Here is a 121,896-nt window from a genome sequence, read left to right as displayed (position 1 = left end):
CAGATGGTGGGTACACTGTGGCCATAAAGAGATGGACATGGTCAGCAGCAATACTCAGGTAGGCTGTGGAGATTAAGCAATGCTCTTGCGGTACTCAATGGTCCAAAAAGCTAAATATCACAGAGACATTACACCATCACCTGAACCTCTGATAGAGGGCAGGACAGAGCCATGCTTTTATCGCGTTTACGTCAAAGGAGCAGCACCTAATAAAGTGGCAGGTGAGTGTGCATACTGGAGTAGATTTGAAGCTGGTGGTAGGTAAGTCAACATGTTTCTGTTGTTTGCGGCTATCCTGACGCCTCTTCAGCAGGAACTGTTGGCCAAAGGTCAGAAAAGGACAATGTTCACCTCACCTGTTCGTCATGTTGACCCACAGCTATACTAAAGGGATCGGGGAGTTGCAGTATAATGTGGGCGTGGCAGCAAACCGTTTGTAGCGTGCAAAGTTTATTGTAACAAGATCATCTTTTTATTTCAAAGTAAAATGCATGAAGTACAGTAGGTCTAGATTCATGGCTAAGCGTTTTTATTAAAAATGTCTCTCAAACAGCGGTAGGATTTTCATCCGAATCCCAAGCCTGGTCTGTGTTTTTTTGTTTTGTTTTGTCCCCCCGCAATTAGAGCATCATCTCTCTGTAGTTGAAGCCCACCCCCGCCCTTCCTGCGCAACGAGCAGAGTAAAACCAAGAGCCAGCTCAGAGATGTGCGATAGACCCAGCAGCCACGGAGTAGGAGGAAATGTTAACTGGAGCCTGTGATTAATTCATTTTTGGGTTTTGGATTTTTTGTTTGTTTTCTTTCTTTCGTTTAAAGAAACGCACGTAAAGTATTCATGTTGCCCGGATAGAAAGCGATTTTTGGGTCCACCAGCCCGCAAAGAAAGGCTCACCAAGACATCATTAAACGCAGATTGCACCAAATCGATTCAAGTTTTATCTGTGTGGAGTAAAATTACTCCCGCCCCCACCAGACTGGACTAATGATGGCTTTAATGGTTCACCTGAAGACGGTCGCTCACCTGCGAGGGAAAGGTGACAAGATCGCCAAAGTTACATTCAGGGGTAAGGATATATATGTATATTTTTTTTAATTATTCTTTGAAGCCGTGTGTGTTTGGAAACCTGATCGCGCTGTGTGCTGTGCCCTGATTTGCGTTTCGTTACACAATGTGATGAGAGCCAGTCAGCCGCTGCATAAAAAAGTTGGAAGAGCGAGAAAAAGAGTTTAGTTGCAGGCAAAACAGAATAACTGGTCTATATCACAAAGAGAGATCGAGTATCCAAGTCTTACGTTTTATTTCATTATGTTCGTTAATATGGTAAAAAAAAAAAAACCTGATAAATTAAATTCTGTCTTTTTTCCTTTATATGTTATATACATCATGTAAAGTACTACAAAAATTAATACCATTTCTGCCAAGAATGGTGAATGTAAATTCAAAGCTTTTATCTCTTCTATTTTTAAGTGTATCATAAAAGAGGAAAAAACACCAATCTTGGCATCCCTGAAACATCGATTTCCCATCACTGATTTTCAGTTATTTTATTTACTTTCTTTCAACTTACTAGAACAATGTGTTTAAGAGGCCAGTTTAGACTAAGCTGATGGCATCGATTGCTAAAGATGTGGCTAAAGATGGAGCTTTGGGAATGTTCTGTGTAAGATCTTTGGAGTACTAACCAATTCACTCAAATCTAAGAGTCAGAATTGTAGCCACGACCTTGCACTCTCTCTCAGAGGAGATGAGAAGACGAAGTGAGTTGTGGAAAAAAGGGTTTAGTTGATTTATTCATGTGTTTCACGTTCTTATCGTTTGCTTTCCGTGTGCTGTGTGTGTGAGCAAAATAATGTGAAAGAAACTGAGACAGGAAGGAGGAGCGGTGTGTTTTTCAGCACCCTGGACAGTGATCAGTCCACTGACAGGTGCTCAGTCCCTGTTGAAATCAATGCAGCATCACAATTGGAGAAGATGTTACAAGTGCACTGCTGCCTCCTTTCCTCTTGGTGTGTGTGTGTGTGTGTGTGTGTGTGTGTGTGTGTGTGTGTGTGTGTGTGTGTGTGTGTGTGTGTATGTTGGGGGAAAAAAAGGATAACTTCTAGTGCAGTGGTCTGTGCTGCAGTGATTGCACCAGGGTCTGGATATTCTATGAACCGTGCCTTCACAGTCAGTGACTGGATCGTCCGCTCTTTCCTCAAAAGTCCATCTGTCAGCAGAGTAGCTCCACTTCATTCATGTATAATGTTTTAAAAATTTCAAGAAAATTTTGTGTGTTTCTGTATCTATACCCAATACAGTCCATGACCTGAATAGGAATTTCCTTTGTGATCCTCTACCATGAGTTTGTTGAAGTAAACAGATATGAAGGAATAGCAGAGTCACAGGAAAGGTGGCTGCACGTATGGTTGAACATCAAGCCCAACATTTAGTGAATCAGTTTCATCCAAAAGCTGAATAATTGCATATTCAAAAGTATCCAGTAAAAGAGTTCAAGCATATTTATTAATAGCCACTCAGCTGCTGGAGGGGAAATTTCATTTCCATTTTTAAATCTTGTCATTTTATCTCAGACTCACAATTTCTTCTCCATTCTTCCAGCGCATTTAAGTTTAATTATTCATTTATTTGAGCTAAATAATAATCTTTTAAATACTTCCCAAATTTGTGTGTTAATCACAGTGTCTTAATCAGCCTTGTATCCCCACATATCCTCCGGCGCCGTGGGTTTTTGGTTTAGGCTGTCAGTGGAGTTTCCTGAGCACTTAGAGTTTAAAACGTTTCCTGTCTGGAGAGGAAGCGGTCTGCCAGGGAAATAAGTGCTTTGGTGCTTTGTGTAGCTGTGTATCAGACCTGCACTAAGTTCAGGAGGAGTTTGGGGCCATTTTTAATTACAGAACAGCTTCAGTTTATCTCTCTTTTTAGGGTGTCTGGTGTAAGAAACTCATTCAGTCATTATTCTGGCATTTCTTTGTACCCCAGCTTTCTGCCTTGTTATCTAGCATCTATAAGTGTATAAGTATGAATATGTAAAATATCAGATGCATTTTTGTCAACCCTTTGCTGCTTACAGAAATCAGCAATTACTGACCAAAGGTCTTTTAATGCCTCTATTTTTGAGGTATTTTGTTATCATCAGATGCTTAATTTTTGTAAGTCAGAAGAGTCCTATAACCACCCCGAAGCTGAATCAACATGATATCTCTGGAAGGGGGGAAAGGTGTAATAAAAAAGCTTCAAGCCAGTGCAATAAAGACAGCTAATAAAAATGGATTAAATGCGACGTGATGTTCTATCTCTGATCTAACTTTATCTGGTTGTTATTATTTGCTGTCAGAAACAATAAATCAAGTCAAGTCCCTTCAAAGGAGGGTCTTCAAAATGTAATTGATTTCCCGACAAGTCGTTGATGAATTCTGGTTGTGTGATCGGCAGCTCTTGGCTTTATCAGAGAGCTGCACTTCGGCTGTTGTTGCTCCTCTTCTGAGTAGCCTGCAGCGATACAGAGCCATACTCTATGCAAGAATTAATGAAACCTTATCTCTGTGCTTTACAATATTAATTTTCAGTTCATTCACCCAGGCTGTCTTCCTCTACGTTGGCACTTATCAAACTTCTCTTTAACCTCTAGGCACTTAACACAGCTGCTTAGACAGTTTGTTTGTTCTTTTTATTACTCAGAGTCTTCCTGATTCACAGGACAGGAACAGAGCTTGGGGCAATTTCTTGTATCCTGCGGATATTTTTAAAATTCCTTTTCTCTGTGTAGCACTTTATTCTGCAAACAGACACTTGGTATGTTTACTTTTTAAATTAGGGCACCTATTCAGCTTGCAATACCACTTACTGCCCCCTAATGCACCAGGAAATAAGGTAAAATTAACTGCAGAGATTAAAATACATAAAAATAAACAAATGTTTCCATGTTTCTACTCAACACTCTAGTTTTCTGCTTTAACCACATTCTTGCAAAAACTTAAGAAAGCCTTAAATGCACCTCTGCACCCTCTTCATTCATGTGGGTTTCAGACTTACACAGTGTTCTCCATCTTTCTCTCTTTTAATTTTCATCTATCTGCTTGAGATAACAAAAAATGACTCTCTGTTCCTTTTCTTTCTTTCACCTCAGGTCTTTCATAGCAGCTCTTTAACTCTTTATCTTTGACTGTTTCATCAAGGCCAAAAGCCACACCGATTAGCAGAATGTTGTTTTAGTTTGGTGTGGAGCACCTTACATAAGTGTCACATGGTCTGCTTTTCTAAGCCCACATCTAGTTGGATGAAAACACTGGTATGACAGCAGTGCCGCTCTTTTCAATAATGTAGGAGGAATATTGTCTCTCTCCCTCTCTGACACTGAAGTGGTGTTTATTTTCTGAAATAAAATTCAAAGGTTTGGGGGATTTATAAGGTTCAAGAGAGTGTAGGAGTGAAGGCAAAGAGAGACAGGAACACTTGGAAGTGGGATTATAAACTAGAGTCATATTTGTGCATTGGTAAAATTATAACGATAAGCTTACGTCAAGCATGACATCTTTAAAACCTGAAGGTTTTGTGCTTTTGAATGTGTGAAAAGATACTTTCTGCACTTATAATATCTAAAATATCTGAGCCTGGCACAATGTATTTACTCCATTTACCCTCATTATTACAGCCAAACTGACAGGGACTGTAATTAACATTGTAGGTGTCTGTATGCGTTTGTGTGTCTCCCTGTGTATGGCAGCTGATGTGCCCACAAGCACACAAATAGACATCAACAGAGCTTCATAAAGGCTCAGATGCACAAAGCAAACTATCAGAACAAAGCAGAATGCACACTGTGGTGCAGGACCATTCATAAGCATCACAAAGCAACCAGGTGAGCACAACAACCAGGACGCATGAGTGAGTCAGGTTACTGTTCAATGAAAGGTTCCTTTCCCAATATAAACTCTGAGTAGACAACAGCTTTCATTGGCTGACACACATACTTTTAGCTCTAATAATGGAAAAATATGATTTTAATTTATATTTTTTACATTCTTCTGCAGTCTCTCTGTGTCGCACAGTGAGTCACACCGTAGTCATTTAATTGTCTGCATTTCTTTTCTGCCTCTGGCGACTCCACACAGCTGTTTCATATTTACATTTGTCAGGTACTTAAAGTATCATTTGTCTTTTCGCAGCTCTTTATGAGATGAGTAGGCTGATTTTATGTCACCCCATTTTCACTTTAATAAACGTCTCAGTGAACTGATGGATTCAGGTTGCTAACCTGCATCGGACAAGGCCAAGTGCACCCTTATTGAATTAAGTCACTTGTAGAACCACCTTAAGCAATTATAACTTGAAATTATTTTTTTCTGTATGACTATCAGTCTTTCACATTGTTGAGAAGGAATGTTTTCCCACTTTTCTTTACAATGCTGCTTCAGTTTGGATTTGTTTATGCAGAGGTCTCCTAAGGTCCAGGTTTAGATTATATCTTGATTATTTTCTTTTTCAGCCATTCTGCTGTAGATTTGCTGCTGGATCATTGTCCTGTTGCATCTCCAACACAGGAAACATATTTAAAACATTTCACTCTAGAATACTTTGGTATACAGGGGAGTTTATGGTCAACGCCAAGTCCTGTGGCTACAAAAAAAAAAACAAAAAAACCACATCACAGTGCACAGAGCTTCAATAATCACTTACCTGCTTGCTACTTTGGATAAAGTCTTAAAACTAAATAGTTTCATAATTAATGCAGCTCTAAGTAAACACCAACTGACTGCTCTTTCTCGTGCTTTGTACGTGCCCCATGCAGTGAGCCCACCCACTCAAAGTGGGATGACAGCAGGCACAATGGTGTTACTGAACCAGGTTTTAATGACTAAATTCCTCCTTATTTTTCAGGTCTGTCCTTCTACAGTCGTGTAGCAGAGAACTGTGAGGAGGTGGCACACTTTAATGAGGTCAGTATCTTTATTTGATTTGTCATACAATAACCTGTGTCAATGGTGACCAATCAGCAATTATTAAGAATCCAGAATTGGCTGATTTCACTGGCTGCAGGTTCTGTTATTGAATTGAGGTGGAAAAGGTGAAAAAAGACACATTGCTGGTAATCACTGAAATGATCACTGTAAGATTTTACATTTACAGGAATAAGGCTCTGTGTTGTTTATTAGTCATTTGATGTTAATATCTTTAAAAACAGTTTTATCCAAAACATTGACAGCTGTTTAACAAAATCTTTATTTAATTCAAATAAATTCTGGCACACTTTAAGGATGCTAGCCTTTACTTGAATTAAGTGATTCAGCTGAGTTATTCTCACTGTATTCAGTACAAGTGTACAAGCCTGCTGTGTTCGTGAGTAAGAACGTTATCCCCCAAAAGATGCCAAATGAATGTCGGGTGACATAGATAGAAATTTTGCCCTTTTTTGTACTTTGAAAATCCTGGTGTAGAGAAAAGATGGACAAAGTGCTTGACTCTATACCAGCATACAGAGTGCAAATAAAAGGTGAATACAACGTGAAGCAATGTACATGCACAGAGTGTAAGAAACTGCTCTAAAAATAGAGGATCTATTGTTCAGTAATACCACTTCCTTTAAGAATGCAGTTGAATACTGTAAATGGAGATGCCTCAGAGGAAAACTGTTAGCAATACAAATGTACATCAAAAAGTACAGTTATAAGAAAGAAATGAAGGCCAAGGGATCAAGAGCGAAGTGCAGTAGGAAATCTACACAGAGAAAAATCCAAAGAGACAGAACAGAGGTAGGGGATATTTTGTGTGTTTCTGTATCTATACCCAATACAGTCCATGACCTGAATAGGAATTTCCTTTGTGATCCTCTACCATGAGTGTGTTGAAGTAAACAGATATGAAGGAATAGCAGAGTCACAGGAAAGGTGGCTGCACATATGGTTGAACATCAAGCCCAACATTTAGTGAATCAGTTTCATCCAAAAGCTGAATAATTGCATATTCAAAAGTATCCAGTTAAAGAGTTCAAGCATATTTATTAATAGCCACTCAGCTGCTGGAGGGGAAATTTCATTCACTCTGTAAATACTGAATACTGTGCAAAAGTCTTGAGCCACCCTTCGCTTGTTTATATTTTGCTAGGACAATGGCAAAAGGGTGCAGCGATTTATTGAGCAAACACACAAAATACACTACTATGGTCTGTCCTTCAAGCTCGGGTCCTCTACTAGAGGGCTCTGCAGGTACTTAGTGGTTGCAGCTTTTCTAGCGACCTCTTCATGGTTCCCATTTGCCTGTGGGAACCCCAGGTACTTGTAGCTGTCCTCTATGTCTGCAATGTTGCCTTCTGGTAGTTCAATCCCCTCAGTTCTGACTAAATTCCCTCTTTTTGTTATCATCCGACAACATTTCTCCAGTCCGAATGACATTCCAATACCATTACTGAATATCCTGGTGGTGTGGATCAGTGAATCGATGTCTCGTTCACTCTTGACATACAGCTTGATGTCATTCATGCACAGGCGGTGGCTGACAACTGCTCCCTCCATTCTGTAGTCGGTATCCGTAAGGCTTATATAGAAATGGGCCACCAAGACCCCACTGTTGTAATTTCTTAATGCTCATGCAGACACTTAGATAACTCCCAGCATGCCAATGCTAAGCTCTAGGCTGAAGGATCTTGCTTTAACACCTCATTACTGTTCTGATTCAAAAATTAGCAACCATTCGTGAGTGGCTCTTCCCTGCACATGGCTGACATCTCACCAAGTGGCTTTTAATCATCCTCTTCTGTTCGCTTATGGTCTATCAAGGTTAGAGAGGCGAGGCAGTGTTGAACAGTGTTGCAATTAAACTGGGCATTTCATGCTCCACTGCTTTAGTTAGGAAAAAGGTGGTTCCTTAAAAAGCCCTTCTTTCCGACTTAGAGGTTTCTTTCATTTGTAAAAGAAGGTTTCACTGTTTTACTTTAAATCTAGTAAATTGCATTATTCTGAGCAGCTGCATTGCTCTGAGCGTCTCTTTGAAAACCCAAAGGATTTACCTGCATCCCTCGGGTGGTGGTTGGTAAGTCTCTGATTTTGGTTGCTTTGAAATTCTGGGAAATATTCCCAATACTATTTCTGCAAGCTTCCATCACACTGTGAAACCAGCATTATGATGAATTCAAATGTAGACTCGTGTAAAGGAGCAGAGAGGGGAAATAAGAAAGAAATGAAGGCCAAGGGATCAAGAGCGAAGTGCAGTAGGAAATCCACACAGAGCAGAAGCCAAAGAGACAGAACAGAGGTAGGGGATAAGGAATGAAAAATGAAAAACAAACAGGAAAGCACTCTCAAATATATACAGTACCTTCCCAAAGGAGGTTTTACATCAGGCTTTCTGTTTTTTTCTCATTTTAAGCTGCTGGTTTTAACAGAGAAAAATGTTCTTCGTTTGATGGCTCACAAGCAGAGTGCTGCTTCCTTCCCTGATAACAGGGGCTTTTGTTTTCAGTCTAATCAGGAAAATGCTGAAATGACTGTACAAACTTAGCCTAGTCACACAGGCACACCCACAAACACACACACACACAATCACAGACACGCGCTTTATGTGTACAGTCCCTGCAGAGGCAGCATTGTTTTTTGTATCATGATGTAAGATTAAAAAGAAGAAAACCAGACAAATGAATCCCAAAATATCTTTGACTCTGCATATAACTGGTATCAACTAAGTGGTGAGGCTGAAATGTGATTTCTTATGACAACCTCTCCCAATTCTCACATCTCAGTCTCGGAGTACTGGGGAGGTAGTTAGTTAGTGTCACTCAGCATCAATAACACGATCAAGCTTTCTATGGGATGAATTGCGCTTACAGTAGTTTCCGAGCCTGTGTGAATGTGTGCCTGTGTGAAAATGTTGCAGTGTTGTGTGCTGCTGGTGGCCAGGCGTACATTTTTCCCCCAGCCCCTGGGTCCTCATCACATCCCCATCGTTGTCTTCTTCAACCTTAGCAGTAAAACATTTGCATGGCTCAGTAGGCTCTGTTCAGCCCCTGGAGTTAAGGGCCATTAGCATAGAGCTGTGTGGCTTGATGCCGGTCCATGCATAACGATAGATGCCTTTGAACTAGTATTCGGATAGACTGGATGGGGAATTCATTATTCATTATATGGTGGGGCTTTTAGCTGCAGAACACCAGGGCTTCCCCCTGACTAGTTAGACACAAGCAGAGCAAAGAACAGAGAGTCCTGCATGCACTGCACATCGCCACAGAGTTCAGTTTTGGCCCTGCAGATATAACAATTTTAAGTTTTCAAACAAGATGTCAAGAGATTTGAACCATGCACTATAGATAGCATACAAATAACAGAAGGGCATTAGAAGATTCATTTTGCAACAGCTTCCAGTAATTTCCTATGATTCTAAGTGTTTTTTCAGAATTTGTACTTACTGTCTGTGTTTTTTCTGTATTTTCCTTACTGATAAAATCCCAGAATGACCCCATATTATTCACACTTTCTACAAACTACACTTAAAGAATGGCAGCAACCGCTGACGCCGTTCTTGCGGATGACTGTGTTGAAGCCTCGAGTTTGGCAGTTTGTGTCATGGTCCTGGGTCGTTGACCCAGCGTTTTGTGTTTATTCTGATTTGTATTAGTTTAGGGGTTAACCTGAAGTTTGGTGTATTGTCAGCCCTACCTGTGTCTGTCCTTGGTGCTCTGTTCATGTCCCCGTGTTGTGTTGTACATCAGTCTGTTCCTGTTTTATTTTGAAGGCTCATGTTCTGGATTTCCTGTTCTGTTCTGAAGGTCTGTGTCTGTTGTTATTGTGTTCAGCTTGTCTCCTCCGGTCCCCATGTGTATTAGGTTCAGCTGTTCTTCCCTCCTGCGTGTGATTACCTGATTACCTTGTGTGTGTATATTTAGTGGGTGTCGGTCTGTGTTCGTTGTCGGCTCGTCTGCGTTCCTCCGTGTATCGCTGCATTCATCTGTGTTTCTTGGTATCCTGGTCATTGGTCTGCGTCTCTCTGCTCTCCGTTTTGTAAGATTTCAGGTTTGATCTTTAGTTTCTCCCAGTTTAGGTTTGTCATTACTCATGCTTCGTTGCCTGTTTTTTGCCACTGCCACCTTTGAAAATAAACGTCACTCGTATCATCAGTTTGCTGCATTTTGGGTCCTCCTTTTCCTCCACACCACACGGCTCCCTCCGCCAGCCGTGACAGTTTGGCTGTCGACATGTTTTATAGACATCACAAGCTAGAGGAGGTCTGAGTGAGAATGTGAGGACACTGCAAGCTCAGACAGCGGCAACTTGTCAACCACATGGGAACCAGGCTATAAAGTGTTCTGTTCACACCATAGTTTTCAAAGGGAACATCATGGTTTATTGAAGAAGACGTGAAACTTGTGACTGAGGATATAAACCAATCGGGCCATCCACTTTTATAGGCATTCTGACTTTTCCTTGCAGTCAGAGGAGTTCATGCTGGTTATTAGCAGAAGTGCAGGTGAACAAACTCCAACATCTTCCTTAAATTCTGATATATTTATCTACTAGCCTCCTCAGTTTGTGAGCATTTGCTTTTATAAATAAAATCACACTATTCTCATCTTTCCTGTCAGTTAATATTGTCACGGTCCGGGGCAGCGGCCGTGTGGAGAGCGGAAGGAGGACTCAAAACGCAGCACTTATTCAGGTGTGAGGGTGATTTATTGATAATATCCAATATAAAGTGGGGATGGTAAAACAGAACTAAGGATTAACTAACTGGGAGAAACTACACAAAGAAATAGCAAACCTGAGCATGAAGGGAGAGCACGCAGGGGATTACACCAGGTATGAACACAGACGACGCGACGAGGAGCAGAGGAAATCACACACTATAAGTACACAAAGAGACACTGGGAAATCACACACAGGTGGGGGAAACAGCTGGACCTGATTAACCTGACGAGACAGGGGAACACTAACACCAGGGACCAACAGAGGGAGCACAAACCCAGAACCCAGTGTCTAAAATCCCAAACACAAATCATCCCAAAACAGCCATGAATAATAATGAAAGTAATAACAATAAAGAACATAAACATAAAGTCACTGAGTCATGGTCGCAGGACCATGACAAATATGATTCATAGTTTGCTGAAATGGCAGCTGTATTCAGTCTCAGCTAAAATTCTGGTCAGCCTGACCAGGGCCCTGTTTCAGGAAGCCGGTTTAGTGGAAAAACTGAGTAAGTATACCCTGAGTTAACGAAAACTCTGGGTTTTCGGTTTCACAAAGCGAGTTCAGATGAAGCCTCAGTGAGTCACTATGACGACACACGCCGTGAAGCTAACCTGCCCCCTAGCAGGTTTCCTACAACTAACCCTGACTGTCTCCGCCCCTTTGTCGGAAACCTGACAGTAGGAAGTGTCGGACATGGCGTGTCCCTTCCTTGAAGAGCCAGTAGATCGTGAAGCCCAAATTCTCCGCAGAGCTCTCCGCCGGGAGAGAGTGATCAGAGTGCGTTTGGACATTTTATCATTTCCTGATGATTTTCTGTGCGAACGTTACCGTTTCTCAGCACAATCTATAATTTATTTGGATAACATCCTCAGGCCATATATTACGCATGTGACACATCGCGGACATGCTCTCAGTTCATTGCATATTATTTGTATTGCACTTCGGTTTCTTGCAAACGGGAGCTTTCTGTATAATATTGGTGACGCTGAGCACGTTTCCAAGGCTACCGTCTGTCGGGCAGTCAGGAATGTTACAGTTGCACTGAAACGTCTCCTGTACTCGTCTGTGGTGTTCCCCGGTCACAGACCCACAAGATTTATCAAAGAGGGATTCCACAAAATTGCAGGTATCAGGATGAACGAAACTTAATTTATGATGTGGTGATACTTGGACTACTACTTAAATTGCACATTTATTTTCAGGGTTCCCAGGCGTGATTGGCTGTACAGATGGCACTCACATTCCAATCATTGCTCCTTCAGTAAATGAAGGAGACTATGTGAACAGGAAGTCTTTCCACAGCATTAATGTACAGGTACATAGTTCCCTGTAGCATTTCAAACTAACAAATTATTTCATTATAGTAATGGATGCTAATTTGTGTTCTCTGCACTGTGAAGATCATATGTGATGCTGCCAACATTATCACAAATGTGGAAGCCAAGTGGCCAGGCTCTGTCCATGACTCACAAATATTCCGTGAATGTACACTGAGCACAAAATTTGGACATGGTGAGTTGAGAATACTTTAAAATATATAAAGACCAATTGCTTCAGGGACATTTGAACTGAAGTGTATCCTTCTGTCTTAGGAGAGTTCACTGGCTACTTGCTTGGTGATAGGGGGTATCCATGTTTACCCTATTTGCTTACCCCTTACCCTGACCCTGAACCGGGCCCACAGCAGCGATATAATCTGGCTAATTGCAGGACAAGAGCCAGAATTGAAATGACTATCGGAATGCTTAAGGCCCGGTTCCAGTGCCTGCAAAGACTCAGGGTCACCCCAGAAAGGGCATGTGACATTATTGTGGCATGTGTGATTCTTCACAACATTGCCACAATTAGAGGAGAACACTGTCCTTCTGAACCAAACATCAGCAGTGATCCAAACCATGAACATCCTGACCCTCCCACGGACATACAAGATGGAAGAGCAGTCAGAGACACCATATGTCACAATCATTTCTTTTGACCCATCACCTCAACATGTTGAAAGAAGAATAAACAGATTTTTTGTTCAACTGGCTTTATTGGTCACCTGTGTTTCCTGTACACAAAGTATTAAAAGATGTAAACCTCATAAAGTGTCTCTGTTGCTTCCTCCTCTGTAACAGCTGTCAATGTTTCTTCATTATTTTCCTGTAGTAAAGAAATAGACAACATTGCTGTTCTACTGTAAACTCATATAATCTGTGGAGTATTACTCACAACTGCATGTTGGTCTGGCTCAACAGGAGGCTGCACCAGATGCAGTACACCATCACCATCAACTGATAGAATATGAGGTTTATACAGGTCACTTATAACTTACAAGGGACCAAATGGCAATTAACAAACATACCAATCACCTTACACTTCATTGTCATTATGATCTCAAAGACAACCAAGGCTGAGGGAAGGCAAAATCAGTAGGACAATAACTTCACTACAAAATAATTCATTATGGTAAAGAGTTTATCAAATGAATGTGTCGCACTGCAAAGGTGACTGTGAAGAAAGGATGTATGCACATCATGTATTATTTTGAATTTACCCCTTATGTAGGCACTTGTGTCTTGCGGGGTTATTGCCTCAGAGGATGTCCCCGCAGAGATGCCTTCGGCCACAGGGCGCCCACTGTTTTGGCTGAGGGCCAACTGCTCAGCCTCTGTGAGTGGTGGTGGTGGAGGACCCCCACCTGTTTTTCGGGCCTCCGCTTTTTTTCTGTTGGCTATAACGGGCCACATTTGAGCATACAGAGTAAGCAAATATGTACTTGTAATGTGCTCAGATAATTTCAATAAGTGCTTACAGAAAGAAAATTAATGTAGCCTCTAACTGCAATTGATTTACATGGGACAAACAGACCAAGCACTATGGCTCATAATACAATTACACCTTACCTGTTTGGACTATATTTTTATATTTCATTTTTACTTGCTGCCAGGCACGTTTGGGGCCTGTTGGGTTGCACCTGCGCTCACATCACATCACAAAATAAAATGTATAAAATAACAAATAAAATAACATATGATAAAATAACGTGTTAAATGGGTGGAAATCCCTCGATCAATGTTTAAATTAACACTCACGCATTGACTCTGTCGGCTATGTTTTGCCATGCATGCTCACTTTCTTTTGCAGCTGTGGCTGTGTTACTTTTTTCCGCAAAATTTGCATGTTATCGGCATATGCTGCCATCAGAATTTCGGCCTCAAGCGCTGTGAAATACATTGACCGCGCCTTCTTTCCCTCCGTCTCCATGGTGACTCGCTTAATCTGTGCTCCGCTTATCAGGGCTTTATGTATCCTCGTCCGCGCGCTTCACTTGGGGTTAAAGCAACTCCGCGTTGACTGAACTAATTGTTATCAGCCTTTCTGAAACGGAATATTCCGAGTTGGACAGTTCGGGGTTACTCAACCGTGAGTGTCGTTTTTCACTCTGAGTTTTCCAAACCGGCTTCCTGAAACAGGGCCCAGTCCTATGAATTTGCTGGCATATTGTGGTTCATCAAAGTGAGCAGGAGGAGACCTCAGTGAGTTTACGTCCAAGCTACTTCCTACTGCTCATAGATAATCATGTTTGGGAAGCCAGTATTCAAGTAAGGCCTATTTGTTATATGAGAGTGGAACGTATCACTGTCAGGGTGAGGTTTTTAAACTAATATACGCTATACTACGTTCATATACTGTAAGTCACCTGAGCATAAAAGACTCTTAAAACATAAGTTGAAGGATTCACTGTGATCCACCTCTGGAGATCACATTTCAGTGCTGCTTCACTTGAACACTTGACCACCAGTATTGAGTAGAAGCAGTTTCCAGAGGAGCAGACACAAGCTGGAATACTGCTGATGCTAAAAATAGATAATAAACTTCACCGGGTTTTAAGATTCAGCGTTGCTCCAGGGAGGAGCTTTCCCAACTCTCGGTATACTGAATAAATGATGACCTTAGCAGAATATTTTCTTTGCTGGTATAGAGCTGGAGGGAAGGTAAAGTGGAAATTTGAGCAATGAAAATAAAGGAAATAAAATGCATAGGTGCAAATTATTATGTAGAAGATAATCCCAAGATTTTGTTTTGAGTGTGATTTATGCATTACATTATTTATTCATACTGGTTTTCTATGAATGAATTATAAAACTACCGGTTTAAAGAAGTGTAGGTCAACACAGAAACATAATTTTCTTTAATAACAACTGTATAGTAACAGCTGTTTAAAAAAGAGAGTTTTTATAGGACAGTTTGGATACTTTTACTGTTTTCACAGAATTTAGGAGGGTTAGTAGCTTTCAGATGCTGCTGATCAAATGCACTTGATTAACAGATAATCAACAAATGTGAGTTCATCAGCTGTGTGTCAACACAATGCCACTATGTTCCCAGGAGTGGTTGTTTCAGCAAATTAACAACAAGTTCAGACCCAGCAATGGTCAGAGAATTGGCAAGAAACCCAAGCGCGACTCTAGTCTCAGTTAGCATGTTGAATAATGAAGTTAATGAACAAATATGGGTTGTTTGCAAGGTTTGCCTTGAGAAATTCAATTAAATTCAGTTCAATTTTATTCATATAGCAGCAAATACCAAGAAAAGTTGCCTCAAGCTAGGGCTGCTCGATTATGGCAAAAATGATAATCACGATTATTTTCACTGAAATTGAGATCTCGATTATTTGACGATATTTATTTAACCCTTTAAGACCTACCATAGAACCAAGTCCGCCAGAGCTTATATATATATATATTTTTTTTACATGCTGTAGTGCCATTTGTGGGAGCATTTCAAGTTGCTATACATCAATACAACTGTTATAGCCCATATTTTAATAATATGTATGCATTAAGTCCATAGTAACTACATTAATTGCAAAAAAGTGCAATAAACTACAAAAAATTTTAAAATCGTTTTTGGTTTTTTGTTACATATATTTCTACTTGGGGAAATTTAAGAGGCTTATCCCTCAAAACTTTAAATACAAAAAAGTTGCAAAAAATAGTTTCCCACCACAGGAAATTTATTTTGAGTGTCTTCATAGTTTTATTTTGGAGATTTTTGCAAAGCTATATGTGGAACGAAACCGTGACCGAGGACAAGCTGATGGCATAAGATGTAAGTACAACTCCTCCGGTTTCATATGCAAAACAAATTATTGCGCTAGCTTACGCGGTTCCGGTTCTACAGGGATTTAAAGGGTTAACAATAACAATGTATTGAATAATGACTTTAAAAAATAATATAAAATAGTGTGCAAATGTTTGCAATATAAAAAAATAAATGAAAAATGTAAACATCTATGTTTAGTGAACTTTGCAGTGTTGCTCTGTGGTGCAGCTATGACACCGTAGCAAAGTTTACACACTATGTCTACTTGATCCACGTCTGACTCCGCGAATCCATAATGTTTCCACACCACTGAAGTTTTTTTTACCTCTCTTTTCAACCAACGGCAGTCACTCTCCTCTCCAAATAACTTCTGCTTAGCTTTCCGAGATTTCCGAGCTTCCCTCGGGTCCTCTTAATTGTTGTGATGCGTGTTCGAAATGCAGAGAGGTGCGCTCGATTTGCCACACGGAGCAGCGCGAGAGTAAAGCACGAGGGAGGGGCTAATAATCGGCTCAGTCATTTTTAATGATCGTTGAAAGCCCAGATCGTAATCGTGATTAAAATTCGATTAAGTGAGCAGCCCTACCTCAAGGAACTTTATGTTGTAAGGTCAAGACCCTACAGTAATACAGAGAAAACCCCAACAATCACTTTATCCGCTATGAGCAAGTACTTGGCAACAGTGGGATGGAAAAAATAGACAGGAAGAAACCTCCAGCAGACCAGACTCATGGCGGTCATCCGCCATGTACTTTCTAAAATGTTAACCTTGTAAAAACTGATTTATATTGCACTCACTATATGTCTGAGTGATAACTTTCTCCCAGTATCTTACTTAGAGAATACCTAGAAGAGAAGCTGCTCTTATATCCACAAGGGAGCCTATGCAGAAGGAGTTTGATTTGCAGAGCTACCCTCCACAAGTCAGACATATAGGGGGTAGCTCTGCATATTTGATTTAGCAGAGTTTTTACATCTCCGCTGGGGTTCATGTACCCAGAACTCAATCAGGGATCTTTTCCTTGTTAAGCAAATGCATAAAGCAGAAACATGTGATTCAGTTTATATTTACTATACTATGGTATGTTATGATGGCTTCGCTGTAGCAATAACACAACACATTTATGTTAATTATCAAAGAAGATGATTTCTTTCTCAGATTTGAGATGCTGACCTGTCATTTTTTATATAACATATCTAGATAAATATCGGATAAATGTGCACTGAATGAACACAGAGAAGGATTTCTGTTGTTGCAAAGAAGGAGAACAAAAAAACTGCACTTCAGCGAAAAGAAAGTTTTTCCTTGAGGCGTGAGTGCTATCTCTTAGCACAAGAGCATCTATTTTTAAAGAGTTGTGAAGCCCTTTACTTGACAAGTGTGTGGTCAATTATTTCTGCACCATCTGGTTTCCAGCAGCAGAAACTAGAGAACGGAGAGCAGTTTTATCAGAGTCCAGCTTGACAACAAAATAAGACTTTAGTGAATTAACTAGATAACATTCTCTTAGGTGGCTTCAAAGCTATTCAATTTCAAGAGAAAAGGAAGGCTTGAATTCATGACTGAGCAATCCACTTGTCTCTTGCAGGGCTAGTAATATTTTCAGTAACAGTTTTCAATTCAGTGTTACTAATATAGACAGTCAGCTCAGTAATATTTAAGACAGAAAACAGCATTAACAGGAATTCCTGCAGCATGTTTTCAGCCTACCACAATCACTGATAAATATGCACAAATCCTGGTTGAATGAACTGTTCTGACTGAATTAATGTCACCATGTCTTCAGCCATGGCATTGTATTTGACACATGCTATAAATTAGACTGAGATCAATGTAGAAACACTGAAGCATGCAGAGAAAGTGACATACGAGCTGAAGAGGAAGTGAAAACTGGGATGGACAGTTGAATTGGAAAAAGTAAATTGAGCCCAGGTTTGTGGTGATGAGGAGGGCATGTAAGCAGAGTGCTGTCAGTGATTTCAACAAGATCGAGTTTCTAAGCAGAACCGGCTTATCAGAGATGCTGTTTCATCTGTACACACACATACGCACACAAACACACACATTACCAGCTCAGTATCATGGCAAAGCAACAAAAAATTAGACAATGTGTATTATGTTCATGTGCGTGGACACAAACTGCCCTTTTGTAGTGGGAGTCAGTGCAATTAGTAATGACTACCAGTGTACTTCAGCTGGAAGTATGATTTTTATTGTCATTCCAACACATATATTTGCACGAGTCGAAGCAAAATTGTAATTGGGTGCAATTAAAAGGCAACAAGAATGAGAACATGAAAGAGCAACATGTACACAAACTAGGAACAGACAGCTTGAGCTCATTCACACTGTCATTTAGAATAAATAAGAAAATATGAAGAATAAACAAGAAGCACTCCAGAAGCTCAAACCTCTGCCAAAGCAGCTCACTCTCTGGGCAACATTTAATTTTAATGGGGCAGTTACGTATTTTGTACACCTTCATTCATTTTATATACTCTCAATTATAAAAATATATCATTTCTTTGTTCTTTTTACTTTAAGAAGTTTGTAGTGCAGTAAAAATCATGTTGCTATAACGAACAAAGGCAGCTTAATTTTAAGCACTTGTGTAAATTTATTTTACCTTGAGGACGAGACCAGAGGTTAAAAGTCATGTGATGTTAAGAATTCCTGTATATCACTCAATAAATACCAATATCTTGTCAATACAAACAATACAGTAAAAACATTTTTAAATAGCTCTGTCTAGCATTATTATCACTTTGACCATCAGATCAATCTACTCACCTTTAGGAGAGGTCAGAGGTCAAGTCTAATATGATATTTTAAATCTTTATAAAGTGCTTTTTACATGTTAACAACATAATTACTAATTACGTAGACAGTGTCTACGTAATTAGGCTTTTTTCAGTTTTTGACCTATATATTAAGGTCAATCATTAAGTTGACCTTAAAGACCTGTGGTGGGTGCAAGCCAGATTTTAATGGATTGCTAACACGACCCCATGACCTCTACACTCCTACAAAGTTTTATCAGAGTTCATTCAAAACTTCTCGAGCTATTGTGTTTACAGACAGAATGCCACGCACCCACACAAATGCTACCAAATACAGAAGCTCTTTGTCAGAGGTAATAAGAAAATTTAAGGTACAGTGGATAGTGCAAATGCAAGATGTTTCTCATGTTTTTGACCTTTATCTGGCAGCAGCAGACTACAGAGCACCACCAGAGTTCAACAATCTGACAGCAGAGGCTGTTCCTGAGTCTGGTGGTTCTGCACTGCAGCCTCATGTCAAGCCTCTTGCATCTGCTTGTATAGATGTGTGGTGGTGCAAAAATAGGTTCAGAACTAAGCCCCCAAGTCCAACACGCCTCAGCCTCCTGAGAAAGTAGTGATGCTGATGTACCTTCTTAACTGGGAAGGGAGTGTTATGGCTCCAGGTGAAGTCCGCAGAAAGATGTTCTACAGAAAAGTAAAATGTTTCTGAGCCTAAGCATAACTAAGCAACCTCTAAGGCAGCTTTGAGCTCTAATTTGGTGAATAAACCGAACCAGACAGTGATTGCAAATAGATGCCTACAGCAAATAATTAAAAACAGCAAATGAAAGTCTTTTTGTTCTCATCACTGCCATTAAAGAGTAATCTGCTGCATTACTTGTTGAAAAAAAAAATCCTAATAATAAGAAACTAATTTTTAAGTATATGCTAACATTTAAATGGTAAATGTACTGATTTGTATATAATGATTTTCTGTTCCTCTGGAGCAGTCAAAGCTTTTTATACAATATGCCTCATTTACCCATTGGACCATTCATACAAGCGCTTTTCTATGCTTTTTCTGACTAAATTCTTCCTATTTAACATGCACAATTTGTGGTTCAGTATCAGGGATCAAACCACAAATGTTCCATTTAGTAGATGACCTGCCCAATTTTCTAATTTATAGTCAACTGTGGTGACTGTAGCTCAGGAGCTAGACCGGGTCGTGTACTAATCAGAATCATCAGTTGGTGGTTTAGTTTTACTCAGCATGGTTGTGAAGATAACCATGTGTTCCACAATGATAACACATTTATTTGATAAAAATGAATTAAAATCACGCTGGACAGTAAAGAAAGAAAGATGATAATAGAAAAAGCTGAGCAGTGAAATTTATTGTTAAGTTTCTGTATGTTGGTGAAGTGAAGTTCTAGCATTGAGGGATGAACTCATGCAGAGGTGGACTCACACTGGCACATCAGAAAAACTTCAATGCTATAGCATGTGGATGCAGCTGGTGCATATGTAGCCTGCTGGTAATGGAGCTGCAATCTTTTTGCAGTCTCCCTTTATCTCCTTTACCCTTTAAGGATAAAGCCTGAAGAATCAAAGTTTTGACGACTACAACATCATAAGGTTGTAAGAAGCCTGCGAGTTTGACCTGACTTTACAAGCTGTAAGAAGAATTTTCCTACTGTCAGTGCAGTGCACGTCTTTAAAAAAATATTTTGTTCGTAATTAATAATGGAGGTGTTTTCATTTTCTGTGTCTGTGGCAACAGTCATGAGATATAAAAGGATGGTGAGTGGAGGGAAAACTGAGGTCATCCATTTGTTCACCATGATGCTAGAGCGTGGGTTCACAGCAGTAATGGCTTTTCCTCAGCTTCGCATTTAGCCGCTCTGATAGGGCGCTGTGGTCTCAAGGCTTGTGGTTAGTGACATCAGTTCTGTCACTTTTAATGAGCGGCCTCACTCTGGCAATTAGGCGTTGTACAATGCAGGGGGTTGGGCGTGGGAGTCTGGGAATAGTAGTAGTGTAGTATTCAGGCAAGCTCAGAAAAGAATGGAGCAGATCTAAAATAAGATTAGTGTTCGTTTGCCTTTTTAAAAGCATCATTGCAGCGGTTGCTTCTCCAGTTACTCTCACATATTCCTATATTCACATAATCAGTGATGCATTTTGATAAAGCAAGCCAGCCTGAATGGTAGAGTAGGCGCATTGCAGCAGTTACATCAGTCAGTGTTTGAAGCACAGTGACTACTGACACTTGAAGGTCGAGTTTGTATAACTGGAAAACTTTACAATCCATAACACTGTCTGACTACACATTGTTAGTGTTCTTTTTTACTAATATAACTTTTTGGCTAATTCTGGCTGACTGTACAGGGGCTTAATTGACATCAAAACATTAATACAGAATACATATTAGCACAGGTTTAACCCTTGTATGGTGTTCGGGTCTGTGAGACCCGTTTTCAGTTTTTTTCAAAAGAAAAATGAAACAATTAATTATTTTTTCAACCTGAAATTCATTGGCTTTGGCTTATTTTCTGTGAAGAACATAAATCCGAACTAATTTTCAATGACCTCATACTGTACCTCCCCCCACGCATTTACATTACATACAAGGTGTTCGGGTCCACTGGACCCAGGTCTAATAAAAGTGTTGAAAGTGTAGGTCATGTGTTCCCACACTCTGTCTTCCTCCTTTCTGGTGCTGCTGATAGTGTTTTCTTCCCCTCCTGCACAAAGTTGCAGCATTGTTGAAAATTCAACTATCAACACCGTCTGCTCTTACATTCCCACACATTTTACCCTCTTTCTTGAGGGATCCAAATTTTATTTTCTCATACCCTGTCCCACCTGCAAATTAGGGGCATAATACTATAAATAAGACTTTGCCAGTGTGGTTCTTTATCACAACTGATCAAGATGGCAAAAGATTATCTGCTGCGAGGGCCATCCAGTTGATTTTGGAAGAGAGAGGGGCTTCGGATGATGATGTTGACAAAGAGGTTTCAGAATATTTCACATTTCTGAAAATTCAGAGTCTGACAGTGACTTTGAAGAAGAGGATGAAGTTGAGCACCATTTAGTAACAAAACGAAGACGAGTACCCCATCTGCAGCCAGCTCCAGGACCAGAACAAGCCCACCAGACAGCAAGTGAAGAAATATGGACGTCAATAACTGGTGAAATCGAATGGTGTTCTTGCCCAAGAAATGAGCCACCCTGCAGAGCTGTTACTGTGATAAGCAAGGGCCAACATGGCTGACAGTTACTCATGTGCAGGACATCAAGTCTTCATTTGAGCTTTTCATCCCAGATTCCATCCAGAAATTTTTTCTGGATTGCAGTAATCTAGAAGGTGGAAGGAGATTGACCAAATTCATCTAAGAACCCCAAAGGCCTACTTTGGGGTTCTTATCCTTGCAGGAGTTTTCAGGTCCAAAGGGGAATCCAAAGAATCCCTGTGGGATGCAGAAACCGGCAAGAACCTTTCCGTGCATCAATGTCTCTGGAAAACTTCCACAAAATTTCCAGGATTATCCATTTTGATAACCGAGACGACACACCAGCTCGACGGCAGAGAGACAAGCTAGCTGCCATCAGGACAGTGTGGGATAAGTGGGTGCACCACCTCCCCTGTTTTACAACCCTGGGCCTAATGTCACCATTGATGAGCAGCTGATCCCATTTAGTTGTGAAACATATTGCTTCACGTGTAAATGTGTTGTGTCTTTCCACTCACTCCACTTGATTATAACTGATTTATTTTTTTATAACATTTTATATAAAAAAAAAAGAATCGAGAAGCACTTTAATTCATAAATGTGATCTAACAAAGGTAAAGAGAAAAAATTAACCATGTTTGCTGTTCATATGGCTTGTAATTGGGATGAAGTAAACATCTGTTCAGTAATTTAACATAAAATTGTTTGATAGTGTTAATTTGGAAAGCCAAAACTCTAGCGGGTCCACCAAACCCATGAACACTGGCTGAGTAACAAAAATATGAACACCACACAAGGGTTAAATAATAGTATCTATCATGGCTGCATTCCCTGAAAGTAAGGCAAACCAAGGGTTGAGGTGTTTTGTGCATACCAATACATTATTGTAGCTCACAGAGATGTGAGTGTTATTTTTCCACTTTGAGAAGTCCAAATGTCTTCTGGAAATTCTGTGAAAAGGCTCTTTTTAGCCCATCGGAGAAGGAAAATAAGTGTTAAGAATAAAATGAATGATGGCTACACTCTATTCAAATTTCCTTAAAGCCATGACAGTGTGACAGAGTTGCGATGAATCGTTGTAGAGCCTATGACGTAACCTATATAAGTGTCTGGCGCTGCAGGCCAGCCTTCTTCTGTGTAGCATTAATTACCTTGTGCTGATGTCCTGGTGATTTACATGCAGTGCCAGGCAAAACAAATAAAATCCTGGCACTTTTTTTTCTTCTGGTCGTCTCTTTGATGAGAGACCAGAGGCAAATATATTTGTCCCTCATCTCTTCGCATCCATTCTGACATGCTTCGCAATTCCCCTTCAGGAATTTGACATCTGTTATACTGAGGCTAATTCTTTATGTCGAAGCTATGACTGTTATACTCACTGATTCATTCAAGAACTGCATTGAAAAAATAGCAGGAAACTCACAGAATAACTAATGTTACACCGGTGCACATCAGGTTACAGAGTAGGTTTATGTTGTAGGGTTTCACGGGGATTTGCGGTTACGTACCTATGCTGAAGATTCAGCAAAGAGTAAAAATCAACTGTGATCATATCAACTGATCCCTGAAGCTTTTTTACTGGTTCATGAAAAGCCAGTTACCATTTACCATTAATAATTAACAAGAACTTTTTTAAAAACATGAAACATCTACTGTAGCTAAGGAAACGGAATGTTTTTTAGAGAAGAAAGCTTTGCTAAACAAAGTGTGCATTATTCCGTTGACTAAAGTTTTGATTTTGTCACCACTGTGTGTCAGTTTTTTCCACGGCCAGATGTGTTAACATCTGTGGGATCTTTGCCAGGATGTTCACTTTATTGTAACTTTGTTGCCTCTTCTTTCTCGGTCAGAAAGTCTTCACTTTTTCAGAGTGGTCTTGTACACTCACCATGCACTTCATTGAGTACAGCTGATCTATTAGCTGATCACAAAGCAGCAACTCAGGGCATTTAGGCAAGCAGACAAAGGTGATTTAAGTGACTTTGACTATGACATGTTGTTGGTGCCAAATGGGCTGGTCTGAGCTCCCCAGAGTTCAGAGAAAAAGGTCTTAAAAAGAGAAAATATGTAGTGAGGGGTAGTTCTCTGGGTGAAAATGCCTTGTTGATGCCAGAGGTCGGAGAAGAATGGCCAGACTGCTTTGTTCTGACAGGAAGGCTACAGATATTGGGCAATAGAAGATTAGTAAAACATTGCCTGGTCTGATGAGTCTTGAATTCTGTTGTGACGCTGGGATAGTGGTACCAAAATTTGCCATAAGTAACATGAAACCTTGTAACAACAAATTTACCGGCAGCTTTTGTTGGGGGTGAACATGAGCAGGGAGTCTAATACCTGCAAATCTTCAGTAGGTTGTTTTCTTTTAAGTATGTTTAATTTTAATATTTTATTGCCCTGAGCCTGAAAAAGTAAAATTAAACATTTGGCTAAATCACAATTGTCACATAATCACATTATTTATTCATGCCTCTTTTACATTTTAAATAAATAGAGCTAAGTAAAGAAAATTGCAGTGCATGCAATCTACCTAGCAGGGTGAAGCACAAAAAGGGAATCTTCTTTGTCTTGTATATAATATCAACGTTTTTTCATTAAATAAAAAGCATAGATTGAAAATTGAAAAACGGGTGCTCCTTTAAGGCTTAATTTTGAGTTTAATTTTGCATAGCATAACCAGAAATTGCTCTGTTTGCAGACACTTGTTTACAACTGAAGCCCACCAAGCTTTTCCACTTTCCCACCTCTCATTTTGTTTATCTGTCCTGTGCAGGTATTTAAACCACTGTAAGCATTTTGTCTGTCACGGTGGCTACAAAAGCCTCAGGCAGCATAAGCAGCTTAAGCTTTCTTGTTGTGGATTCCTGTCTGTGTTATTTTAGCAATAAGTTGTTCTGAATAGTATACCAAAGCAACATAACAGACATGACAATGCTATAAACAGATGTTTAAAGGTGGTGCGTGTCAAAAAAATAGTAGGAAAACAGGAAATGTTTACAAGCACTTAGACATATAACACGCATGTTTGTATTGAGTTTACATTCACTGATTAAAATTTGTGCTTCTCTGACTCTTGGGAAATTAATATGGCTGCCCAATCTCCCTGGTGTTGTATAAACAATTCCTAATCACACAGTGGTGTGTATCATTTGACTTGAAGTGTGTGTGTTATGCAGTGGTGTGTGTGTATAGGGCATTAGCTGTGTGCGCTGTCATTTGTGCACCATTAACACCATGCTGGGGCCTCCTTTTCGCACTCTCGGCTGTTCAAACATGCCGGAGGAGATTCGGTATTAAATGAGATGTGGCGCGGCTGTATTAGCCACTACCTCAGACAACGACTGTCACTTCAGGATGTTTTCAGGCTTTGAGGGTGGTGGGAAAGAAGGGGCAGTACTAGCTTCTTCTGACTGAAACCTGGGAACACAGGCTGCAGATCCTGAAGGTTGAGTATGCATGGACTGATGTTAATGCACACTTACAGGCCTGGCCACAGATCCTTGAAGGTCTAACAGTAGCAGGTGGAAACCACGGGATTCGCTAATGGGACGGTCTTGATGGATCTCTTGTCTGACAGCCTGCAGTGTTCTCTTAAGTCAGAGGCCCATATCAGCAAGGGGCGAATTACTTTTAAATCACCTGTGCAACATTTATCCCTGTGCCCTTGTGAAGACTCTTTCCCGTCATATTGTACAGCAAGAGGCTTAGAGGTGATTTACTGAATGTGAATCAACACCTGTATGTATGATGGGGCTAAATTTATAACTTACATTTGTTTCTTTTATCTTCTGGTCTCGCCCTGTCATAGTTAATCAACACAGGTGGAGTGAGTAATGCATCACAATTGGATGTCATACTTTATTAATGGAAGCAGTAAAAGCCAATTAATTGCTTTTACCACATCTATCATACTTTCCTTAAAAGGCTAACTGCTAAGTGTTTTATAATTCTCGAGTCCCTTTAGTGTGGGGATTAATGAACCCAAGTAATTCACTCTTCCGATGTAAAGCTGGTAGCAACAAACCTGAAGAGAGTTTGGATATATTACTTTGCTGAAGTCAGCTGTGATTAGAGGTTTGAGAAAGAAAGATTGTTCAAGCTTATTTTCATATAAAAAACCAGTGGAATGTTTTCAGAATAAACTGTGATTTTGTTATATAAATGATAACCAGCAGGTGGGCTCGCCTGTATAAAAGCAGAAGCTTTAGCATTTTGTTGGAATGAAGCATTTAGGTGTGTGTTAAGACAATGCTATAATCTTCCCAGGTATGGATGTTCCAACAAATCTACACCAATGTCCATGCAAAGCTCAGAGACACTGCAAAACCCAAGAGCTATATCTCAGACACTACAGGGCTCAATTAGAATGTTAAAGGTGAAAGTTCATGACAGTATAATTAGAAAAAGATTGAAGAAGTTTGGAAATTTGCACAGGTTGCCAGGAGATGGCCTATTTTTTAAAAGAACATAGCAGCGCGGCTTAGTTTCATCTAAACAAACCAGAAGACTTCAGGAAAAATGTGTTTTGGACAGATGTGACTAAACTCTCATTTGTCCAAAGGACATTGTTTCAGTGGTCAATTTTCATGAAGATTTTGCACTTGTTTTGCTTACTCAGCCGTCTTGCAGTTGCTGACTTGGCGATAAATTCCTCTGTTTACCAAAGTTGTCCACAGTCAAATGCTAAAAGTGGTTCTACAAGCTACTGAATCATAAGGTGCACTTGATTTTTTACAGGACTGAATAAATTCCTGTGACAAAATTCTTTTACCGATGTCTGCAGCCAGTCTTGACTCTGCATTTTATTAAGATTGATGCTCTCAAGTCATATCATAGCAGTCCAACTCACTTTAAACAAGCTTTGGATATCTGTTGGCAGTAATATGTTTTACCCTGTAAACGCACGCGTTGCCTGCGTTTACAGGCAACGCAACAATATATGTTGTTTTTAAAGCTTTCATTTATAAAATAATACAACTACATTTTAAAGAATCAGCCACCTAGATGAGTGTAGAAGAAAAATTTAATCTCATTAGATAGTAAATATTGTCTAGATGTATCAGACTCTCTTTTCTGATTCATATAAAATGATAACAACTCATCTGTTTAGATGATTCAATTTAAGTCTCCATATAGACAGCAATATAATTTTCACTCAACAGGACCTTCAAGAGAGATATCGTTTCGATGATTATTTGTCATCGAGTAAAGAAAAATGATTTCAAATGAACTTCAGTCTTTGGAAATATAGTAAAACTGTTATTCAGAGCTAATTCCTTTTAAAATGCTAATTAACAGTTATCCCTCAAAGCTATCCTCAGACTCACAAACAGGAGGATAATAAATACATTTTCATTGGATTTTTGCTTAGCTCCTGCTTTTTCTTGTTTTCACTGATGCAAAAGTTATCAGTAAGCTTGGTTGGTGCAATATAACCTGGAGATGTTCAGCGTGATGAATAAAACATCAATAAAAAAATCCCTCCTGAACAGTGTCTCTGTAGCTGCTGGTGATTTTTAGAAAAAGAAAATCAAGGATACTGCAAAGTAACAGACGCATGCTGACATAGGGCCTTGAATATAGTCCGGGACTTTGGTTGACTTTTTTATTTTTGCCTATACTTAAGTGAGAAGATAGATAGTACTGTGTATTTTACCTTGAACTTAAAGGAATTTTATCTAGTAAACAGTTAGATGGTGGATAAATTAATCAGTTGAGAAAAATTGATTTTGGAAAAGTGTTGATAATTGCCATTTCAATATAAAAAAAATAATAATAATAAGTACACAAATCAGATAAATTGGAAGTTATAGTTATAGTATAGTTGAACTAATGTGCAAAATCATAGGCTGCATATAAAAGATAGAATGTGGCCACCATGATGAAGTGGAATAGCCTGACATTAACATAGCACTTGTTTAGTTTTACAGGCAACGCAAAGCACTTTAGACTGCATGTCACATATTATCTCTTGAGGTCAAAACCCTATGCCATGCTGTTAACATGCATTTATCTTTAATGCTCTCCAGTTTTAAAATCTGAGTCTGCAGGAACTTTTTTGCAACCTCAAGTGGCAATTAGATGAACTGTTTTTGCCATTTATGCAAAGGCTCCATCTGTGAGGTTACTGCTTGGAGAAAACAAGCAATTTAATGGTGTCACTCTGAACATAACAGAACTTGTCACTTTTTTCCGTGCATATAATTGATTGCATTTGCATATAATCCGAATAATCAATGCTGCAGGTTAGCTGCAACCTGACCATGTTTTTTTTCTCTTTTTCAGACATTTCGATGGCCCATTGCCAGCAAGCTGGATGGAAATGAAATGCTAGAGATCCAAGTGTACAATTACAGCAAGGTCTTCTCCAACAGGTATGGTGCTGTTTACTAATTCAAGCCCCCCAGACAGCGCTTCAGAGTAAATTGTCTATGTTTGCCTTCCTGCCTTTCTGTTGCAACCTGTGACCACCCCAGACTGACACATGATGCATGTAGCTAACCTAATGAAGGAAACGCTTAAATTCCTCTAGGGGTTTGCTCTAAATTGACTCACCTGTATGCAACAGACTGCAAACAGCAGCCAGGGCTGAGTAAGCATCACGCCAGAAAGTGGGCAGAGGTAATGAAACAGTATTAAAGTCTTGGTAACAGGCATATTTATCATTTCACACACTCCAAACAGTCAGATCATTTTAGAAAAAACCCATCCGGTCCTGTAGCTGATGATACAACTGAAAGTTGAGTATCATTGCTTTTACAATATCCGTAGGTTTAAAGACAAGTCAGACAAATGTTTCATTTTTTTTTAATTGTGTCATAGCTAATATGTTTTTACTGACACATCCCAACCTCACGAGGTGTAATCATGTGAGAACCAACTAAAAATATTACTGTGAGGTTCATCTGACCTGAATCATGGGTGCAGCATGACACTAATAACTTATAATGCTTTGTCTACAGAGAAGAGCCTTATTTTTCTGTCACCATTTCTCGCATGTCTGAAAGAACACATTCCTATTTCATCAATCCAGCCGTCCAACTAGGCCATGTAACTGCTCTTGTACTCCTTGCACATTAGTATTTCTTACATTTCAGATATGTATTCGACCTCTTGATGCTCATACCTGTGTGATGCCTTTTGAGAGCTGCCAAAATGCATGTCACCCGAATACATCCTGTATGAACAGAAATGGAGCAGAATGTACTACTGCTCTCCTAATGTGTTGTTTCTATTACGCTTCCCACATAGACAAGGTGTAGAAATCATTTGTGCAAGGCTGTTTGTGTAAATTGGCTAGTTAAGTAATATCCCTCTTCTCCTCACTTCTTCAATTTCTTGTTAATTTTTCCTTTATTTTGGTTCATTTGGATGGCGCTGTGCACTTTTTGTGTCCTGCTTGAAAAAGTGATGGACTGGTTGTACCAGGAAGCCAGTCCACCTACTGTGTCCATAACAAATCCAGTCAAATTATACCAGCTGCCCAACTTCTCACAATGGACTGATTGATGTGTCTAATATGGTTCAGACTAGAGAAAACATTGCACCACCCTCCGAGTTAATAAAGCACAGTAATGTTAACTTCCTTCTGTGTGTGCCCATAAGCATCAATACATGTGTGTAGCACCAGCTCAATAGTTAGTCTATGTAACCTAATCATGTCTGCAGTGTGCAAATTTAGCTGCATGTAAATGTGTGTAATAAAGAGCTAAATGCTGGTGACAGGTGTGCAGACACATGCTAGATCAAGTCTACATCAAGGCAGATTTGAACTGTCAGCAAGATTTCTTTATGCCATTGTGTGGAAGACTGAAGTTGAAACAAAGACAAATACATTTTTACAGGCATGCATGACAATTAGGGGTCAGTGAGTTTAGGAGGGTTTGGGCAGGGGTGGACGGTTAATTTTCCCAAATGGCAACATGAGAATCTGAAACGTTTGTGGAGGGCCGCACCAAAAAGCTGATATCAGTTCACCTCAGTATTAAATCCACAACAGTCCCAGTTTGTTTCTGTATGCGGCCCCTTGGGAACTTTATTTGCCTAATCCTGCTTTAGTGTGACTGTCCTACAATTAGCAAGTCACTACAGCTTAAGAATGCAGTCACCTTGGCTTCTCAGTCACCTTTAACGCTAGTTGTACGAAAAGACACCATAGGGAAGCAGCTGATATTTTTTAATCTTTCTGGTCATTTTTCTGTCAAAAATTAGCCTTACCAATTCAGAGTGAAAAACTGATATACATAACGTGCTAATCAAGCTAGCTACTTACGCAAAGCCACCTATTCAAAATGGTCTGTAATTATATGCTCCCTAGCAAAGATGTAAAATCTAACAGATTAAGAATTTACAGGAAAAACAGTATTAGGCTGGGCAGTAACACCAGTGTGAGTAGAACAATGTCTACATTAGCATTTTGCTAAAAGCAACACTGCACCAAAGTAGCATAGTTTTGCAGACACATGACTACTGACCATGTGATATAACTTCACCATTCTGGATGTGTGACTATTGTGAATGTGGTGTCAGGTGAATAAGGCCCTAGTCAGCAGGATTAAAGTATGATTTATTGGGTTGGGGAGCTGTAAGAGCTGTAAGAGCTGTAAGCTGTAAGCGTGGCAGTGCAGAGTGGGGAAAAATTACTTAGAAATAAGTTTGATGATAATTTGCTTGTGAACTCTAGTAGATTTTCTCTCTTTAGAGATTAGCTGACCTGTGATGCTACTTTTGCTACTTTTTGATTTAGCCAACTAAGTTAAACACTGCAAACCTATCAGTGTAGCCTATACTAAACTGATATTTTCATGCAACCTTTGAAAAACACAAAATGAGCATACTTAAATTTGTTTTTGCAAAATGCTTCACAAAAATATAATTTAGCAACACGTTATTTAAAGGTCTAATAACTTATTCAAAATTCATGACAACTTTAAATGTAAGATTTAAACTTCCAGTTTATAAAATGTCACATACTGCTTCATCTATCAGTGTCACACATTAACATTTTTCCCTCTCCTAAGGAAATTCAGCAACTGTACATTTAGCTCATGGATACATTTTGTAATAAACTACACAGAAACATTTTGTGTGTTTCCTGATGCTTGTTGAACTGTTTAAAATGTTTCATTTAAAATTATCTTGCAATTAAAAAAAAACACTACTCAATTTATGCTCACTCCTCATAGCTAAATGCTGAAGTATAGCATACATAACTTTAGGTCAGCACCATAAATGCATCACAGGGAAGAAAGGGATGCGTTGAAGGTGTAAGCAGGCTGTGGGATGCCATTATGTTTGTATTAATGAGCAACTATCTCCATGTCATCACTGGAAGAATGCCAGGTTGCAGTGCATGAAAAATTCACGCATTCAGCAACATTATGCAATAACCTGCCTATCAGATGTAATTACTCATTAACTAAAGGTGCCGGAATGCAATTCCAATTGTTGCTATCTAACTTTAATCTTTGTTAGTCACACAGGCCTAGATACTGGTTCTCAACCAGCTAGCAATCACCCATCATAGGGGAAAAATGTGCACTCCTTAACCAGCTGGCAGAAACCGCATGATTGCTTTGGTTGCTAGCAGATTGTTGTGGTTGCCCATTGTTGGTGGGCAAAGGTTCGGCTTGCCTACGAATACTCCCCAGCTACTCATCAAGCCACAGTGAAAAAAGAAAAGCGTGACAAAAAAACATAAACTGTGATAGTTTGCCTTCAAAGTAAAGGAAATCTCTCAATTGCAGTGGTAGGGTATGGCTTTTTACACTGAAAGTGAACATTTCCTGGTTCTGGTTTGCATTGCAATTTTTACAGTTTTACTACCACCTGGCAAGTAGTTACTACAGGCAACTTGTTAGGAATCTAAGCAATTAACAAGGCACGACTGTATATTGACTGCATATTATATATTGAATATATAATGTATTGGCTGTGTATATAGAGAGTCTTGTTTACAAAAAAGAAATATAACAAATTCATATAGGTGCAAGCATGCCATTGCTCTGACACAGCAAGATTCTCATTCTTAACACTGCATATAGAGTTATAATTTTTTCAGATGTTTTTTCCAACTATGGAAAGCTTTTTCATAACTTCAGATGGATATTAATTCTGCATCATTGATCCTTAAGCAATGAAGGCAATTTTTACAGTTGTACACAAAGCAACTGCTAGATCCATTTTAAAAAACATACATTAAATTCAATTTAAATGCAGAATTGATTTGAGCCAGAGTTTCTCTTGGGTGGGAAAAAAACGCTGTTCTATTTTAATGAAACTTTTTCATCGACTAACTTTTTCATAACAGCTCAAGCACATTTGGAGATGGTTGAGTCCAAGCAAAATGTATACTTTGCCATAAGTAGGCAGTTCTTAAATGTAAAAACTGAGTACATAAGCATAACCGGACACACATTTAAACAGGTAAATAATTCAGTGTGAGTCACAGCTTTTGTGGTTCTTGCACCTGTTCCACATGTCCACAGGCTACTTAATTACCAGGGTATTTAATCTACTTCATCACTGTTTGTACCAACACACTTTAGGGCCAGTGTGATACACCCTGCCACCACAAATGTGATCACATTACAAAAACACAAAGAAAGGGCAGTGATGTGTAGTGGCCTCTTTGCTGTAGTGACATATAGACCGTGTTTTATTTGTTTTCTCATGTGGCTGAGAGATTTGCTTTCATATTCGGCCCATCATGGGGTATACTGTGTGGGAGTTATTGAGCACTGAACAGTGACAGGTTATATGATAGCATATTCAGTGTTCTAAACCTTAGGTCGGTGGTGTCTCAGCGCGTAGATTGTAAGACTGAGATAGAAGCCACAGGCAGGATGCCTGAGGCAGACTTAACAGTAAGCAAGCGAGAACTCAATATCAGCAATAAACAGAATTCTAAAAGGTCCAGATGCACGAGGAATAACCTAAGCGACCAAGCTCAGGAACATAACAGACACCTAAACAAAGGAAAAGGGACTATGTATACGGACATAGGGGAGGACAAACAAGGAGGAAACAAAGCCAAAAGCAAGACAAAAAAAGTAATTTTTTAGGTGCTTTCAATTGATCCTTCCTGTCCAGCAACATATATAATAATGTGTATGTGTTAGTCCCCATAGGGAAATTACTCTTCTGCATTTAACCCATTCACCCAGTGAAGCAGTGGGCAGCCACCAGTGCAGCGCCCGGGGAGCAGTGTGTAGGGACGGTACCTTGCTCAAGGGTACCTCAGGGTATGTAAAATAGTATTCACTGATCAATTGAGAGTGGTTGCAAGAAGTTACTGGCAGCTGCTGTGAAATGGAATGCTAAAGCTGAAAAATGGAAACAGAAGCAATTCACCTTCAAAGTAAAACTTGTGCATTTTGAAAGGCGTCTACTTCAGCATTAAGGGACAACTTTTATTTTGAAGACAAACATTCTCCATTTGCAGTTTGCATCACACATTGTTGAGTTTGCTCCATGGTAGTTAGCTAGCAATTAAATGTAGACTAGCTGCTGTTTTTCACACAATTGTATCAATCTGCCAGCTACCAAAAAAATCAGATGGAGGAATTTTGTGCAACACTTTCCTTGTGACCAGTTTCACTCAGTGATAGCCAGTTATCTCCAGCAACCACTCTTAAACCAGTTGGCTAATATACAATTTCCCTAGTGGCCAACTGTACCGAGGGGTTGCTGATCAGCCTGTGTGACTGAGGAGTCTTCAGCTAAACAGATAAACCTGGTTTCATTTTTGCTTTTGTTTCAGTGCAAAATGAAAATTGTGTCAATAATAGGCAGATTTTGTCTATGCTCCGCACCCCCACACGCATCTTTACAAACCTTATGTTCTCTCTTTCTTCCACTTCGCCTCTCTATCCTTTGGCATAGTTTGAAATAAAACAATCAGTCAAAACAAACACATTTACATATAATTCTTTGTTTTGTCCTGCAATGGAATGTGTCTGTTACAAAGCTGTAAGAGTGCTTTATGTATATGCATCACAGCAGTAAAAGGAGCTAAACCGCAGGACCACACTCAGATTGCCATGGCATGCTGATGGGCAATAAAGCAAGGCATAATAGCTTTTTCTATCATTTGCGGTTAAAAATTCTATTAAGCTCATCTGCGTGTGTGAAAAGGAGACAGGGTGTATTGATTGCATCCCCATGAATCAATAGATCATCTTTGAGCAATTCAGTGATGCATTCAGTGAATCTGCTCATATTTGTATTAGTGGCAGCAGAGTGCTTGGCAGAGACTTTCTGGCAGATCACGGGGGCCAAATCACACACTCCTGTCAGCTGTAACATTTCCATTTCACACTATCCTCCAGCTGCACTACCTGCCGCTGCAGTGGATTAGAGCATCTTTGCGAACCCTCTGTCTGCCTTGGAAAAAATATTTTACATTTCAAAGCTGAGCTCACCTCTTCACAAATACACCTGAGCCAGACATTTTGCCATAGTCACACCTTAAATTGAGAAAGAGAAGAAGAATTAATGCAAATTGAAAGGGAAGGGAGCTGAATCATGAAGCAGATGAAAGTAAATTGTTTGCAGGACTTCAATCAATAATGAATGCCACCTTTGAAGTGCTAAAAAAAAGCGAGCCAGAACATGATAGGCCTTGCTCAGTTCAATTATTCAGCACTTGCAACACGTGCTACAAGGGTTGAAAGGAAATGACAGACCATTTAAGTAGCACTGGATATATTGATCACCCCTGTCTGGTAAAGGAAACAGTGCAGTGGGTTATTAGTAATATTGCTCAGAGTCTCAGAAGTTTCTATTCATCTTCAAAAGAAAAAAAGTTTTCTGCACAAAGCCATCTATATCCACCAAGACGTTTTTCTTTAGTCATGTCAGGCCTGTAGAGTTGTGCATGGAGTTATGCATTGGGGAGCCTGGCAGATACTCACTTTCACAAAGGCAGAACCTGCCAGCGCCTTCGGGGGAAGCACATACTGTTTTTGGGTTTTTTTTTTAACCTGCAATTCAAAGAGAAGTCAAGTTCTGGAAGTCTAAATTTACCTCATTATTAAGTTTCGAAGCTCTGCTGACAAATGTAGCCTCACTTTCTACTGTAGTTTGAATTCATCACCACTGACTCCAGAGGAAAGACAAAGTGAAAACAGAAGGTATAGAAAGAGCGAGAGATTAATCTAAGGAAAGGGGGAAAAAAATAATAGCAGACAGATTGCTGCTTTTGTTGCAGCTCATTCATTTATTGAGATAGCATTCGGGGGGAGGGGTGGGGTGGGGGGGGTATGTTGAATTGGAGGTGTCCTTGTGTACATGTGTGTGTTTGTGCGTACTGCAGTCCTTCACTCTATTCTGACTTGTCAGGTTCAGTAGTCCTGTTGGGAAGATCACATTGTTGGCTGCGATCCCTACAGATTTCCTCTGTCTGTGCATGTGTATTTGCAAGTGTGTGCATGGCAGCTGGTTAACTATTGTTTCCACGCTTTCGTTTTATGATATTGTATCTCCCTACGGGCTCATATCCAGGCTGCTGTTTGTGTGTATGCCTTTCCTTCCTTTTGATGCTCTCTTTGAATATTTATCACCCTGTATGTCACATATGCAGTAGAAATATAAGATGCAGCTTTATTTTCGGTCCGTGAGTTATCCGAGGTACGTGTTTGTGTAGCTGTAAACATTGTTTGTCACCACTGTATATGGCAGAAATGCCATATGTGGACTTCAGCACACGTTCTTCATGTGTGGCTGACTGCTCTGCAAACAACACACTTTTATGAGGGAAACTTTTTAAATTATTCAGCAGCTCTAATTGACCACCTGAATGGGCACTGTACTGAGTTTCTACCCACTGTAACATTTCATGAGGTGTCCTTGGGCAGTGGAGAAATCCATCTTATGATCTAAAGTTTGCAATAGGGAGGTACCATTATGTTGGTAATTCTTCAGGGGGTTCTGGATGGAGGCAACGCATTATATTAAAAAATGTTTTGTGTATGTTTCCTAAACGTTCCATAACATAAAATGAAATTCTCTCCTGAAAGCATTATGTTGATGGATCATCAGTCTGTCTGTCAATCCCATTTTTATGAACACAGTATCTCAGGAAAGCCTCGAGGTAGTTTCTCCACAGTTTGCACAAATATGAATATTTAAGCTTCAAAGCACAAGTTACTACACCAATGTCTGACGTGATAGAATATAAAATGACATTTTAAGCCCAAAATACCAACGGTAGACTTCACCGTGATGTCACACTTTCATGGACATTATTAAATGCCATAACTTAGGAACAGAAGAGGAAATGTGACCATATTTCACATTTTGTTTTTTCACTTTGTTGCCTATTCTGAAAATGTGCTGACTGTAAATCTGATTTGTGGCTAGGTTGAAGATGCATGTGCAGCCTCCACTTTTTTTTGTAGTGCCTTTATAGTAAAAATCCACATTTAATGCAATCATGGCTACAGCAATATCTTTTAGCTGTAGCTCGTTTGGACATAATTTGTAGGTAGAATAAATAGTAGATGGATAGATGTTTAATTTACAGAGTAGTTTTGACCAGTGTGGAACATTTTTGTGTTAACTGTTTGATATTAAGCATGAAAAATGTCTAAGTATTTTAAAATAGGCAGTAAAACTTAATTCGTATTGCTTATCTGCTAGGAAAATTAGTTATCACAGCAGAAGCAAAAATCATTTCACAAGATGCACTTCCAAACTAACCGGGGGGTTGGGGCACTAATTACTTCGTTTGAGATGCAGCATATGGCAGAGTGAGCTGGTGACAAAGGTAGTGAAGTACTTTTTCACTGTCTGTCACCGCAAATGTCCAACAGAAGTAGAAAGAGTGCCAAAGTGATATGGATCAAATTAGACACCTGCAGTGGCCAAAACAGCTCAGTTCACTGCTGCTTACATCCAAAAAAGAGGAGATGTTGTGTAAAATTTAATGAAACCGCTAAGGGATTTGTTAATTATTAAAATCCCATGTATATAATGAAATATGGAACAAGATGACAAATCAAATTTTAAACTGCGAAATGTTTTTTTAATAACAAAGACAGAGACATGTTAACATATTATAAATATATATGTAGGGTTTTTTTTTTTTCCATTCAGCAATTCACAGCTTCTTTTGTCATATTTTTGTTTTCATAATGTGAGTTCACAGCTCTACACTCCTGGTGAGGTAGTTTAGCACACTTTTATAAGAAAGAAATTATGTTGTACACAATAAATTTGGCTTGGTCATTGTATTGCTTAAACAAGCAAAGCCTTAAAAAGTGGGGGGGGGTGCAAACTTTAAAGGTTTAAACTAGGACATGTATGTTTGCATGTGTTTTTTTTTCCAAATGCAGTGATGCGAGCGCTCTATTGCAGCATGTAAAACAAAGATAAACAGATGGGCAGCAGAGGAGGAACAAAAGACAAGTGACACAATGCCATTATTGATTCTATTGATTTCTGTTTACAATGCATGGCTCTTTGTTGCTCTTTTCCTACAGACTCATTGGGACTTTCTGTATGGTGCTTCAGAAAGTGGCTGAAGAGGGACATCTAGAGCTGACTGACACACTCACTGATGATAACAACACGTCATTAAAGGTAAACTCTCACATTAGAACAATCTACAGACATAAATCAATGTGAGCCAATCAAAATATTTAGACAGCATTTTCATGTGACTGCACCATCTAATTTGAAACCTTTAATGTTGGGCCTTCTGTAGCTTTATTTCAGTTTATGTTGGGATTCATTCATAAACCCATATTTTATTGACAAGACAACACAGATAACATATCAAATGTTTAAAATAAGAAAATAACAGAAAAAAATCAAAGCTGTTTTGAAGTGATCGGCAGCAAAACATTGAGTAACAGGGCAACAAAAGGAAAAGTAAGTTCAGCTCGAGGAACATTTTGCAGCTAATTAGACAACAGGTCAGTGGCATGTTTAAGTATAAGAAAAGCATCTTGGAGAGTATCTCAGAAGTAAAGATGAACAGAGGTCCATCAATCACCAGGAAACATTCAAATCTGGTTATTTTTTCTTAATTTGGATTGAAAAAAATTGTGGATAGAAGTCGGCTTGCTCTCTAATGATCCTACTAAACCAGTGACATCTTTTTCAGTGGTAACAAGGACAGTTTTGAGAAAATAAAAAAAAAGGGCTTGGATAAACGTACAACATGTTACCCAACAAGCAACAAATGGCAAAATTAGCAATTTGTTGCTGAAAGTATAGCATTTTGCCATAAAATAGGTAAATATTATTCCCACAAAGATGTTATACATGTCTTTGCTTTATGAACTGATCACATGCCACTGTTGAGTTTACATATTGTTTAGATTTTTCCTAGTCACCAGCAGTGTTGGTCAAGTTACTTGAAAAAAGTAATCAGTAACTAATTACTGAATACTTCCCCCCAAAAATAATCCCGTTACTTTACTGATTACTTATTTTCAAAAGTAATTAATTACTTAGTTACTTTTTAAAAACACGATTTACAACCTGAAGAGGTGATAAAGCGATAGATCTTTCAGCCCAATTCTACTTTTTCTACATAATCCATCATACAAAATGTAATCAAATGGAAAAGTCCCTTTTTTAACTTGTTTTATCAGTTTTAATCTTTTAACTTTATGCATTAAGCAAAAAATTTAATTATATGCAACATTCTCTGACTTGAATAAATTAGTTTAACATTTAAACCTATTTTCTGCACATTCCAGCACATAAAATAAAATATTTTTTGTGTTTACACTCAGTCTTTCAAATAGATGCAAGTAAAACACAGCAGAAAATAAATAAAGTCAAAGACTAGCGGTCCTGTTGCTCTATTTTCACCTGCAAAGCAGGAGTGGAGTAGGCGGAGGTTTACCCTGGTGCAGGTGTGCGGCAGCGGTCAGTGGAAGAATCCTTTTCTCTGTGAGTTTCCCATTACGTCGTTGCGCACTCGGTGCTTGCTCGGAAGTTTAGGGGTTTTTTTCGCTGTAAAAAGAAGTTTTGTTCCCACGCACGATGGACGCTAATGTTTTTGTCACTTTTTATGGAATCAAACTCAAAGTAAGGTCAGTACTTCCACGCTTTAAACCATAGGTGTCAAACTCTGGCCCGCGGGCCAAATTTGGCCCGCAGCCTAATTACATTTGGCCCGCAAAGCCACACCAAATTACTATTAGAGCTGGCCTACTGGTATTATACAGCTAATATATATATATAGTTTAGTATTAAGCTTTGCTTGTTCCATATTCAGTTTTTCAGCAAAACTTATTTGAGTCCATAAGAAAAGATTCATTCTTATATCTGGAGGAAGAGTTCTTTTTTCAATAAATATTAACGTTAGCCCGCGACTTTGTTCCAGTTTTGAATTTTGGCCCACTGTGTATTTGAGTTTGACACCCCTGCTTTAAACGCTGCACGCTCATACTCTCTCCCACAATCGATATGTGATCCATTGTTGATCTGCACACAGCTGTTGTCACTAAGGGCGCACTCGCTTACGTCACTGTCATGAGACATTCTTGCAAAAAAATCACGGTTTTAGTAACGCAGTAACGCAGAGTTACTACGGGAAAGTAGCGTAATCTAATTACCGTTTTTGCAATAGTAATCCCTTACTTTACTCGTTACTTGAAAAAAGTAATCAGATTACAGTAACGCGTTACAAGTAACGCGTTACTGCCCATCTCTGGTCACCAGAAAGTAACACAGACAGTAACTAACTAGGATAGGCTCCATGTTTAGCCTCACTGAAAAGATCAGCAACATTTGCTGCGAACTTTCAAATATCTTTATTTTAAATTCAAGCAGAGACTCCAAAGTGCCCAAAATGTGTCAAAATGAGTCTAATCTAAAATAGACTTATTGAATATCACAGTCATGAAAACATGCCTTTACTCCATGGTTACATTACCTTTAGTTAGGTAGTTGAAAGAACCTGATGAACACAGCAGAGGTTAAAACTGAGCCTAAATCGAACTTCTAGTTTTGTAAATTATACAACTTACCATACGGCATTAGAATTGAAAGGGATTGTATTAGCTTCCAAAATGCATTCACAAGCAAATAGGGGACCATTAAATGGAGAAATCAATCTTGAATTCCACCTGCACTGCTGACAATAAGCAATGTAACAGTCATCACTTGGCCTATAAAGGCACAAGCATTAAGGACCCTCACATCAACGAGGATCTGATGGAAATACAAGTGTGTCGTAGCAACATCAGCACATTTGCATTTAACATGAATCCAGATATTTACTATTGATTGGAAATTTTATTTAAAACCGCTCAACCGAGAGCAGTTCAGTGGTGAGGTTGAGAGTGAGGCTGATTTAGCAGCGAATGCACAATGTAAGAGTGAATATGTATATGGAAATGAGGGCAGCACAATTGAGTGTGTGAGAGAGAAGCCAACCATATGAGCTTTCAAACCACCCCAGTGTGCAGAATGGTGTTCCTGGAACCGGGAGCACTGATGTGATGCTTCTGAGATGATGACACGCAGCATGGGAGAGCTTCAGGGTTTACACACATTGCACACATTGATGCACATATCCACAGACATATGTGCAAGTCGCTTCCCATGAAAACAGGAGAATTGTATCACTGTGCGTCCCTGTACCAAAAAACTGGTAAAACTAAGCCAGACATAACCTGAGAGCAACACTTTTACTTACAATCCTGCACTGGTGTGGTTGCCATAGAAACAAATCGAACTCCTCGCGGACCACAGCTATCGCCTTGTGAGGATATAAGGAAGAGCTGGCGACACAGAGAGAAATGGAGGAGAAAGGAGCCGAGAGCCCCATGTACATTTTTTTCCTCATCCATCTTTGTCAGTGGAATAAATTGGCTGCTCTGTAAAAAAGATCAGGTCGTTGTTAGGAGGCTAAAACTTGTCCAAGCAAGACTCCCAAGAAGGCACTAAAGACACACTAAAGTGTCACCCATGTTTCTGACCTGGATTAAACAAGCAGTTAGTGTCAGTCTGACTTCCCCCAACAAATACCAAGCAGAAGACATCATTTATTGTCCTGTCAAGTTTGTTTCTACTATCAAGAGCTTTTTCTACACAATTAAACTGATATAGACATGCCAAGACTATGTATTACTGTGTTGTCTATTGTTTTGTTGTTGTTGTTGTTGTTTATTTCAGTGAACTACAAGCTCAGTTTGACTTGTGTGTTGGTTGTAACATATAAAGACTCACTCATGGCTCAGTGGTTGGTGCACCCTGTCAGTCAAAGCTGCCTCACAACTAATAATGACATATATAAATGAGTGTGTTAAATTTGCTAATGGGTCCAAAATCTGTTTGTTTGTTTTTTTTAAAGACAGTTTCTGCTTCAGAGTTGTGGATTTAAATACAGGAGTTGAAAGGGACTCACTCCGTTTATTGACATTCTCAAGTTGGCATAAATGCAGTCTTCTGACACTTTAGCACACATCTTAAGCTAACATGTTGGTCTTGGAAAACTGTACAATCCCAGCTTAAGTTTTTTAATTCATGTGGTAGTTGACGCTGTAGGCATTCTTCCTGTGCCGAAGAATATGTTAGATTAAAATAACTTTACAGCATCTGCAGGTAACTTGCTGTTTCTCAAGCTTTAACAGCATACAGTGATATGATATTGATGGCTGCGTGAGTATGTTCTAATGTCTGGATACACTGCCATTCTAGCAAATAAAAATTATATATGTAGCAAGGGCAAAATGTCTTTTGACTGTTTCTCAGTTAGAGGTATCACAAGTGATTATATCTGATTTTGACAAAGGCATAATTAAGTCCCTACAACAGCTGAGAGAAGACTGAGATTTCCTTAGCAAATGAAGTCTCATATCAGAGGAAACAAAGACGCATTTAAAAGATACTATAAAAATGTCAATCTGTGGAGAACAGCAGAGTTTATAGTAGAAGTATAAGTTTCTGGAGAGGACACTGTTTAAAGATGTTTTAAACTTTATTTTGGGGAAAAGTTAAAAAAAAGTGTTTTTCAGACCTAACTTCTAACCATTAAAACTGAAGAGAGATTTTAGATATTAGATAATGCTTCAAATTAAATGACCAGATTAAGTACTTGAAGTCATTTAAAGATAAGCTGTACGTCTTTGCTTCTGAAAGATTTACTATGATTTTATCCAAATACTTTGAAGCTTCGTAACGCCGTTTCAAGTAAGCTCATTTTCATTCATTCACTATTTCATTTCCAGACCAATGTTACCATAGAGATCAGGTACCAGCCGATGGATGGCATGGTTGGAGTGTGGAGTGACGGGGACTTCTTGGATGTTCCTGACGACCGTGATGGGACGTTTTCCTTTGAAACAGATAGCTTGCTGTCAGGACAAAGCCACGGGTCAGGGACGTCCCCTGGACGATCTTTACATGGATCCATACCAACCTTCAGAAAGTAAGTCAAACATAAAACCATCTCTACATTAGAACATAGCACATTACAAATCAACTACTCTTAATTTGCCTTTCAAGATTAATGTGTTGGCTTCCCAAACAAGATATATTGTTTTAATTACATGATTCACTTTTTAAGAAGTCAGTTCCAGTAACAGCACTACTGACTCACACGTGGGTGAGAATTACTGACTAGTTCATGCAACATCTGTTATGATTACAGAGAGAAATAAACAGGAAGTCTGTTTTTTAATAAAGACTTTATTGTTCCACAAACGAGCTGTTATAAGTGATCAGTTGATCATCAGTCTATGGTGTAGACTTGACTATTGTTATTGTTTTTGCAAAGTTTCAATGAAATAAGCAAAGTATTCGAGGCAGAACTAGCAGCTTAACCCCTCGGGACAGTTACATAACTGTAAAGCCAAAAGGAACAACCTTTGGTCCCGTGTAGAAAAGACATAAATTTACTCAATTTAATACCAGAGCAGTGAAGAACAACAGTTGCTGGATTCTTTAGATTCTCAGTAGTGCTAGGCAGCTCTTTTTAACATAAATGACCTAATTGCTGTCCAGAGACTCCAGACTGAAAGTTGTTAGAAGTTGTTTTGCATATTTGGCACAGAGTAAAGCTTTGTAGCTCTATAAGAAGTTTGCAGTGTCGGATAAACGGTAATGCGGTAAAAATGCAGTAGGTTATGAACGAGAAGCCAACATGGAAGCTAGAAGTATCTTTTATTGAGTGTTTTAGTTGAATTGTTATAGTTCCTCCTACATAACTGCAATATCTCTTGTTAAATTACCATCTTCTACTGGTGTTATATGTCATGCCCCATTTCCTGTCTTCCTCTTCACTGTCTGATAACAGACAAAAGTAATCTTAAGACACCAGGCAAGAAGTGTTTAATTTCATTGATTACACAAGAGTAGAGTGCAGCGTCCACTATATGGGAAAATGTATGAGTATCATGAAGTTGAATCTCCACATATTGCTGTTGTATAATAGTAATAGTTATGTTGGGTCACAGGATCCATGTGTATACAAACGTTTCCATTTTTTTAATCCATGCTGGCATCTTTTTCCTGAAAACCGTTTGCTTACCTGACACACACACACTGAAAATGTATGTATGCCTGTTTTAAGAAAAAATATAAAGATCCTCATCTACTGTATAAGCAGAATCAATAATGTCATTCCTAACAATATAATCAATTCCTATAGACAAGTAAACGCAAGCCATACAACATCAGATATATTTAGCATAGAAAGCTCTAAGAGCATGTTCTGCCAAGGCTTTTTCTCTTTTGTCATCCTCTTCCTCTGCAGTTCTACTGTTGCGTTTTCGCTGAATAGCATGTGAAATAATCTGTGGGTTGTATTGATTTCCACTGAAACTATCAACACAGCCAAACCCCTAAACCCATCTTTGTGCTGTGTATTGAATGGGCATGTATAAAAAGTTTGTGTGTAGCTTGCTGTTGTGCTCAAGTATTTGTCTGTTAATACTGAACACCTACGTTTACATTGTGTTACAGTATCAAATTCCTTGGAAACAGGGTTTCCAGCCTGAGGACAATGAGAAGAGTTAGATAGAAGTTATAGAGCATCCCATGAGTGTTACATAAGAAAGGAAGACTTTGGATATTGCTCAGAAAACAGAAATGAAAATACTGCTGTAGAAAAATAGTGTAAAAGAATTTAGTAGAAGCGGGAAGAAATTTGTGATCAAATTGTTTTTTTGCTACACACGCTTCAGGTGAACCGGCCTTCTTGTTTCGTTGCTGAGGTTGCTACAAGCTGTCAGTCAGACCTTGTAACGAGGTGTCGAAAGGCATTTTGTCTTGGGGGGAGAAAAGGTGAATGAGTTCCTGAGAAAGCCCAGACAAAAAGTTCAGCTCTAAACTGCTGCAAAATAGTGTGGCAGGATTGTAGGAGGATTTTTAATAGCCGTGCCACTTCTCATCCAATCCTATTAGTTCCTGAGTTACCGGCTGCTAAGTTTCTCTATGGTTGAGATGTTTTCAGAATTAAAATTCCCAAAGATATTTCACTGTGTCTTGAATTCTGATGCTCCAAAGCCGCTGTTAATTGTCCTTACTGTGGTAATGAAGTGTGGATGTGCAGGAGATGATAACCTGGAATGAGCCTCTCATTCCTGGAGAGTGGAGGGGGATTAGGAGGAGGAGATGGAGAATGTCATTAGCAGTTAAGCTTTAACAATGATCCTCGATTTTTATTTTTATTTTTTTAAGTTTTTAAGTTTATAGCTCTATGTTTGTCATTTTTAATCAGGGGTTGCAACTCCTGTTGAGGACTAGCGTGGACCAGGTCATGGTGGAGAGTGGACCATAGTAACTTTAACCCATTTTAGGGCAAATATTTCACATCTCACACACCTCAGTAATTGTTAGTTGTCCTTCCCAGGTATTAATTATTAGCATTTCCGAACTTAAAAGGATTTTTATTAGCTGCTGCTAGATTGAGACTTTAAATGCAGCACATTCTAATGTGAGTTACATTTAAAAAGCAGGAATTCAGTTTCCTGTTCTGAGCTTAATTGTGGAAGAACAAACATGATCCTGCACAGCGCTCAACCCACTGGTGCCTATTTCTGTTATATCAGCTGTAGCCTAAAGGTCATGTGTGCCTCGTACACGGGGGTTGGTGTTCAGTGGGGATGGAATTTCATCTTTACATCTTTCCAGCACTTCTGTAAATGACAAATTGGATAGTGAAGGTATATGACTTCCTCTTCGTCCCCTTAAGTTGGTACAGTACTGCTGCCACCTCTTCCTATCTCTCTGCAAAGTCTCTGGGCCTGCAGGGTGATTTATGGCAGCACCCATAAAGCACTGCATGCTATCTGCAACACAACAATAAGCCAGCTTTTTAGGGGTTTTGTTATTTCTAAAAGTAAATCAAGTTCTCTGAGTTTCATTTAAGCAAATGTGTTGTTTAGAGCACGAGTAAGGAGCAGAGCAGATTTTAGGATAGATTTGATTCTCCAGCTGTCTCCACAATACACATGAGGTTTACTTTGTTATCTGTAACTTGACCAAACACCTTGTGATTAGTAAAAGAACTACAAATTGCATGCTGGTTGGCTTGATCAGTGGAGTAACTTTATTAAGAGATTGTGAATAACTTTTTTTTCCCTCTGCTTTGTTTTGACTTGTTTTATACTTTTTCTTCGGGCGCCAGAAACTACGTTGTGGTATTTAGATAAATATATGTACTACATGTTGTTTAGTTAAGGTAAGGAAAAGATTGTGATTTTGGTTAAAATGTGCCTTATAAGTCTGAATATTAAAAAAGTAAAACTGACCCAGTGCATGTGAGAGTAGGAATCCTTGAAATGCATCCATGTGAAAGTTATGGAATAAGTGACCAGTGTCACTGCTGCCTCAACGCAGTGCATGAGGCACAGATCACAAAAAATACCATGAGAAAATAAAATAAAATAAAATGAGATCTACAGACATCAAAACCTGGAAATAAAAGACCAGAACCCTAGTGCATAGGGCTAACAGAGTGTTTTCTTCCTGTTGAAATAATGTTGAAATTCATAGATTTATTGGTATTGCCCCACAGAAGCAAATAGCTGTAAATTTTCATTGTGTTTATCCAGGTAGTTTGAATATGCATGCACCATTTGCACAACATCACCCTCCTGTTGTTCAAGCAAGCGTTAATTTACTTGTGTTTTATTATTATTATCTGGTCTACTTGGTTTATTTTCACCAGTGTAAATTGCAGCATCCTTAAAGACAGCCGTGTTGTCACACAGCTGTGATCTATCCTCATACTGTGTGCCAGTGTTGTGTGATCTCCTATCTCACTGGTCGCTGTGTCTTTAGGTCTGCTCACAACATCACTGACTCCCTGAGGAAACATTCATTAGAGCAGACATGTCTGCTAATACAAAAATCTGGTCTTCAGTATGCATATAATCATCGTATTCTGCCTTCTTTATTTGTGTAGGAACCTAAAAGGAGTGCTTGCATTGGTCCTGTTGATTGATCAGGCTTTTTCTAAGTCGTGATTAGATGTATAACTAACTGCCATCTCCCTAATTCTCACCTGATTGTAGTTACACTAGTACAGCATACCCAACTGCACTTTCCGCTCTTGTGTTGCACAATAATCGATGAATGCTTTATTAATAACAAGGTGAATTATTAAGTCTACTTATAGGTCTTAATCTTTATCAATTTCAGGATCAGTTTTACTTACATAACCTTCCTGTTGTATCCTGGTCAATTATAAAAAAAAAATCTAAAAGCTATGAAACAAAGACCATGATTTAATAAGAGCACAAAATAAATTTAGGCAACACCTACAAATAGATGAAGTTATTTTCTCTGTGGCTGTGCTCCATCACAACACAAATGGCTGGTATCAGTCAGGACATCCCTGGAGAACTGAGGCACTTAGCTAATCTAACTGCATGCAACACTGTCAGGGCTATTTACTTCTTTTATTGTTTCAATTAGGCACACACGGACACAGAGAGTGCCCCTTTTGTTTTCAGTCATTTGAAGCGACTACCTCTATTAATGAAATGGAAATTTAAATGGGAAAGTGAATGAACAAGGGAATTATTACAAGGGGGAAAACGACGCAGAAGCAAGGAGTTTCTTCGCTTCATGATTTAGCACTTTTTTTTAAGTACATTTATAATATCAGTCTTTGACCAAGTAACAAGGCAGACAGAGTGAAATCCCTGTGTAGCATGAGGGGGTGGGGGGGGTTAAAGAATCTGTTGATTTTAAACAGTTAGAGGTGTTATTATTCTTTTGTTTATTTATAAAGTCTTTCTAGTTTGATTTTTTTCTTTAGTTGGCTGCACTCTATATATGACACATTAGATCACAGATGTGAAGGAAGGACCGGACTGTCAGCCTCCTGAACAATTTATTCTGCCTCTACCTCACAGTCAGCCCTCACACATAGAGTTCAAACAACCCTTTATTCTGACAATGTATTTCAAAATGAGCGATAGCAGAAAAGTGTATATTTAGAGATTTATGTTCTAGACTCACAGTCATTTCTGTTAATTATTATGTGGTCTGTGCTGCTAAAAATAAAGTGTAAAACATTTTTCTTGTGATCCCAGCCATTTAAAACACACATGTTGGTTACAGCAACTTTACTGTATTTTTACCTCAAACTAACATGGCATTTCTGACTTATTTTAGGTGTTAGATACTGCCAGATGCACTGTTCTGGCACACACACACTGTAAACTTGCGATTGTACACTGTTGTCAGCAAAAACCTTCAGATCAATGAATGAGAACACTGCCGCCACACTGCAATCACAGATAAAGTTGCCAAAGTCCCACTTTGTTAAAAGATTAGTGACGAGCAGTGTTGGGTAAGTTACTTTAAAATAGTAACTTAGTTACATTACTAGTTACTTCTCTCAAAAGTAACTCAGTTACTTCAAGTTACTCGTTACTTTCAAAGTAACTAGTTACTAGGGAAAGTAACTTTGGTTTTACTCAGAATTCTCTTGTTAATGTGTTTCTTCCATAACTTTGCCAGTCTTCTAGCTTGCTTACTTGCCACAAGTGCACTGTGCCACCTACCAATAGAAAGGATATGATAACGTGCATATTTCCACGAGAGAAATCCCACGCCTGGACCGTCATTGACTGCTGCCATGATTCTAGCCTACGTCACAGAGTCATGTGCGCCTTTTACATCCAACACAAAAACTGCAGTCGTGGTGCTTTCGATTGTACTCAGAACTCAGAAATTCTGCCTTCTGAATAGGAAGATGTAGGTAACACCAGACTGCAGATGAGCTGCATACAGGGCTGGACTGGGAAAGAAAATTGGCCCGGGCATTTTGACTAGAAACTGGCCCACCATTATAGGAAAAATCATAAAGCCTTTGAATGAAAACAAACACTGTTGTGACAGTGATGTTCACTGTTTTGATGGTATATATGCATCAATCTATCAATCGTTTGTTGTAAGATTCAGATAATTATTTTTTAAAAGCTAGACATTTTAAATGAGAATAAGAAAGAAAAGTATTTCTTTGTGCCCCCCATTCCCTGTTAATGCCCTACATGCCCCCTTGGCCACACTTTGCTAGATCCGCACCTGCACAGTTACCAGCTGTCAGCTACCTAAAAAAGGATTGTGGGGTTATTTGTCTCTCAGAAACAGTTCATAACTTCCCTTCAACTCATTCATGTCACCTAAAAGGTAAACCTGTTTCTCCATCACCTGCTCAGCTCTGATGATCCAGTAAGGACATCTCCTGGTTTCATCTTCATGTTTCCCTCTCACCAGATAACCAAAACATATCATGACCAGCAGCTTTTTTTTTTACAGCTGTGGCTCCAGCAAACATCAGCTGATACTAGAAATTAATATTAAATAAATTCTAACAACAGCTGATCAAGCTTAAACGTGCTGCTGTTGTTTAGCGCGACATCCGCTGGTTTCCTCTTTCGGCGCAAAGTGAGCGATAAACAAACAAGAGAGCCGATCAGCTGATCATTGATCAGTTTCATGATTGAAGTAGAAACAGGAGAGGGAGGGGGGAGAATGAGAGAAGAAGAGGCAGCTGTGCAGCAAAGACACAGAATAACTCCAGCTTTGTGCCTTTTTCATTGTAGCTGAATTACGGGACAAACTGTTCCTTTTCACCTCAATAAGAAACGCGTAATATTTTCTCTGAATACCAGACGGGACAGTTGGCAACTCTAATAACTTATGAACAAAATAAGGTTCAACATCATTAACTTCATAGCACCCACCCAGCTGTATAGAAACTCCGTCATGCTAGCTAGCACGCAGTACGGAAAAAGTCAGAATAACGAAAATAAACTCCACCTAAACTTGGTTCATATCTGACCCAGAGAGACTGCAGGTCATAACTTCTTACCTGAAGTTCAGTTCACACTTGGACCGGCGGCCGCCTCGGGTCTCTTTTCCTTCTGCGTCCCTTTTCCTTCATCCACCTGCTGGCCTCCACCACTTGCTAATGTTACTGAATCTGTGGAAACTCCGCGATGCCACCACACGAAGTAACGAGTAACGACCCTATCTAAATCCCAGTAACGAGTAACGCGTTCCTGATTTTGGCATAATAACTAGTTACCGTGCTCGTTACCACAATAATAACGTAGTTACTGTAACGCGTTACTTAATAACGCGTTAGTCCTAACACTGGTGACGAGCGATGTAAAAATCCAGAGGCTGGTTTGTCTTATCTATCAAATTAAATGTAAACTGTAACTTATCAGTTGAGGAACCTTGCAAAGAAAGTTACCACATAAAAATGAGAAATATTAAGGAAAACATCTTGTAATATTCTCCTGTATCAGTCTGGGGTTCAAATGTTGCATTTTCAAGTCAAAGAGTAACTTTAATGCAATGTTTTAACTGAATTATGTTTTTTTTCTCTTCACCCTTTCACTTGTGTGTCCCTAAATTGCAGCCGTTGTAATTTAAATCTTTGGCATTACTTGTTTCTTTCTCTCGAGGGATTGCAGCTCTCATCTCTGCTGTTTTGTTTTGCTGTGCTTTGCACTGGCTCTTATCTTCAGCCTCTGTGATAGCGCTGGTGTGTAAATTTGAACTTTTTTTGTCTCCCGATGCTGTCTTTTTGTTTTCTTTTTTTGTTCAAAGCCCTGATGAAGGAGCAGATTACAATGATGACATAAAGACATCCCAGTTTTTTGTTGTTGTTTTTTTTTATTGCATGTGTTTAATCCAGACAGGAGTTGTAACGTTGTACGCCATAAAGAAGCTAAGGTTGCCATTATTATTTTTTAAATTACTTTAGACATAAAAAGAACCAAAATCCACTCTAGAATCAGCAGGTAAGGCAGACAAAAGTCAAACTTAAGTCAAAGTGAAAGATGGCGCAAAGTGTATTCAGTGTTATGGGAGGTCGTCCAGCAGTGGTCCAGCAAAACTCACGTAATGACAAAGAGATAAAGGGACAATTCTCCTCATTCAGCTAGCCGATACAGGAAGTGACCAGGAAAATTAAACTAAGAAACACAAGAAGAGAACTAAAGAACAATGTGGCAGACCACCACAATTGCAAACTCCTCAGCACAGCCTGAATTAAACTTTACTATCCAGAGATTTTCTTTTCCAGCCCAGCTGGTGCAATAAAAAATATGAACAAATAATTAAATAAAATGCTATTTTTGGAGTGGATATTAAAATATTAAAATTTTAAATATGATGAATGTTCCTACAAAAAATGCCATTGTGTACTATACATTCTAATACCCCTGCCCTTAATTTCAGTTTCCCCAGCACTTTTATTTTCTTCTTTTTGTTTGAGTTTTCAGTTTGTGTTATGGGTAACATCTTCCTTCCTGATGCAGACGCCGTGTTAAATAATAGACCTCTGATTTTTTTTTTAAGTTTTGTTTGCTGTAAATAGGCCACCAAGACTCAGAGGACTTTGTTGTGTAGGCAGGCTTTAAACTTGCATGAGAATTTAACTATGTGACTCTAATGGGGATGAAGTTATAAGCAAACATTTACTAGATCATGCATGCAAAGAATATCATTTAAGCAAATGAAGTGAGAACACAATGCACTTGACAAGATCTATCTAAATCATGGGGATGATAGGAACACAAACGTTATCAATTAGAAAGCTAAAAAACAAAACAGTGCTTAATAGCCAAGGAAAGAAATCAAGTGTAGAGAACTAGAGAGTGAAAGCGAAAAGGGAGCATTGTTCAATAAGGTTTCAGGATAGAGTTCTTATTATCTCAGTTTCATTCCCTTGCAGTGTTATCAGGTAGTGCTGATCTTTGTCTGGCTCAATGTGCATCCAATCCAATTCATGTGAAAAAGAAAGAAGAGATATATATGGAGGGAATCTTTGTGAGCCCCTTTCAGCAGAACTCCCAGAGCAGAACTGACAGTATATATGTTAGTTAAATATTAATTGCTCCTGGGATATTTTCAGTCTTCACTTTATTTATTTGTTTTCATCTGAACTGAAATTAAAACACATGAGAAAACATACAGATGGATAGATGCTAACTAACGGTTCAGCTATTACTGTCTGGAGGAAACTGTGAGAGAATATTGGATTAACCTCAGCAAACTCAGAAATCTAACAAATGTAATACTCATGATTTAACTGAACGGTATTAAATGATTCATAAATACACACTCACAGAGCTATGTTGTTATATACACTATGCTTCCATGTTGTTTACAACAAATTTTCACCCTAATATCCTGAACGTGACACCAGAAGATAAGACTCATTAGATCAAGCAATACTTTTGTGTAGTGTAGTGAAGTGTAGTCTCAGTTTCCTGCTTTAAGCTGACAGAAATGGCATTCGCTGTGGTTTTGCCCAGAGAACCACCATGCACTATTTTGTCTTTTTTTCTCTTCTCTGCAAACGCCTAACCACCTGCACTTTTCCACCAGCTAACATTACAGGTAGGGATGGGTATTGATACGATTTTCACGATTCCGATTCCATTTTCGATTCTGTTTAACGATTCGATTCTTTATCTATTCTCTTATCGATTCTTTTTAAAAAAGGAGAACACTAAGGTCGATTAGCTTAAAACTTTGTTTTATATCTTCTCTTTGAACAAGATAGAAATTTAGGAGTAACATGGTCTTACAAACCCAACAGTGAGCTCTTAAGAGATCCAGCCTACGGCTCTTCAATGGGGTGTCACAGGGTCCTCAGGAAAAAAAATTGTAAATGTAAAATAATAACATAAATATTCTTCTGTAGCAATAACAAAGTATAATATAAATTATTCTGTAACAATTACACAAGAATATCCAGTAATGTCCCTGCCTACAATTAAACACATTCACTTACCGAAAATCGGAGCATCTGCTGTGCAAGCCTTTGACCACAAACTTAGTCACTGCTCGGTGACATTCGTCTATCCTGGCCTGAAAGGAGACGCGACCGGTAGACTGCAGCGAGAACTGCCAGCATCTGAGCCAGCCTCTGTCTGTCTCTCTCATCATGGTCACCTAAATGCACAGTAATGGCAGGTTTTGTAATAAGGCAGATCGCGCTAACATAATATGCACTGTTAGTTGATTATATACCTGCCGCATTAACGGGAGAGGACGTGCTGGGTTGAGATTCACGAATCCGGAGCGGAATTAAAAACATGACATTCATTTAAGGTCATCGCGTGTTTTGTGAGCTTTTGCATATTCGTAGTGTTTCCTCCCTTAAATGAAGTATTGCAAGTTGCCCTGTTGTCATCCGTTCTCGTAAAGTATAATCAAATTTTTGAGCATTTGAGCCACCATGTTTCCTGTCAGGTAAGCAACGCTCCGCAACGTGGTGACGTCATTCGGGGCGACTGGAATCGATAAGGGAATCATTTGCAAAAAATGGCAAACAATTCCAAGGAATTGAAACAGTGGGAACCGGTTCTCAACAAGAACCAGGTTTCGATACCCATCCCTAATTACAGGAGTGGTACCAACTCATAACATACAATTTTTTGGCTTGTAATATTAGAAGCGCTTAGTAGAAAGACTATTTAAAGAAAGTGGAAATAGCCACCTTGGTGTCACCTGTCTTGAGCTTCAGGTTTGGCATTTTACCATCACAAACTTGTTTTTGTTTTTTTTTACATAGAAAATACTATACTTGGATAAGATGCTAGAGAGGCACAAGAAGTGGATCTGACAGAGAATGTAAGAACTCTAATCATGCCTAACGTTATCAGTCCTGCTCTAGTGAATGTTTTACTTTGTGATCATCCATCCAACCATTTATTTTCTTCCACTTATCCATTTGTGGGTCACAGGGGACACTTGAGCGTGTGGCAGCTGTCATAGACGTGGATGCGCTACACCCTGGACAGATCACCAGACTAACAACAGGGCTAACACATAGTGACAGATTGCCACTCGTGCTACTTTTATGCCTAGTAAAAATTTAGATCCCCAATTAACCTAACAACATGCATGTCTTTGAAATATGAAGCTGGATTACCTCGAGGGTAAGCCTGAGGAGAACATGCAAACTCCACACAGAAAGGCTCCAAGCCAGACGGCCATAGCAAGAAACAAGTCCATTTTATACAGTCTATCTTTCGGGAGCGCTCTGAAGTTGCAGTTCTGAAAAACAAATGCAGACAGAAAGCTGACTATAATCAAAGTCAGTATATTATTCTTGTGTTTTAGAGTAATACCATTGTTTGTCACTTATGAATACCAAGCAGGGGACACTGATGTGAGAGCAGATTAGTTCAGTGAGAAAAATACGCACAAGCCCAGAGCATAATCATCCAAACCAAGCCAGTGTAATTTGTTCACTAATGGCTGAGGGTATACTATTCAGTGACCTAAATCCTGACTGACAAATAGTTTATATAACCATATAACTGTTATTCATTTTATCAGAACAAACATTGTATAAGTTAGATAGCTTGAAATGCTTTGCTTACAGATAATGTTTAAATCAAGCTGTTAGTGAATAACTTCAGTTTGTTCATTGATCTTTACTGCAATTTAAATGTGTAAGTAGAGGGTTTATGGTTGTGTATGTATCAACGAGTTCTACTCACTCTCCTGAGATATACAGCACAGTTTAAGCATGCATGTACACATGTCTTTATGCGCCTTTGCCTTTAAAGTGTGCAAAAGCTGTGCTCTTCATGCATTAGTGGGCTTGTTCTCCTTATATCTACTAATCTTGAATACACATCGCTCCGCATTCTGGGTGTTTACTTGTGTGTTGGGTTTGACTGCAGTGTAACTAGAGCAATAGGTTTTTTGCAGATCAAAGGAAACAAGGAGAGACGTGCAACATAATCTTCAGCTTCTCGACCCCCCTTCTCTCTGTTTTCTTTTCAAGTTTGATGTGTTGTGACTTTTTACTTTCAAAGCTACGAGTGAATTTGCATATTTTTATTTCTGTAATTGGAAACACTTGGTTGTAAAGTTTCCCTGCCACCTACTCAAATCTTTGAAGGTTACATTTCATAACTAATTCAATAAAAAAGGACTACTCATTAAAAAAAGGTGGAAAAAACAACATCCGTTGGTCTTATTTTAAACTTAGAGCCTCTTGCTGAAAATACTTGTCTCTGATGATTTTTTTCTTTTTTCTTTGACTCATAAAAGGAAATGAAAAAGAGTGACGGGTGTGACGTCAAATGTATGAAGTGTCCATTTCTATTCTCTCTTCCCCGTATTACATCACAGTGACTTTAGCTTTATCATCAATGCCAGCACTGGCCATTAGTTTAATAATCTGACCTGTGCACAGTGTCCTCTTGCAACATTCATATAAGGCAGGCTCAATCCGTGCTTTTATGTTGTTTTTGCCTAGTTTTGACACTACCATCCAAATATTGCAGCAGAAATTGAGAGTCATCAGAGCAGGCAATGTCTCTCCAATCTAATATTGTCCCATTCTGATGAGCCCGTGTGAATTCTAGCCTCGGTTTCCTGTTATTAGCTGCCTGAAGTGGCACCCGGAGAGGGCGTCTGCTCCTGCAGCCCATCTGCTTCAAAGTTCAAAGTGTTGTGCTTTCAGAAATGCTCTTCTGTGTACCTTTGTTGTAAAGAGTGGTTATTTGAGTTACTGTTGCCTTCCATTTAGCTTAAAGCAGTCTGGCCATGCTTCTCTGACCTCTGATATCAACAAGGCATTTTTACCCACTGCCATTCACTATATATTTTCTATTATTCTCTGAAAACCCCAGTAAATCAGCAGCTACTCCTTCTGGCACCAACAATTATGCCATGTTCAAAGTCACTTAAATCACCTTTCTTCCCCATTATGTTGCTCAGTTTGAACCTCAGCAGGCCATCTTGGCCATGCTTACATACCTAAATGCATTGACTTGCTGTCATGTGATTGGCTGTTCAGATATTTGTGTTATTAGGCAGTTGAAAAGCTACAATATCACATTAATTTCATAAGAGTTTGTTATGAGCTCTGGAGACTCTCGTTTGATTTGTAGAAGGATCTTCCCGTCTACAAATATCTACAAAACCCATCATCCTTTCTCTCCTCTACCTCCTGTCTTTGTACATCTGAACATGTCCCTCCACCTCTCTCTCTCTCTCTCTCTCTCTCTCTCCCTTTCCCTCATCCTCTCATCTGTCCAGCTACCATTTGCCAGGCTGGTCTGTTTTTTCTGCAGCTGACAGATATAGTATATGGAAATATAGTTTATAATAGAAAGAAGCTTCAGGTGGATTGATTTGACCTCCTTGGAGCTGAGTAGCATCAGTGTTTTTCATGTGGTATGTATAAGAAATACTTTTGTCACATTATTACATTGCAGTGATGTGTCCTCAGACTATAAGGAGAATAAGGGCTATAAGAGAAATAGGTTAGACTACTCTTTTTTTTGAAGAATAACTGTGAATGCAACTAATGTTCGATGTTAACTGCGTTATTAAAGTGGTATTTCATTTAGCTGATGAGGCTTCAAATTCAGCCCAAAACGTAAACATATTTAATTTTTGTCAGGGTCCGTGGGTCTTGGAAAAATTTTATTCTTTTGTTTGTAAAGATCATTTGTTTTCTTTCTTTTTTTCCCTTTAATGTATGTTTTTCTGGTTGGTTTCTTTATATTTGCTAGTTTCATATTCTCACATAGTTCTGTCCATGGTTATAGTTTGGTTTATATTTAACTCCTTGAGTTCCTGTGCAATCCTGCTTCATGTCATCCTGCATGGTTATGTGTTTGCTTCCTCTGGGTTCCCAGCATTTTCAGCCTTAGGCATGTTTCAGTTTTCCAGTATTTCTGTGAATGGCAGCATTAAAGCTGATATTTTCAGTTATACCTGTTTCCTGAGTCCTGCATTTGGGTCCACAAACCTGCCTGCCACACAGCCGACACCTGACTGCTTGCAATCTTGTAGCACTGAAAGAGAGCTGGAGAAGCTGGGTCTAGCTTCTTGATTAATTGGCACTTTTTCATCATTCATATACAGTTCACGATTTACCATCCAGCACTTTTAATTTAAAGTAACTTATCAAGTAGTTAAACTTTGCCTCAGGGACATGACGCAGATTGAGAAACCTAAAAGTAAAATCTTAAGCATAAATGGCCATTTTCACTGTAATTGGAGGCTCTTTTTTGCATTTTTAGTGGGTATTTCTTAGTATATTCTGACTTTTATCAGGAATTCATAGACTTTTAAACCACCATGGGTTATGAACGTATCATATGAGATGTCTTAAACTTCAACTTTTCCATATTCCATGAAATGAGGCTGAACTGTTTTAAAATTACGAGGTAAAGATCAAAGCAAAAGTTGAACTCTGATACACCCGGCTCTCACTGCTTGAGGCAACAAAAGGAAAACCCTCCTATTCATTAATTTTCTGACATGTATCCATATCCGCAGCAAATTAGACAGCCACACTCATTCTTAATTATTAAGGCCCCTCATTTGTCGATCTGCTGATGACATCACAAGCTCTTTGTTGTTGCGGTGATATGTGATCCAGATAATATCGATGTGGAGACACTCGATACTCTTGTTTTGTGATTGAGGGTCTGGAGAATTGTTTGGTGGTGATCAGGGGGAGCAACAGGAATTGAATGTCCAGCCAGTTTCAAAGATGTCTGTGAGGTATGGTCAACTTTATGGTGTTGAATTGCATTTTGAGGGTGCACACAAGCCAGCAGTGGAGTTTTTGCTGGAGTTAAGTTCAGGTTTTAATGTTAACCCAACTCTCCTTATGTTACAACTCAAAGTGACAAGTTTGAAGTTCAGGATGGATCGGCAGTGAATCAGACACTTCATTACCATGATATCACTTCCGTCTTATCGCTTCTCTTTTTCATTGTTTTGTTCACCTTCACTAGAGCAGGGAAGGGAGTTTTCTCAGCCATGAAGCTCGGAAAGATCAAGAGCTCTAGAGATGACCACAAGAAAGGTAAAACACTCCACAAAACAAGACCTGTTTAAGTTACTGAAATTAGAAACTGAAGATTATTTTCTGATCTGAAATTACTTATTATTTATAATTATTTAACAATAGAAACCTTTGATAGTTGTCTATAGGCTTAAAATTGGTGTAAGCAGTATGTAATTGAAAATAATGGAGATCTAAAGTACCCATCAAGTTTTATTTGGTAATTGTGTGGTTTTTTTGCTTTGTTTTTTTTTTTTTTTTTCAATTATTCTTGCAGATGAGCCAGCCGTCCTGGACATGGAGGACTTGGACAAGAAAGCAATGCGTCTTGCTGGTATGCTGGAACCAGACACCATCTCTTTGGCCTCTGTCACGGCTGTCACCACAGACGTCTCCAATAAAAGGTCTTATACAGTAACGCATGCACACATCACAAGGCACAGCATTAAAATACAAGCAGACCTAGAGGCAGATTTCACAACCTGAAAGTTACAGTATCTCATAAAATTAGGTTATCTGTGTGGTGTAATGTAGTGTGGAATCCTGAAACAAGCAGAAACTGCTGGAATCTGTTCTTTCAAAGGCACACCCACAAGCTACTAAAAGCTATTAAAAATGCTTGAATTTAAACTTTTATGAAGGCAGGCTTGTGTAAAATGAAGAAGTTCAGTCTGTATTTTCAGAGAGAGCTACCTAGATCTACCAAAACGTCTTCAGCTGATGTAATGTTAATCTGTTTTGCAGTCTGATTAGAAAAGAAAATATATGGAGGTCTGAAACCGCTAATGTACAGGCACTCAAAGGAAGAGTGGGGAACTCCAGGCCTCAAGGGCCGGTGTCCTAAAGGCTTTAAAAATACCACCCTGGGACAACACACATGAATCAAATGATTAGCTCATTGCCAGCCCTCTGGAGAACTTCAAGACATGTTGAGGAGGTAATTTAACCATTTAAATCAGCTGTGTTAGATCAAGGATACATCCAAAATCTGCAGGACACCAGCCTGGAGTTGCCCACCCCTGCTCTAGAGAAAACAGTGGTTGGAGACTGCAGTTCGACCAAAATTATTGCAGCCTTGCTGTCTTTGAAATTGTTGCTACAAAAATCGATCTACAGTCATCTGGCATTTTTAAGTTAACTTTAGTGCATCAAGATGGCAAAAAACAGGAATAAGACAGAGTTAGTCTGCTATCAGTTTGTGATTAAATGCTGCCATGTTAGCACTTGTATGAAATCTATTTGTGATAATACAGTGATTAACTGTGATAAATCAGTCAAAATCATGCACAGAAATTCCAATTACAAGCCACAACCTCAGTAATATGAAACAGAAATTCAGATATTTCTCCACAAAAAGTGATATTGGTACTGCAGGACAGTGACTGCAAAATGGCATAGCAACATGAACCTTACTTATGCAAGAATATAACCATGTTACAACCAGTTGGCTGCCAATTAGCAACTAGCTGAGTCAAGTCCCTTGTTGCAAAGAGATGAATCACAAACAAGTTGCACTTATCAGCACACAATGACGCAGAGTGTTGGCAATATGCCTGTATTTATAAATTAGGTGGCAATTGTTTGCAAACCCAACGCCATATGTCTGAAAGTGACTGCAACTGTTTGGAGACAGGTTGCCTCCCCCCTTGGCAACCACTTTGAAGGTGTCGCCAAACAGTTGAAGGTTTTGTTTTCCTCAACTTCTCGGTGGCCATTTAATTGCCACAACTGTATGCAATTGGTTGTGGAATGCAAAAAAATTGAATGCAACCACCAGTTTTTCCTTTTTTTTTTCTTTTTTTCTTTTTTTGCTGTGACTGAGCAATTTGCAGTTAAATAAGCTAAAGTTAGTTGCACAGTTTTAAATATACATACACAAACATACTATGTTTAAGATTCAAACTTCAAATTAAATTTGTTTCATGCTTTTTCACTGTCAGTTTGTTGAAGAAAAATCATGATTATGTTGATTTCTTCAGGTCAAAGCCAGACATCAAAATGGAACCAAGCTCCGGACGACCAGTGGATTATCAGGTGAGTTTTTGCATGTAGATGTGGGGTTGAAAGCCGGTCTTTGTAACCAACTCTATCGACTTGATTTCCTGCATGTTTGGCCTCAAGTTTGTTTTGTTTTGTCTTTTTTTAATTAAGCGTACTTTCTTTTTCTCAGGCTGGTTAAACTCAAAGCAACTCCTACATTTGTGTGCATCAGATCTAAATGGGATCTGGGGGTCATTAAATTACCCGTATATAAAGAGGAAGGAGATGGCTTACCTAACAGCTACCTTAACTTTTCTTCAAAGTTTAAAAGACCTTGGAGCAACTGTGGGCTACAAGGCAGCTAATTAACACGTCCACTCTCATTTCCTCCTTTTAATATCAGGTCATCTCACTGCAGGCAGTTAGCTTTTAGCACAAAAGGTGAAAGCAGACCAGCCTAGCTGGCTGCTTTCTATCTTTAAAAAGGCTGTAGACAAAATAACACGTTGTATCTCATTTGTTGCAAAATTTAAAAATTATAGTTTACTGTCATACACAGGGATTGTGCCCAGTTGCATGTGCACTATTAATATGTCCACTGATATTGTAGATGTACTGATATGTATATTTGTGTACTTTACCGTCACAACTGTTTGCCTACTGGGACTAACAGTTCTGAATTTATTCATCATTACATCAACAAACACCTAAACAGAACAGTGTAACTACGCTGCAATGATAGCACATGGCCCATTTTCATGACCTATTTAAATGTAAAAAACAGAATACTTTTGTACACCAGCTTGTAATCCTCGTGCAATCGTGAGCAGCAGACTGTCTCTCCCTTTTTTTTTTGTTTCGCTTGGTTTCTCTTCATCAAGCAAAGAATAATTAAACCAGAGGGATACTTGAATGTGGAAACCTTCAGCTGGGATCTAGTCTGTCCATAAGCAACTACATTACCTCAGCCTGGGGAAATGTTTGAGTAAAAACAGTCTAAACTACTGCGCTCTGACAAAAGCCCTCACAGCTTTTCATCATTAGTTTCTGAAAGATGGGTCTGGATTGTTTTTTTATGAATTGTTCTCATGATGATTACTGAATGGTTGAATTATTTATAATGAGACCGTTGCTGTTTTTTGACTCACTATTGGAAGAAGATCAGCTTGTTTAAAGTTTCAGAGTCAGATCTGATGCATTAATGTCTCTCATCAGATCAGCATCACGGTGATCGAGGCCAGACAGCTAATAGGCCTTAACATGGACCCTGTGGTGTGTGTGGAGATTGGAGATGACAAGAAGTACACATCTATGAAGGAGTCCACCAACTGTCCATACTACAACGAGGTGAGACAATTTAAGCTTTTAAAATGTAATTTGCGAGCTTTGTCCTTAAAGTAACAAATCTGTGCATGTTTATCGTCTGACTTCTATCAGCTCTGTGGACCACTTTTGTGTCTTTCAGTTCACTGTTTTGGTTTTCAGGCAACAATTCTAATTTTCCAATGCAAAAAAAACAACAACAATTGGACATGTGGGTAAAGCTAGGCAAAGCTAGTGAGAACAGTTGTTTCTCAAAATGAAGTCATCAGTCAGCTACAACCCTGAACTTCATTAATATGCAAAGAACAGTAGAGGATAGGAGTAGTGTTCTCTTTGATAGTGTAATGCTGCAATGATTTATTGACTAGTGTACAATGCGCTAAATTGGAGCGTGTTAGTAGCAATTGTAAGGTGGTAAGGACTGCGCAGAGCTCAGCCTCTTAGTTGTGCCCTGCAGGGGGTGAAAGTGACAGTCTGTTATCGATTGTCTGAGGATCCCCTATCAAGAGACAAACTGTAAAGCAGAGTAATCATGATCAATAGTGCTTTAAGCGTTCTGTCTTTGTGTCAAAACCGCTTCAGTCCCAGCTTGTTCTGCATCTGTGCTATTTCAGGTAGCGGTACATTTCTCTGCAGTAAGATTCCTAAATTGGTTGTAGAGGGAAAATTAGTTGCATATCCATGAAACAAATCTCCTGTCAAACCACTCGTTGCTCTGTTAGATTGAGATCTGGTGAACGTGGAGGCCATTTGAGTGCAATGAACTCACTTTCTGTTCAAGAAGTTAGTTCAGGTGATTTGAGAGACAAGAGAATAAGAATGAAAAAGACTGCAAACTGTGGGTGATGTAAGCCTATGTTGCTTTGTTAGGAGAGGCAACCACTGTATTTTAATCCACCCATGCATGCCTGCAGCAGAGTCAGTGGGCTACAGTCCAGCACAGCATAATTGTCTTTACAGGGAGAGAATAACTGCCCCACATTAGTGTGGGCAAACAAACACTAACTGCAGATGTAAAATCACACATGCTAGAACAAGAAATAAATCTCACAAATAGTCATTGGTGTGTATGTGCTGGTTACTAGTTAATTATCCATCCTGAAATAAAACAGCAGCAGAAAGCAGCAGATCTCCCACCAAAGTGGCCTGATAATGAGAGGATCTTCTCTCTTTCCCACACTTCCTTAGTTAATTTCTGAACTGATGTTTTCTTGACTTCAAAGTTATCTAGAAACAACTGCCTGACACATTTTACTCCAAGACCAAATCTGAAAGAATGATGTGTTTTCCTACAATCATTACTAGAAAAACGAGGGCATGAGTAACTGCGTGTTAATGAGAAAGCTTTTTTTTACTCTGCAGTATTTTGTCTTTGATTTCCACGTCCCTCCTCACGTCATGTTTGACAAGATCATCAAGCTTTCAGTAAGTAATTTATACCACAATGTGTCCACACTTGAGTGCGTCTGAATAGACTGTTACCATACCCTCTTTCTTACAGGTTATGGTATATGAGCTGTAAATATTACATTGTTAGTTCACAAGAGAAAATGTAATAGCCCCATTGGACAGAAGGTTGTATAAGCCAAGGCTGAAACTGTTCATGCTTTATAAGGTGTAAAATATGTAAAACTATGCACCCCCAGCCCCCTTAGTAGGAAATCACGTTAACAGACATCAGTTTCTTTATAGATTTTTATAGATTATTATAGTCTCATAGCTTATTGCCTTATATACAATATTATTTTTTACCTTTTTGTCTAATTAGGTTATTCATTCCAAGAACCTTTTACGGAGTGGGACCTTGGTAGGAACCTTCAAAATGGATGTTGGGACTGTTTACTTTCAGCCTGGTAAACTCCAAGCTTTCTGCTTTCATGCTTTTATTTGCATTCATGTAATACTTTTCATTTTCAAATATCAATTTACTAAATGATTTTTTAAAATTTTGATGTTGTAAAGTGAAAATGAGCTGATAAATGCTGTTAGTGACTAACTGATTGACATCTGTCTCAGAACACCAGTTCTACCATAAATGGGCCATCCTGTCTGATCCTGATGACATCACAGCAGGATCTAAAGGATATATAAAGTGTGACATCGCTGTGGTCGGAAAGGGTGACAACATCAAGACTCCACACAAAGCCAATGAGACTGACGAAGATGACATAGAGGGGTAATAAGCTGTCACTGATTAGGAATACTGTCGTCAAGCGAAATCTGCAGCATACATGAAAATCTGTTAAATATCTCAGATTTACTAACACATGTTCTGAATTAATCCCAAGTATTTCATATGCTTGTTACATGAAATTATCTCAAATGCAGACAGTAACTCCACAGGCTTGCCTCTGGATGTTGTTTTGCTATTACCCTGTCCTCTAGAAATCTCCTGCTGCCAGAGGGCATCCCAGCAGAGAGGCAATGGGCGAGGTTTTATGTAAAGATCTTCCGTGCAGAGGGACTTCCTAAAATGAACACAAGCATCATGGCTAATGTGAAAAAGGCCTTCATAGGAGAGAACCGAGATTTGGTGGACCCCTATGTTCAAGTGCACTTTGCTGGGCAGAAGGTAATATGAGGCTTGAAGGCTTGAAGTAGTTAGATTATTAATTACTGCATTTATATTTATGTAGGCGCTTTAGCCATAGTTTAGTTAAGCACCCAGGAAGAGTTTGTGGTTAATTTTAATATTTCTGGACCGTGTGGTACCCAGAGGTTTAGATTAGCTCCTTTTGTAGAAATATTGTTCATTGAATCTCTAGAATATAAAATAAATCAGATTTAAACCATGTTCATAGTAGTTTAAGCCGTAAGTAAGTACGTCTTGGCCTAAAAGTGAGCATGAATGAGTTTATGTTCAAATCAATGTTTATTTTAAAAGGGACAATGCATATTATCATCATGTATCATCATATTATCATCATCACCAATTCATATTTGGTGTTTGCTTTTAATACTCTAAGTTGTTTTATTATGTATGTTGTATTCTTGTACAGCACTTTGGTCAACGCTCCTGTTGTAATTAAATGTGCTATATAAATAATTAAACTATTAAACTATGTAAATATGGGAGATTTAAACATACAGGCTAATTTTCATCTTCAGTTCCTAGCAAGCTGATGGCAAAAAAAAAACATACGATGACAAAAACATAAAAAATTAAAATGATTTATAAAACCTCACAATGGCAAACATACAAGATATTATTATTATTATCTGCTCACTATCACTGGAACACATTGTTTTCTCTTTGTGAGATATGCAATTATGCAATTAATTATAAGGTGTGAGAAACTGAACTGTGATAATGTTTTAATTATAACATTTTTCCAATTTAGCTTTAGCATGAAAATAAAAACATTTTGCAGTTTCTGTAAAGCGATATTTTCAAAATATTTTTGAGCTACTGAAGCAGGTTGAAGCAGGTTGTCAGCATTTACTTGCAGTGGTTCAAAAAATTGCCTTGGACTACACATGTATGAGCTTCATATGCATAAATTTAAAACAAAATGTCAGGTAGCTGGCTCCAAAACTGCCAGCTACCTGACATTCTGCTTCAATTTTGAGACTTGGAAATTGCCAACTGGGTATTAGTTGCTGAATTCATTACTTCTGTAGTGCCAATCATTCACTGACAAAAAGGCTCCCTAAAACGATTTCAGTGTAAGTCACGGAGATTAAAACCCACAGCATTTATTCCAACTGCAAAGACACCTACTGTATTTTGTGCACTGTGGTTTATATTGAACATGCTCTTAAGAAATCTCAAGGAACCAATTGAAGAGAAAACCAAACTACTATATACTATATATAAATGCTATATGCCTCAGTAAGTCACATTTAATCAAATGAAAAAAATGTGAGCACTTTATTTAGCATTTAAACATTTAACAATATTTGCTGTTGCAGAATGACGACTCTATAATGTCTTCTTTAAAGTCTACATTATTAAACTGGCACAGCTATAACTATATAATGCTATAACTGACCAAAGGTGTTTTTTTTCTCTGTGATTCTGTTATAATTCCTTATAATTCCTTTTCCTTTCTCCAGGGAAAGACTTCAGTCCAGAAAAGCAGTTATGAACCAATATGGAATGAGCAGATCATCTTCACCGAGCTGTTCCCGCCTCTCTGCAAAAGGATAAAGGTCCAAATAAGGGACTCAGATAAAGTCAATGATGTTGCCATAGGAACCCATTTCATTGACCTACGCAAGATATCAAATGATGGTGATAAAGGTGGGTCAAAACGTAGTTTTTCTTACCAACATTGATTATCTGCCAAGTACTTTAATTATTCTGCCATGCTAGTGTCTATCTGTATTTTACTAAATGTACTAATTAGTGTGGTAGATTGTGTATTGAGCCATATGACGTGCCTGACCTTCTGCTAATGTCTGTAAGAAATGACTTGTCTGACATTCAAATTAACTTGCTGCACATGCTGAACCAAAGGGGAGGTGCAGTGGACTGGAGAGCATGTTGCAGCCCAAGACAGGAACTGCACAGAACTGCATAGCCAAGGCACAAGTGCAAAAACCACAAATGCTGCAACAGTAAAGCAAAACAAAAAAAACATCCTGTGAATGCAAAAATCCAGCAAACAGATCTAAACTGAATTTGTTTTTGTTTTTTTCCCCCAGATTTAATTAAAAAGACAATACTTAATTGATAATAAAGTTAGGGCTTCCGCACCATCATTCTGTTTGAGCCCATAATAAAAGATATTTTTCCTTTACTTTGTTCAGGTTTCTTGCCTACCATGGGTCCAGCCTGGGTCAATATGTATGGTTCCACTCGTCAGTACACTTTAATGGATGAGCATCAGGACCTGAACGACGGACTCGGAGAAGGGGTGTCCTTCAGAGCCCGTCTCCTGCTTTCTGTAGCTGTGGAGATCCTGGACACCACTTCACCTGAGATCTTCAGCTCCACTGAGGTTCACGTGGAGTCTGTTTCCAACATCTCAGAGGTGAGATAGACCCGAGATGGTGGTGCTGTGTAGCTTTATGGTGTATTTATGAAGCCACGCGTAACTGCTCAGCAGAGGAAACAAAGGCACTAGATTTGTTGCTTTAAGCTGTGTTGTTCATATTTCCCTCTGCTGAGAAAATCGTTTAACCCAACTTCAAACATCGTGAGAAAATGTTCTGGTTTGGGGTTCTGAACAGGATGCTAATAACTAACACTGAAGTTTAATGGCATAAGAATATCAACTTGAGTCTTCCAGGACTACATTAGCGAGATAAATTGGACTGGACTGGCCTTGCAGAGCTACCTAAAAAGCATAGTGATGAACAGCTGCAAATAATACTGTTTTTTAAGTGTAATGATTAATATTTTTTTATATTTTTTAATAAGAACCACATGAATGGATAACAAGCAAAGGGCAGAAAATTGGAACATAAAATCAAAGTGCCTCAGCAAGTCAGAAGGGAGACATGCAGTTTTTATGTCTGTTGTAAATTGCAGCTGATTATCTGAATAGGATGCACTTTGCTCTAGTAAAATGTTTACTGCCTTTTTTACCCCCATCAGAGTGCTACAGGAAAAATAGAAGAGTTCTTCGTCTTTGGTTCCTTCCTGGAGGCCACCATGATCGACAGGAAGACTGGCGACAAACCGATCAGTTTTGAAATCACAATAGGTAAAAAATAAATTGAAAAATGTACTGATTTGTTGTGTTAATATTGACCTGAAAAGTCAATAGCTGCTGTAACTACCTGGATAAATCATTTAACAGGTAACTATGGTAACCAGATAGATGGTGTGAGCAAACCGTCATCAAAGAAGAAAAAGAAAGACGGAGAAAATGAAGAAGAGGAAAGTGAGCTGATCCAGAACTCCAGTGAGGATGAGGCGGATGAGGATGGAGACCTCGTATCAGTGTCCTCAACTCCTCCCATGAAGCCTGTCATCACTGACAGGTTAGGGGTGAAAGGTCACAGATCAGAAAACAATTTAATTATTTTGCTGTTATTAGATTTGTTTCAGTTAGCCAAAAAAATGTATGCCTTGCTCAGTAGCAAACTGTTATAGACTGTATCCTTTTTAGTAATATAATGAAATGTAACCAACAAGTATTGCCTGTAATAATTACAAGTTAGTTAACAGTCCTGTTCAATCATTACAGGAACTACTTCCATCTTCCCTACTTTGAAAAGAAGCCATGTATCTACATCAAGAGCTGGTGGCAGGACCAGAGAAGACGACTTTACAATTCCAATATGATGGATAAAATTGCAGACAAACTGGTTAGTGTACATCTTTATGGCACAAAATCATTCTAATAATCTGTAGCAGCCAAGCTAAACACTATTATGATGTTTAGTGGTGGTTAGCACCTTCGCTTCACACCAAGAAGATCCCGGGTTTGAATCCAGTCTGGAACCTTTCTGTGTGGAGTTTGTATGTTCTCCCTGTGTCTGTGTGATCTTCTCTTCCTCCCAAAGACAGTCCAAAGAGTCCAAAGACATCCACGGGGTCGTGTTAATTAGTGTTTCTAAACTTCTGTAGGTGTGAATGTGAGGGTAAATGATTGTCTGTCTGTCTTAGGGTTAGACTCCCCTGCGACCCTTATTTGTAGATAGAACATAAGATAGAACAAAACTATCTCCAAATTTGCAAAATTTCCAAAAAATGCTCTCTTTGTCTGCAATTTTCACACTTTGTGAAGCCGTTGATTGAGTCAGATGTGACCCTAGGGTGACCAGTTGTGGTCCGCTGGTTTAAGATATTATTTGTTATAGATGTAATAGATGTTTTGAATGTGTGAATGTATAAGTAATAACAATTTGACTTGTCCTAAGTTTTGGAACTGTTTGTGTTTGGACAGGAAGAGGGTTTGAATGATGTTCAGGAGATTATTAAGACTGAGAAGGCATTTCCAGAGCGTAGACTCAGGGGAGTGCTGGAGGAGCTCAGCGTCGGCTGCAGGTGAGCTGCATAATAATGATCATTTCTCATGGTTGCATATCAAAGCTACATACAATTAGCATTCAAACAGCAAGAAAGACAAAAAGCTACCTCTGCTACCTTCATGATCACTCAGCTTTAAAGTAAATAGTTATTAAACATGTCATGGTAAAAGGAACCAGCATTGGTTTTTTTCTTTATGTTCTTTCAGTAGATTTCGAAACTATTTGAATTAATCAGAGTTCGTACGGGTGCTTGAAATCCTTGAAAATGCTTGAATTTTAATATTGTATTTTCAAGGTTTGAGAAGTGCTTGAATTTCAGATGTGCTGCTTAAAAGTGATTGAAAGCGTAATTGTATTTCATTCACCACAAATAACTATCTGATTGAATAGTTTTCGTATCAGAGAAATAAAACGAGTCGCAAAATGTAAAAGCAAAATTTCTCCGCCTGGGCTGCCTTGCACCTCTGTCTGTTTCAATGTGTGACCCCGCCCCTCCCCCTGACAGTCAGGGATGCGCTAACATACCTGAGGTTGCTGTTTTAATGAGTGTTTGATGGAAAATGACAATAGCGGAGTTTGCGCTCTCCAGACGCATAATAGGTGAGTCCTAGCAAATAATTTTCCAGTCCAAACTATTTTTTGGAGTTGCATAAATAATTTGTGCGCCTTCTTATTTGATGCAGAACACCTGATTGTTCTGTAAATAGTTTTAAATGGTTATATAAAAAACCTCTGAGCCTTGGCTGCATTTTTAGGTAAATAGTACCATATAACTTTGTTGTTTGCAAAACTCGTGGATATTTTTTAAAAATGTACAATTTCTATTTGCATTTCAAGTTATGAAAATGATTCATTAAACATGTTTGTGGTTTTTACAGTCAAAAATATAACTTTTTTCTACTCGTATTTTAAATTTTGTCTGATTAGATAAATTGCGCTTATACAGTTTGTCAAAATGAGAAAATAACTTGTTTCTGTGCTACCAAAGTTCCCCGGCTTTCATTCAAAATGTGTTTATCATCAGCACCTACACATAAACTACTTAAACGTTATAAATGGCTTCAAGCTCACACTGAGACCTGTGGGACACTATCAGCCACTGAGACAGTAGACACATTTATGTGTATATGAATATTTCATACTTTAAGGCTGCCTGTTTATTTAAGGGAGATGAACAAAATACATTAGAATTGTACATAATAATATTATAGATGACAGATTGAATAAATAGATTTTAAGTAGATGCTTCTGCATTTTTAAAGTCTTATATGTTGAATTGAACTATGTGATCTTTTCAAAGTCAGTGCTGTTCTCCATGCCTGTCTGACTGTACATGATGTTATTAGCACAAACACTTTAAAGCTGATCATTTAGGACTTCAACAATAATACAGACAGCAATGTAGTTAAACATCTTACAGTTAGTTTTATTGGGAATTAACTTAAAAAACAAATAATCAAACAGATGTCTCTCCTATTTTTTGTGTCATACAGGAAAGAAGCATCAATATCTGATGAGAAGACATTTCTTTTTTGTTTTGTTTTTTCAACAGGAAATGAATATCTTTAAAAAGTTGACTTGTTCACATTTCACATCTTAATTTTTAAGTGAAATGTATGCATATAAGGTGACCATTTGCAGTATTTTTGTGTGGTGCGTTTTTCTATGTCTTAACAAAAGGAGAACAAAGGTGTTGAAGTTCACCTATGATTTGTTTTAATTTTCACATGATCTTACTGAGGTGATGTGAATTGAAACATGCATTCTTTTTTGGGGGGCGGGTAGTAAATGTGCTGGAAAAGCTTAAAAAGGGACCTTGAAAGTGCTTAAAAGGTGTTTCAATTTTACCGTGAAAAAGGCGTATGGACCCTGATTAATAAAACATTAATAGTTTAATAGCTCACCACTTGCACATATAACGACTGTAGAATCACAGAATACTGCAGAATATAATTTTATATACAGTGTTAAGCCTGTAAAGTGTGTGTGTGTGTTTTTTCTTTTGTTTCCAGTCGGTTTGTGTGTCTGGCTAACAAGGATGTAAACCAAGCAGGCAGAACCAAACTCGATCGAGAGAGACTCAAGTCCTGCATGAGAGAAATGGTATGATCCATGTTTCTGTGATGCCACGAATGATAGAGGGGAAGTTGAAGTTGTAGCTAATTAATTGCTAATCTCTTTGTAAACATTATGGACTTGATATTAAGGCCAAGCAAGTAAATTAATTTCTGAAATACATTATCACTGCCTCATGATAATTGAGTGCAACACATCTTTGTGCATTTGCAACATTACCAACACCATCACAGTCTCTCTGGTTCAGTGTTCGTATTTGGCTGTGACGCAACTTTTAATTCGTTTCAAGAGGAAATGCAACAAGAATGCAAAGTGTTCAGAAAGAAAACAGAGCCGTAAACAGTGGTTTAGAGGTGGAAGGAGAGGAGAGGGTTGTAGCGCAAATAGTTTCTCATATCCGATGCTTCTGAACACTGTGCACTTATATATATATATTTACTTTTATTTATCATATTTTAAAAATACCAAAGATGAATACAAACTTAAATTGTTTGTGGAAAAAAAACTGATGGCAATTCATACACTTTATGTTCAACTCAGTTCAGTTTTATTTGTATAGTGCCATTTTACAACAATATTCCCCACAAGGTGCTTTATAGTGTGAAGTAGAGATACTACAGTTTAAAAAAAACCAACAACAATTAGACTACGGCTTTTAGCAAGAAATGGCGATGGTGGGAAGGAAGAACTCTGTTTTGACAGGAAGAGACCTCCATGAGGGGCAGCCATGTGCTGCAACTTGCTTGGGAGTGAAGGGGAAAGAAAAGAGAATAGATAAATGAGCGCATACAGAGACCATGAATAGCAAAAATGATAAAACAAACTATGGGGGAGAGAAGAAAAAAGTTGCAATCGTGACATTTAAATGCATCAGGTGTGAAAAGAGGGGAGTGGAGAAGTGCTCATGGGATGTCCCCCACTAGCCTGAACTTAAAGCAGCATAATAAGCATCACCTGATCCACCCTAAACTATAGTTAAACTATAGCCCAAACTGGTAGCTGCTTCCACATATGTATGTCTCTAAGGTGCTGTAACTCTTTACTGTACTGCACCAATAAAGCACCGTATGCCTCATTACCACTAATTATCTCTCCTCCTGCAGGACAGCATGGGCCAACAGGCTAAGCAGATTCGGACTCAGGTGAAGAAAAACACAGTCAGAGACAAACTCAAGCTGGTGCAGAACTTCCTGCAGAAGCTTCGCTTCCTTGCTGATGAGGTAGAGATGCAATCCCTCGTTGTGTGACCCTTGGACATTTAAAGTGTTAAGACATCATCGGGTATGGAACTAGAAATAATGAGAATGGTCCTCTGTCTTCACTGTCCAGCCTCAGCACAGCATCCCAGATGTTTTCATTTGGATGATGAACAACAACAAGCGCATTGCTTATGCACGAATACCTTCCAAAGACATCCTGTACTCCATAGTGGATGAGGAAACTGGCAAAGACTGTGGAAAAGTCAAAGCTGTATTCCTTAAGGTGCAGTAATCTCTAAGCTATACAAGTGACTAAGAAAACCAGCATGTTTTCATTTTTCGTAGTTACATTTTTTTGATTACTTGGTTTCTTGTTTCTCTTATCTGTCTCCGCAGCTTCCTGGTAAGAAGGGTTTTGGTCCTGCAGGCTGGACAGTTCAGGCTAAGCTGGAGTTATATCTATGGCTGGGCCTCAACAAGCAGAGGAAAGATTTTCTCTGTGGATTGCCAAATGGTTTTGAAGAGATTAAAGCCACTAAAACTGGCCCTGGTCTTCACTCGATGCCCCCCGTCGGCCTCGTCTATGACAGTAAGCACTATACACACAAAACATGACAAACTCTGGAACTTTTACACATCTGAGAAGCAGATATGGACTCATCATTTTTGTTAGTGCCAAATAATTAGGCAGGAAATACTCCCATCATAGAAAGTACCTGTAACTCTAACATGGATATTTTATCTTTTGAATACTTTGTCTTTTGTATTATAGTAAAGTCCTCTTTTTTTAAATTTTCACTCCCCATAATTTGCTTAATTTCATATCGCCTGATTTGCCGTTAACGTTTAACTCTAAAATCAATTCTAGGCAAAACGCACACAAACAAAAAAGTCAGTCAGAAACAGACATTGATTTCAATTGATCGCCTTTACTTTGTGGCTCAATTTTCTAACCTCGGTCTAACATTGCTCACAAAGGGGATTGCATGTCAGTTAATGTGATGTGATATTTGTCTTTGTGTGCATCCAATAGTGAAGCAGGTGTTCCAGCTGAGAGCACACATGTACCAGGCTCGCAGTCTGTTTGCTGCTGATAGCAGTGGCCTTTCAGACCCCTTTGCGCGGGTCTTCTTTTCCACACACAGCCAGGTTACTGAGGTAAAATGAGTGCCCGCACATGCAGAGACTGTGTTTGTGTTTATGCTGATTATGCATAACTAAACTTAGTATTTGTGTGTGTGTGTGTGTGTGTGTGTGCTGCAGGTTCTGAGTGAGACTCTTTGCCCTACTTGGGATCAGCTGCTGGTGTTTGATGATGTGGAGCTGTTTGGTGAGGCCAGTGAGCTGAGAGACGATCCTCCAATCATTGTGGTTGAAATCTACGATCAGGACACTGTGGTAGGATACTATTCTGCAAGAATGAGAGAATGGAAGGATGCTACATACTCAAACTGCATGCTAAAATGTTTTAAATGAGTTAGTGTGTGCTAATAAAGCTCTAAATGTGCTTTGCTTCTCCATCCCTTATGTTCTTAATGTCTGTCCACCCTTGTCTCACTCCACTCTGTCCTTCAACTAAACTCTGACCTCAATTATGTTGTGCTGGCTAAATAGAGTGACAGAGCATTGCTACTGTAATGTGTCAATGTATTCTAATTTTTCTAAAATAACTTTCTTAAAATTTGATCTCTTTTTTTCTCCAACTAGATTTAAAAAATCTTTGCAAAATGTGCATTTCTACTTCAGTGGCATCCTAAGACCTAGACCTCTCTTATTTGTTCAGATTATACTGTAATAATCATTTGAGACACATATTTGTTTAATAAGAAGATTGAGATTTTTACTTTGAACCTTGAGCCATTTGGTGCCACACAGACTGCACTTCCCACACCCATGTCTAACCCTGTATCCCCTTATTGCCTTGGCCGTCTGCTGTTACACATTGTGGTGTACAGGGTAAGGCAGAATTCATAGGTCGGACCTTTGCAAAGCCCACCATCAAGATGTGTGATGAGCATTATGCACCCCCGAGGTTCCCGCCACAGCTGGAGTACTTCCAGATTTACAGGGGGAACTGCACTGCCGGGGAGCTTCTGGCCGCTTTTGAGCTGCTGCAGGTAACACATGGAACAATGTCTGAATACACTCGTAAATATCTCTCTCCGTGTAAAAAATTATGTCTCACTCTTTAATTCTTTTCCTACTTTTCCTTTCTTAAATAGGCCTGTAAACTCTCTACATTATCACTATTTCTTGTATTTGACACTGACAAACCTTTTCTATTTACCCGTCTCTCCTCCCAATACAACCAATCCCATTTTCTCCTTTTATGTTTCTTTTCCAACTTATCCCTCCACTTCCCCTTTGAATCACCCTTCTTTTTCTTTAAAATATCGATTTTCTATGTCTTTCTTCTCCTGCTGCCTACAGATACCCTTTGATGCAGAGGAGATCAGGCGAGCTCTGATTGCTGTCCATAATTTTGCTGTTCCTCAGATAAAGGTTTTCTTTTCCTTCTCTCTTTTCAGCCAGATTTATCTTACTGTCTGGCAACAGTGTTTTCAATGTGGACAATAGATTGTGTTTTTTTCTCTGCCAACAAGACATTAATAATTCCCTTTTTTAAACTTTCTTCTTAAAGTTGTTCTTTAAAGAGAAAAACTGCGTTAACTGAAGAACTTTGAGGGCTGTGGGTCGTAAAGCTGATAAAGTGCTCTCAGAAGGCTTCCAACTTGGTTTAGTTCCCTTCTCTCCCCCTAATTAGATTGGTCAAGGAGGCAGGGCTGACCTCCCCCCCCTTGAGGGGCCGACAGATTCAGAGCGTGGACCCATCCTCCCTGTGCCGCTGGGCATCCGGCCAGTACTGAGTCGCTACCGCATAGAGGTGAATTTGAACTACTACTCTGGCTGTGTGTTCTGAGCTTTTTAAACCCCCCTTCCTTATCACATCCCAGTTGTTCTCTGGCTCAGGTTTTGTTCTGGGGATTAAGGGACCTGAAGAGAATCAACTTAGCTCAGGTGGATAGGCCCCGTGTGGACATAGAGTGTGCAGGCAGAGGCGTTCAATCTGCGCTCATCCAGAACTACAAGAAGAATCCCAATTTCAGCACCCTGGTCAAATGGTTTGAAGTGGTAAGTGCATCGATCATTTGATATTTAGACCCATTGAAAATGGTTGCTTAGATGTTAAATCGACATCCTTGAAGAAAACATTACTCTTGACTAGAATTTTTTTTCTCGATTTTGATCATAGGACCTTCCAGAAAATGAGCTTCTCCATCCCCCTCTCAATATTCGGGTGGTGGACTGCCGAGCATTTGGCCGCTACATCCTGGTTGGGTCACATGCTGTGAGCAGCCTGAGACGTTTCATTTACAGCGCTCCAGACAAGACTTCCAACAACTGGGCGACCGCAGGTGCTGACCATCATGTGATGAATTAGTTAATAAGGGCTCTATTAGCTGTAACATGAGTGTGTGAGCCACCAGCTCTTTTTGTCAACACTGTGCAACACTGAGTACTAAATAACAGTGTAATATCTGCAGTAGCAGTTGGTAATAAAGGTTTTAAGTGAAACACATGAAATGCAGTCTTTCAGAAATGTCTTTTCTCCGTTTTTTGTTTCCTTTTTTCTAAAAAAAAAGACTTGAAGAATGTGATCAAACATTTGAGATAATGTTTGTAAATCCTCTTAATATAGTCTGTTCTGTAATAACTTTACTGATTTCCTCACTTGCTTTCTGCTCTGACCACCTTTTTCCTGTCTACATCCTCCCTTTATCCCTTCTCTCCTCGCTCCTCTCTCGCATGTCCTTTCCTTCCACCCTCTGCTGCCTTTAACTTTCGCCTGCACACCAGCTAAGCTAATGAATGGCTACATGGTCCTGACCAATGGCGGACCCCAGCCCCGCTCCTCACCCAGCCTTTTCCCCCGCTCCTTCTCTCGCCCCGCAGGTGACATCGTTGTCAACATGGATGGAGATCCTCCAGTCCGAAAGATGGACACCGTCGTCAAGTTAGACGCAGTAAGCTTTTCATTAAGCTTGTGCACAGTGGATTTCTATAAACTGTATGTTTATATGGTGTATTTGTAGCTGGTGGTAGTAGAAGTCCTGCTTTATGTTCAGTCCTCTTTACCTGCCTCTGTACATGTGCCAGTCATACCTGCGCCATCTGCTGTGTGTATTAATCCTTGTGTTGTTTTATGTGACGCCCCCTACTGTAGACGTCTGATGCTGTTGTAAAAGTTGACATGGTGAGTAGTCCTCTTGCAGAAACTGAGCAATAAAAATACGTGCCACAGTCCGCTGGTGTGTTATTATAAATAAGAAGTCAATCTACTGAGGGTCAGTTTATGTCTGCCCTTCTTTTAAGATTGAGGAAGAAAGTGACAAAGACAAAAAGAAGAAAAAGAAGAAAAAGAAGGGAGGAATGGAGGAAGAGGATGAGCCAGATGAGAGTGTTCTGGACTGGTGGTCTAAATATTTTGCTTCCATAGAGACACTAAAGGAGGTTTGTCCCTTTGAATACAGTCAATTCTGTTTGCTTCTACATGTGTCCTACGGGACTTTTTTTCACAAGCACAATCCTATTAGACTGAAAAATACTTCTCGGTTGGTTTTTCAGATCCTCAGAGCCCAGGAGGCAGCTCAGGCAGAGGCCGAGGAGAGAGAGGACATCGAGATAGCAGCTGAAACGGCAGGTATTGAACTCTATCAAATCAGCAATGCTGCCTGCCAGCATGCAGCTGTGGCTGAAGTCGAAGAGTCTGAATGCTAGGAAAAGGTGCTTTGATGCTTTCCTTTTTTATCTCCCTTGGAATAGGGCCATGCTAAATGAAACAGAAGAAGATGTCGTCATGTAGTTTATCTCACAGAATTCAAATTTCAGTCCACTTTTGTAACTGGTAGCGTCACTTTATCTTTTTTTAATTTCATTTACACTTTTGGTAATGAAGTGTTAATTTTCACAGGGTTGTCAACATTTACATCACCACAATGTCGCTAATATTGAATGTTAGGCTGTGGTTTTGCAAACATGGACCTACTATATCCCTGACTGTTTTCGGTTCCTTGAACTATTATGTAGTAGCATGAGAGGCATCATATGTGTTTGTTGCTCTTCCTCTCTTTCGTCCCATGAATCCATCATTCATTTGTGCAGAGCTGAACATCATAATCATTTTTCACATTAGCATGACCTCCCAGCTATGCAGTACAGATGAAAGCTGGAGGAGAAAGGTCTGCTTTATTAATCATCAGAAATAAAATTATTAAATACTTTTTATTGCATAAAATGATTTACTGAAACTGCAATAAAAATCAGGCGCTAGGCGAGTCGTATGAAGAAAGATCATTTTTAAGTTCACAGTTACAATTTTACTATTCTTTGTACAAGTAAAATGCAGTTCTTGTTGTAATCTGTTCTCAAAATAAAGTTTGTCAATATGTGACTGTCACTCTTCTCGATCAACATTCTTTTTTCAGAGAATGTCAAAGGATAATAAATAAAATCTCCACAAACTGGGAAATTTAGTCCCCTGATAAAGACCTATCAGCTTTCATGTTATATAATGTGTAGTGGTGCATGCAACCCGGCCACCTATGTCTTCATGTCTTCATCCCATATGTCTGTCTTCACCTCCATTCATGGTTTCAATCAGATGTCAAACCCGATGAACTTCTTCTGAAAGGCTCCAAGACGAAGGAAAGGGGCAAAGAGAAGAAGAACTCTAAGGACAAGAGGAAGGGTCAGGCTGCAGATGGCTCCGAGAGGCGACCAGTGAAAGCAAAAGTGGATGAGCTAGTGGTGAATATGCCATTAACAGTCATACAAAAGCTAGCCAGCACACGTTAATGTCCCTGCACACTTAAAGTTTTTGTGTTTGCCGGTTTATTTCAGGTGTACAACAAGGAGCTTGAGAGTGAATATGGCAACTTTGAAGACTGGCTTCACACGTTCAACCTGTACAGAGGAAAGGCTGGGGAAGACGACGAACACGCTCTGGATGATGACAGGATTGTTGGTAGATTCAAGGTGGGAAAACACTGTCTAAGAACTGTTACTTGTCAGACTACACTAACAGAAAATACAACATATAAATATAATTTTTTTTCATCAATCAGGGATCCTTGTGTATATATAAGTTACCTGTATCTGAAGAGATCACAAGAGAAGCAGGATTTGATCCCAACATGGGGATGTTCCAGAGCATCCCGCACAACGATCCTGTCAACGTCCTCGTTCGTGTCTATGTGGTCAGGGTAGGTGGCCTTCTTTATGTCTAAATCTGTGCCACAGTCATAAAAACTAAGTGTATGAAAATAAAATGAATACTTTTTCTCTCTTCTCTTTGTTTTCCAGGCTACAGACCTCCATCCTGCTGATATAAATGGGAAAGCTGACCCATACGTTGTCATTAAACTGGGCAAATCAGAGGTCAAGGACAAAGAGAACTATATCTCCAAACAGCTCAATCCAGTATTTGGAAAGTAAGTCGAGAGAAATTTTGAATCACTTTGTCGTTGAATGATGGAGGTGTAATAACAAAAAAAAAAAGTTGTTGCTGCTCATCAAATTCTTGATGAGCATATATTTTTCAAAAAGTTTTACTTGTACTTTTTTAACTAAACAATGGCTGTAAATTATTTTCATGTCCTTGTATTGTGCATTTATTTCCATTCCATTGTTTAGACAGTGACCCAACTTTATGTGTCAGGATCTATTGCACCTTTTGAACTATTCACATTACCCTCCACTTCCTGTCCTCAGATCATTTGACATCGAGGCCACCTTTCCCATGGAGTCGATGCTGACGGTGTCTGTGTATGACTGGGATCTGGTCGGCACAGATGACCTGATTGGTGAGACAAAGATTGACTTGGAGAACCGTTTCTACAGTAAATTCAGAGTCACCTGTGGCATTTCCTCCAGCTACTCTGTGTGAGTGTAAATCTATTTTATCCTGCTTGAGTTGTTGTTTAAGTTGTAATGCCACAATATGAAACTTAACATTTGTTTTAAGTACTTTTTTGAAATGTGGAATTCTTAGCTTAATAATAGTATAAACAAACAACTGAATTATTAAAAGTTTCCTTGGTTTGACTGCATTTGGTTTGCAGTTAAGTAGCACTTATAATATGGCTCAGTAAGAACATGATTATAGAGGGGTAACAACAGTCACTGCCTCTTTGTTGGTTAATGGTTAATATCGAGCTATTGCTTGATATTTTTAACTGGGTAATATTAGACTGTAAATAAAATTATGGGGTAATAATGTTGAAACAAATGAAAAAATTCAGTTATATAATATAAAATTATGGTGAAAAAATAGGATAACCTTGTAAAGTAATATAGGTTGATGTTTTCATATATTAGGACACCATTTCAAAATTATAATGGTGAAATTAGTTCTGTTGTATGTCCTAAAATTCTCCAAGGTAACATAATTATAAAATTTGATGCTGTCGCTTGTTACCTGGAAAACCTTTGCTGTAGTTTCTGTGTAATAACCATGAATCTGGTCTCCAAAATATAATACTACCTGTTTCTATGTAATTTCATATTAAGAATAAAGTCAACCAAAATGCCCAGAGGTATAATAATTATCTGGGGAAAAAAAGTTTCTGTGTAATAACCATGAATCAGCCATCTTTTCTAAGCGATTTCTCTATATTGCAGCCAATAATATTTCCTACAAAAACCAAGGACCAGGAAAATACATATGCAAAACCTTTCAATGACTTACATGCTCTCTCTGTGGTATTTCTTGATGTTAGCCATGGATATAATTCTTGGCGGGACCCTATGAAGCCCAGCCAGATCCTGGCTAAACTCTGTAAGGATGGCAAGATCGATGGACCTCATTATGGGCCAGGAGGCAAAGTCAAGGTGGCTAATCGAATCTTTACAGCACCGACAGAGATTGAGGATGAAAACGGTATTGTTATATTTTTCCTCGTGATCCTGATTAATCTTCTTTTGTCATTTTTCTATATCTCATTTATATTCCTTACATATCCATTTACACTAAGTTGGTTTTACAGAGATTTTCACATTTTCAGATTTGTTTACATTAAGATTAAGGTGAGGTGAAATACGATTTATTCCGACTTGAGCTTTTCTTGCTTTCCTCGTTGCTTACTATTATTCTATTAGGTCTAAAGAAGCAGACTGAGGAGCATTTGGCCCTCACGGTGCTGAATCACTGGGAGGAAATCCCAAGAGTTGGCTGCAAGCTCGTCCCTGAGCATGTGGAGACCCGACCCTTGCTGAACCCAGACAAACCCGGTATTGAACAGGTAGGAAAGGACTGCGTTGCTAAGACACCCAAAATGTATCTGATTGGAAATTAGAGCAGATTCTTTTTTATTTCCTCAAAGGGCCGCATTGAGATGTGGGTGGACATGTTCCCTATGGATATGCCTGCTCCTGGACCTGCAATTGACATTTCTCCAAGAAAACCAAAGAGGTACATCCTGACTGGAGCAATAAGATGACTGTCACTTTGAAAATATTCTATGTTAATACAAAGCTATAAACTGAATATACATATTTATTCATTGCTCTTCTCAACAGAAAGCTTTTTTTTTTTCAAGAACAAAATGTAGTTTTATCCCCTGGTTAAATTATGGTTTGACTAGTTAGCTCTAAAAATGTCAAATATAAGTCCAACTATGTGTGTTCCTTCCTCCCCCTCGCTTACCAGATATGAGCTCAGGGTGATTATTTGGAATACAGACGAAGTAATACTGGAGGACGATGATTACTTCACTGGGGAAAAGTCCAGTGACATATTTGTCAGGGGGTAGGTACAGCGGGATGGGGCAGCCAACCCTCATCCCGTGGGTGTGAGCTGTGTGTGATTTGTTTTGCAGTTAACCATTACCTTTTTTTTGTTTTGTTTTGTTTCCATTTTTCTGTGTGCGTGTTTGTGTCGTGTGTTGCGTCTCTGTGTTCGTGGCGTGTCTCCTGTCTGTCGTCCTCTCTCTCTTTCTCTGGTCAATACTCTGCTGATGTCTAGCTTTGAGCTTCGTGTTATAATTTGGAACACTGATGACGTAATTCTAGAGGACGATGCATTCATGACAGGAGAGAAGATGTCTGACATCTATGTCAGGGGGTAAACACACGAATCCATTGCATGGCTCGTAACAACAAAATACCCTGATTTACTCCTTCTGAAGCCCTTGAATCCTTTTTTTTATGACCCTCCTGTTTCTCTAACTCTGCATAGCACGCAACCTCGCTTGTCTCAAACACCCCTGTCAGCACGAAAATAAATGCATATGGAAAAACTTGCACAGAAAGGACCAAACCACATGAACAACACGTAACAGCATATAATACAAACAAATTAATGTGCCAATGCACTCACCCCCAGCCAATCCCAACAGACCCCTCCCTGAACTTGCTTCAATCAGATGTTTCTTACTGTTGAAAGGGGGTTTTCCTCTCCACTGTCACCAAAGCACTTCCTAATGGGGGGGTCATGTGATTGTTGGGGTTTTCTCTGTTTTTTCTGTATTATTGTAGGATCTTTACCTTACAAAGGCACATTGAGGCAAATGTTGTTGTGATTTGGTGCTATATAAAGAAGATAAAATTGAATTGAATTGAACCAGTATAACCACTACTTTTAGACAATTTCGACCGACTGCAAAGATATGTCATGTGTTGACATAAAAAACTGTGGTACAAAATTCAAAATGCTTTAATCATGAATAACTAGGACTAACTTATGTTGTTCATGAACCTTCAGTTAAGGTAACACTGAGCAACAATTCCTATAATGCCAACTCACAAGACTCACATCCTATTGACAAGTCAAGGCTTGCTAATAAAGTTGTTTTACCCTACGTACAGTTATTGGTCTCTGGTGAAATAACTTTTTTTCAAAATGCTAAAGAATTGATATTAGTTTCCAGGTAAAAATAATAATAATAATAATAATAATAATAACAGTATAGTTTTGTTCAATTTTTTATTTAATGCAACCAACGCATATGGCAAATAAGACTGGCCTTTTTTTTTTTTGCTGTTGTTGTCTTTTTGCTTTTGTTTTTTTACAACGAGGCATTTGAGGTTTTCTCTGTGTGGTTTGGTCCTGCAGTAAATTACAAATATTAATTTAAAAGATATTTACGGTCATGGAAAAAAAACTCCAGCATGGAAGTGTACTGCACAGACACAAGTATACAGGTGTTCCTGATAAACTGCTTGGTGACTGTCTGCATGCTTGTACGATCGAACTCTTGTCTTTAAAAGTGACATTGTCTTTTGCAGCCTAGATTAGATTTTTTTTCATTTCATTTATGTTATTATGTTTTAGTGACTCCTCTTTCTTTACACTTTATGTGTCCCCTCAGGACTGTAGCAAACAGGGTGTCATTCTTAAACAACCCTAACAGTAAAGGATTAGGTTAACCTTCAGTTTGCACTCTAGATTTCAGTAGCAAACGTTTCAGGACAGACTGGAGAACTGTGGTTGTTTCAGATGGATCCAGTGTTGTGATACAGTAATAATGAATCACTTTTTGGGTCACGTGAATTTGGCGTGTTTTCTTCCCTTTGTAACCACTTTAAAATTTGCCCTCTCCCTGGAGCCTTTATCTCAGTCTAATTTATGCATCTCGATTACCATATCAGCACTTTGTGATATTCATTATTTACCTGTTTTAAACTGACAAATACCTTTTGTCAGATCTTTTTTTATTTATTATTTCCTTTTTATTCCTTTTAGAATTTTCTTTTTCTTTTTTCGAGGGGTGTATTTTGAGAACTGAGAGTGCACCTTCCCTCTTGCTCCTTCTGACTTAAAGTCAACCTCACTTAACTGTTAATGAAACAGCTGCAGCTGACCATCAATGCCAGGCATCAGTCCTCCATTGGCAATTTGCAGTTTTAAATATGAAGCTTTTTTCATAAATCTGCAAGTTTTCTGTGTCCATAAAACATGGAGATTTCATAAATCTGCAAGTTTTATGGATGCATGGCTTTCTAAATAGTGCAAAACTCCAACATCAAATCAGATTTTTATGGATTACTCAATAATGATTTTAAAGTTATCACATGTATGAAGCTGATTTGCTTTTGGGGAGCCGCATTATGTGCATTGATTCTGACCTTCTAGCATCATCTCTCTTGTTAGCTAAATAATACATTTAACAGGCCCTTTGCTCTTGTTTAAATCACTAAATTGACATCACGTAAATTTGTACATGTTGGACTTTAGAAGTGCATGGCTGACAAATCCAAAAACATCTACTTATGACACCAAACCATGATCCTGGAGATCAGACTAACTCTCACCCTTATGACCATTTACATAGATGGCTGAAAGGGCAGCAGGAGGACAAACAGGACACAGATGTGCACTATCACTCACTGACCGGTGAGGGGAACTTTAACTGGCGCTTCGTCTTCCCTTTTGATTATCTCATGGCTGAGGAGAAGATTGTCATCTCTAAGAAGGAGTCCATGTTTTCCTGGGATGAGACCGAATACAAAATCCCTCCTCGTCTCACGCTGCAGGTCTGGGATGCAGACCACTTCTCTGCTGATGATTTCCTGGGTGAGGATGAAATAATATTTTTTTTGCAATCCTTTCATCTGACATGGACTACAGGGACAAAAGTACTGGGCCACTTACACTTACACATTTAACTTACAGGAGCTACTCAGCCAAGGATACCCATGGCAGTTTTTGTGCTGATGTTAATGCCAGATGAGGTTTGGAGCTCTGTAGCCTTTGAGCCAGCAGAGCATTGGCAACTTTTATGTGCTTCAGCTCTCCGCTGCCAATTTGCAATAATACTGCTTACAGTTGCCTGTGGAACATCCAGGAGGGAAGAAATTGCACAAACTGACTTGTTGCACTGTTGGTATGCCAGTCTAGTACCATACTTGCAGTCACTGAGCTCTTTAGAATAACAAATGTTTGTACAGATAGACTACAGGTAGGCATTTGCTTTTATCAGGGTTACTAAATTACGTCTAATAGACTTCTAATAGAAGGAGCACTGACAGTAACTACAATCTCACAAATGCTCATGTAGTTCTGCTGTAGTTTCAGCCAGCCATACTCTTAGCTGCTTATCCAGTTCAGTGTCTTGGAGAGCATATCCCAGTTGTCAGAGGGCAAGAGGAGGAGGACAGGTCAACAATCCATCACAGGCCCGATACAGAGAGAGAGAGAGAAAGAACTGTCCACACTCACACTGACACCTACGATTAATTTAAAATCACCAATGAACCTAACATGCATGTCTCTGGACTTGGAGAGAAAGCCAGGGTACCCAGAGAGAACTCATGCAGGCACAGGAGGAACAAAGGAGCAGTTAGTTTGATATAAATGCATTTTATGGATGACTTTCTTTGTAGCTGTTTGTTTTCAGCTAAGTCATCCTTTTCTTAACATCCTCAGTGTATAAAAAAAGAGTACTGGCTATTCCAAATGGACTTATTTTGCTTTCACCATTCCCAGGTGCAATCGAGCTGGACCTAAACCGTTTTCCTCGGGGCGCAAAGACAGCCAAGCAGTGCACTCTTGACATGATTCGAAATGAGCAGGATCTGCCAACCATTTCGATCTTTAAACAAAAGAGGGTTAAAGGATGGTGGCCATTCGTAGCCCGTAATGAGAATGATGAAATGGAGCTCACGGTAAGACAGTCAAGAGTGAAAATGAGCAAAATCATGACTGGTTTATTATGATTCTTATGATAATACTTATAATACTTAGAAAGACATTTTCAAGGTAGTAAAGCTTGGTGTAGAATTAGCGGTATAAGGGGGGGGGGATAAGTGAACATACATAAAATTGTGAGTTCAGTTCAAAGCAAACCGTGTGTGTGTGTGTGTGTGTGTGTGTGTGTGTGTGTGTGTGTGTGTGTGTGTGTGTGTGTGTGCATTAATCCACCTGTGTTCACAATATATGATATCTTCTAAAAGTCCTTCAGATTAAAAAAGTAGAGGAAAAGAAAATGTTTTTTCATTTAGATTCTTATACTACATGAATATTCTCTTTACCCCAAAACAGATATTTTATAGTCAGCATTTTGTATGTGGTAGGACTTCTTTATTTTGAGTTCTGTTTTCAATGTCATTACAGGGGAAAGTTGAAGCTGAGCTTCACCTAGTGACAGCAGAGGAAGCAGAGAAAAGCCCTGTAGGACTGGGACGAAATGAGCCAGATCCACTGGAAAAACCAAAGTAAGATATTAACGGGTTATGTTTAAAAAAATATATACAAGAACTTGTGTTTTGCAAACACACACACACACACACTGGTTTCAGAGTTAAAAAATTTTAACGCTTGTCTGGAACAGAAAAAGACAGACATGAGCAAGTGTTTAACTTTGTCTTTAGGAAAATCATTCTATCAGTGCAAAAAGCAGTGTTTCTAAAACATCATAAGGTGCTGCCACTTAAAATCGATATTTTTTTTAAAGATGTAAAACATTTTCCAGTTAGCTTCTAGCATTGCTTTCTGCACTGTCAAAAGGCCACTGTTACACACTCGTTACTCCTCCTATCATCTCTTCAACTGTCTCCCTGTCTTTCCCCTCATCCCTCCCCTTTCATGTGCGTGTTATTCTTCTCCTTACCCTCCCCCCACCCTCCCCCCTATTTGCCTCAACTGCATTCCTTCCCTCCCTCTTTCTCTTCCTTCTCCCGCAAAGTCGCCCGGACACCAGTCTTATGTGGTTTCTGACCCCTCTGAAGTCCATTCGTTACTTCATCTGGCACAACTACCGCTGGCTGATCCTCAAGGTCTTGGGGCTGATTCTGCTGCTGCTCATGCTGGGCCTCTTCCTCTACTCAATCCCTGGTTACCTGGTCAAGAAGATGCTGGGGGCCTGATGCGCTGGTAGCCTCCGCCCCCTCTTCACTTTGTCTGCTTCTCTTTTTGCCCCTGGATTCTTCTCTCTTAACTTTAGCTCCTCTCCTTTTTTTCCAGCCAAGCTCAGTTTCTTAGTCTTCTCTGTTGTCTTAGAAGTAGACTAGTCGTCTGTGTCCTTTATTGTATCTTGTCTTAGCCCTGTGTGCAAGTCAGTGTCATTTGCCACCAAGCGTCATTATAAATCTTGTTACCACCCATATTGTGACCAACTGTTTAGTATGGACACATGTAGGGATGCTTTGACTTAAGGTGAACAAGGTGGTTGAAATATCCATGTTCTTATCAAGTGGGATGATTGGTAGAGAAGGGAAATGTATAGACAAATTAAAAATTACATAATTCTAAAGATGTGAGGGTTAAAATGTATGTATATATATATATATATATATATATATATATATAATTTTTTTTTTTTTTTTTTTTTTTTTTTTAATCCAAAAATGACAAAATGAAGTCAAAACGTTTAATGGTAGTTGAATAGTGGCTCCAAGAATGCAAAGCCCATGAGGCAAAACTACAAAGAAACATCAACAAATGCAAGGATTACACTATGATGAGAAACAGACAAAGGACATAGGGAGACATGGAGCTATATATACAGTACACACATAAGGTAATCAAGAGAAGTTGAAACATCAGGGGTAACAAATCACAGCTGAAGGAAGTTCAAACAAGACATAGGCAGTAAAATTAAATGAAAGTCACAAGAAATGACAGAGTTTCAAAAGTATCAAGAGTATCAAAATAAAACGGAGAAAAACAGGGAAATACCAAACACAGGAAAGAAAAAGACAAAACCCCGAAACCTGAAAATTATATCATTGATTATATTAATAAAACCTGTATTTAAGCATATTAAACCGTAGTTGTTTGCTTACAAGCAACAAAATATAAAAAGAGTTCCTGTATTTTTTAGTAATGTTGTGCTAAGTATTTTTGCATATACTTTGTGGGCATTTCAACATCGTATCTAGGCAAACGAGTCCATCGGCCATCTACAATATGAAAAAATCTCATCCCATTTTATGAGAAAAAACCTGTGAATTGTAATGCACTATAAGCTGTATGAGTGCCTACATCCAGGATATTTCTGGATTCTGGTTTCCAGGGTGGGGAGCGGTGGGGGGCAATAAGCATCTGTTGCAAACATTTGCCAGAAATGTCAGTCTTTTGAGCTGTTGGTCAATCATCATCCACTCATTTACATGTGTCAACATACTCATTCTGCATAATAGAAAGCTTCCACTCTGTGATGTGTTTTTTTGCTCCTGTGAAACATAATACTGATAGAAATGTGAACCGTGAGCATGCATATTATTGCAACATGGCTTACTAACACCAGCTTTCTCTTTCTGTCCTACTCCTCTTTATTTGCTCCCTTTCATTGTCCACCATTACTCACCCCTTCTCACCCTCCTTTAACTCAACACTCCTTCCACTTCCATGTTTTCCTCACCATTTCTTTATTTTCATCCTCTTAAAAACTCCACCTGAACCATCCAGTCGCCCAGACACCACCTTCCTCTGGTTCCTGAGCCCGCTGAAAGCAATCCGCTACCTGGTGTGCAACCGCTACAAGTGGCTGATCATCAAGATAGTGCTGGCCCTGCTGCTGCTCATCATGGTGGGCCTCTTCCTCTACAGCATGCCAGGCTACCTTGTCAAGAAGCTGCTGGGGGCCTAAGTCACTGCTAGGGGGATGGGGAGGGGAAGGGTGGCTACATGGATAGATGGATGGATAAGTGAAAGGGAGCAACACTGATGGGAGACAAGACTGCTATGTTTTCTCCTCTCTAATCCAATCTGAGCTTCATAATCAGCTCACACCTTCCCCTCTTAGCACTGAAAGGAGAAGGGAACACCATCGAAAGTGACTGCCCCACTGCCCCTTCCTTGCCCCCCTGGCTCCCAAGTAATGAAGATCCAACTAACAACTCTGCAAAACAGCTAACAAATCTAATGCACAATATTTGGACTCCATCCTTTTAAACGATTACACAGAAATTACATGGCACAAAGTAACCCCCGATCGAACCTGAAAATCCTCTGAAGCAATGCTACATGAAAGTGGGTGGTTCTGTATTTGTTTCAGCCTTCAGTTTATTTTATATGTTCCAGGGTTAGTGGTCAGGCGATTGCACTTTCAAGTCATACTATATGAGCTCTTGTTACTGTTTTAGCTTAAGAGGGAATGGACAAAACTTTGGGTAACACTTTAACCCTGCCACCATTTTATTTATAAGCACTATATTGAATTTTGTTTGTGGTGTGGTGTTATAATGTGGAGAAATTGAACATAGTGTTAGTTCAGGCAGGCCTCAAAGTCCCCACAGATCAACTGATATCAATTAGCCCACAGCTAATGGCTCAGATTATATTTATCTATTAGATTCTATTTAGGATGTTTTAGCCAGCCTACAGTTGCTCCATGTGGCAAGCTGCTTTGCAAACCACATTCATTCCAGTTCCTCCTTCTAATGCTGTTTGCTCATTATGTTCCGAGACATAATGAGTGTTGCATCATGTCTCAGAACAGAGTAAATATAAATTACTGCAGATGGAAATATCTCTGAAATTTAAGGACCTTTGAAGTCATTATTGATGTGGAGTACTTGTCAACAGCTATAACTTATTACGTAATGATATAATAATTCTTTATCTGTTTATAACCCAGCTTTCTCTAGTCACTGCTCTCACGAGAAGTTATATTTTCATTAGAGTTTGTTATAAACTGTATATGAAATTTCGATTCAGTGCTTATAAATACTAAATGAGGTTAAAGTGTTACCTTTTTAACTGTTATTGGTATTGCAGTTTTTGCACACTTATATAGTAATAATAATAAGGAAACAAAAATAATTCTATTTTCCTAGTAAATTTCAGTGAGACATAGAACAAGATGACTTAGTTATTAATTGTTTAATTAATGAGCATTTTGTGGTGTTTAGTTTATCTGCAGTTTTAAAGATTTCTCCTTAAGAATAAAAACAAAAACTGATTTTGCAAATGATTCAAATCTCCCCCTCATTTTTATAATTGTGTTATTGTGCAAGCATGGGTGTTCACAGCAGCTTCCCTCTGGATGTCCTGAGTTTTATGTGTGTGTGTAATTATGTAAATGCTCTCCAGCCTCGTCTTCTGACTCATAAACGTCACTCATAAAAATCCCAGAGAAAATTAAAATAAATAATTTGTGATTATCATTTTGACCAGGGTCTGTTTAATAATCCTCCAAAGTTACAGACATGTAAAGGTGATCACTGTTGGCTACAGTATATGTTAATATGCATGCATCACTGTGATAACTGACCAAAGTGGTCATGTGTGTTAGCATGACTTGTCTTTCCAGCTCGACGCAAACCAAATCACCAACCCTGTTGTCTTTAACGTTAACGAAAATGTAAAAGATGATTTTTATGGGAATATTAGTCAAATATGTCGGGGTTACTTCTGAAAACTCTGTTTTTGTCTCCAGACAAAAGTGTGTGGTGTCCTTTACGTTTAGTTTGCCTGTGGTTGGAACCTTTGCTTGTGATACTGTGTTTCACTGTTTGCAATAAACTTGCCTGTTTTTACAATGGGTTTGTGTATTCATATACATTGTTTGTTTTGACAATTTGAAATAGACTGAATTACACTGATAACATAACACCCCCACTGTCATGGTCCTGGGTCGTTGACCCAGCGTTTTGTGTTTTGTGATTATTTCCCTCTGTCTAGTTATTCTGTGTCCTCCCCCCTTGTGTCCGGTTCGGGTTCTAGATTTCCTGTTTTGTTCTGAAAGTCTGTGTCTGTTGTCATTGTGTTCAGCTTGTGTCCTCCAGTCATCATGTGTATTCAGATCAGCTGTTCTTCCCTCCTGTGTGCGATTACCTGATTACCTTGTGTGTGTATATTTAGTGGGTGTCGGTCTGTGTTTGTTGTCGGCTCGTCTGCGTTCATCCATGTATCACTGCGTTAATCTACATTCATCTGCGTTCTATGGTGTTCCTGTCTCTGCGTCTCTCTGCCCCGCACCCCTTTGTATGGTCCCAGGTTTGTCACTTAGTTTCTCCCAGTTTAGGTTTCCGTTTGTAATTACTCGTGCTTCATTGCCTGTTTTTGCCACTACCACCCTGTAAATAAAACGTCACTCGTATCATCAGTTTGCTGCATTTTGGGTCCTCCTTTTCCTCCACACCACACGGCTCCCTCCGCCAGCCGTGACACCCATAGTGCTAGTTATCCTTAAAAGTATGCTGATGATAATCAGTGCTGATTTACCATTTCTTGTTTATAATGATTCTTGCCCCTGTGGGGCTCAAAGGACAAAAAGAAGTTTACAGCTCTCAAACAGCTGACAAGGATGCCATTAATGTTTACATCCTGTCGTGCTGTGATGAGCATTAAGTTCAGTTTCATTGTTTAGCCAAAACCCTGAGCACTAAATCCTCACTAAAGGATTCATTTAGATTTAAAGATCTGATTTGGGTTAAAATAAATAAATTAATAGAATATTAAAAGTGAGAAAAAAATGAATGACTAAGCTGGTATCTAACACACTAACTTAGACGTTTTCATCCAACTGTCCCACTTACTATTTATTTTAGACAGGAGTGTCGCATTTGTTTTTACTAAGTTCCAGACTGGGAAATAAGAATGGCTTAAAGGCCTGCAGCGATATAGACATATATATATATAGCTATATAGATTGACATGCTTGACTAACATTATTATTTTGTTGCACACAAAACCCTCAACCAGTACACTAAAATGTATTTTTATGTTTTTGGTACAGAAGTATTCTCTGGAGAAAAAAGGAATGAAAGTCGGTATAAGTGAAACAGAATACGTGTGTGAGCGAGAGAGATGGGTGTAACAGTGAAACTGCAAGGAGCAGAGGTAGTGAACACAGATCGTTTTACAAGCTTTACAAGACGGCAGTGAGACCTGATGTGATTAAGATTTTCACTGGGAAAGACCAGGATGGACAATGCACAGGGTTGGTGTGCCATACCTATCACGAGGTGATAAGGTGAGATGAAGGCAGGTGATAAGGTGAGATGAAGGCAGATGATCCAGTATGACAACCCCTAAAGAGAGCAGCTAAAGCATTGGTCCCCAATCCCAGTCTGCGAGGGTCGGTGTCCCTGCAGGTTTTAGATCTCACACACCTGAATCAAATGATTAGTTCATTACCAGGCCTCTGGAGAACTTCAAGACATGTTGAGATGGTAATTTATTTATTTAAATCAGCTGTGATGGATCAAAGACACATCTAAAACCTGCAGGGACACCGGCCCTCGTGGACTGGGATTGGGGACCCCTGAGCTAAAGGCTTGTAGACTACTGCAGACAACTTGCTCAGCAGAAAAGGCAAATCAAGTTAGTGACTAGTTCACATTGGCCTGAAGAATTTCCTTCAGCAGCATCAAAAACAGAGCCAAAAAGATATTGGGCTTTAATTTTATTTGGATTTTATTGGATGTTAATTCAACTAATTACAGACAAATTTTCTCAATTAGCTCCAAAATCAAAATTAAACTTACTAACAATCTAACATGCTTTTTTTGAATTTCAGTGACTGCTGTTTGATTTATGAATCTGTCTTTGCAGTCGCCCCAATGCCAGCATGTCGTGGCTGCTGGCTCCAGTGAGGACGATGTGTATCCTGGCCTGGAGGCACTACAAGCTGCACTGTGTGATGCTGCTGGTTGCTGTACTGGGTCTGCTCTTTCTGGTTCTGCTCTTCTTCTCTCTGCCCTCAGCGCTCAGCCACAAGCTGTTTAACATTGCTGGGTAGAGACGAACCACACACACATCCTCTGTGTACTGTTGTTTACACTGAACCACACTGTATGTGTTTGATTAACTACACTGTAAGACTATTTTTCTTTTACATTTGTAAAAAATAAATAAATAAAAAATCTCACACTACATTATCATTTAATGGGGTTTTTTTTTTTGTTTTGTTTTTTAAATGAACACAAAGGCGCTTCCAGTGCTCTCGGACTCCACAGTGATTATTCATTAATTAGAGCTCCGGGTACCTGTCAGAGAGGCAGAGAAGATGTTAGATCCATGATGTTCTGCTCAGTTGGGATTTTAAAGCCCTTTTGTTTTACTGATCGCTATGATTATAGTTTAATTTGATAAATGTTTCTTATTTTATCATTTAATTATTCATTGTATTGGAAGTAAGTACTTGAAATTAATAACAATAATAATAATAATACCCAGAATTGGCCAGAGGTATAAGAGGTATTCAGATTAAATGATCTGTTCATTCAGTCAAAAACACTCTAAAATTCAGTCAAATCTGAAATCTGAAAATGTTTGCATTGAAAAAGCTGGATAGTTAATCATTTGTAGCATTAACCACTAATTATTATTATAAATGATCAAAGCTTCCTGTTTTAATATACAGGGTGTATCAAAAAAGAATTGTCTGATTTCAAAAGCCTATATTTTAATAGTAATAGACAGTAATTTTAAAATACGTGGCTGAATATAAAGTTTTACATACAAAACTTCCAGTTTGCTCAATGTGTCCTCCCAGCATACGTCCATGTGATTGTCAAACTCATCCCACACTTTTGCGAGTATCTGGAGTCATTGCTGTAATAATGTCACCACATCAAACTCACTCTTTCTAACAGTACGTGTGTCGCTCGATGCCGGTGAACAGTTAAAGCACTTTGAAATTTGGTGATTCTTTTTGATACACCCTGTGCTATGATGGTAAAGGCCCTATGTTTTATCATTATTCTTATTCGCACTAGATTACAGTGCTGTAAACTTAAACATAAGTGCACGTACTGCTGAGTATCTGTTGCAGCTGCATCCGCAGCTTAGTGTTCTGCTGCCTCAGGAGCTCAGTTTCAGGGACAAGCTCAGAGATATCCATCAGGACCTCTCTGGAAAGACACACACACACAAAAATGACTGATCTGATTCAGAGGTATTCCTGCTTTCAGTGTAGGTGTTACTCACTCATACTGCTTTAATTCCCTTTCTGCTGCATCCCACAGCTTGAGTTTGTCCTCAGTGATAATGTTGCCAAGCCTATCCCAGTAGGCTTCTTCCACTGAGGTATCTCTAGCTGGATGGCTTAAACTGGAACGCTCGTGGACAGACCTCCGTTTTCAAAGCGCAACAGGAAAAAATTAGTATAAAACACTCACACAGAGGAAGAGACACGGGACTGATGATTCAATATGTAGTCTTACTTCCTGTGCTGCTCAAGGAAACATCGTAAAGCAGGCAAGATGTTGTTAGGGTTGATGAGTCTGGAGGTTGAATCAGCTGTGGCGTTGTTCTCCATGGCCTCTGCCTCCTCAACAAAATGACCCTGCAGCCAGAACAAAAACACTGACAGAAGATACAAGAACAGTAGTTGTCTAATCACAAAGGCCATATTCAGTACAAGCCCACTGCTCATTCGATTCCTCACCACAGTCTGCTCTCCTTGTTGACGTTTGTACATGAGTAAAAACTCAGCCAACTTGGCTAAATCCTTTTCTTCAAGACCCAGAACCTAAAAGAGAAAACAGCATGTGTGATTTTCAATAGTAACTACATGAAAAACATGAAAAGGAGCACTAAATGTGAACTCACAGCAAAGAGAGAATGCAGCTTCACAGTGGTCTGTTCATTTTTTTCCATGGGGGCCAGCAGCTTCCGCAGTTTATCTTCCACCAGGAATCCCTAAGTTGGGAGGAAAATATTTATCTTAAAGGCTCTTGTAACTGCAATTTTGCATTTTTTTATCTGTTTTTTTCTTTGGTTTTACAAAAGTAGTGTTTCTCTATAATAATACCTGACTGACTATGCAAAAACTGAGATATACTGCTAACACCCTACTTAAGTCATCTGCTTTGTCAAATGTGAATATTTTCCATATATAATTGTACTTTGTTTTTTACCCTGCAATAAAAGGCATAATTTGTATTGTGTAGTTATGAAATGTTATTAAATGGTTTTATTGCTCTAGCTTCCTGAGCTTATTCTCAAATTTCCAAATTAAATAACATCCCAAAAATTTCTCATGTAATTACTGACATGTTACTGACGTGTCTAGTATGATATAAAAACTGCACATCTGTGGATGTCTAAGGAACATGTGCAATTCATGCCCCGTTCTACAACAACCGCCTCCATACTGTCATCATTCATAAACACAACCTATGGACTTGTTTCTAACCGTTTCATCACAAAGCAGCTCCATCGCTTTCATCAGCATCTCTGAGGATAGCTCCCCTTCCTCCACCCCTGTGCCGTGCTCTGAGTCCCTCTCCAGGCTGGGCCCGACTGATGCATCCATCATCCTCTGGCTGCAGTGTGAAAGATGCCTGGTTTGCAAGGGGTGACTGGTGGGGTTAGTGTCATGCTCCTGAGATCTGCGGGGACCAGGTGACTCCATGAAGGCAGCTGAAGGACATTCCCAGGCTAAACCAAGGTGCTTGCAGATCAGAGAGTCAATGGCCAAAGCCTTCTCCGCTAGCTGTGTCACCTCTTCCTCCATCATTACCCACATCTCCTCAAACTTTCGGGCATCAGCGGCTGTGGTGTACCTACATGAAGCAAGGAAGGGTTGAAGTTGAACAGAAAAAAAAAAAAAGAATTAGGTTATTATTTTTAATATTATTATCATTATTATTATTATTATTATTAACACTTACTTACCTGACTTCCTTCTGTATGCGTTCATAGTGCTGGCGGGAGCGTTTTTGGACCTCACACAAATACTGTCTCTGCTTCATAAACTTGTCCTTTTGTTTGGCATACTTGGTTTTTAAGTTTTTCACCTCTTTCGAAGAGCTGAAACAAAAAGATACCATCATAACTTGGACATGTATGTGTATTTATGTGTATTTCTATCTGCAAAAACTGTAATACCCTAATATTTTGCCCTTCATTTCTCCCAGCTTGGCATTATATGCTGCATTCTTGTTGCCATGTTCAAGTTGTTTAAAATTTAAAATTACAGATTTGCCTTTCATCTGTTGTTGTTCTCTCAGCCGAGCCTGTAAAAGCAAGAAAAGCAATCTCAAGACTGAGCGTTCATTTACATCGAGTGGTAAAACACTGATCTTATTTTTTGCAGCACAACCACTACCACTCTATGGCATGTTCAGCACCAAAGAACATCCAGGCTTCATCATATTGTAATAAAGCACTGGGGTAAAACAAACCTGAGACTTTGCATTTTCTTCCAGCTGCATGAGTTTGATTTTGGTGGTATTCTCCAACATAACATCATGAACTGTCTTTTCAGACTCCTCTACCATCCTCCTCCTCTCCATCAGACTCTCCAGCTAGAAATAGGTTACATCCATTACATACAGAGCTGATATATGTAACATATTAGCATCAATGAGAAGTTAAGTGTATGTGAATTAATTTAAATAATCCTAACCTCTGTGTCCCAATGTTCCTTCATATGTTCTTTCAGCTTAGCCTTGTCTTTAGCAAGTAAGACTTCAATTTCCTGCTGATAAACTGCCTGCCAAAAACAGGACAATCATTAGATTATTAATAAGAATCTAGATAACATAGATATAATGGGATATTGCTGCACAACCATCTCTAAGGTTTACAGAGAATGCTTTGAAATAGAGAAAATAATTGGTGAGTGGTAGTTCCCTGGGTGAAAATGCCTCGTTGATGATAGAAGTTACAGGAAAACAGCCAGACTGCTTTGAGCTGATAAGAAGGGAGCAGTACCTCAAATAACCGCTTTTTACAAGCAAAGTAAGCAGTAGATATATGCAGTATGCATAAGTGCATGACACAAGACGTGATGTCTTGATGTATTTATGCAGACACTGGATTTGTTTTTATCGTAATACCTGCAGTGATTTTCCTAAACTGAAACTAATAAAAACTCAACTAAAAGAAAAACTAAACATTTTCAAACAAGTAAAATCTAAACTGAAACACACAAACCCACAATAGAAACTAACCGTAACTAAGCGGAGTTAAAAACAAAAAGTCAAAATGAAATAAGGCAAAGATGTGATCAGCTCACTGATTCAGATGCACTAAAAATCATTTAAAGCTCCTTTGTGACTCAGATCTGGTTCTACCTGAAGTTGTGTGAGCTCCTCTCTGTAGGCCTTGGACAGGTTTTGAAACTGTTGCTGCATCCTGTCGAGCATCAGTTTGATCTCCTCATCGAGCCTTCTCAAGTTCTTCAAATACTCATCCTCTTTGACCCGGCGCTCCTGTTCAGCACAGTGCAGAAAAGGGAACCAAGTTATAAACAATGGCTTTGAGGTACAAATGCAAACTCCATGAAATCATGCTTTTACTCATTTGTGTATAATTTACCCATTGGAGCTCCCTTATGAGTTTTTTCTTGTCTTCTATCACTGCAGCACACAGCTGCTGCTGGCTGTCCAGGACACTCTGCAGTTCTGAATGAACCACCTTTTGATTAACTATCGACCACCCTTTTCTGATCTCCTCAACCTTTTCCTGACAGGCCTTAGCATCATCTTTCAGTCGCTCCTCTCTGTTTGATGGGAAAGAATATCATAATTTAACATCAGCCACTTTAGCACTGGGTGTTCTGCATGGGAGAAAGCGTGATTTGAACACTGAGAACAATTTAAAAGACGTACCTAATTCTGCAGTTGTCCTCCATCCCTGACCTTCGCTCCATCTCTTTGGCGTCCGCTGCAGTTTGAATGTTGGTCACTAATGTGGTCAGACGTTTCTGCAGGCTCATTATCCTCTGAGCAGTGAAAGTGGGACAAATCAAAATAAATACATCTCATAAGAATTTAAGAAAGCTACATCTGATTGTGGTAGTGTCCATTTAGTGATTGGACTTCATCTTTTGCAATAACTTCAGTTTTGTTTTCAGTTTCAGTTATAAAGATCTATTTTAGTGGATATTATAATGCTGCCTCTCCTTTGGCCACTCGCTTTAATGGATTTAATTATTTCATTCCAACATAGCAATCACAATAAGAGTCAAGAACACAAAATCATGACCTAACCCTCTGATATAATGTTTGTTCCTTTGGATGGATGACCCCAGGTATTTAAACTCATATACCTTCACTATCTCTATTCTTCACCTTTCCACCGGTGTCCCTTTCATTCAGACGCTTGTATTCTGGTTTGTTTCTACTGACCTTCACTCCTCTTGTTTTCACTGCATACTTCCATCGTTCCTCTCTTTCACCTTTTCCTCCTCTCACTACAGATCAGAATATCGTCTGCAAACATCATGGTTCACAGAAGCTCCTGCCTAACCTCATTAGTCAACCTGTCCATCATCACTGCTAATAAGATGGGGCTTAGAGCTGATCCGCTTTGAACCCATGTGTCACTCGTACTCCACATCTCTCCACTGTCTCGCTGTACATGTCTTCCACCTCCCTCACATACTTCTCTGCCACTCCTGACTTCCTCATGCAGTGGCACAGTTCCCCTCTTGGCACCCTATCAGATGCTTTCTCTAGATCCACGAAGACACACTGAAGATCTTTCTGACCTTCTCTATATTTTTCCACCGACACTGTCATGATCTGTAGAGATCTTTCTCTGCTGCTGACTGATCATCACCTCTCTTCGTAGCCTAGTTTCATCAACAGATGTTTATGTCCTGAATCCGAACTGTGAGCAAGATCCACAGTACAGTGTCCTGATAGTTGAAGGCTGTGGCTCTGATTCTAGTTTTAGAAGCTCTAGAAGCCACAGGTTATATATTATGGTACTATAGGGTCTTTAAGATATGATGGGTAAGATATCGCTATTCAAAACTGACAAGAAAGAATTATTTAAATTCAGGGAACCAATGAAGAGAACTTGATATGAGAGAAATTTGATTCCTCTTTCCAGTCCTGTTAGTACTTTTGCCTCACAAAGCTTATTTGGAGTGAAATGTAAATTGATCCTAAGCTGCCCTGCCTTAAAATGAAGGCAACTTTTTTGTTTTGTGACAACTCACCTCTCATCCATGAAGTCTCTTCAGTTCTAAAAACTGGTGTCAAGCTGCCGGTATTTAACCCCTAATGACATCCTGAGAGTCCTCGAACCACCTTGCAATCATGCAAGTCATTAAGAGTCACACTAGCCAAGGTGTGAACAAGGCATGGATCTCATTATAGAGGATGAGGTGTTAGTGAAGGTTAAAGTGCCTGGGAAGGTCTCTCAAGGCTGCAATATCAATATCTTAAAGCAGGATGAGCTAATGTCTTACAAAAGATTCACATCTTGAATTTCATTGAATTGAACTGGACATCATGTGACAGGATTCACACCATGTTCATACCTAGGTTCATCATGTGACTCTTAAGAACTCACATGATTACACTCCAGGGGGACAACAGAAAAGGGTTTAATTGTCTGTCACTCTCCATCAGGTTTTTGGAACTAAAGAGATCTCGTGGATGAAATCTGATGAAGGTGAAATCTGAAATCTCTTCACAAACCCAAAAGAAGTCCAGACATACACATTTCAATTGTTTCACTAATCCTGCAGAGGTAGGGGACAGGGAAACATGAAAAAACCACCTTTTTAACGTCCGTCTTTTCTTCTTCCATTTTGCTCTTCAGCTCCTCATTCCCCTCCTCAGTGGGGTCTTTCTTTCCCTTAAAACTGGAGGCCCTATAAACATACAATATAGTTACCATCTGTAGAGTGATATCAGGTTAACTTTACGCTTTACTTAATCACCTGGGACACTAAGAAAAGATTTACGACATGTAACTGTGGTCTTTTGATTATTAGAGGTTATTTTTATATATCTGTGTTCAACTGATGTAATAAAATATAACTGTGAGGCTTTTACAGCTTTTAAAACATTCGTTGTTCCACTTTTTTTTTTTTTTTACATGAGCAGCGTTCAACTCAAATGAGCAAAGTATCAACAAAAATGGGCCAAACTGCAAAGTGACAGAGTTCATCGTATTTATTAAACGGTCAGATTTAAAACACACACACACACACACACACACACACACACACACACACACACACACACACACACACACACACACACAAACAACGTGCAACGGCGCTTTCAAGGTAGTTGTCGTTGTCCCGTCTATCGCAGTGTTTAGCCACAGTAAGCTGCAGGTTACCCCTTCTTATCCACTTGATTGTCGGACAACACAGGAGGTTCGGGCGCCTCTTCATGCACTTTGCCAGCTTCTTCCATTGTTTGACGATGTTGTAAAAATTACTAAAAAGTCATTAAACGTTGTACAGTTAAAGTCGTCCGCAGCAGTCCTGTAGAGTCTGTTTGGTAAGCGTTGCTTTGGCGACGGAGCTGCTTTCAGGTTCCCTCGTTAATTTGAAGTCCTATTTTTTGTTTGTTTTTTTTAAGAGGAAACCTGCATATGTTTTACTCAAAAATAAAACAGCGACAGTCGTTATTTCAGTGTCTTTTTAAGTGTCATTGCTGAGGATTGTTATACAAGCTACTGAATAATTGGTTGCACTTAGTTTGTACAGAGGCCTGTGACAACTTGTTTCATTTTCTATTCACAACTTATTACACTTATATTTCCTATCAGAATATTCCTTCCTTCATCATTGAAAGACTAATAATGACGTTAACAGTTTCAAGTGTCTCTAATATAATCCCTTCATTTGTTAATAAAGCGCAGTCTGCCGGCTTTGTTCTTGTTTTCATTCTGTGCTGCTATCTGCTACTAATGACTGATCATGTTTAGAGATTGCTTCTATTTAGTAAGCTCTCTTACTCCCTTTCCTTGTGTTTAGGGCTTTTAAAATGCGACTCTACCGGGGGAGTAGCTTTTATGATGCTGTTAAATTTTACATGGCTCGGTGCTGCCATCTAGCGGCATCATCGGGTTTCAACCGCCCTAGATCAGGAATGTCAACTCATTTAACAGCTCACTTTGACCTCAAGCGAAACTTGCCTTTCTGTCAGTGTAAAGTAGTTTAACTAATTATTGAATCCCTCAGATATGTTCAATTAAGAAAAAAGAATTTAAATAAAGTGCATTCCCCTTTTTCTATGTGATAAAGAAATTGAGGAAATCTGTCAGCATGATTTTGGTCTTAAAATGTAAGAAACAGGCATACTTAAAAACAGAAAAGGTTTAGACAGCTCATTGCCCAGACTGTCCTGAAATAACAGAACTAACTTTTTGTTAATTTAGAAACTAAGAAAATGTCCCTTTTTCCTCTATAAAAAATAGAGATTCTACACCAGATAGGGAAAAACAGGAGCATTTCTGTCATTAAAATATTTATATATTACTTATTTACTATGGTGTAGTACGAAAGACCACAGGGAAAGTCTTTAGTAGGAAAAGCTGTAAAAACAAAATTTTAACTTATAGTAAGAACTTCACAATCTGCATCATTTTTCATTTTCCAGTGGGCCAGATTGGAGTCTTTGATTGGCCTTATGTTATACACACTTGGTCCAGATCATTTTGGGGATGAGAACTTCCATACTATAGGACAGTGTGCAGATATTAGCAATGATCTCTCCCTAACAGGGTCATTTCTAAGAAATGTAACATCATAATCTTCCAAGTTTCATTGTAGGTTCATAAAACGGATTATGACATGAGATTATTTTCCCCAGTGAAGCGTTACAGGCAGTCAAAAAACTGTGCAGTCGTGGCACATGCTCATCAGAACAGTGCTAGAGACACAACGAGCAGACAATTGTAAAAGTGAAATTTGTAATCAACATGAGACCTAGCAAGGTTTTTGTGTGTGTATTAAGTGGTGTCTTAATTTTTTTAGGATTAATTTATTTTCTAAAAAAAAAAGAAGAAGAAGAATTTAAATATTATCACATAATGAACTTTAGTGTAATTTGCAAAGCTGACTTTAGGTGGAGCTACTACCTTGTGATCAAAACTTGACTTGAAATTCCACAAACAAGTATTTCTGAATATTTTTTCACAAGGGCCATGCTCACTAATTGTCATGCCCCCCGATCACCATAACCCAGATACTCACATACACAGAACCTGGACTTTTAATTCACACACACATGCACACATGCACATGATAGATGTCTTCTCAAGCTGATGACAAGATGCGCACAGTCTGGTTGCCCACACAAACAAACTCACACACGGGTCAGATGTTCTTGCTCTGAAGAGTGCCCCTGCCTCCACCCCCCGGGGCCTCTCGCCGCTCTTTTGGCCTCAAGTGGCCATGGTTGCAAGGGATATAAGTCAGGCAGCAAAGGTTTCTGACATATGATCCTGCATCTGTGATGTCACTAACAGATGACTTGTCATAAGACCTTTGGGAAAGAGGGAAGTGAGGAATGAATGAGGAGAAGGCCTTATTTTCAACAGACCCTTAGCTGGAACGTTGAGTGCTTTTGCATCAAGCTGCTGAGATTACAAACTGAATGACTGCCATTAGAGAGTGATTCTAAAATCTATCATAATACCATAAGCTAGGGATTGACAGACTTTGACCCCACTTGCAGGTGTATAATAAGCCCCATTCACTCTACATATGCTTGGTAAAAGAGAGAGAGAGAGAGAGTGTGTGTGTGTGTGTCCGTTAATTCCTACCCCCAGGGGCATATGTTTACTTCTTGTTCAACAAAGCGTCATATTCATTACCCAGGGGCATAATCTAAGCCTGACCTTCAGCCAGTTAACTAACTGACAGCTTAGAGTGTTGGTGTGGTGGGGGTTGCATAACATTTTAAGTCCTAACTAAGAGTTTCTTAATATTGCCATAACGATGGAGACATTCACTGTACTGCAGCATGGGACAGAATACAAAAGAGAGGAGGATGATTGTAGAATACAGCAAAAAAATTAGAAAAAAAAAAGAAATACAACAATGCTTAGCTCCAGAAAGGCCATGACCTTGTCAAAGAACAGCAAACTAGTCAAAAAAATTGGACAAAAATGAGATTTAATGAATGAAAACAGAAGGCCAGATTCACAAACAACATGAAGAGCATCCCCTTACTGTTGAAACATGAAATGTACTGTCCTTGTCTCAAGGTAACTTGTGCAAAAGGAAGTATGTTTTTGCCATGTGTGCAGCATGCACTGCAAACAAGTGCCCAGTAATTTTCCCCCAACAAATCTTTTGTCTCTACTTCTTTAACTGCACAATTTCAGTCTTTGAACATTAAAAGACGGGAGAGCAGTGGGAAACACAAAAGAAGGCACGCAGGGAGGTAACGGGGCTACTGCAGGTAAACAAGTGCAATTTCTTTTAACATGTTACATGTTTATTGTATTATAGTTTGTGTAATAAATGCTACTTACTATCTTGCTCTTTAGCTAATTTGGCTTTTTTTTTTTAGCTTTATGTCATAATTTTTACGCATCAACACTTGTCGATTCAAGCTAAAAACGCAAGATAAAGAAATACAGTAATAATGAGAGTCCATTTAAAAAAGTCAGTCACTTTATGGTATCAGATTATTGTGAACATGTTGATATTAGCAAAATTTATAAAATGTTACAGTTATTTAAAAATTTTAACTCTATTTCAGAATAAAAATTCATGGTTTCCATTACACAGCTATAAGATCACACCTCTATGGTTTTACTCTGAAATAACAGTGATTACAGGTTGATTAGATATTCCTTGAACAATGCTAATGACTGTTTACATTTAGGACTGTTGGAAAAATAAATAAATAAAAATTTATTTAAAAAAAAAAGATCAACCATAAAAACATACAACTTCTTATAATGCACAATTGTTTATTTCTGTGTAAAGTCACTGCTGGCATTAATGTAAGTTTTTCATACCTCAGTTCGTTTTTTGGACTTTAATCCAGAAAAGAACTGGACCAAGCAGTCAAAATCAGAATATGAGTCATTTCACAAAATCATTTTAATTTCCTCCTCATAAACCATCACGTTTACAATAGAATTATTCTCACAGTCATTTTTAAAATCAAAGCCCTTTGTGAGTGGATTAGGTGAACAATAATTTTGCATGGCATTAGACCATAATTACTCTGAGAATAATTCTGGATTTTTTTTCTGTACTGCAGTCAGCTCAACAAGAGAGTGAATGAGTTGCTTCCATTGTTGCAGTTTAATGTAAATGAGTTTAGAAAATAAAAAAAATAAAAAATAAAATTCTGACGCACGTCACAAAATGAAAATGTTCTTTTTGCAGCTAAAAAAAAACAAACAAAAAAAAACCTTCCATCTTTTACAAAGTAACAATAAAGACTCCAAAGCAAACTGCTAACCTAAACCACTTCTGTCTCTCAAGGTGAAGTGCGGGGCACCAAAGATGAGGAAATTCAGCTTGTTAACACTCATGCATTGAAAAAAAACACAATGTTGTTGAGATGCAGAGCCAGCAAAATAAGGCAGTAGATTTTTTTTTAAACCCTGGTATGGCTCCTTCTCGAAATACAGGCACTGAGCAGGGCACTTCATAACACCTAGTGCCTCATGGTAGATCTGCTTTGATCCTAATCCAATTCAGCATGCAGAGCCAAGGTGTAAATGTGAAGTAATGCAAGTAGTTATTACTTATTCATTGTAGTTATATTGATCTTTATTATTGTTGCACACTTACTTTCCATTTCCAGTGTTGAAAGCCATTTGTTTGTCAGCCTTATTTACAGTGACACAGGGATTGCAAGTAATTTTATAATCCAAGATAAAATGTAGGATTGGGATGTGGTGGGAATTCAGTACATTTACTTAAGCACTAAAGTTTACAGGTACACTTATCTGCAGACTTCATTTAAACTATGCTTAGTACACTAATATGTTGTTGATTATGTAAGTTTTATGTATTTATTTTTATAAATGTGTGTTGATTATTATCAGTTATTTTTTATGAATTGATTTATGACTATTGTGAACCAAAGACAATTTGGTAAATAAGTTTTTAAAATTCAAAATTTAAACATGAGCATACCAAATATTTTTTCTAAAGTATAATATTTATAAAAAATTATATGCGTATGTATAGTTTTTTTTTTTTTAAATTCAAAAATCTAAATCTATTAATATGTTAATAAAGATGACATTTGAACAAGTGAAACTTATATTATCATATTTGAATATTTAAAAGTGTAAAAAATGTAATTGCTGGATAGGTTAGTATTACTCCTCTAAACCTCGCTTTGGGTGTGAAATGTACTTTTATCATAGTGCTTGGTGCATACATATTGCATATATTTTAATGTAATGGAGAACAGAATTATTAAAGTTACAGTTAAAGGTTATGTAGGGCCATGGTTTAATGCACTTCCTTTGGAGACATCTATGATAGTAACACTCCAAAAATATTAGGAGGTATCTGGTGGCGTTCTCCACATTCTCCAGCATTTGCATCCAAACTGCAGCTGGCTATTAACTTCTTCTAAGTGGAGATTGTTTTGCATTTCTCCACTTTCAGTAGTAAGCACAAGATCTTTCAGCTAAACTTCACAACAAGTTCAGCTTTTCCATCGGTCTTCTCCTTCACGTGGCAACCTCCGGCCCATTTCTTGACTTTCAGCCTCAGTACGCCTCCGAAAAGCTACGAGGCTTAACGGCAGTCAAAGCTGTCATTCTTAAACTCCGGGGCACGAATGACAAAACCCACACCGCCCTCCCCGTGCTTTTTAGCTGCTCCGCTGGCCGCAACCGGACCACATGACTCAGAATCTCCATAATGCTCTTGAGCCACTGATAGCCAGCAGTGGCTCCACTCCATAATACCAAAAAGCCAAAGGAGTTTAACGGATGTGTTGCTGCGATTATTCGGCCAAGTATCCTTATCCCACGTTTAGATTAGCTGCTAATGACGGAGGGAAAAGCTGCGTTGCAAGAAACACAAGGCCTGAGAACAAGGGCCACTGCTGTGTAAAGAAACTGCTCGAACAACAGCATGACATTGTACTCATTAGGCGTAATGTAACTTGTGTCACAGTGCCAATGAAAGTACACATGCAGCAAAAATAAAAGTAGTCAATGAGAAGAAAAAAAAATGTTAATGAAATGCACACATGATGGAAAACTGTAAATGCATTTAAATACCTGATTAAAAAACTTTAAATGAAACTAAACAGCCATTGATACCTAAGGATTTGTAGTTAAATTGCTATACAACCACCTGTGCTGTGTCTGTGATGGGAATTTCTTTATTTGAGCTCTTGCATTCAAAATTAAGGTGTACATTACTTCACAGCAACTTCATCAACCCGCTTTCATGAGCAGTCAGAAACCCGTTAACAAATTAAGTTAAACATCAGTGGAAAAATGACAACAAAGCGCATTAAAAGCTTTATGCAACCAGGAAAAAAAAGAAAAGAAAAAAAAAACACCAACTAGAAAACAGGTAACATCACAGTGTGGTCCTGTGGAGTGCTCTTCCATTATGTGTGTTATGTCTTTATTTACTCCCCCTCCCGCTGATGTGCACCCCTCTTCTTCTTACAGCAGATACATCACCAGTAATGGACATCAAGTGCTTCTTTTTTGTATCTCTCTTCTGGACATACATTAGAGACAGAAAACCCATTTCTCAATCCATAAATAGAGCGCATGCAGGCGCGCGCACACACAGACACGCGCACACACTCGTATTGCATTCAACCACTCACTCCCGTGACAGCAGGATACGGTGAACAACCTGAAGATTGTTAACGAGTTAAAAAGGAAGGAGAGGCCAGTGCTGCCTGTGGATTAAGAGCGTACTGTGCAACACGAGCGACCACGTGATTACAAGTTCAAAGACTTACATGATTTACTTATTTCTGTTTTATGGAAATCCCTAATGTTAAAGTTTACAAAATAAAGCAGAATGTAAATGTGGTGTAACTGTGGATTTTTCTCCAGGTATCCCAACAAAATTAACTAGAAAGATATAAAAGCTATCACCTTTCCAAAGTCCTTTTAGTGCAATAAAAAAAAATATTGCAATTGTTCAGATCTTTCAAGTCCTCTTAATACTGTTTGATATCACAGCCTGTTGAAAACAGTGGAGCAGGCTGCACTTAAGTTCTTCAGATTTGGTCAAATTTCTGGCACAAGGCAGTGAGATGATAAAGTTACTCCCAAAAATCAATACTCCATTCCAGGCAGGCGCAGCCTCTTCAGCTCAGTTTGTCCTGAATGTTCATCAGACTCGTGTTTGATTTGGCTCTCCTGGCTGTGAAGAGAAAACGGACATTACTTTGCAGAAAGAATCAGAAGCACTGGCTACTTCAGCTCTAAGCTGTGCTGCAACTGCTATTCATGGAAGTCGCTTACAATATTTGTGCATCGGTCATTGTCACAGAAGTAGACAGGGGTGTACTAGGAAGTGAGAGCGAGCTATGTTGATCTTAAAATAAGAGTTTTCTGTGTCAGTTAAATTGGCTCTTTTACACTGGCTAAATCACCATGGTAACTTTTGCTGAGCCTATATCCTGGTCAGGAGCGGGTTAGCTCCAAATTTCAGTTTAAAATCAGCTGGAAGCATCACGTTTTAAATTATTCTTTTTGTTACTATTGCTGTTTGAAGTGCAAAGGTAGATTCTCTGCAAGAGGAATATGGTGATATTTATATGTGCAGGTTTTTAATCCGACCTGACTGAAACCACTAAAACCACCAAATAAAGCACAAACTGTATGTTGCATTTTAACACAAATGTTCACATATTAATTTGGTGATACAAAAAAAATAATACTAATCTATAAATGTTGTGACACATGGTTCTAATCTGCTGTTTACACTACTGAAACTGCAGCTACTAGAACACAGGAAACACACCAAAAATATCTGATCAATGAATACAATTAATTTCATGTTTATATGCCCTCAAACTAAAGCAATTTTTACATGCATTCGATTAGGGAGGCGTATTCAGTTCAAAAAGAACAGCAGTACAAGAACAGCAAACTAACTAACATGAATTAAAATGTTTATTTTACAGCTCGTTGTGATAAATCCTAAGATTCACTACTTTATGTAGCATTAGCCTCATATTATTTGCAGTGGTGTTACATTTCACTCATATTTTACATTTAGAAATTTTTAATCACCATTTTACCACCCTCTGATATAAGTAGGTGGAAAAAGAATCATGTGATCCATGAAATGCTTCTTTTTTGTGAGTGTGCATAAAGCCTGAAGCAGAGAAAGTTTATAACCAGCATTGTTATACCTGTTATCTCTACCTGGTGGTTTTAGATTTTGTCAAGCAAGCTAAAAGAAAGAAAGCCTGACTGTGATGAATCTTGTTCACAGTATATCCCAGAAATGGTCAGCTTTTTTCACTTTTCCCTATTAGGTTTGTTTATACAAGTGTTCACCAAAGATCTCAGGTTCAAAACTTGTCATGGAGCAGGAGCTGTGTTTGAGAGACAATGCCATGCACACAAACAGCACTGATAAAAAAAAAATGTAATATAGTGTCTAACAGGTCAACTGTTAAGGACATAATTTGCAAAAATGTTACCCAAGCACTAAAATAATTTCACACTGCAGAGATTTAATTCTGAGTATTAGGAAACGGTATTAAACACAAAAAATGCTTTGATTTAAGATTAGTGGCTTAGGTTCGTTAATGACAGGAGGCAATTGTGATGTAGATGAGTCAGTATTATAAAATGTGGAGTAGATCCAACAATCTGAGGATGACTGGAACGACACTTTCCTATTCAACCCGATGATCAGGCAATCTTCAGTTACCGGCTAGAGAACCAACTACTGATCCTGTGATCTACACAAACCTCGTTTGGAGTTAGGAAAGTCAAGAGTGAGGAATTTTGTCACCTCCCCCACTTATTTTAATCTTCATGCTGATGAGCTTTTGAAGAAGTTGCAAGCCTGTAAAACTGGGTGCATGATTTATAGTAGTGAACTCTATTATGTATGCAGATGATTGTGTGGTCTTTAGTCCTATTAGTGGTGGTCTCAAGCAGCTCATGGTGTGGAACATGTGAGGTACAAAGTCTCCAAGGAGGACAAAAATGTGAGATTTCATAAATTTAAATTGAATTTAAATTTTTATTACAACTCAAATGACAGATGACGAAAATATTTATAGGTAATAACTAATGATGTATTTAAATGCATCCTACTCTTCAGGTTTAGGAGTGAAACACTCTGCAAACTTCGCTCTATGTGCAGACGTGTGGACAAACTACAAGAAAGCAAGTTTATACAAACTTCATGTTGCTTATAAGGCAATGAGAGACTGAGATTATTACTTAAGAGACCAAGGCGGTGTTGCATAAAATTAAGTTTTTGTAGCTGCAAGAGTCTGTTCATTTAAATCTGCATTAAATGAAACCTAATCTATATCAGTACTTCTAAGAATGAGATCAGTGGGGGCTTAATGTTTCCACCTTACCAGTATCTGCTGTGAAGAGACTGGTTTCTCTGTGGGAAAGTTTTTTTGGTTTTACTTTTACTTTATCTTTATTTTATTCATTGTGTTTTATCTGTTTCTCTTGTTTTTATTGCGCATGAGTCTGGAATAAAAACCAATTGTTTCATATCAAGAATCTGCGATATCTATGATTATTTAATTAAAATAATAAAAAAGATAAAGGCAATTTTACTTATTTATCAATCTAACTTAAGCAAGCTGCTATTATTGAGCACAGGATAATTCTTGCATCTCATCATCTTTTAAATTTACCCCTTTGTTTTTATGTTATTCTTCTTCTACAGATCCATCCCACAGCCACTGCCTTAAATATGTTTGAGTCTTGAGAAATTCCCTTAAACACTTCAAGGCTACCAGAATCCGCCCTTCCACACAAAAAAAAAAGAAATCCTCAAACATTGTGTATGATCTAGAGCCAAACCCCCAGTATCAGAGATAGTGAAGTCTTTCCCCTCTACAAAGACCCCAAGCCCTCCCTAAAAAATCTCTGTGTTTGACAATGGGCGAATTAAGCTGGTTACTCACGGTGTATGAGCTTGCGTTTCTTTTGTTCAGAGTGAAGGAAGCTGCTCAAGTAGAAGATGATGGGCAGAAAGAGCATGAAGCTGGACACAGCGATGACGGGCACATTCTCTTCCCGGGGGAAGGAACAATTGAAATTCTTACTCCACAGTCTGCGGGTCATATTCATCTGAAACAGGGCAATAACAATATTCAGCTGACTACAGCAACAGAACAACATTACTATGAATTCAACCCTCTTAGGTTTCCAGTTCTGTATGCCATTCATCCGCGTTCATCTGCCAAAAATTAGGTTGAAAGCTTCTGAAACAAAAACTAATTTAGGGCTCTGCGTCCAAAGTCGAAAATGAATCTTCAACATTGACATGTAACATATCGTTTGGTAAGACTTTTGGGAAGTGACACAAAAAAGTTCTTGGTAACACTTTCATTTTGTCACCAGCTAAAGGTGAAGTGAGAGTTTTTGGGCTAACACTCTATTGATGTCTACAGATTCCTCTAGAGGGTGCAGCTTTCTCTTTTCCCATTTTGAAAAGGTCTGCTTATCTCCGTTCCCAGCATACATACCGCATCCTCTATGTCAATACACAGAGTACTGTTTTTTTCCATTTGGCTGTACAGCACATTCAGTGTCCCATAGGCGCTCTTGCAGTTTTTGCACAGCTCTGTGTGGTTCCCCTAAAGAAAAGTGCAACAGTCTAACGTCAGAACATGAACTCAGTGGAGACAGACAGACATCGTCGCCCAGTTCACTAAATACCTGTTGATACTTCTCAAAGCAGGTGAGAGTTTGATTGAGAGTAGACATGAAGTACAGTGTGTCATTGGTCAGGCTCTCCAAGTCTCCAGTGACACATTCTGCAAATCAGGGAATAGAAACAGAAACATTAGATGCATTATAGTAACATCAGCTATTTTCCTCCACTTGGAACCAAGTTTTTGTTAGTTTGCAGTCAACGTCTGACGCAAAATGTCAGAAAAACACGATTCAGACAAAACAATAAATAAATATATTAATCCAACAGTACCTGCATCTTGTTTGTAGAGACTTGCTGCTTTTCTTTTGTTTTTGCTGAAGTTGTTTAAGTTTGTTTAAGTGTCTTTTTAGAAAAGGAAAGAGGAAACACTTCATAGCTGATGGCTAAGGTGCCGTGCCAAACCAAATACAGGAACTCGTGTGCAGACTTTGTGTGCAGACTTCAGCTAAAGGTAGAGTGTCTTGTTTTTCTCCACTCATTGTTGCCTGCACAATTTAACACAAAGCAAGACTTTCTGATTTAATTTTTTCAGTTAAATATATTTTGGTGCTTTGGTGTTGAATTGTCTTTTGAAGATACTTAAGGTTGTCATAACGCAGAATTTATGATACGTTTTCCATGAAGTTTTAATAGAGGAAATAACTACCAGTTCCACTGAGAATGTTCATTGGTCAGATCCTTGGATGAGCTAACATGCCTTTGCATTGAGCCAGTAGAAGAAATTAATGTTAAAGTCTACCGTGCAAGTAAGTAAGTTGTATTTATTTAGCATCTTTCTAGATAAGGATTACAAAGTGCTTCATAACAACACTCAACAAATAAATACAACTATTAAAACACAGCAATAATATCCACTAGTGTGTCTATACAAATAAGTCTTGAGCTGCTCTTGAAAAGTTTCTTTAAGAGTCCACAGATCACAAGTGTAATGTTAGTGCAGTTTCCTTTAGTTTTCAGACTGGTATTTGTCAGAACACTGCACGTTATAAATGGGTGTAAGAGTTTGGTAATGTAAGCAGGCATTTATTCATGCAGAGCTCTAAAAGTGATCACCAAGATCACAAACTGACGTCAGCAGAAATACACAAAATGTGTGTCACACGAGACTACTTAGAGGATCTACAAGTAGCCTCGCAACTATATTTTGTAAGCAACCCAAATAACTGTCTGATTATATCTGATTATATCATGTAGTCACAACCAAACATGGCTCTAAAAACTAAAAAGAAAATCACATGATTCTCAGCTCTACATATCTGCTGTTTACTTTCACTAAAGCATCCACAAAGCAAACACACTTTTAGGCCAGATGTAATCCTCTGTGTGCGTTAGAAGTTCACAGAAATGCAGAGATCCTGTGTTTTATACTTCTGAAGAAGACTTACGGGCACAGTTGGAGTCTTCCCACAGACTTTCCAGATTGCTGTACAGCTGGTAAACCAGCATCAGCCGATCACTGCGCAGAAGGCTGTCCCTGCAGGTCACATTCCCAGGACCCATCTGAGGAGACAGGGGCATTTGAAAAGGACCTCACGAGTTACCTTCTGCCTGCACAGGTACTGCATGTGTGTTTCCATTCCATCTCAACAGGTCAGCAAAAGATGTTGCGAGGATTAAGCTTGTTTCCTCAAATGTGTCACCAGCAAACACTCATCACATCACAAGACTGGTGTCTGACGACAGATGCGCGTGAGGAGGCCTGTCTTCACACAAACACTGGAGACATTTTTCCATAGCAAAGAAAAACACAGAAAATAGCTTTAGCCCATACCTGATCTGACGAGATGTTTTTGTAGATTTCCACGACGCTGCCATAAGTAGAGTAACAGCTCTGGCATACTTTGACGGGTCGAGCAGCGGGCACCAAGCAGTTCACATAGGCCACATACCGCTGACCGAATATGTGGAGCAGGTCGCTGCAGTAGTCGCTGACCTCCAGGTCCTCTGGGAAGGAAGACAGCAGACTGAACGAGAAACCAGTGTCCACGGCGGGCACGGGAGAACTGACCGCAGCGGTGCTTAAAGACGGGACTGCTTCCAGTTTGTCCGCTGACTCTGAGGCGCTAAGATGTACCACGTCTCCACACTTGAGAGAGGGAACATCTATCGCTACGAAAACAAAAAACAAGTAGAGATTATACGGCAACATGGCTGAAAAACACAGCTGATTTATCTCTGGCTGGCTTTCACTCTGGAGATCCTATGACTTCCTCGTTAATCATGTGACTGTGAAATCTCGCGAGAGCACGTCGCAGTCTGTGGGATGTACAGTACTTCAGAGCACACAAGAGTACTGTACATACCGTTTGATGCTATGCTGCAGTCTGGGTTTTTTTAGACCTATACCCTATATATAATACTGAAGTTACATATCTTCTTAAAGCTCAGTTCTTCCACGAGGCTGTCATTTCACGCATGCTCACTTCTTGTCTGCTTGCGGTAAGCTTTCAGTAAACCCCTAGAAGTGTATGCAAATGTTTTCAAGTCGAACTTAAAGCAAGGAAAAGTTATATCTGAACTAGTTTCATTAGTAAATTCCTGATTAAAAAAGACTTTAAGTGCGTATAAAATAACAACAATCATTGTAGAAGAAAATGGTTAGTTTATTACAAGATGTATCCTCAGAGGTGCATACTGCATGCAGTCAGCACATAATGAGTTGTAATGTAGGACAGGACTGTCTTCAGGGGCCCTGGAGATAGGAGGGGCTTAATCTAAATGACTTCTCAATGGGGCCCCTCCTCTACGTCATATAAGATGCTCGTATTTGCATCTTTAAGGTAAAGTAGGCATTTTACAAGACTTCCATGACATTTTCAAGCCATTTTTTTTATGAAAGAAAGCCTAATTTTTTTCATCCACTATATATATATATATTTTTTCTGAACTGTATTGTACCTCTGTAAATATGTACTGGGTAATTTTGCCCTCCAATGGTTAAAATAGACACCTTTTCTGAAAGGCTTTTGAAAACTGTAAAAATGTTACTTGTACTCCCTGACCTTGTTCCCTATCATTTCTGAAAAGTGCCCATGAACCTATTGACATCATCTATGCATTAATTTTTTTTTCATAAAATTAGTTACAGGGCAGTAAGTAAGCATATATTTTAAATTGTGTTTAGTGGGAATGTGAGATACTGTGTTTGCTTTGGTACAATGAGGCTCAAGGGTCTAGCAAATTGCCTATCACAGAGTTCTTACATCTGTTATTGAGTATAAACTTTTTTTGTAAATCTACAAATAGATTAAGAATTAAAGGGACCCGCTTTGAAATAAGTGGGTCCACTTACTTAGAAGCAAGGTTTACTGGAAAAGTGATCTGGTTTATCCCATGACTGTACACTGGAATTCTTTAAGTCAACTTCCCCATACATCATGGACACCATTACAGTTTTGTTTTGTTTTTTTCGCAAAATGAAAAGAGCTGGCATTTCCACTGCACTCTAACCTGGGTTGCTCTCGACGCTTTGAGTAATGGGGAGGTGTGAGTGAGCGTCCCTGCTGGAAAGAGATAGCCCGTCCTCATGGTCTCCTCATTATTTACGGGGTTTTTGACATCATACAATTTTGCAATGTGCGCTTGGCACGAGGCAAATAATCACGGAGTCAAGGTAAACGATCTGGGCTCCAGTCCTGATTGTGATAATTGTCAAAAACCCCCTCGAATCAAGCAAGCGCAGTCAATGGTCGTTAATGTGAAATTAGTGGCTCTTGATAACTTGCAGGCCGCATCAATTCCGCAGTCATCAGAGCCTAATGAAAATAAGGGGGGAGAGAATGCAAGCGGCATTAGCGGCCTATTCTAATGCCTGCGCACAACTCCGCTGATAAATATGGATTCTGGCCCCTGATGCTCCTCTAACTGCACATGGCACCGGCAGCTCATTAACTCTTCTTCTCCTGACCGGAGTTCACCTAATTGTTCAGATGTTCCCCATTCCTTTATTATTTTCTAGTGCAGCTCTCAGAAAGAAGTGATTACAACTTAAACTCTGATCCTGCTTATTTGTAGACCTCATCTTTTAGCATTTTTTCCTCACAAATAACTTAAAAAAAATGTATATATTCATCATATCTTTATTGTTGTTGGTCACTAAAACGCTCTAAAATGAATGAGCTATAGGTGTTCTTGTCACATTGGTCACATTAGTCACATTAGTCTCCAAGCTTGGATGTCTTTTCTTTGGATGCTAATCAACAGAGTGGCCTACCAAGTAAAACAGGCATATCATCACTGTTTCAGATGACCGTTACTGTCAGATGGGGGAAGAAATGCCTTCATTAGCATGTAATAGAGCAACCGAGTGGACAAAAATTACTAATTAGGTCCATAAATTAGATGGCGATGAGAATGATGAGAGCCCCTCGGGAGGGATAGCAAGACTCAGTCTAAAGAAGCTCCTTGCTGGAGAGCAGTATAGTCAACAAGAAGCTATGACCAAACAGTGAGATATAAACCCATATCTTATATCTATATATAGACTTTCAATATATGTTATGTATAAACACATATAGAGTACATGTGACTATCCAATGGACATTCTTGGTACCAGGGGCCCATGCACATTAGGAGCTTACCAAAAAGACAAAAAAAGAAAGGAAAAAAACCCTTGAAATGTTAAAACCATATATTGGCAAATCATAGACATATATTTAATCTAATCAAAACCTTATAATGTATATAAATATAATAACTGAGTAAGTAATGTTCATTCTGCTTTCATTAAAATGAGGCTTCCTGCATGTCACAACCACAGACTGAGTGTTAGTATCCAGGTAATATTTCTGCTTTACTTGCATTTATTTTTAACATAAAGAAAAAATGTGTTTATTCCTTTTTCTAAGTGGACACATCCTAGATAGTATGCTTTTTTCTCTCTGAGCTCTATACTGTGAACAAGTGCAACTGAAAGAGGTAATGGCAAGTGATGCTGAAAGGAGGAAAAAGAGGAGATCGTCAGGGAGACGCACAGAGTGACAGAGAGAATGAGAGAGGAAGCAGACAGTGTGTGTGTGTGTGTGTGTGTGTGTGTGTGTGTGTGTGTGTGTGTGTGTCATCCTAACGTGAAAATGTTCTGGCTGCTTCATTAGTCATTTGATGACAGATACGTTAAAATTTCCAGTGATGCTGCTTTGTGATGGTTCTATTTTTCCAGTAAGACACGGAGCTATTTTGTGTACAAGTATCTGTATATTTCTATATGATACGTCAAATTACTGAAGAAAGAAAAAAATCTTGATTGTCTTAACAACTTGAGAAGAGCCCACCACACATTTTTAAAGGGGGCTGTAACTAGATGCATATATAGTGGTGTGAAAGAGTATTTGCCACCTTCCTGATTTCTTTCTTTTTTTTTCTTTTTTTTGTATGTTTGTCACACTTAAAGATTTGATTAAAAAAATGTAAATATGAGACAAAGGTAATTGCCCCTTAAAAATACTAACTGGTTGGGCCACCCTTAGCTGCAACAACTGCAATAAATCAATTGCGATAACTGGCAATGAATCTTTTACAGCATATGCTGAGGAATTTTGGCCCACTCATCTTTGCAGAATTGTTATAATTCAGCCACATTGGAGGGTTTTCAATCATGAAACCCCTTTTTAAGGTCATGCCGCAGCATCTGCATTGGATTCAGGTCAGGACTCCAAAGTCTTCATTTTATTTTAAGCCATTCAGAGGTGGACATGCTGGTGTGTTTTGGATCATTGTCCTGCTGCAGAACCTGAGTGTGCTTCAACTTGAAGTCATAAGCAGATGGCTGGATATTCTTCTTCAGGATGCTTTAGTAGACTGCAGAATTCATGGTTCAATTTACCGCACCAAGTCTTCCAGGTCCTGAGGCAATAACACAGCCCCAGACCATCACACTACCACCACCATATTTACTGTTGGTACAGTGTTCCTTTTCTGAAATGATGAAATTACTTTTACGCCAAATGTAACAGGACACACACCTTCCAAAAAGTTCAACTTTTGTCTTGTCAGTCCACAGAGTATCTTCCGAAAAGTCTTAGAGATCATGATGTTCAAGATGTTTTCTGGCAAAACCGAGATGAGACTTCATGTTCATTTTGCTCAGCAGTGGTGTTCATCTTGGAACTCTGCCACTCGTGCGCAGTGAAGGCATGAACACTGACCTTAACTGAGGCAAGTGAAGCCTTCAGTTCTTTGAATATTATTCTCTGGGTTTTTTGCGATCTCTTGGATGAGTCGTCGCTGTGCTCTTAGGGCAATTTTGGTCAACCGGCCAGTCCTGGGAGGATTCACCACTGTTCCATGTTTTCATTTGTGGATAATGACTCTCACTGTGGTTTGCTGGAATCCCACCTCTTTAGAAAATGCTTTATAACCTTTTCGAGATCACAGTTACTCCGTTTCTTATTTCTCCCTGAATTTCCTTGGATGTCAGCATGACATCTGGTTTTTGAGGATCTTTTGGTCTACTCCACTTTGTCAGGCAGGCCCTATTTAAGTGATTTTATGACTGAGAACAGTGTGGCAGTAATCAGGCCTGGGTGTGGCTAGAGAAATTGAACTCAGCTTTCCAAAGATGTGATACACCACAGTGAATTTATGTTATAACAAGGGACCATGCGCTTTTTCACACAGGGCCATGCAGGTTTGAATTATTTTCCACTTAATAATAAGCACCTTCATTTAGAAACTGCATTTTCTGTTTACTTGTGTTATCTTTGTCGAATATTAACCTTTATTTGATGACCTAAACCATTTAAGTGTGACAAATATACAAAAAAAAAGAAATCAGGAAGGGGGCAAATACTCTTTCACACCACTGTAACTATTAATTTGCTAAAGAACAGTTACCAGTAAGTATTCAGCAGTAGTCATTATGCATTAACTTACCCCTGTTACTACTGGGACATGCTGTTGTGGCAGATCAAGTGGAATAAATTTCAACCCCTTTATGTACAGCTGGATAGATAATCCCTTGTGCTTGGGGCCCCTCTACTCAGTAAATATAATAAATTAGCTTCACTTTAAAAATATGCTAACTCATTTACTCAAAAAAAGAAGTCCAACAACCTTAAGATGGGTAGATAGAAGAGCTTTTTATTCAGACTGTGTGCCACCTTAAGCATGACTTAATTCTGTGTTGAATGCACTCATGTATTTTTAACATTTTGTGTCATGAGACAAACAGCAGATTTAATTTACATTTGAACGACAAACCTGAGTGAGGTCAAAAACTATTACTGATGCTTTGTCATGTCGTTTCCTAATTGTTTGCTAAGCCTTTATATTATAATTGGCCATGCAAACACCTGAAACCATAATGCACGGGCTGAACACAAAATAACTGAAGTTATTGGCTGGTGCCGATCTGTTCCATCAAGTATTTAAAAAGTACAGAAAGCTCAGTTTAAGTGAGTAAACTTCAAGTATTAAACTATGCAGCTTGTGTGCATTTAGACATGATTTGTATATAAAAACTCAGTTTCCATCTTCAGACTTTGTCAAAAATCATTTCCTTAAATCAAAAGTGTTGTTACTGGGAAACTGTTACTAGTACGAAATGTTTAGCATAAGCTTACATTTTATTAACTTCATGGAAGTTTTCAAATGCCGTATAAAACAATCAAGAAGGGGAATACAATGAAAACAGGCTTCTCAGTCACTTCATAGTGACAGCTGTAGGCTGAGAGGCCAAAAAAATTAATTTGAATGCTGGTGCAGATTACTGCTCTGTTAGCTGAGTGTGATATGATCTTGGGAAACTGGACAATCTCAAAGGGGTTAACTCAAACCAGTTCAGCCTTAAACTTGGCTCTTGGCGTGGGGAGAGAAAATAGCTGTAAAGTTATGCAGAAGTTATTCTTCATCCCTCGGGCCGTCCCTAATCCGCCAAAAACCTCATTCTTTCATCGGAGAACTGTGCCTCCTTTCTTGTCCCCCCTTCTCTATACAACATAAAGTCAGACTGCATTTAATGGTTATGTCGGGATGGGAGAGGGGCTTTCTTCTTGCCCCTTTCTCCAGAATATTGCCCTTTTCGTCGTGTGAGTCTCCCAACCCGCAGGGACCCCTATATTCTTTCCTTCGCGTCTGACTCGAATCACAAACTAACCCTGATTTTCACCACTTTGCTGGGAATTGCGGGGAGTGATAATAGAGATTTCGCTTTCATTTTACACGCTTGACTTGGTTTTTGTTGCTTTTCTCCTCTCCCGTGATTTTCCCCTTTTCCAGGGATTAGCCCTGACTTCGCCCGCGCACTGGCCGACGAAGAGCCCCAGAGCCCCGGGATGACAATTGATGCAGATCAAGGCAGGCTTATTCTGTGTCTTTGAAAGGGACTGATCTGAGCCGAGTTTAAATGAAGGAGTTATAATGGAAAAAAGCAGACGTGCTTGAGTTTGCATCGTACACAATTATCTCATATTTTCTGTTAAATGACTTTTTGTGTTGTTGACCCCCCAAAAAATCTAGGCTAATAGAAGCAGATCTATTAGCACCACTAAACCTGACGATGATGATGATGGGGATACAATAATAAATGTGACCAGGTTTTTATGTTTAACAGAGAACAATGTCATGGTCGTCCAAGTTGCTGTCCTACCTGCTCCATCTTTCTCACCCGTGTCTGTGTGAGTGTTGTGGGCATGAAAGTTGATTAACAGTTGCTTTCATTCGTGGGCGTGGCCTTTGGAGACCTCGGACAGACACACCTGTCACTCATCTACAATCAAGCGCACTATTTAAGCCTGGCTTTCACCACTGCTCCTTACCAGGTCATTGAACTACTCAGAAGGATCGGTTGGAAAGCGTCAACTCATCCACACCATTTGGGAAACTCACTCTTGAATAGAAGGATAGCAGCAAGCGTAAAAAGGAAGATTTACAAGATGGTACTGAGATGTTATGGTGTATGGTCTGGAGACTGTGGCACTGATGCTAATTGGGAGTGACCAGAATGGGCAAGATTAGACATTAGTATGTCAGAGGGATAGCTCAGGTGGAGTGCTTTGGAGATAAAGGAGGGTGCAGATGGTTTGGAGGCCACAGGAGGCGTAGTGGATATGTTGGACAAAGGATTTTGAAGATGGAGCTGCCAGAGAGGAGGAAAAGAGGAAGAACACAGAGGAGGTTCATGGATGTAGTGAAGGAAGATATGCAGAGAGGTTGGTGTGACAGAAGAGGATGCTAGGAATAGGAAGAGATGAGGGAAGATGAGCGGATGTGACCACACCTAAACGGAGGAACCAAAAAAAAAAGACGGACAAAAACAAAAGTTGCTATAGTTATTGAGTGGTATGTTGTTACATTGCTCTGCTGTAATAACAATGTAATAATGAAGATTTTGGCAACTCCATTGATGGACTTTGAAGATTAAGTAAGTAATTCTAGATAAATTTGATTACGGCTCTTCTCAGAGGGTCAGCAGAAAATAAAGGATATAAGGTATGTTGACCTTAATAAAGCTGCAAATACGAGGAAATCTTTAGTGCTGTTGTTTTTTTATGTTACATAGGAAAATCAGTGATTTAAAAGTTATATCTGCAATGACAGCATACAATTCTGTTTCCAATCTCAAAGGAGCAAACAGAAATAAATCAGGGGGAAGAGGTGGTTAGATCAAACTAGAGCAAGCAAATAACTTTGTCACATTCTTATCGAGTAAAATGTATTTATAAACCACATTTAAACATAGCGTTTACTGACAAACCTGCTATAACATGTATACCTAACAGACACACACATTATTATATATATATAAATAGAAAAATTAGAAGTGTACACATAAAACATAGATTAAGAGACCTTCTCCAGCAAGCAGACACACACTGACAACACAGTTATAAATGTAACAGCAAATGGGAGATGTGGGACAGAAAACCCAGAGAATAAATGTGGGTTTAGAGCAAGACTGTGAGGGACCAAGCAGCCAAGTCATAGAGGACACAGGAAAAAAATATCTTCAAAATGGGTTTTCTTTATTTTAACCCTCAAAAAAAAGTTCAAAAAGACAAAATTCAAAAATATAATTAGCGGGCACACAAAAGAGATCAACTAAATATAACTCTACAAAAAGTAATTTCCAGAAACTTAAAACAACAAAGTGGACACAACTCACAAACTAACCCAATTACAAAGACACAAGAGGTTAGCTTTTATAGTGGTTTGGCCAAACCATTTAGACACAGTAGGGAGAAACGAAAGCAAACACTAATACTAACTAAGCACAGAATAACATAAGTAAATCTAAAACACCCCTGTTTCTGATTAACACATGGTTGGTCCTGCTGAGCAGGCAGAAGTCCTCCTCAGTCACCTTTTGCTCAGACAGTAAACACCCACCACCCCAAACCCGGTAACTCAAAGAAAGAGAAACATAATTAATATAAAAGAAAATATTTTTAGAAAAACCACACAATGTTTTATGCTCGCACTTCATAATATCAGTGTTACGTTAAAATGGTTAATGAATTATATTAATGAAGAAACTGCACACCAAACTAATAAGTGAATAAATTTACTTGTTTTATCTATGTGTGGCTGATGCCACCACAAAGACCGAAAAGTGGAGATGGAGTGTTTTTTTATAATGATGATAACTTGGCTAGCATGCTGCAATCATAAAATGTGAGGGTGCAATGCACAGACAATAGACAGTCAAAACAAAACATGGAGATAGCTTCCAGTTCAGAAAAACAAAGCCAGTGTAGAAGTATCATAAACCTTGAATGGTATAAATTTCAGAAAGTTCCAAACCATTCAATTAGAAAGAAGGAGAGCACAGGTTCAATAAAAGAGTAGTAAAACATCTGTAAAATATATCATTTTTGATGTTTACGCCTCATAGTCACATTTGGTTGGTTAATCATAGTGCTAATGATGCGATGAGGGATGAGAACTACTTTATTTATCCCATGTTTGTGAAATTATTTTATGCTTGTATAGATGGTGACAGCTTATGGTATGAAAAGTGTTCTTTATCAGTCCTTGTGCCAATGGAGCTGAGTCAGTGTGAGAAGGTCTGCCGCTGCCTGTCTGGTAAGCGGTTCAGAGGATGGTCAGGATTATTCATAATGGATAACTTTTTGTTCAGTATCCTATCCTCCAGCACAGAACCTCTGTGTTGATTTTCCAGCTCAAGCTGTTGTTGGTGAAGAATCCAAGCTACTTCCCTTCCACAACATTATCGCCCTGTCCCAGGATAGACACAGGTCGGCTGTCCTGCCACTTCTGAAGTCGGTCGCCATCTCTCTGGTCTTATTCACCTTCAGATGCAGATGACCACTCCAAATATGCATCAAACCACTGCAGAATTGTTGCAGTATTTCTGTAGGTGGCGTGACCAAGAGTTGTACTGAAAGTCTGAGGGAAACAGGACTGAAGAAAGCACCGTGCCCTGTGGAGCTTCTGTGCTGCACATCACCAAATCAGAGAGAGCACTGGTAAATGGCCTGTATTTGTATTAGAGATGGACCGATCTGATATTACGTATCGGTATCGGTCCGATACTGACCTAAATTACTGGATCGGATATCGGAGAAAAATAAAAAATGTAATCCGATCCATTAAATATCACGAAAGCACCTCACAAAACTTGCAACACGCCGTAACTCACCTCAGAACGTTAGCACGTCGGAGCAGTATGCATCACGTGATAGAGCGGCGGTGGCATGCGGGACCTGTCGGTGGTCTGGATAGCATGTGGAGCTTCGCTAGCAACCCGGCATTTCATCTCCGACAAAGTTATCCCGAGAGAAGTAAAGCAAGTGTGTAAGTCCATCTCTGAATGTTTGTAAAGCATTCCTGCGTTAAGCTTAACGAGCGACTGCCTCTCCTGCTGCTACTTCAATCATGAAACTGCTTAACGATCAGCTGATCGGCTTTTCTGTCACGAGTCCGTGTCTCTAGTTTGCTTTTGGCCCACTTTGCACCAGAAAGAGGAAACCAGCGGATGAACAACAGCAGCACGTTTAAGCTTGATAATCTGTTGTTAGAATGTATTTAATATCACTTTCTACTCCAGGATCTTTTTCTAAGTAGCTGAGGCGGTAACTGTGCAGGGGCGGATCTAGCAAAGTTTAGCCAGGGGGGCCGATAGGGCATTAACAGGGAAAAGGGGGCACAAAGACATACTTTTCTTTCTTATTCTCATTTAAAATGTGTAGCTTTTAATAAATAATTATCTGACACCCAAAGTTTTAATTTGATGTAAAATGAATAGAAGTCAATTACTGTATATAGTGACTATTAAGTCTAATATATATACCCTAGTAAGCTATAGTACTTTTTCCTTTGGGAAGGTACCATCTGTGCAGTCTGCAATTTTGTTGAAGAAAGATGTTGAATCTATTTAATATTTCTTGAAAAATAATTGATTTCTGTGCATTTTTTTTCACACTGCATCAAATTAAGGTTGATTACGTTGATTAAGCATCATGAGGTGGAGTGTGAGGGGTGGTTCCCTATTTTTTATTTATTTATTTTTATTGTTGCTGGGAGTTGGAACCCTATTAGTTAGGTTGCTTAATATTTATGCTAAGTACTCTTTAAAATACCAGAATAGGGAGGATGGTGTAGGTTTAAGTTTATTAGATTGATCAGTATTGCTGAACTATGAAATATTTTTTTTGCATACAGGTATAACAGAATAGCTTTAGTGTAGTTGTTGTTTTAAACTTGAGTATGAACTTATACAAAATGCAGCAAGATATTTAAAAAAGCAGTTTTGTTGATTAAAAAACACTATCGGATTCATATCGGTATCGGCAGATATCCAAATTTATGATATCGGTATCGGTCATAAAAAAGTGGTATCGTGCCATCTCTAATTTGTATAGCGCTTTTCTAGTCCCTAAGGACCCCAAAGCGCTTTACACAACCAGTCATCCACCCATTCGCACACACACATTCATACACTGGTGATGGCAAGCTACATTGTAGCACCCTGGGGCGCACTGACAGAGGCGAGGCTGCCGGACACTGGCGCCACCGGGCCCTCTGACCACCACCAGTAGGCAACGGGTGAAGTGTCTTGCCCAAGGACACAACGACCGAGACTGTCCAAGCCGGGGCTCGAATCGGCAACCTTCCGATTACAAGGCGAACTCCCAACTCTTGAGCCACGATCGCCACTGCCCAACCTCACATGCTGCAGTCTGTTTCTAAAAACAAATAGAATTTCAGTCAGTAGAAATGAAGCACACACTTTTCACATTGCCTATACTAATCTATCCACAGAGGCCAATATCTTTTTTTTTTTTCATTCCAGGCTATAAATGTACTTTTTTAATGCAGTAAAGTTTGGCACTCAAGAATAGGAGTTAGAAGAGATTAACATGCTTTTGGAGACAGCCTCAAGTGGCCACTAGAACTAAAGTTTTTGTCACTTCCTCATTGGTTTCAATTGGCTTCATTTTTTAGCTCTTCTCTGATGAACCCAACCCATCTTCAAACTTTATTTTGAGCTAAATGTAGAGGTTTGAAAGTTTTGTAATTGCAAGGTGTCAACTGTTAGTTGTGAGGTTTTTAGAAAACTCTGCTCTGTTACAGTAAGTGACTCACACACAAGCTACACACGTTGAAAAACCTATGACTGGATAACGTAATAAATTTCTTCGTATATCCAGTGTGTATCAAAAGTACACGTGAGAATAGAATAATAGCTAAAAGCGACTGTGTAAAGTATATACATATTGTATAAGGTTATATGCATAAATTGCAATGCTTTTTTTTAAAGGATGGACATGAGTAACAAATTCTTTTATATTAGGAATTATATTTAAGTCTATGCTTGAGCTACTTGTATTTTAGCAATTGTTTTACTTTATATCTTTGTGCTAGTTTTAGGAATTTTTATGCATTACAGTTAAACCATCGTTTTCCAAACTTTTTTCATAAAA

General features: G+C 38.9%; 3 protein-coding genes across 11 annotated transcripts; 1 reads left to right on the top strand and 2 right to left on the bottom strand.

Moving 5' to 3' along the window:
* Positions 1-699: 699 nt before the first annotated feature.
* otofa (otoferlin a) lies at positions 700-90,285 on the top strand. 9 transcript variants are annotated; one of them, XM_085245884.1, is made up of 48 exons: positions 700-1,064; positions 5,879-5,937; positions 28,047-28,135; positions 37,244-37,343; positions 41,954-42,153; positions 56,981-57,051; positions 57,308-57,434; positions 59,010-59,064; positions 60,226-60,357; positions 61,696-61,758; positions 62,102-62,186; positions 62,350-62,509; positions 62,719-62,905; positions 64,390-64,576; positions 65,086-65,309; positions 65,876-65,984; positions 66,081-66,264; positions 66,471-66,591; positions 67,173-67,273; positions 69,270-69,360; positions 70,437-70,553; positions 70,663-70,815; positions 70,929-71,121; positions 71,566-71,690; positions 71,796-71,930; positions 72,488-72,649; positions 72,963-73,034; positions 73,297-73,416; positions 73,503-73,664; positions 73,786-73,948; positions 74,391-74,557; positions 74,758-74,787; positions 74,907-75,044; positions 75,159-75,234; positions 76,195-76,340; positions 76,434-76,568; positions 76,658-76,795; positions 76,896-77,023; positions 77,304-77,474; positions 78,311-78,471; positions 78,690-78,832; positions 78,914-79,002; positions 79,240-79,338; positions 79,555-79,653; positions 81,863-82,104; positions 83,017-83,195; positions 83,644-83,744; positions 90,031-90,285. In XM_085245884.1, the coding sequence occupies exons 1-48, from the start codon at positions 983-985 to the stop codon at positions 90,215-90,217; spliced, it is 6,258 nt and encodes a 2,085-aa protein (XP_085102010.1). In that variant the 5' UTR covers positions 700-982; the 3' UTR covers positions 90,218-90,285. The 9 variants fall into 9 exon arrangements, with proteins under 9 accessions (XP_085102010.1, XP_085102006.1, XP_085102007.1 ...); XM_085245880.1 differs by lacking the exons at positions 79,555-79,653; positions 90,031-90,285 and adding exons at positions 84,215-84,402; positions 85,939-86,079 and having other exon boundaries at positions 71,796-71,927; XM_085245881.1 differs by lacking the exons at positions 79,555-79,653; positions 90,031-90,285 and adding exons at positions 84,215-84,402; positions 85,939-86,079 and having other exon boundaries at positions 76,225-76,340.
* drc1 (dynein regulatory complex subunit 1 homolog (Chlamydomonas)) lies at positions 90,214-97,683 on the bottom strand. Its single transcript, XM_085245886.1, has 16 exons — positions 97,513-97,683; positions 96,943-97,036; positions 95,040-95,152; positions 94,747-94,930; positions 94,503-94,640; positions 93,833-93,919; positions 93,609-93,731; positions 93,313-93,440; positions 93,100-93,234; positions 92,618-92,987; positions 92,032-92,121; positions 91,868-91,951; positions 91,644-91,765; positions 91,408-91,551; positions 91,234-91,331; positions 90,214-90,464 (listed from the first exon to the last, which is right to left on the bottom strand). Exons 1-16 carry the CDS (start codon positions 97,587-97,589, stop codon positions 90,445-90,447), a joined length of 2,007 nt encoding a protein of 668 aa, XP_085102012.1. The 5' UTR covers positions 97,590-97,683; the 3' UTR covers positions 90,214-90,444.
* A 5,794-nt stretch (positions 97,684-103,477) lies between these two features.
* ostm1 (osteoclastogenesis associated transmembrane protein 1) lies at positions 103,478-110,238 on the bottom strand. Its single transcript, XM_085247556.1, has 6 exons — positions 109,788-110,238; positions 109,402-109,516; positions 108,019-108,116; positions 107,826-107,936; positions 107,262-107,427; positions 103,478-104,509 (listed from the first exon to the last, which is right to left on the bottom strand). The coding sequence occupies exons 1-6, from the start codon at positions 110,163-110,165 to the stop codon at positions 104,454-104,456; spliced, it is 924 nt and encodes a 307-aa protein (XP_085103682.1). The 5' UTR covers positions 110,166-110,238; the 3' UTR covers positions 103,478-104,453.
* Positions 110,239-121,896: the final 11,658 nt, after the last annotated feature.

Source organism: Mchenga conophoros, linkage group LG15, assembly GCF_057382185.1.
Source record: "Mchenga conophoros isolate Kocher_MC1m ecotype Shallow Benthic linkage group LG15, M_conophoros_male_GT1.1, whole genome shotgun sequence".
NCBI classification, from domain to species: domain Eukaryota; kingdom Metazoa; phylum Chordata; class Actinopteri; order Cichliformes; family Cichlidae; genus Mchenga; species Mchenga conophoros.
This window is presented reverse-complemented; position numbering and strand designations above follow the sequence as displayed.

What these genes read in the sequence shown, in the direction of transcription:
- otofa (XM_085245884.1), top strand. Translation starts at nt 983, where the DNA reads ATGATGGCTTTAATGGTTCACCTGAAGACGGTCGCTCACCTGCGAGGG. An exon ending in GACGAAGATGACATAGAGGG is followed by an intron (nt 62,510 to 62,718) that starts GTAATAAGCTGT and finishes CCTGTCCTCTAG; the next exon opens with AAATCTCCTGCTGCCAGAGG. An exon ending in GAGCTCAGCGTCGGCTGCAG is followed by an intron (nt 67,274 to 69,269) that starts GTGAGCTGCATA and finishes TTTTGTTTCCAG; the next exon opens with TCGGTTTGTGTGTCTGGCTA.
- drc1 (XM_085245886.1), bottom strand. Translation starts at nt 97,589, where the DNA reads ATGGAAGAAGCTGGCAAAGTGCATGAAGAGGCGCCCGAACCTCCTGTG. An exon ending in AACAAGGAGAGCAGACTGTG is followed by an intron (nt 91,766 to 91,867) that starts GTGAGGAATCGA and finishes TTCTGGCTGCAG; the next exon opens with GGTCATTTTGTTGAGGAGGC. An exon ending in TTCCTTGAGCAGCACAGGAA is followed by an intron (nt 91,552 to 91,643) that starts GTAAGACTACAT and finishes TTGAAAACGGAG; the next exon opens with GTCTGTCCACGAGCGTTCCA.
- ostm1 (XM_085247556.1), bottom strand. Translation starts at nt 110,165, where the DNA reads ATGTTGCCGTATAATCTCTACTTGTTTTTTGTTTTCGTAGCGATAGAT. An exon ending in GGAAGACTCCAACTGTGCCC is followed by an intron (nt 108,117 to 109,401) that starts GTAAGTCTTCTT and finishes CCTGATTTGCAG; the next exon opens with AATGTGTCACTGGAGACTTG. An exon ending in GTATTGACATAGAGGATGCG is followed by an intron (nt 107,428 to 107,825) that starts GTATGTATGCTG and finishes GCCCTGTTTCAG; the next exon opens with ATGAATATGACCCGCAGACT.